General features: G+C 44.3%; 2 protein-coding genes across 9 annotated transcripts; both read left to right on the forward strand.

Moving 5' to 3' along the window:
- Positions 1-27,761: 27,761 nt before the first annotated feature.
- Positions 27,762-31,631, forward strand: LOC141110896 (transmembrane protein 11, mitochondrial-like). Of its 5 annotated transcripts, none has more exons than XM_073602663.1 (2): positions 27,762-27,942; positions 31,078-31,631. In XM_073602663.1, exons 1-2 carry the CDS (start codon positions 27,896-27,898, stop codon positions 31,595-31,597), a joined length of 567 nt encoding a protein of 188 aa, XP_073458764.1. In that variant the 5' UTR covers positions 27,762-27,895; the 3' UTR covers positions 31,598-31,631. The 5 variants fall into 5 exon arrangements, with proteins under 5 accessions (XP_073458764.1, XP_073458765.1, XP_073458766.1 ...); XM_073602664.1 differs by having other exon boundaries at positions 27,778-27,953; XM_073602665.1 differs by having other exon boundaries at positions 27,823-27,978.
- Positions 31,632-49,154: 17,523 nt separating this feature from the next.
- U2AF2 (U2 small nuclear RNA auxiliary factor 2) lies at positions 49,155-89,338 on the forward strand. 4 transcript variants are annotated; one of them, XM_073602667.1, is made up of 12 exons: positions 49,155-49,369; positions 62,134-62,269; positions 62,875-62,925; positions 63,026-63,129; positions 64,391-64,542; positions 66,091-66,207; positions 66,387-66,525; positions 66,875-66,981; positions 79,293-79,415; positions 80,353-80,439; positions 84,828-85,076; positions 88,792-89,338. In XM_073602667.1, exons 1-12 carry the CDS (start codon positions 49,321-49,323, stop codon positions 88,924-88,926), a joined length of 1,449 nt encoding a protein of 482 aa, XP_073458768.1. In that variant the 5' UTR covers positions 49,155-49,320; the 3' UTR covers positions 88,927-89,338. The 4 variants fall into 4 exon arrangements, with proteins under 4 accessions (XP_073458768.1, XP_073458769.1, XP_073458771.1 ...); XM_073602668.1 differs by having other exon boundaries at positions 66,875-66,954; XM_073602670.1 differs by lacking the exon at positions 62,875-62,925 and having other exon boundaries at positions 49,156-49,369.
- The last annotated feature ends 54,841 nt before the right edge of the window (positions 89,339-144,179 follow it).

Consider the following 144,179-nt stretch of genomic DNA (forward strand, 5'->3'; position numbering starts at 1 on the left):
CGTGGAATCATGGACAGGGCACTTGAGGCAGAACAGTAGGAGGAAGAGGAGGACTTCCTTTCTTCTCAAGGCCCCTTTTATCCAGATAGCATTCCTGCGGGCCCGCCAAATGCACAGGAAGAAGAGGAGACGGATTGTGTCAGCATGGATGTAGAGGATAACACTCAGCAGCAGTCTTCAAGTAATGGTTTTCAGTCCCCAGAAACCCAAGAAGTTGTACGTGGCTGGGAGGAGGTAGTTACGGATAATGTGATCCTTAGTGACCCAGAGTACTCAGAATCGAATGCCTCAGCAAACTTGAGGGTTTGTAACAGATCAAAGAGTGTGCCTGTCCACAGACTCCGTTAATAGGCTTACATTCATAAAAATGAATCAGTCTTGGATCAGCAGCTATCAAGCACCTGATGCTGATGTAACTGATTGAATATGCTATGGATCTGGGATCCCTTGAAGACTGTATGTGTGTGTATATATATATATATATATATATATATATATATATATATATGGAAAAATAAAATAATAATGCGCCGACTAAAACAGAAAAGAGCTGCCGACACAACAATCAGACTAATTGTGATGGGAATATAAGATAAATAAGTGTGGCGCTAAATAGTTATGTGCGTTATTGGGCAAAGCCTGACAGAATGGAAATCCGTGAGGACAACAGCTCAATAAAGTGTATTTAATGAAACACCAAATAGCTTGTGTAATATACTAGTGAAAGTAATATATAAATGAATTGAAAAATGTGTGAATAAATTGATCAGAAAAGAATCTAGTTTGCATTAGAGGTCAACAATGATGGGATCAACTCGCTATAAATAATGTGAAGAAGTGAGTGGAGAAATTCTTCCCCATAAATCTCAAATCAAAAAGTGATAAATTAAACAAAACTTGTGAGTAGTGTAGTGATACACATGAGAAGTATAGAAACATGAAGCACCATAGCAACATATATTGCTGTCACGACCAAAAGTCCAGCAGAAAATTATAGATAACTAGTATAACTGCAGTCCAATGACAAATAAAAAGTCTGTGGCTGTCAGGAGGAATGGTAAAAGGCCTTAAATCCGGGGATGGCGTCCACAGGATAAGGAGCTCTACATGTATAGGGACGGGATAGGCAAAAATACTCTTACCAGAAATGGTGGACCCCTCGGCCAGTGGCCTGGGGGTCAAACAGGCTTAGGATAAGGAAGAGGGTTCCACAGCAGTAAGAGATGTTGGGAGGAATCCGCGACACTCACCCACCGACCTCTCTGGTTGTAACGACTCCCGGTCTCCGAGGGGTCAATCAAGAACTGCTCACAGGAAAGCCGCTTCCAAAAACCTTGAATGAAGTAAACTGCTGCATGTGAGTGAGACAGGAAACAGGACAAACCTGTTTGTCTCTTCCTGTTTCCTGTCTCACTCACATGCAGCAGTTTACTTCATTCAAGGTTTTTGGAAGCGGCTTTCCTGTGAGCAGTTCTTGATTGACCCCTCGGAGACCGGGAGTCGTTACAACCAGAGAGGTCGGTGGGTGAGTGTCGCGGATTCCTCCCAACATCTCTAACTGCTGTGGAACCCTCTTCCTTATCCTAAGCCTGTTTGACCCCCAGGCCGCTGGCCGAGGGGTCCACCATTTCTGGTAAGAGTATTTTTGCCTATCCCGTCCCTATACATGTAGAGCTCCTTATCCTGTGGACGCCATCCCCGGATTTAAGGCCTTTTACCATTCCTCCTGACAGCCACAGACTTTTTATTTGTCATTGGACTGCAGTTATACTAGTTATCTATAATTTTCTGCTGGACTTTTGGTCGTGACAGCAATATATGTTGCTATGGTGCTTCATGTTTCTATACTTCTCGTGTGTATCACTACACTACTCACAAGTTTTGTTTAATTTATCACTTTTTGATTTGAGATTTATGGGGAAGAATTTCTCCACTCACTTCTTCACATTATTTATAGCGAGTTGATCCCATCATTGTTGACCTCTAATGCAAACTAGATTCTTTTCTGATCAATTTATTCACACATTTTTCAATTCATTTATATATTACTTTCACTAGTATATTACACAAGCTATTTGGTGTTTCATTAAATACACTTTATTGAGCTGTTGTCCTCACGGATTTCCATTCTGTCAGGCTTTGCCCAATAACGCACATAACTATTTAGCGCCACACTTATTTATCTTATATATATATATATATATATATATATATATATATATATATATATATATATATATATATAGTGGGGACGGAAAGTATTCAGACCCCCTTACATTTTTCAGTCTTTGTTATATGGCAGCCATTTGATAAAATCATTTAAGTTCATTTTTTTTCCCCTCATTAATGTACACACAGCACCCCATATTGACAGAAAAACACAGAATTGTTGACATTTTTGCAGATTTATTAAAAAAGAAAAACTGAAATATCACATGGTCCTAAGTATTCAGACCCTTTGCTGTGACCTGTGACACTCATATATTTAACTCAGGTGCTGTCCATTCCTTCTGATCATCCTTGAGATGGTTCTACACCTTCATTTGAGTCCAGCTGTGTTTGATTATACTGATTGGATTTGATTAGGAAAGCCACACACCTGTCTATATAAGACCTTACAGCTCACAGTGCATGTCAGAGCAAATGAGAATCATGAGAACAAAGGACTGGACAAATTACACTTTGCTACAATGTAATGTAGTGAGTGTACAGCTTGTATAACAGTGTAAATTTGCTGTCCCCTCAAAGTAACTCAACACACAGCTATTAATGTCTAAACCACTGGCAACAAAAGTGACTATACCCCTAAGTGAAAATGTCCAAATTGGGCCAAAAGTGTCAATATTTTGTGTGGCCACCAGTATTTTCCAGCACTGCCTTAACCCTCTTGGGCATAGAACTTACCAGAGCTTCACAGGTTGCCACTGGAGTCCTCTTCCACTCCTCCATAATGACATCACGGAGGTGGTGGATGTTAGAGACCTTGCGCTCCTCCACCTTCCGTTTGAGGATGCCCCACAGATGAATAGAATTTAGGTCTGGAGACATGCTTGGCCAGTCCATCACCTTTACCCTCAGCTTCTTTAGCAAGGCAGTGGTTGTCTTGGAGGTGTATTTGGGGTTGTTATCATGTTGGAATACTGCCCTGTGGCCCAGTCTTCGAAGGGAGGTGATAATGCTCTGCTTCAGTATGACACAGTACATGTTGGCATTCATGGTTCCCTCAATGAACTGTAGCTCCCCAGTTCCGGCAGCACTCATGCAGCCCCAGACCATGACACTCCCACCACCATGCTTGACTGTAGGCAAGACACACTTGTCTTTGTACTCCTCACTCCTCGCCGCCACACACGCTTGATACCATCTGAACCAAAACAGTTTATCTTGTTCTCATCAGACCACAGGACATGGTTCCAGTAATCCATGTCCTTATTCTGCTTGTCTTCAGCAAACTGTTTGTGGGCTTTCTTGTGCATCTTTAAAAGAGGCTTCCTTCTGGGACGACAGCCATGCAGACCAATTTGATGCAGTGTGTAGCATATAGTCTGAGCACTGACAGGCTGACCCCACACCCCTTCAAAAATGCATTGATTACTGTAAAAATGTCACTGGCAGTGAAGGGGTTAACACTAGGGGGCAGTGAAGGTTTTAATGTGTGTCCTAGTTTGTGTTCTAACTGAAGGGGGATGGGGACTGTGCAGGGAAGCTAACAGATCGCTGTTCATACTTCTCCCCTCAGAGAACCGGAAACTGTGTGTTTACACACACAGCTCCGGGTTCTCCATGTGCCCCGAGCGATCGCGGGAGCCCGGCGGGCACTCACATTACTCGCGGAAGCATGGTGAGGAGGCGAGTGTGTCACTACTCCCATTATATACTGCGAATTTTGTTCTTACCTGATGTAAGCAGCTTAATTTTTTTAAACAAGTTTTACTTTATCTGGCAATATTGCACTATGGTTGTTTTTTGTTTTCTTTGAGTACCATCTTCACAAGAAGTATTTGTGTTTTAGAGCGATCTTTTCTCTATATATGGAACTACCCAGTGGTGAGCGCAGGATGTGTTGGTGCTAAAATTCCATGCAGCATTTTGTCTTCGCTTGGGACCTAAATGTTTCCACAGATCCACCAGCTGGATGTACGTGGGCAGAATGGCACGGCTGCGCATCCTGGTGTGTATAACTCCCCTCACTCTTAGGTTCGTATGATGTACGGACCTTGTGGCTAAAAAGATTTTTCTTTTGTTTTTTTCACTTTGCCACATTCGAATCGGAAAAAATAAAATAAATCTAAAGTTTTTGATTCGGCCGATTCAAAATTTATCGATTCGAACGCTTCGAATTGAAAAAAATCACTAAATTAGAAGAAAATTTGAAAACTTCCGAATACGAATCCCAAATACGAATCCTGAATACGAATTGAACAAATCAATCGAATTTAACGAAACTAAATAATTAGATTAACAAATCGAAACAAAACAAATTTTATTGTCATGCACATGTCTAGTACTGGGTAGTGAATCCAACTCACCAGTGCTGCAAGAACACACAATTGTGCAAATATATAAAGAAATAAACTCATTTTATATAACAATTAATAAAAAGTTCATCCAAAAAACATGGCTATGAATGAACTTTTTTGCTATGAATGAACTTTTTATTGATTGTTATATAAAATTAGTTTTTTAAATTTATTTATATATTTGCACAATTGTGTGTTTTTGCAGCACTGGTGATTTGGATTCACTGAGAGAGAGGCTGAGACAAGACTGAGGGGGGGGGGGGGGGCTGAGAGAGAAAGTGGGGAGATAGAGAGAAGGGGGCTGAGAGAGACATTGGGATCAGAGAGACAGTGGAGAGAGGGGGGCTGAGATAGGGGGGCTGAGAGAGAGGGGGGTTGAGAGAGACAGTGAGGGATGAAAGAGAGGGGTTGAGAGGGAGGGGGGCTGAGAGAGACATTGAGATGAGACAGAGAGGGGGGATGAGAGAGGGTGGGAGGGGGGTGAGGGAGAGGGCTGAGAAAGGGAGGGGGCTGAGAGAGAGGGGTGAGAGAGGGAGGGGGTCAGAGAGGGGGCTGAGAAAGGGAGGGAGGCTGAGAGAGAGGGGTGAGAGGGGGAGGGGGCTGAGAGATAGCGGTGAGGGGGGGGGTGGCTGAGAGAGGGAGAGAAGGAAGACAGAGAGAGAGGGGTGAGAAAGGGAGGGGGCAGAGAGAAAGGGGTGAGAGAGGGATGGGGCTGAGAGAGAGGGGTGAGAGAGGGAGGGGGGCTGAGAGAGAGGGAAGAGAGAGGGAGGGGGCTAAGAGAGAGAGCTGAGAGAGGGGGGTGAGAGAGGGAGGGGGGCTGAGAGAGAAGTCTGGGAGGGGGAGGGGGCTGAGAAAGATAGGTGAGAGATGGAGGGGGGCTGAGAGATAGGGGTGAGAGAAGGGGGTGACTGAGAGGGAGGTGGTGAGAGTAGGAGGGGGGCTAAGAGGGAGGGGTGAGAGTGAGAGAGCGACGGGGGTGAGAGAAGGAGGAGGGCTAAGAGAGAGGGGTGAGAGTGGGAGAGGGGTGAGAGTGGGAGAGGGGTGAGGGTTAGAGAGGGGTGAGGGTTGGAGAGGGCTAAGAGAGGGAGGGCTTAGAGAGGGAGGGCTTAGAGAGGGGTGAGGGAGAGAGGACTGAGAGAGGGGTGGGTGTGGGAGAGGGGGTGAGAGAGGGAGGGGTGATAGAGGGGTTGAGAGAGGGAGGTGTGAGAGTGGGAGAGGGGGTGAGAGAGGAAGGAGGGGTGAGAGAGGGGTGAGAGGGGGTGGGAGAAGGGGTGAGAGTGGGAGAGGGGTGAGAGAGAGAGATGGGTGAGAGAGGAGAGTGAGGGGGGAGATAAGAGAGACCCCTAGCCCTATCTGCAGTCCCTGCTCTGTCCCAGTATCTGTACGGTACCTTCCATGCCAGTCTGTCTCTTGGATTCTCCGTCATAACAAGGGTTTTTTTGCCCTGTGCTAAATGGCCCAAGGGACAGGGAGGGACAGCGCCCCTCCAAATTTTGCGCCTGGGGTGGTAGCCCCCTCCCTGCACCACCCACGCTACACCACGGCTGGACAGCTATTTTTCATGAGTTTTCATCCTGTTTATTTTGTTTTATGTACCTGTGGTTACCTAATTTATGTTATTATATTCGTTTGTTTTTTTGTGTGCGCCTGCTGTCAGTTTTTGGGGTTTAGGAGAGTCACATGGCTGTTCCATAATAATTATGTTGCTCTATTTGGTTGCTCCTTTCTCTAAATATTACAGTAAATTTTTGGAACTATGCTTAAGTCTCCTTTTTTTAGTTAAAAATAACAAACATGTTATACTTACCTGCTCTGTGGTTTTGCACAGAGCAGCCCAGATCCTCCTCTTCTCGAGTCTCTCTTTGGTGCTCCTGGCCCCTTTGTCAGAAACCATGAATCAGACTGAGACAGAAGTACAGTTAAATCACACTTGTTTAATAATAATAATAATAAAAAGGTAAACAGAGTAAACGTAGTCAAAACATAGCCAGAGTTCAGGAACCGAAACGGATAGTCAGACAAGCCAAAACGTCAGGGAGGCAGAGATGAGCATGGTAGAACAGCAAGCAGGATCTGGAGCCAGAAGGAATGTCAGCCAAGCAAGTCTTTAACAGGAACACAGGTGAGCGTCTCTAGAGATGTGACCAAGGCGAAGGCAGAGATCATCTGGGCTGGACGGCTTAAGTAGGCAGGACTGACGAGTAGGATATCATATGCAGGTGAGTCACTGTAGAGAGATAGGAGCTGGCAATTAGCCGACAGGAGAAGGAAGGGCTGAGCCCAGCCCTGACACCCTTTCTCCTGTTCAGTGCCCCCACAGCAAGCAGCTTGCTATGGGGGCACCCGAGCTGCAGCCCCCTGTGTCTATTCAGACACGGAGCCCCACCCCCTTTCTCTCCTCATTGGCTGACTGACTTTAATTGACAGCAGCGGAGCCAATGGCACCACGCTGCTGTCTCAGCCAATGGAGAGGGGAGTCCCAGGCAGTTGAGACACTGCTGCAACTAGATGGGGCTCAGGTAAGTATTAGGGGGCTGAAGGGGGCTGCTGCACACAAAAGGTTTTTTTTTTATCTTCATACATAGCTACTCTCAGAGCTGATATTTCTGCTTTAAATGGTTGTTAATGTACAGCTACTGTTTTCCAAGCCTGCAAATAAACTACATTCTGGCAGTCTCAGACATTTACTTAAAGCCCAACTTGAGGCAAACAAAAAGTTTTCCCATGCAGTGGGGCTGTGCCCACACTATGTGGGTCAACTGCACATTTTGTCCAGGGGAGAGGAGAAAGCTGTATACTAACCCGATCCTTTACTCCACTGGCAAACGGTGCTCCCCCATGATCCAGTGGTGGGCTATTTCTGATGTGGTCACATCCAGAGCAGGTTTATGGGCGTGATGACGTCAGGAACAGTCCACCGCACAAGACTGCTAGACCCCGGGGGGGGAAAGAGCCACAGGGGCCGGCCTTGTGTAGGGAGGATCTGAGGATTAGGTGAGTTATCCTATACCCAGCCAAATCCCCTATACAAAAAGTAGCATTTAACCCATGCAGGCACAGCCTCACTGCATGGGGAAAAAGAGTATCAAAATCTAAAATATAAATGCCCTAAATCATTGCTTGCCCTTCCTTTGATGTTCTGCATTGAATTACTTTATTCTCATTCCTTCCCTTTCTGTTCATTTAACTGCTTACACAAGTGCTGCCTCTGCACCACCCACAATGGTTTGATAAAGCTGAACTCCAGGCACAAAAACTTAGTTTAAATTTTACATTTTATGTTCATCAATATCCACTAAGGATTTAAGTTCACTTTATGTGCACCAAATTCCTTTGTAAACCTTGTTATTACTTTGTAAAAGTGGTGATGACATCATCACTGTGCTGTCTGTGCATAGAATAGTCTTTAGAGAGAGAAGAGCTCTGAGAGTAAACCAGTAGCCCCACCCACTACAGGCTGCCTACAGAAAACTACAGGAGGGGGTGTAGACAAGACCAGTCACCCTGGACAAGGACAGAGAGCAGTCTCTCAGTCTTTAAAGTGGATTTTCAGTCTTTTTTTAAATGTCCTTCTATTAGTATTCTCCCCCCAATAGATGAAAAAAATTAAATTTTCTAGCTCCAAAAACCCTTGTTTCCCCCATTGTTCCTGTCCACTTCCTACTTTCCCCACCTAGGCAAATGATGTCAAAATTCTACTCCTGCTGACTCTCTGTGAAGGGAGAAGAGCTGGAGGAGGGCGGAGGACAGGAAGAGATGGGCGGATATCGGTGAAGACAATGTGTTATGCGCTCGTATAGACTGCGCTGTGTACTGCGCATGCTCAGACTCACTGTGTACAGCTGTACTGCGCATGTGCGGATTTGCTATGTACTGCACATGCGCAGACTCGCATTGCAGAGGGCAGAGCAGCGGCATTAATTTCCTGTAAAACTGAGGGCGCTGACTTCAGCTGCTTTCAGTTAAAATGCCCACAGTGGCATATAGGGTGAGTACAGTTACAGCCTTCTTTTTAGATTAAAAAAATGGCAGATTTAGAAAGCTAAGTAGATAAATCACATCATCGTCATTTGTTCATGCTGCACGTACTGTATCTTTTCAAAAAAATGACAAAAAAATGATGGTTTGATTGAAGTTCCTCCTTAATACAGAACAAGTTCTGCGTTGGATTACTACACATTGCTACACATTTGGAAGAACTACACAAAGCACACCAAGATTCAAGTAAAAAATATGCATGCCTCTTGTATTTAACCACTTACAGACCGGGAAGATTTTCCCTCTTATGGCCAGGCCATTTTTTTTTTTGCGATACGGCACTGCGTCATTTTAACTGACAAATGCGCGGTTGTGCAATGCTGTACCCAAACAAAAATGATGTCCTTTTTTCCCCACAAATAGAGCTTTCTTTTGGTGGTATTTAATCACCTCTGCGGTTTTTATTTTTTGCGCTATAAACAAAAAAAGAGCGACAATTTTGAAGAAAAAAACCTATATTTTTTACTTTTTGCTATAATAAATATCCCCCCCCCCCCCCCAAAAAAAAATGTCTTCATCAGTTTAGGCCAACATGTATTCTTCTACATATTTTTGTTACAAAAAAATAGCAATAAGCGTATATTGATTGGTTTGCGCAAAAGTTTGAGCATCTACAAAATAGGGGATAGATTTATGGCATTTTTATTATTATATATATATTTTTTTTAACTAGTAATGGCGGTGATCTGCGATCTTTAGCGGGACTGCGACATTGCGGCGGAAAGATCAGACACTTTTTGGGACCAGTGACATTTATACAGTGATCAGAGCTAAAAATAGCCACTGATTACTGTATAAATGTCACTGGCAGGGAAGGGGTTAACACTAGGAAGCGATCAAGGTATTAAGTGTGTTCCCTGGGAGTGTTTCAAACTTTCTAACTGTATGGGGGCTGGGCTGACTGGAGGAGGAGAAAGATCGCTGTTCCTAATCACTAGGAACAGCAGATCTCTCTCTAAGGCTGTTTTCACACTGAGGCGCTTTATAGGCGCTATAGCACTAAAAATAGCGCCTGCATAGCGCCTGGAAAAAGAGCCTCTCCTCTCACTCCAGTGTGAAAGCCCAAGTGCTTTCACACTGGAGTGGTGCACTGGCAGGACGGCAAAAAAAGTCCTGCAGGCCGCATCTTTGCAGCGCTTTAGGAGTGGTGTATACACAGTGAGTGCCGCCAAACCACCAGCATAGCGCCGCTGCATTGGTGCTTTGCGGGCGGTTTTAACCCCTTTTCGGCCGCTAGCGGGGGGATTAAAAGCGCCCCACTAGCAGCCAAATAGTGCCAATAAAACAACGGTAGAAGGCTGCTAAAAATAGCGGTGCTTTACCGCCGATGCCCCCAGCGCCCCAGTGTGAAAGTAGCCTAACTCCCCTGTCAGAACAGAGATCTGTCTGTTTACATTGACAGATCCCCATTTTGGCTCTCGTTCAGGCGATCATGAGTGGCTGGCAGACATTGTGGCCACCAGCCACGCACATCGGGTCCCCCGCCGTACAGCGAGCGCCTGGGCGCGCCTACTTTGGCTCCTCGAGGGAGCAGATGTACACCTACGGTAATTTTTTGGGGAACATGCCGACCTGCCGCCGTATAATGACGACGGCTGGTCAGCAAGTGGTTAAACAATATTTGCTTAAAGCGGAACTAAACCCTAAAAAGTTACATTCCTGGCGCATAATGGGAATGTAATTGCCACATTGGTTGTGCTCTCAACCTAACTGTCAAACCATCCAATGGCTGGTGTCATAACTGATCACATGCACAGAACCATGGCAGTTGAAAATCAAATAGAGGCCAATATGGCAGCTTCCTTGGCTGAAAACTAGAGGGTTTAGTTCCACTTTAAGGATATCTGGCCATATAATTCAGAAGAGACGTTAACCCGCATTTTTAGCGCAGGTACATGTGGCAGAACTGGCCAATAACATAGCAATGCAGCCTATTTTTATAAGGTGGGTTTAATCATACTTAATGCAAATACTGGCATATAGCTCCCAGAGGGCCAAAATTGCAATTTTTTTTTGGCGGTACACTTTTGCTTTAAATTCTAGGACCCCACCCCCCAACCCCAATGTCCTCACTTCCTGTTGTGACTACATGCTAGGAAGTAGAAGAAAATCTCCACAATAAGACACAATCTCCCCCGCCCCGCCCCCCCCTCCCCCCCCTCCAAAAAAAAGGTAAAATCTGATGGAGGTTTTAACTCTTCTCTATGCTCTTCAACAATCAACAAAACAATGTTGGCCTTAAGTATACTGTAAATCCCCAGACCTCAATAATAGAATAAAATAATAGAATTGGAAATGGGATATTTGTCTGACCATGTTACAGAACCATAAAGCAGGGACATTACTCCAGCCATGTTACATAATCATAAAGCAAGGACAATTCCAACCATGTTATAGAACAATATTATTATAATCAGGGCCGGATTTGCCACAAGGCCACCGAGGCCAGGCCTCGGGGCGGCAGTGGTGCAGGGGAGGCGCCGCTCCTGCGGCGACTTCGCGCCCCCCCCCCTTTCGGGCTGCTCGTTAAAGTTGATTAAGGGCACCGGTGCCCTTAGAAAAGATGGCCGCGAGCCGCCCACTACTGCGCATGCACAGTTCTGAAGCGGCCGGGCTCGGGAAAGCTCATATGCGCTCGGCCGGGCGGCGCATGCGCAGTGGCGTGATTTCGCCGCCCGGCGCCATTTTTGAAAAGATTAAGTAGTACTGTCAGTGGTGCGGCGGCGGGGGGAGAGAGATGACATCTCTCATTGCCAGCACCGCTGTTCCGCCCTCCTTCATCTGGTGGTAGACAGGCAGCGTGGCAAGTGACATCAACATCTGGTGGCAGTGTGGCAAGTGACGTCTCCATCTGGTGGCAGCATGGCAAGTGACATCCCCATCTGGTGGCAGTGTTGCAAGTGACATCCCCATCTGGTGGCAGCGTGGCAAGTGACATCCCCATCTGGTGGCAGTGTGGCAAGTGACATCCCCATCTGGTGGCAGTGTGGCAAGTGACATCCCCATCTGGTGGCAGCGTGGCAAGTGACATCCCCATCTGGTGGCAGCGTGGCAAGTGACATCTCCATCTGGTGGCAGCCAGGCAGCGTGTCAAGTGACATCTCCATCTGGTGGCAACGTGGCAAGTGACATCCCCATCTGGTGGCAGCCAGGCAGTGTGGCAAGTGACATCTCCATCTGGTGGCAGCATGGCAAGTGACATCCCCATCTGGTGGCAGCCAGGCAGTGTGGCAAGTGACATCTCCATCTGGTGGCAGCGTGGCAAGTGACATCCCCATCTGGTGGCAGTGTGGCAAGTGACATCTCCATCTGGTGGCAGTGTGGCAAGTGACATCCCCATCTGGTGGCAGGCAGAGTGGCAAGTGACATCTCCATCTGGTGGCAGCCAGGCAGTGTGGCAAGTGACATCTCCATCTGGTGGCAGCATGGCAAGTGACATCCCCATCTGGTGGCAGCCAGGCAGTGTGGAAAGTGACATCTCCATCTGGTGGCAGCATGGCAAGTGACATCCCCATCTGGTGGCAGAGTGGCAAGTGACATCTCCATCTGGTGGCAGCGTGGAAAGTGACATCCCCATCTGGTGGCAGGCAGAGTGGCAAGTGACATCTCCATCTGATGGCAGCCAGGCAGTGTGGCAAGTGACATCTCCATCTGGTGGCAGCATGGCAAGTGACATCCCCATCTGGTGGCAGGCAGAGTGGCAAGTGACATCTCCATCTGGTGGCAGCCTGGCAAGTGACATCCCCATCTGGTGGCAGGCAGCGTGGCAAGTGACATCTCTATCTGGTGGCAGCCAGGCAGTGTGGCAAGTGACATCTCCATCTGGTGGCAGCCAGGCAGTGTGGCAAGTGACATCTCCATCTGGTGGCAGGCATAGTGTCAAGTGACAAGCGATGGTGGCAAGTGACACGCTCAGGGCTCCCAATGATTCTGCATTATGGTGAGTTGAACTATTTCAGTTTACATTACAATGTAATGATAGAAATAATGTGTTTCAATCATCCTGACACCATAACAACCATGGTGCTGGGGATGATTGAGGCACTGACACCAGCAATTGCCCTGAAAAATTGCCCGCGAAAAATTGTTACCCCGCGCGCTTACCCTGAAGTACAATTAAAGCCAGTTGTTTTCAGTGTTCTCGTGTGTGGAGATATGTTTTTAATTGATCTATTGTAGCAGTCATCGATAAAGGACGAGAATGGTGGTGTGTGTGTGTGTGTGTGTGGGGGGGGGGGGGGCGGCATTGAAGGACCCGGCCTTGGGGCGGCAAAGGGAGTAAATCCGGGCCTGATTATAATATAGTATTTATATAGCACCAACAGTTTGCACAGCACTTTACAAAATAAAGGAGGACTGTGCAGTTACATTACAATTCTTTACAAGAGATGGCTAGGAGGGCCCTGCTTGTGTGAGCTTACAATCTAAAAGGGAGGGGCAAGTATTACAAAGAAAGTAACTGTCAGGGTAAGCTGATGGTTTTCAGGTGGAGGTGGGATGGGAAGAAATTCGTTTTCAGGTATCACCTAAAGGTGGACAGGCTAGAGGGCAGCTGGACAGATTTGGGTAGGGAGTTCCATAGGATCGGCGAGGCTCTGGAGATGCACGTGGGAGGAGGTTGGCAGCGCATTCAAAATGAATGGGCTGCCTTAAAGTGGTTGTTAACCCACTTCTATTAAATACTCCCATCCGCTCTGTACCATTATAAAAAAATTTGTCCCTGTGCCTGTGTTCTGTACAAAATCTGCCCGATTGTACCTATATGAGCTCCGCTCTGGCGCTCAGCTGACTGTCGGCTCTCTCTTCTCTCTCCAGCTCACTGCTGCAGTGGGCGGGGCTGAGCCCTCCCGCTGATGTCAGCTGGGGAGGAGGGGAGAGAGGAGAGAGAGCTGACAATCAGCTGAGCACAGGGAGCCGTGCTCATATAGGTACAATCGGGCAGATTTTTTCCAGAACACACTGGGCACTGGTACGAGCAGAGACAGGCAGAGAGGGGAAGGAGGAGGAGGGGGGAGAAGGACACAGGAAACAGATAGCAGGCCACGGATGATGGAATCACGCAAACTGACCATGGTGTCAGGGCTTGGCAGCCATGATTATTGTGGTCAGTTTGCAGAGGGGAGGGGAGGGTATAGCCAGGAAGGATCCGCCAAGTATTTCAGTCGATACAGGGGTCCAAATGACACAGTACAAGCACTGTGCTGCATAACGTGCTTTTAGGGAACAGGATCTTTATTTATTTTTTGGGTTAACAAACACTGATGTATCACACACAGTGTGATAATGCAACGCACAAAAAAAAGGCAAAGTAGGAATGGCTGTATGGGGCCCCATGATTTCTAACAGCAGCCCTGGCCCTGTGGGTGCAGTGTGTGTGTTCAGAAACATATGCCAACAATGCTGCTGTTAGAAATCATGGGGCCCAATACAGACTACCTGGCAGACTCCTCCCCCCAAAAAATATCAATTATATATATATATATATATATATATATATATATATTTATTGAGTTAATAAAGCTCTGTGTGTTAATGAGGTCTTGGGCACTGTGGCCTGTACGGTTTGAATCATTGGTTTCTTTATGTGGTTGGAGCTGTCTGCAGCTGTGTGCAGTCAGCCTATGTTACTCTATGGGGACACAGCAGCTTTATGAACAAAGTAACAGGTCCTAATATGACAGGCATGTGGGTGCAGGTGTATGGCCCCAAACACAGACAGTGTGCACTTGGGACCACACCTGTCAAATTAGGACCCACGGCTGTGTTTGTGCAACTGCTGCATCCCCATAGAGTAGCAGGAGGATTCAGCTGCATGAACAAACCGCTCAATCACATGGTCAGAGTATCTATGTGAATGAGCTGTAAGGGCTTGTTCACATGTGAGGTTGGGGAAGGTGAAATCCTATATTTGAGTTGTACTTTAACCTCCTCCTAACTGCTACCCCCTTTAGATGCAGAGGGTGGGGGGTGCACACATTCAGTGGGTGTGATGTTTTGTTTCTCAACTGGTGCAGGAATCATACCCCCCCTGTTGAATGTGACCCATTCAAGTGAATAGCACTGCTCTGCAAGCACCCCCCAACCGAGTGCAATGCACCTGGTTGTAGCATGCTAGTGCAGGGTTAAAGAAGGTGATATGCCTCCTCGCCACCTGTCGATTGCTCTCTGAAAAATGATCCATGTGTGTAAGAGCAAAGCACATGTGAACGAGCCCTTAATTGTTTTTCATTATATTTTACAGTTCTTTAAACTTTATTCATTTTTTTTACTGCCCTGTTGGGGTGCTTTGGTGAAATATCAGGGTCTAAACAGGCCCCTAATGTAAGGTGACGAGATTTTTAAAATGAAATCCGGGGACATATTTTTTTTTTTTATTGGCAAATGGCACAGGACTACATAATACACAGAGTGCTGGGTACAGGACTACATAATACACAGAGTCCTGGGTACAGGACTGCATAATACACAGCACTGGGCACAGGACTACATAATACACAGAGTCCTGGGTATAGGACTGCAAAACACACAGAGTGCTGGGCACAGGACTGCATAATGCACATAGCTGTTTATGTTTATGCATTCCTGGGCACAGGTGAGACTGAGATGTGTCCACAGGTGAGGCTGCAATCCTGGGCACTGGTGAGGCTGAGATGTGGGCACAGGTGAGGCTGCATTCCTGGGCACTGGTGAGGCTGCATTGCTGGGCACAGGTGAGGCTGAGATGTGGGAACAGGTGAGGCTGCATTGCTGGGCACTGGTGAGGCTGAAATGTGGACACAGGTGAGGCTGCATTGCTGGGCATAGGTGAGGCTGCATTTCTGGGCACTGGTTAGCCTGAGATGTGGGCACAGGTGAGGCTGCATTGCTGGGCATTGGTGAGCCTGAGATGTGAGCACAGGTGAGGCTGCATTCCTGGGCACTGGTAAGCCTGAGATGTGGGCACAGGTGAGGCTGCATTACTGGGCACTGGTGAGGCTGAGATGTGGGCACAGGTGAGGCTGCATTGCTGGGCATAGGTGAGGCTGCATTCCTGGGCACAGGTGAGGCTGAGATGTGGGCACAGGTGAGACTGCATTGCTGGGCACTGGTGAGGCTGAGATGTGGGCACAGGTGAGGCTGCATTCCTGGGCACTAGTGAGCCTGAGATGTGGGCACAGGTGAGGCTGCATTGCTGGGCATAGGTGAAGCTGCGTTCCTGGGCACAGGTGAGGCTGCGTTCCTGGGCACAGGTGAAGCTGCATTGCTGGGCAATGGTGAGGCTGGGATGTGGGCACAGGTTACTGGGCAAGGGTGATGTAGCATTGTAGCGCACTCCTGAGCCCTGCATTCTTTATGTAGCACACTCCTGAGCCCTGCATTCTTTATGTAGCACGCTCCTGATCCCTGCATTCTTTATGTAGCACGCTCCTGAGCCCTGCATTCTTCATGTAGCGCGTGTCAGGTCACCTTGAGGCTAGGTGACAGATGCACACCGTTGGGATCAGGAGTGCACCGCAAGGCAGTGGACCCTACGGCTGACTGCTGCGGATGGGAGTCTGGGTATAAGGAAGGCAGGGCCGCTGGAACACCAGCACAGATCCCACTGGGGTTAGAGCGTAGGATTCCCTGGGGTGCGGAGCCTAAGAGCCAGCAGGTGTTCATCAGAGCCTCTAGTGGTGAGGATAGACTGGCTGCAACTGGCTCCAGGTCGCGACCCCCAGGGTCCCCCAGCTCACACCCACAGTAGGCAACAGAAGGATAGGGATAGTAAAGGAATAAGTCAAGGTCAGAGCCACAAGCAGACAAGGAGAACAGAGTACACGCCAAGGTTCAGGGTCACAGGCAAACAGGGATAGTCGGGAACACGCCAAAAGGTCAGGGTCACGAGCAAACAGGAATAGTATAGAACATGCCAAGGTCGGTAACAGAAATAAACGTAGTACACACGGCAGGCAGGAACAGGAAGCCAAACACACAAAGGTTGATCAGCAGGGCTGACCTGCAGTGCAGAGATCTCTGATAGGAGCTGGGGTGGAGCCATGCTAGAGGAGAGTTAATAAAAGCAGTCAGGTGAGAGACAGCTGGTCTTTGGAGATGAACACATGGAGACAGGTAAGCTGACAAACAAACTCTATTGCATAACCATGACAGTACCCCCCCTCTTACGAGGCCTCCCCCTTCCCCGTCTAAGACCAGGTTTAGAGGGGAACTTCAAATGAAACTTCCTCAACAGACGAGGTGTAAAGACCTCAGAAGCCTTGATCCACGACCTCTCCTCAGGACCAAACCCCTTCCAATGCACGAGGTACTGGAGAATGCCTCTACAGAGTCGGGAATCCAAAATTTGGCTAACCTCGTACTCCTGATTATTCTCAGAGACCGGTGCTGCGGTAGAGAGAGGATGAGAGAACTTATTGAGGACTAAAGGCTTCAGAAGGGCAACATGGAAGGAGTTAGAGATTTTGAGGCTTTTGGGAATCTGGAGCTTGAAACAAACCGGAGTTTAGAAGTTATGGTGTACGGACCAATGAATCTTGGGGCAAATTTTAGAGAAGGAACCCGGAGTTTGATGTTCCTGGTGGAGAGCCAGACTTTGTCTCCTGGCTGAAGAGAAGGCGGCTTACGCCTGCGACGGTCAGCAAAACTCTTGAATTTGTTGGCAGCTTTCTGGAGGGAATCATGAACATCCGCCCACATGGAAGTGAATGATTCCTGAACAGTAGCCAAGGCTGGAATGTCGGAAGAACAGGTCATAGGAAGAGGGAGTTGAGGATGTCTTTCATAAACAGTGATAAAGGGTGTGTTCTGAGAACTGATGTTGACATGATTATTGTCGGAGAACTCTGCCCACGGAAGTAGTGATGCCCAATCATCGTGATGAGCCGAGACCAAGGTACGGAGAAAGACCTCCAACTCCTGATTAACCCTCTCAGTCTGGCCATTGGATTGGGGATGGTAAGAAGAGGTAAAATCCAAGGTAATGTTGAGGGATTTGCAAAAGGCTCTCCAAAAACGGGACGTAAACTGAACACCCCTGTCCGAAACGACATGGGAACCAAGGCAGAGGCAGAAGGGAGACCAGGAAGAGGAATAAAATGAGCCATCTTGGAGAACCGATCGATTACCACCCAAATGGCTGTTTTATTCTCCGACAGTGGCAGATCGGTGATAAAATCCATGGCGATATGAGACCAGGGTTCCTTAGGAATGGGCAAGGGCATGAGAAGACCAGCAGGGGCTAGTGTGGAAGATTTAGACTGAGCACAGACATGACAAGCCTTAACGTACTCTTTAACATCTGAGCGGAGGTTAGGTCACCAGTAGAGACGACTGATGAGCAGGAAGGATCAGAGGAACCCAGCATGACCTGCCACCTTGGAATCATGTACCCAGCAAAGGATCTTAGTTCTTAGCTCCGTGGGAACAAAGGTCTTGCCAGGAGGAATTTTTGATTCCAGGGTGGTAGAATGGGCAACAATGCATGAGGTCAGAATGATCGGCTCAGGATCAGGGGTGGACTCCTCGTCCAAAGTGTCAAATGATCTAGAGAGCGCATCAGCCCGACCGTTGCAGGAACCAGGTTTGTATGTAATCGTGAATTTAAAACGAGAAAAGAGACTCCACCTGGCCTGTCTGGGGTTCAGACGTTTAGCATTCTGTAAGTATTGTAGATTCTTGTGATCAGTAAAGATCGTAATGGAGTGAGGGGAACCCTTCAAGAGATGACGCCACTCTTCCAATGCCAATTTAATTGCGAGAAGTTCCCGATCACCAATGGCATAATTTCTTTTTGCCTGAGAAATTTTTTTGGAGAAGAACGCACATGGTTGACATCTCTTCTCAAAGAACTGAAGAAGCACAGCTCCCACCCCCATCGAGAAGCGTCTACTTCAATAAAAAATGGGTCCCCAGGATTTGGTCTCCTCAAGAGAGGTCCAGAAACAAAGGCCTGTTTTAGATCGTGAAACGCAGAGAGAGCCTCTGGAGGACAGTCTTTGGCATTCGCACCTTTCTTGGTTTAAGCGATAATAGGCGCGGCAATGGAAGAATAGTTCCTTATGAACTGTCTATAATAATTTGTGAAGCCAAGAAAGCGCTGTGTGGCCTTGAGGCTAGCAGGAAGGGGCCAGTTGGTAATGGCCGAGACCTTTCCGGGATCCATGCGAAGACCCAAACTAGAAACAAAACATCCCAGAAACAGGACCTCAGGACATTCAAAGGAACATTTCTCCAGCTTGGCATTGAGATTATTCTCTCTAAGGCTCTGAAGAACGGTGCGGACATGGTTTCTGTGAGCAAGCAGATTTTCGGAAAAGATGAGAATGTCGTCCAGATAGATGACAACAAACTGGCACAGTAGATCCCTGAAGATTTCATTGACAAAGTTCTGGAACACAGCTGGAGCATTACACAAACCAAAAGGCATAACCAGGTATTCGTAATGCCCGTCCCTAGTGTTAAACGCAGTCTTCCATTCGTCACCTTCCCGTATTCTATGAGATTGTATGCACCTCTGAGATCCAACTTGGTGAAAATGGAAGCCCCCTTCAACCTGTCGAATAGCTCAGATATTAGAGGTAAGGGGTATCGGTTTTTGATAGTCACTGCGTTTAACCCTTGATAGTTGATGCAGGGTCTGAGGGTACCATCCTTTTTAGCAACGAAAAAGAACCCTGCTCCTGCAGGCGACAAGTATTTCCGGATGAAACCTCTCTCCAGATTCTCGGCGACATACTCAGACATGGCCTGGGTCTCTGGAATGGACAGAGGGTAGGTACGACCCCTGGGCAGAGTTGCTCCAGGGACAAGGTCAATGGCACAGTCGAAAGATCTGTGGGGAGGAAGCACCTCAGCAGACTTCTCACAGAACACATCCCGGTAATCGCTGTATGCCGTGGGAAGATCAGAAGATACGGATGTGGTAACAATGGGAAGTCTCTCCTTGGGGACCACCTTGAGAAGACAGGACAAGAAACACGAAGGACCCCAAGCCAGGATCTGCCCAGAGACCCAGTCCACATGTGGAGAGTGGAGCTGTAGCCAAGGAAGGCCCAATACAATGGGGGTAGAGGCCTTGGGTAGAATGAGGAAGGAAATCCACTCCTGGTGGAGGATCCCTACCGACATCCTAATAGGTAGCGTCTGGAAACGTATAGGACCCCCTGGGAGCACAGTGCCATCAATTGCCGAGACTACCAGTGGTGTAGCGAGGGGAGAAAGGGTAAGCTTCATAGAAGAAGCAGTTCTCCAGTCCATAAAATTGCCGGCAGCCCCGGAGTCCAGATATGCTAGGACCGATTGGGGAGAAGGACCTACATGGAGGAACACCGGAAGAAGAAGACGAGAAGGTGATGTTTCTGGGTCCAATACTCCACCTTCCAAATGTATTAGACCCGAGCGTTTCCCGGACGAAGCGAGAAGGAGTCACGAAAATAACCCTTGCCCCCACAATAAAGACACAATCCTAGAGTTCTGCGTCTAGCACGTTCTTCAGGGGTTAGTCTGGTCCGGCCCAGCTGCATAGGTTCCTCAGCAGGCAGAGGATGCTCCACAGAGTGACGGGAAGAGTTCTGGCTGACTAGGACCTAGGGGGTGCTGGCGTCTTTTTTCTAGGGACCTCTCCTGGAAACGAATGTCAGTCTGATTGCACAAGGAAATTACATCGTCCAAACCGGCGGGGATGGCTCTTCCTGCCAATTCTTCCTTCACTCGGTCAGAGAGGCCATGTAAAAAGGTTGCGACCAGGGCCTCATTGTTCCAGCTCAATTCAGCTGTGAGGATACGGAACTGAAGCGCATATTGTCCCACTGAACAAGATTCTTGGCGAAGGCGTAAAAGGGCACTAGCTACTGAAGAAACCTGAGCTGGCTCCTCGAAGATATTACGAAAAAGCTTCAAGAAGTCAGACAGGCTGGAAACCACCGGGTCATTCTTCTCCCACAGGGGGGCAGCCCAAGCTAAAGCTTCACCAGAGAGGAGGGAAATTATATAGGCTACCTTAGCCCGATCAGACAGAAAGTTTTGAGGCTGGAGCTCAAAATGAATGGTGCATTGGCTGAGGAAGCCCCTGCAGGCCTTATAGCCCCCAGAGAAACGGGACGGAGCTGGCAGTAAATATAATTGTGTGGCTGCGGCTGGTGTGATAGATGCAGCTGCTGATTGTACTTGAGGCTGCAGGTTCGGGTTTCCCAAGGAGGCCTGGAGCTGCTCGAAGCGGGAAGCCAGATCCTTAAGGAATCGCATCACCTGAGTCTGATTAGATTCCTGGGACTCGAGTCTGCGAACTATGCCCTGCAATGGATCGCCAGCAGGAAGCGGCACGTCAGCCGGGTCCATGGCTGATCAAACTGTCAGGTCACCTTGAGACTAGGTGACAGATGCACACCATTGGGATCAGGAGTCAGGGCCAAGGTCAGGGCCACAAGCAGACAAGGACAACAGAGTACATGCCAAGGTTCAGGGTCACAGGCAAACAGGGATAGTCGGGGACACGCCAAAAGGTCAGGGTCACGAGCAGACAGGAATAGTACCCTGTTTCCCCGAAAATAAGACCTAATGTGATTGTCGGTGATGGCTGCAATATAAGCCCTACCCCCCAAATAAGCCCTACCCTGTTTCCCCAAAAATAAACCCTACCCTGAAAATAAGACCTACAAGGACTTTAACTAGGGCTTATTTGGGGGGTAGGGCTTATATTGCAGCCATCACCGACAATCACGCTAGGTCTTATTTTCGGGGAAACAGGGTATAGAACACGCCAAGGTCAGTAACAGAAATAAATGTAGCACACACGGCAGGCAGGAACAGGAAGCCAAACACACAAAGGTTGATCAGCAGGGCTGACCTGCAGTGCAGAGGTTAATATAGAGTTCTCTGATAGGAGCTGGGGTGGAGCCATGCTAGAGGAGAGTTAATAAAAGCAGTCAGGTGAGAGACAGCTGGTCTTTGGAGATGAACACATGGAGACAGGTAAGCTGACAAACAAACTCTATTGCATAACCATGACAGCGCGCTCCTGAGCCCTGCATTCTTTATGTAGCGCATCCTGAGCCCTGCATTCTTAATGTAGTGCACTCCTGAGTCCTGCATTCTTTATGTAACGCACTCCTGAGCCCTGCATTCTTTATGTAGCACGCTCCTGAGCCCTTCCTTCTTTATGTAGCGTGCTCCTGAGCCCTGCATTCTTTATGTAGCACACTCCTGAGCCCTGCATTCTTCATGTAGCGCACTCCTGGGCCCTGCATTCTTTATGTAGTGAACTTCTGAGCCCTGCATTCTTTATGTAGCACGCTCCTGAGCCCTACATTCTTTATGTAGCGCGCTCCTGAGCCCTCCATTCTTTATGTAGTGCGCTCCTGAGCCCTCCATTCTTTATGTAGCGCGCTCCTGAGCCCTACATTCTTTATGTAGCGCGCTCCTGAGCCCTGCATTCTTTATGTAGTGCGCTCCGGAGCCCTGCATTCTTTATGTGGCGCACTCCTGAGCCCTGCATTCTTTATGTAACGCACTCCAGAGCCCTGCATTCTTTATGTAGTGCACTCCAGAGCCCTGCATTCTTTATGTAGCATGCTCCTGAGCTTTGCATTCTTTATGTAGCATGCTACTGAACATTACTTAGCCCTGCATTCTTTGTCGCGCACTCCTGAGCCCTGCATTCTTTATCGCGCACTCCTGAGCCCTGCATTCTTTATGTAGCGCACTCCTGAGCCCTGCATTCTTTATGTAGCGCACTCCTGGGCCCTGCATTCTTTATGTAGCGCACTCCTGAGCCCTGCATTATTTATGTTGCACACTCCTGAGCCCTGCATTCTTTATGTAACGCACTTCTGAGCCCTGCATTCTTTATGTAGCGTGCTCCTGAGCCCTGCATTCTTTATGTAGCACGCTCCTGGGCCCTGCATTCTTTATGTAGCATGCTACTGAGCGTTACTTAGCCCTTCCTTCTTTATGTAGCGCACTCCTGAGCCCTGCATTCTTTATGTAGCGCACTCCTGAGCCATGCATTCTTTATGTAGCGCGCTCCTGAGCCCTACATTCTTTATGTAGCGTGCTCCTGAGCCCTACATTCTTTATGTAGCGCGCTCCTGAGCCCTACATTCTTTATGTAGTGCGCTCCTGAGCCCTGCATTCTTTATGTGGCGCATCCTGAGCCCTGCATTCTTTATGTAGTGTGCTCCTGAGCCCTGCATTCTTTATGTAGCACACTCCTGAGCCCTGCATTCTTTATGTAGCACACTCCTGAGCCCTGAAATCTTTATGTAGTGCACTCCTGAGCCCTCCATTCTTTATATAGTGCACTCCTGAGCCCTGCATTCTTTATGTAGCACACTCCTGAGCCCTGCATTCTTTATGTAGCACACTCCTGAGCCCTGCATTCTTTATGTAACGCACTCCTGAGCCCTGCATTCTTTATGTAGCACGCTCCTGAGCCCTGCATTCTTTATGTAGCGTGCTCCTGAGCCCTGCATTCTTTATGTAGCACGCTCCTGGGCCCTGCATTCTTTATGTAGCATGCTACTGAGCATTACTTAGCCCTTCCTTCTTCTTTATGTAGCACACTCCTGAGCCCTGCATTCTTTATGTAGCGCACTCCTGAGCCCTGCATTCTTTATGTAGCGCACTCCTGAGCCCTGCATTCTTTATGTAGCGCACTCCTGGGCCCTGCATTCTTTATGTAGTGCACTCCTGAGCCCTGCATTCTTTATGTAGCACACTCCTGAGCCCTGCATTCTTTATGTAATGCACTCCTGAGCCCTGCATTCTTTATGTAGCATGCTCCTGAGCCCTGCATTCTTTATGTAGCGTGCTCCTGAGCCCTGCATTGTTTATGTAGCGTGCTCCTGAGCCCTGCGTTCTTTATGTAGCACGCTCCTGGGCCCTGCATTCTTTATGTAGTGCACTCCTGAGCCCTGCATTCTTTATGTAGCACGCTCCTGAGCCCTACATTCTTTATGTAGCGCGCTCCTGAGCCCTACATTCTTTATGTAGCGCGCTCCTGAGCCCTCCATTCTTTATGTAGCTCGCTCCTGAGCCCTCCATTCTTTATGTAGCGCGCTCCTGAGCCCTGCATTCTTTATGTAGTGCGCTCCTGAGCCCTACATTCTTTATGTGGCGCACTCCTGAGCCCTGCATTCTTTATGTAACGCACTCCTGAGCCCTGCATTCTTTATGTAGTGCACTCCAGAGCCCTGCATTCTTTATGTAGCATGCTCCTGAGCTTTGCATTCTTTATATAGCATGCTACTGAGCGTTACTTAGCCCTGCATTCTTTGTCGCGCACTCCTGAGCCCTGCATTCTTTATGTAGCGCACTCCTGGGCCCTGCATTCTTTATGTAGTGCACTCCTGAGCCCTGCATTCTTTGTGTAACGCACTCCTGAGCCCTGCATTCTTTATGTAGCATGCTCCTGAGCCCTGCATTCTTTATGTAGCATGCTCCTGAGCCCTGCATTCTTTATGTAGCGTGCTCCTGAGCCCTGCATTCTTTATGTAGCGTGCTCCTGAGCCCTGCATTCTTTATGTAGCACGCTCCTGGGCCCTGCATTCTTTATGTAGCATGCTACTGAGCGTTACTTAGCCCTTCCTTCTTTATGTAGCGCACTCCTGAGCCCTGCATTCTTTATGTAACGCACTCCTGAGCCCTGCATTCTTTATGTAGCGCACTCCTGAGCCCTGCATTCTTTATGTAGCACACTCCTGAGCCCTGCATTCTTTATGTAGTGCACTCCTGAGCCCTGCATTCTTTAGGTAGCACACTCCTGAGCCCTGCATTCTTTATGTAACGCACTCCTGAGCCCTGCATTCTTTATGTAGCGTGCTCCTGAGCCCTGCATTCTTTATGTAGCGTGCTCCTGAGCCCTGCATTCTTTATGTAGCACGCTCCTGGGCCCTGCATTCTTTATGTAGCATGCTACTGAGCGTTACTTAGCCCTTCCTTCTTTATGTAGCGCACTCCTGAGACCTGCATTCTTTATGTAGCGCACTCCTGAGCCCTGCATTCTTTATGTAGCACACTCCTGAGCCCTGCATTCTTTATGTAGTGCGCTCCTGGGCCCTGCATTCTTTATGTAGCGCACTTCTGAGCCCTGCATTCTTTATGTAGCGCGCTCCTGAGCCCTGCATTCTTTATGTAGCGCGCTCCTGAGCCCTACATTCTTTATGTAGCGCGCTCCTGAGCCCTACATTCTTTATGTAGCGCGCTCCTGAGCCCTACATTCTTTATGTAGCGCGCTCCTGAGCCCTACATTCTTTATGTAGCGCGCTCCTGAGCCCTCCATTCTTTATGTAGCGCGCTCCTGAGCCCTCCATTCTTTATGTAGCGCGCTCCTGAGCCCTGCATTCTTTATGTAGCGCGCTCCTGAGCCCTGCATTCTTTATGTAGTGCGCTCCTGAGCCCTGCATTCTTTATGTGGCGCTGAGCCCTGCATTCTTTATGTAACGCACTCCTGAGCCCTGCATTCTTTATGTAGTGCACTCCAGAGCCCTGCATTCTTTATGTAGCATGCTCCTGAGCTTTGCATTCTTTATGTAGCATGCTACTGAGCGTTACTTAGCCCTGCATTCTTTGTCGCGCACTCCTGAGCCCTGCATTCTTTATGTCGCGCACTCCTGAGCCCTGCATTCTTTATGTCGCGCACTCCTGAGCCCTGCATTCTTTATGTCGCGCACTCCTGAGCCCTGCATTCTTTATGTAGCGCACTCCTGAGCCCTGTATTCTTTATGTAGGGCACTCCTGAACCCTGTATTCTTTATGTAGCGTGCTCCCCAGCCCTGCATTCTTTATGTAGCATTAAGCGCTTCTTAGCCCTGCATTCTTTATGTAACGCACTCCTGAATGCTGTACTCTGTTTTGTCTCTATCTTATCTTCATAACATGTGGTAGTCATATCTCAAAAAATTCTAAGAAGTATCTTTTTTTAAATCTTTATTTATGGAGGAAATGTGAGCAATAACGTATATATCATACAATCATTCCATAAACACATACCACATACACTGCATAAGTTGAGGCGAATATGCTTCTAAAATATTTTACTATTTGCCAATAAAAAAAAAATATGCCCCCAGATTTCATTTTAAAAATCTGGTCACCTTATTTTATAATCACTATTGCTATTGGTATTATGTTGTATTATTTTGTGTTGTTATAGACCTCAATTCCCTCTAATTTTCATCCGAAGAAGCGGGTCACAGTGAAAACATGTTGAGTTCGACCGACTACATGCACATCTCCTCCGTAGACTAAAATCTTTGGTGCAAGTGATATCCACTGTGTGGGTGTAGTACAGCTGTATAGAGGGATCATTTTACTCTTTGTGTTTTATCCAAAATGTTTTGTAAGATCAAATAATTTGTAATAAAATTTAGCAATTTTATTCCATTGTGATGTCTTATGGCGGTACCAAGAAAAATCCTTTTGCTTCGCTTTCACTTTTGTTCGAATACACAAACTGAAGCATAGTAAACAATCCTTGGCACAGCGCCAGGGATTGGAGTGTGGGCAGACACAGAGGGGTAGGAGCGGGAGGAAGAGGAGCAGATCGAGCCCTCTCCCCCCTCTGTGTGTGTGTGGGAGAGGAGCAGATCGAGCCCTCTCCCCCGTCTGTGTGTGTGGGAGAGGAGCAGATCGAGCACTCTCCCCCGTCTGTGTGTGTGGGAGAGGAGCAGATCGAGCACTCTCCCCCGTCTGTGTGTGTTGGAGAGGAGCAGATCGAGCACTCTCCCCCGTCTGTGTGTGTGTGGGAGAGGAGCAGATCGAGCCCTCTCCCCTGTCTGTGTGTGTGGGAGAGGAGCAGATCGAGCACTCTCCCCCCTCTGTGTGTGTGGGAGAGGAGCAGATCGAGCCCTCTCCCCCGTCTGTGTGTGTGGGAGAGGAGCAGATCGAGCACTCTCCCCCGTCTGTGTGTTTGGGAGAGGAACAGATCGAGCCCTCTCCCCCGTCTGTGTGTGTGGGAGAGGAGCAGATCGAGCACTCTCCCCCCTCTGTGTGTGTGGGAGAGGAGCAGATCGAGCCCTCTCCCCCGTCTGTGTGTGTGGGAGAGGAGCAGATCGAGCACTCTCCCCCGTCTGTGTGTGTGGGAGAGGAGCAGATCGAGCCCTCTCCCCCGTCTGTGTGTGTGGGAGAGGAGCAGATCGAGCACTCTCCCCCGTCTGTGTGTTTGGGAGAGGAACAGATCGAGCACTCTCCCCCGTCTGTGTGTTTGGGAGAGGAACAGATCGAGCCCTCTCCCACGTCTGTGTGTGTGTGGGAGAGGGGGGATGTTAGTGCTGTCTTTGCGCAGTGTGAGAGTGTAACAGACACTCCCGGCTTAGACAACTGCAGCCAGCAACCCTGCTGTGAAGCCATAGTCTGGTCTGAATATTGTGTCCGGGTGTCCATCGGCCCGTTCACTATAAAAGGCCGGTGGCCGCTCTAGGTAGAGCCAGTGATTACTTGTGATGATCTCTGCTGGATGCACAGACTGATCTCTGACTGTATGGAGATCCGCCACTGCCCTATCTTAGTGAACGGGCCCACGGCTACACCTACAATTCGCAAAGGCCATCACCAGTATTGCCACATACACACGGACGGAATTTCCGCAACAAATGTTCGATGTGAGATTGTTGTCAGAAATTCCGACCGTGTGTGCGGGTCCATCGGACATTTGTTATCAGAATTTCTGACAACAAAAATTTGAGAGCTGGTTCTCAAATTTTCCGACAACAAAATCCGTTTTCGGAAATTCTGATCGTGTGTACACAATTCCAACGCACAAAATTCCACGCATGCTCGGAATCAAGCAGAAGAGCAGCACTGGCTATTGAACTTCATTTTTCTCGGCTCGTCGTACGTGTTGTACGTCACCATGTTCTTGACGTTCGGAATTTACGACATATGTGCGACTGTATGTATGCAAGACAAGTTTGAGCCAACATCCGTCGGAAATAAATCCACGGTTTTGTTGTTGAAATGTCCAATCGCGTGTATGTGGCATATGAGTGTAGCCTTAAATTAAAATCTATGGGGCTAAAACTGTTCAACACAGCTTCAAAATCCCCTCGGCTCCTGAGCTGTACACAGCCTTTATTAGATAAAATGGGGTTTGTATTGCTGAGGGTGGACACACATATGTTTATGGGAATGGGGGATACAGCAAAGACATTTCTCCCGCCATCATTGTGAGGGGAGAGGAACACGCCTCACCATGGCTATTGAGGAGTGCATGTGGCGCCCCATAGCGGAGAGCGGTGGTAGGGCTGTGTCTCTGACAAGATGGACGCTCAGGCTCCGCAGTGAGGACAGACTCTGATAATGGAGGACACCCCCGGGTCAGCTCTGGTTACACTCCGCTTCCTTAGTGACGCAGGCGCCTGGAGATGGCGTTCGTGCAGCCTGGAGCACGGCTAAAATGGCGGAGCTGGAGGTAGCGGAGAGGTCAGAGGGTATACCTAATGACATGGTGTGTGTGTGACCCGGACATTGTGTGTGGCGGTATATCTGTGCCCGGGTGGAGGAGGGGCTCTTCTCTAGGTGTCAGTGCGGACATGTGAAGGGCTCAGGAGGGGGAGGTCCAGGCTGTCCTCTGCTTTCACCTCCCGGCTCCCTCGTGCCCGAACTTCCCTCGTCCTTGGGATGATGTGCAGAGGATGGATATAGTGTGATCTGTGCACAGCCCTCTATGAATTCTCTTATGATCTTCCTCTCATTACCATCTCTCTTTACCGGCTCCCCCTGCCCAGTTCTATGGTAAGGCATTTCTTGTGTTCAGACACGCTGTGTATTGTCTGTGGGCTCACCGTCATCTTCAATGCCGCGCTTCCATTATTCCAGTACATTGTGGAGCGCGTTGACCCCACCGGTGGGTTGTGACGGGTGGCTCTGTACCCTGACCGGTGGGTTGTGACGGGTGCCTCTGTACCCTGACCGATGGGTTGTGACGGGTGCCTCTGTACCCTGACCGGTGGGTTGTGACGGGTGCCTCTGTACCCTGACCGGTGGGTTGTGACGGGTGCCTCTGTACCCTGACCGGTGGGTTGTGACGGGTGGCTCTGTACCCTGACCGGTGGGTTGTGACGGGTGGCTCTGTACCCTGACCGATGGGTTGTGACGGGTGCCTCTGTACCCTGACCGGTGGCTCTTTACCCTGACCGGTGGGTTGTGACGGGTGGCTCTTTACCCTGACCGGTGGGTTGTGACGGGTGGCTCTGTACCCTGACCGGTGGGTTGTGACGGGTGGCTCTGTACCCTGACCGGTGGGTTGTGACGGGTGGCTCTGTACCCTGACCGGTGGGTTGTGACGGGTGGCTCTGTACCCTGACCGGTGGGTTGTGACGGGTGGCTCTGTACCCTGACCGGTGGGTTGTGACGGGTGGCTCTGTACCCTGACCGGTGGGTTGTGACGAGTGGCTCTGTACCCTGACCGGTGGGTTGTGACGGGTGGCTCTGTACCCTGACCGGTGGCTCTTTACCCTGACCGGTGGGTTGTGACGGGTGGCTCTTTACCCTGACCGGTGGGTTGTGACGGGTGGCTCTTTACCCTGACCGGTGGGTTGTGACGGGTGGATCTTTACCCTGACCGGTGGGCTGTGACGGGTGGCTCTGTACCCTGACCGGTGGGTTGTGACGGGTGGCTCTGTACCCTGACCGGTGGGTTGTGACGGGTGGCTCTGTACCCTGACCGGTGGGTTGTGACGGGTGGCTCTGTACCCTGACCGGTGGGTTGTGACGGGTGGCTCTGTACCCTGACCGGTGGGTTGTGACGGGTGGCTCTGTACCCTGACCGGTGGGTCTTTACCCTGACCGGTGGGTTGTGACGGGTGGCTCTTTACCCTGACCGGTGGGTTGTGACGGGTGGCTCTTTACCCTGACCGGTGGGTTGTGACGGGTGGCTCTTTACCCTGACCGGTGGGTTGTGACGGGTGGCTCTTTACCCTGACCGGTGGGTTGTGACGGGTGTCTCTTTACCCTGACCGGTGGGTTGTGACGGGTGGCTCTGTACCCTGACCGGTGGATTTTAGAAGGGTGTCTCTGTACCCTGACCGGTGGATTTTAGAAGGGTGGCTCTGTACCCTGACCGGTGGATTTTAGAAGGGTGGCACTGTACCCTCACCGGTGGGTTGTGACGGGTGGCAGTTTTTTTTTTTTTTTTTTTTTTACAAATTTTATATGCACAAATAAACCTATCTGCCTGCAGTCTTTTTTTAGAATGTACAATGAGCTGCACGGGCGCAGCTTGCTTTGCATTCTGGCACAGAACCTGTATGCTGGGGAGGACTGAACTCCTGCTCAGACGCATGAGTGACATCCATCCTGCACCAGCCAATGAGGACAGCCGCAGCCCAGCACCCAGTAGAGGATGCCAGCGAGGGACGTTGAACTGTTAGAGGATAAGGTAGGTATTTCAGACTTTAATTCCTCTTTAACCACTTACAGACTGACCCATACACATATATGGCAACAGGGCAGCCACTCTGCGCTGAATCACATACATGTATGTGATCCAGCATATCAAGGTAGGGGGCACGTGCGCCCGTTCTGTTCTGTAATTTTGATTCCAATGATTTATGACCAGGACCTGCTGATCGGCTTAGTGAATCACAATACAGAGCCCTGTGTTTACTAACAACACAGGGCTATGTACACCGAGCAGTGATGTGGCTATTTTTTTTTTTTCAGAAAAATCACCCACATCGATTAGTAAAAGCAGCACATAATGCACACATTGTTTGGCGCACAGTTAACCCTCTGATTGTCCCTTGATGTTAGCCCCCTCCCAGCCAGTGTCATTAGTACAGTGTCAGCGTACAGTATTAGAACTGATCACTGTATTAGTGTCCCTGGTGATGTCAGTGGCATTCAGTTAGTGTCAGATTGTTCGCCGTACAATCATAGTCCCGCTAGTAAGTCGCTGATCACTGCCATTACCAGTATCAGATTAATACAAATTCCAGTATAGATACCATAGTTTGTAGATGCTATAACTTTCATGCAAGCCAATCAATATACACTTATTGAGTTTTTTTTTAACCAAGACATGTAGCAGAATACATTTTGGCCAAAATTTTATCTTTAAATATTTTTTATAGCCGAAAGCAAAAAAATTTTTTTTTTTTCAAAATCTTCAGTATTTATTAGTCTATATAATAAAAAACCCAAAGGTGATCAAGGACCACCAAAAGAAAGCTGCATTTGTGTTAAAAAAAATGATATAAATGTAATTTGTGTACAATGTTGCATGACCGCACAATTACCAATTAGCAGTGTTGAATAGCAAAAAATGCTTTGGTCATGAAGGGGGTAAAATTTTCCAGAGGTCAAATGGTTAAAGAAAACCCATGGGCAACAAAAATGTAAAGCCCTGTAACCAGTCTAGAGGTGAGTGGGTTGAGGTGTTTAGTAATTGGCCTATGGTAAGATAGGTTTATTGGGTTCCAGTGAGTTCTAGGTCTTGTATACGATTGAATGGTTGTACTATGTATATGTTGTGTTGTTGTTTTATGACATAATAAAAATAATTTTACAAAAAAATACTAACAAACTTGCTTTCTTTGTTTTGCAGGATTGATCTGCCACATATGGATTACTATGTAATTCATGAAGTTTATGATGGTGACTTCTCCCAAGAACAGTTTGAAGCAGAATTAGATGCTGCACTCGAACACCAGTATCAATATATTGTGATTGAACCAGCACGCCTGGGAGATGAGACTGCCCGCTGGATTTCAGTGGGCAATTGTCTACACAGAACTTCAGTTGTAACAGGAATTGTTTGTTTTTTGACACCTCTTGGCCTTCCTAGCTCCTCTGCTCATTATTTAGGACTACCAGCCGGAGCCTTAAGTGTGGCATGTGCTGCCCTTTATAGTGTCTCCTGGCAGTCTGATCCATGTTGTCATTATCAGGTCGATCTGAGTGGGCAAAAGCTTGCGCTGCTCCCCCCAGGGACTCTAAGGACTTCTTCTCCTGTAGTATTGGTCCGGAAAGAGGACACACAACGCAAAAGACTACACAATTTTATTGCACTGACTGCCCTAGTATACTGTGCCAAAAAGGTTTTTGAATTGTGTACAGACTGGTAGCATAAATGTTCTTACAGTAAAGATACTGACCTAATTATTTGGCTTTCTCCTTTATATCATGGGTCTGCGTTTGTAAGAGTATCACGTTACGTTTTAGATGTGGGAAGGCTCTGCAACCCCTAGTGCTTTGTTCCAACTGTGTCTTAAAGGATAAGTTCGCCTTTGGAGCATGTTACATGTTCTGCTCGTTTTGTGGGGTGGAACATGTAACATGTTCCAGCATCTGCAACCCCCCCAATTGTGACAGTGGGCGGGGGATCTCCACCTACATCATTCATCCAGTTTCCTGTGATTACTGTAAATAGACCACAAGTACCGTCAGCCATTGAAGCTGATAGTTTGTAGTTCCCAATAAACTACGAGGGAGCTGGAGAGTGCTCCAGTAGTTCATTGATCTTCCTGCTCTCAAGTAACTGATATAAATGTAATTTGGGTACAGTGTTGCATTTAAAGTGCAACAGTACTGAAAGGTGAAAATTTGTCTGGGCAGAAAGGGGGTGAAAAAGCCCAGTATTGAAGTGGTTAAAGCACAGTTTCTTTGTAAGTCCTATGTACAACAACAATTCACTTGTGGCGGGATCACTAAAGAGGGCAGAGTAACTAGTGTGTTTTCAAGGCGTCACACCCTCACTGGCGTAGACAGATAGACGTTACTTCCTAGTTAGCAGAAACCGTGCGGTATCTACTTCAGGAGTAACACTTCGCTGATCCATCTGGTAAAGGAGCCACAATGTGAAAACAGATAAGTATTTTGTCTGCCTTTTAACAAACCAGGATCGCAAATGTGCCATAGTCATTAGATGAATTAACAGGAGAAGTGCAAGGATCTCTAGATGGGAGGGAATACTCCACACTCCCAGGTGGACAGGAACAGGACCTGGAAATATGATGGAGCTGTCATGCTGCTAGAGTCCTCAAGAAATGTAGGGAGCTATAGGAGGACTCAGCCCACCAGACAGAACCTATAATGTAAATATCACTTTGGATGGTATGACCAATTTAAATAAAATAGTGGTGAGAACTGTAAGTGGTTGTAAAGGCTCAAGGTCTTTTTTACCTTTGTGAATTCTATACATGTAGGTAAAAAACCTTCTGTGTGCAGCAGCAGCCTCCCCCCAATACTTATCTGAGCCCCATCTCAATCCAGTGATGTGCAGGAGAGCAGCAGCTCTCCTGGGTCTCTTCCTCATTGGCTGAGACAGCACTAGGAGCCATAGGCTCTGGCTACTGTCAATCACAGCCAGTGAGCCAATGAGGAGAGAGCAGGGCCGGTGAATATACACACACACACACACAGCAGCAGCTCACTTTTTTTTCTGTGGTCAGGGGGCTTATCGGAACCTGGAAGGGGGCCTTCAGATCCCAGCACCCCCCCCCCCCCCCCCCATGTGAATGATTACTCATTCACTAAAAAGAGTGTCAAAAAGAAAAACCCCTGGTGTACAACCATCGTTAATCACGCTGCCATTTGCGCCGAAGGCTTCCGCATTTGACATTTCTTAAATAGCCAAGGGGCGGAGCCACCTGTTGGCACCGCCCCTTATGACATCGCCAACCAACCATGCACTTTTTTTTTTTTTCAGGGTGGCGATGGGTGTTGTAATTGATGTTGGATCTAGACCCCAGGGACGTTGTTTTTATTTTTTTTAATAAAGGAATTGTCAAAAACTGTCTCTGCGTTTTTCTTTCTTCTTGACACTTTTTTGGGTGAATGAGTAGGGGTACAATGTACCCCTACTCGTTCACATGGGGGGGTTTCTAGGATCTCAGGACCACCCATGTTGAATGGGGCTTCCAGATTTCCACAAGCCCCCTGCCTGCAGACCCCCACAACCACCAGCCAGGGTTGTGGGGAAGAGGCTCTTTTCTATGTCAACATGGGGACAAGATGCTTTGTGGGGGGGGGGCAAAGCACCCCTTGTCCCAAACCATTCCCCCCCCCCCCATGCTATGGTTTGGTTCGGGGGGGGTGCTTGTTCCCCCCACCCCTTTCCTGGGGGACCCCATGCCATTTTTTTTTTTTTTTTTTTAGATTTTTGGCATGAGGTTCCCCTAAAATCTGTACCAGACCCGAAGGCCTGGTATGGATTGGGGGGGGGGGGGGGCAGGCCACTTTTTTTCACAATTTTTTATTTTTTTTATTGCTGGCAATGGTTTTATTTATTTTTTTATATTCAGCTGTCATAGGGGAACCCGGCTCCTTAACAACCAGCTAATGTTAGGGGAAATTCGCACCAGACATAATGTCCCAACATTACCGCATGCCGTAGACTCCAAACGCCTCTAGACTTAACATGAGGCTTCAATTTTGAAGTGATGCTAACGCTTCATGTTTTGACAATGTGAACAGCACCGTGTGCTGTCCATTGTATAATTTGTATAGGCGTGAGGGGCAATAAAATTGCCCCTCAAATGCCTGTTTTCAGTGCCAGTGTGAACTTAGGGCACTTTCACACTGCCAGCACCCGGGTGTCGGCGGTAAAGCGGCGCTATTTTTAGTGGCGCTTTACTGTCATTTTAGCTGCGCTATTAGGTTGCTAGTGGGGCACTTTTAACCCCTGCTAGTGGCCGATAAGGGGTTAAAACCGCCGGCAAAATGCTGCTGTAACGACGCTTTGCCAGCGGTGCTGCCCATTGATTTTAATGAGCAGGGGGGCTTTAGGAGCAGTGTATTCACTGCTCCTACAGTGCTGCAAAGAAGCTACTTGCAGGACTTTTTTGTGACGCCCTTCCAGCGCAGCACCACAGTGTGAAAGCACTCGGACTTTCACACTGGGACTGCAGCTGAGGCACTATTTTTAATGCTAAAGCACCTGAAAAATGCCTCCAGTGTGAAAGGGGTCTATGTCAGGCTTTTTGGTTTTAGAGATACTTCGAAGTCAAACTGACCAAAAATATTTTATTTGCCACTTTATTAAGAAATGTGCCTGAAACAGCAAATGTCTGTCCCTGCCAAGGGGATCTTCCAGTCCCCACGATGTTAGTTTGCACATTTGGAGGTAATTATTTGAGAAACCAATCAACAGTTACTATATTATCCAGTCAGATGCATTTGAGGGAAATTTTATGTTTTACATCTGCTCCAACACGAAGAGTGCATCAATGGGCAAAGAACAGATGATACATTTATGAGCGCCGCAGATGTGTAAACAAGCAGCACTGTTGCACTTGATTTTTGAAAGCTTTAAAATTTAACCCAATGCAAACAGGTAAACAAATTCTGATCAGCCATTCTTTTGATCCAGGCATCTCTGCCAGACCACACAGCCACCTTTTGCATCTTGCAGTCTAGGCTACAGTTGAGCGATAGTCTGGTCAGGGACTCATTTCAGCCTCTGACTGCACAATGCAGAAGCAGCACAGTGAAGAGGACATTACCCTGTAAGCATGTTTATTGTTTGAGTGACCATATAATGCTCTAGGGGCTTTGGCCCAAGCAGGATTATGCAAAAAAAAAGAAAAAAAAAAAAATCTTGCACTGTCATATTTAAGAAGGATGTGGATGCACACAGTACATGTGTAAGGACTGTTCAGAAGAATTTTGGTAAGAGGCGGCTCTCCTAACAAAACATATATTGGAAGTTATTCCAATTTGTAAATTTGACATTACACAGTATAAATCGTCTAAAGGATAAGTTCACCTTAGAAAAAAAAGAAATGCACATTTTTTTTGCAGGTATAAAAATATGAATTTAACATTTGGTTTTTCTTTACAGTCTGTAAAGCATTGCATCTACGATCAGCAGATGGCAAGTGCAATACAAGGTTCCTGCAGACTCAATGCAGCTGTCTGCCCATACCTCCAGGCAGGTAGTTACTAAATAGCAGAAAGATCAATGAACTACAAGGATGCTCAACAGCGCCCTGGTAGGTCATTGAGAACTACAAGCTGTCAGCCACAATGGCTAACGGCAGTTTAGTTCATTCATTCAAAGAACTCTGTGAATGAATGATGTGGCCGTTGTTTTTGAATTGTGACAGTGGGTGTGGGGAGAGGATCTCCTGCCTGGTGTAGGTGATTTAGTAACGTTACACCCTAAACAGGTGTAACGTTCCTAAAGTTGGACCTATCCTTTAACAGTCTGGCATAGAGCAGCTATTTTTCATGCTGCCTCTCTGATTAAATGCTGAAAATACTGAAGTGTGCTTTACTGCCTCAGAGCAGATCATAGCTTTACATCTCGAGGTTTATTGTTAATCACATTCCTTAAACTTACCCAGCCTTTGCTCTTGGTGGTGCCTCAGTGGTACCTACAGTATGCACTGGTACGTCTGGTGAACCTGCCCATACTGGCTATGTTTTAACCTGTCACTGCAGAGTATGCAAAGCAGATCATTTGTTTTCTTAGGTAGATAGACATCTGCTGCTTGCTATAGTCTAACAAAAAGATCAGATGTGGAGGAGATTATACTTTCTGTGACCCGCAGAAGGTGAGATTGAATAAAACTGTGACACTGGTTTTGGCTCTTGCAAAAGGCCAAGCACCAAAAGTTCTGTATGCAGGAACTTTGGTGCACTTTCAGGAAACACACCAAAACTGCAGGACATAGTAGAAGTCTATGGCAAAGCAAAGCTAGCCCGCACCAAAACTGTGGGTACACTGCGCTCCACCCGCACTGCAGCGGGGCAGTGTGAAACCACCCTAACACATTAACACATCCTCTCACATGGAAGCTCACCACTCATTGAAACATTCCTAGTAATCTATTTTGGCCTGTTTGCTTTTTTTTTTCTAGCAAGCATTGGACTGAATTTAGTCAATGCAGCAATAATGCATAAATGACAGACTGCATTGAAAAATGTATTACACTAGGCCAGGCATGTCCAAAGTCCGGCCCGCGGGCCAATCGCGGCCCGCGGTCCGGTTTCGGACGGCCCGCCTGGTAATTTTGACATATATATCTTTTGTGGCCCCCAACAAATCCCCGAGCGCCGGGGGCCATAAAAGATAGATATGCTGGCTGCCTTGGAGGGGGCGGGACAAGCGCCGTACAGGATACAGGAGAATTTCCTGTTTACACGGCGTCCTGTGTAAAAGGAAGTCCCGTCTCCTGCGCTGCCATTGGACAATTGTTTTGTCCATCATAGGAGGCGGGACTTTCAATTAAAGAGGCCGCCGTGTAAACAGGAATTTCTCCTGTATATCTGTTGGCGCTCGTCCCGCCCCCTCCCTGTCTCCTCCAAGGCTGCAGATGGACATGAATCAGGCTGCACTGACAGCAATGGTGAGTCTGCATTCATGTCAATGTGGTGGGGGCTGCCGTATTTATGTCAATGTGGTGGGGGCTGCATTCATGTCAATGTGGTGGGGGCTGCATTCATGTCAATGTGGTGGGGGCTGCATTCATGTCAATGTGGTGGGGGCTGCATTCATGTCAATGTGGTGGGGGCTGCATTCATGTCAATGTGGTGGGGGCTGCATTCATGTCAATACGGTGGGGGCTGCATTCATGTCAATACGGTGGGGGCTGCATTCATGTCAATACGGTGGGGGCTGCATTCATGTCAATACGGTGGGGGCTGCATTCATGTCAATACGGTGGGGGCTGCATTCATGTCAATACGGTGGGGGCTGCATTCATGTCAATGTGGTGGGGGCTGCATTCATGTGAATGTGGTGGGGGCTGCATTCATGTCAATACGGTGGGGGCTGCATTCATGTCAATACGGTGGGGGCTGCATTCATGTCAATACGGTGGGGGCTGCATTCATGTGAATGTGGTGGGGGCTGCATTCATGTCAATACGGTGGGGGCTGCATTCATGTCAATACGGTGGGGGCTGCATTCATGTCAATACGGTGGGGGCTGCATTCATGTCAATACGGTGGGGGCTGCATTCATGTCAATACGGTGGGGGCTGCATTCATGTGAATGTGGTGGGGGCTGCATTCATGTCAATACGGTGGGGGCTGCATTCATGTCAATACGGTGGGGGCTGCATTCATGTCAATACGGTGGGGGCTGCATTCATGTCAATACGGTGGGGGCTGCATTCATGTCAATACGGTGGGGGCTGCATTCATGTCAATACGGTGGGGGCTGCATTCATGTCAATACGGTGGGGGCTGCATTCATGTCAATACGGTGGGGGCTGCATTCATGTCAATACGGTGGGGGCTGCATTCATGTCAATACGGTGGGGGCTGCATTCATGTCAATGTGGTGGGGGCTGCATTCATGTCAATACGGTGGGGGCTGCATTCATGTCAATACGGTGGGGGCTGCATTCATGTCAATACGGTGGGGGCTGCATTCATGTCAATACGGTGGGGGCTGCATTCATGTGAATGTGGTGGGGGCTGCATTCATGTGAATGTGGTGGGGGCTGCATTCATGTCAATACGGTGGGGGCTGCATTCATGTCAATACGGTGGGGGCTGCATTCATGTCAATACGGTGGGGGCTGCATTCATGTCAATACGGTGGGGGCTGCATTCATGTTAATGTGGTGGGGGCTGCATTCATGTTAATGTGGTGGGGGCTGCATTCATGTCAATACGGTGGGGGCTGCATTCATGTCAATACGGTGGGGGCTGCATTCATGTCAATACGGTGGGGGCTGCATTCATGTCAATACGGTGGGGGCTGCATTCATGTCAATACAGTGGGGGCCACATTCATGGCAATGGAGTGGGGGCCGCAGATGGGCACTGATTAGGCTGCATTGATGGGCACTGACCCTTATTTTGCTTCACAGTTCTTTATTTAAAATTTAAGATTTTTTTTCCTGAAACTTCATTTTTAAAGTGAAGGTGCATGTTATAAGCAGATTAAATCCGGTATATCCAAATAACACGCCCAAGCTCATCTATTCACCACACACAGCACAAAGGCAAGAGAATTCTTGTTGGGCCGTGTATTAGTGCTCGGATGGACACACTTAGACCAAATTTTAATGGTTTAAGAATGTCAGGCAAAATGGTCGGCCCTCAAGCATGTTCTATTCATCAAATCTGGCCCTCTTGGAAAAAAGATTGGACACCCCTGCACTAGGCAGTTGATTACATTAATAATGTAAATGTGTGGTCAGGTTATGGACATTCACAATTTACTTATTCATAACTAGTGATAAATGAGCTTTAAAACACCCTGTGTAGCTGCAGATACTGTGGAGCAAATCATCCTCAGTTCACAGAAGTTCTTTCAGTGGCTCTTCTCTTTTCGGGTCCCCTGCTAGCTCCTTTCCCTTGACCAATGCCCCCAATAGCAAGCCACTGGTGCGTGCTCACTCCCGAGTCCTGCTCTATGCATCCATAAGAAACACAGAGCCGCAGCTTAGCCCCACTCTCTCCTCATTGATTCATTGGCTGTAATTGACATTGACTCCCGCTGTTGCCTTAGCCAGTGAGGAGAGGGAGTCCTGGGACAATCGAGGCTCTTGTTCAGATCGCTGGACCGAGAGGGGGCTCAGATGAGTATTGAGGGGGGGGGGCTGTAGGTAAAGAAACCTTCAGCCTTTACAACCACTTTAAAAGGTAGTCAAGTGATTTTACAGGTCTTTTTCCTTCTCATCTGGCCTCAGTGGTGGGCTGTCCGCAGTGCTGTGGGCGCTGTGTTTACTTTTGTTGTTGCTCTGTCGATGAGGAAAAAAAGTTAACAAGTTTAAAGAGTAGGCACTACATAACTTCAGCAGCATGCAACTCTCTTCCGCTATGTTCAAATTCTAGGCTGATCTGATCTCCAGACCTTGTTTCTGTGAAAAATGTAGTAAAACCAGGGGCCAAGAATAATATTGCCAGTATCTTTTAGTGTGACACCCCTCCCAGCTTCTTTCTTAGACACCAACCTGGTATTGGGTGCAGTGGTGTATTTTGGTTTTGTGCTGCCCTAAAAATGGGCGCCCCTTCCATCTAAATTTGTCCCACCCCACTTGCTTTAAAATTGCACATGCCCATGCAACGTGGACACGCAGATGTAAATTTTACTATACATAGGCAATGCTTTAAAAGCCTTTACATGTTACCATTTTAGATTTACATAGGAGCTCTGGTACTAGAATTTCTGCCCATGATCTGATGTTCGCAGTGATACCTCACATGTGTGGAACGATCGCTGTTTGCTAGTGTGCGGAACTGACACACGCATTCGCCTTTGCGTGCGAACATGGGAGGACAGGGGCACTTTTCCTTTTTTTTTTCATTGGAGAGGATTGGAGGGCCCATAGAGGAGAGCGGGCTGTGTCCGTTCTGCATATGCAGAGCGGGCACGGACCTGTTATCTGCCCGCTCCGCTCATTGTGGCCCGCGACTAGTTAAAAGTTGCTAAAGTGGCCCTCACTCCTGAAAAAGGTTTAGCACCCCTTCTTTAGGTATTGAAGTTATTATAGAGGTCCAAAATGAGGGACAGAGGGATTTGTTTCCAAAGGCTGCTTTCACGCTGATCTGTTTTTGTTCAGCAAGACCCCTTTCACACTAGGGTGCTTTTCAGATGGTTTAGCGCTAAAAATAGTGCCTGAAAAGCATCTCTCAAGCCACCCGAGTGTAAAAGCCTAAGTGCTTTCACACTGGGGCGGTGCGCTTGCAGGACGGGAAAAAAAGTTCTGCAAGCAGCATTTTTGGGGTGGTGTGGGAGTGCTGTATACACCGCTCCTCCACCGACCCTGCCCATTGAAATGAATGGGCAGCAATGCCAAAGCACTTCGGCAGCGCTGCAAAATGGGCGCTTTTAACCCTTTCCTCGGCCGCTAGCAGGGATTAAAAGCGCCGCTATAACAGCCGTAAAGCACTGCTACAACTAGCGGCGCTTTACCGCTAACGGCCGCACTGCCTCGTGTGAAAGGGGTCTTAAAAAAGCAGAAGAACCTGTTAGTGTGAGCCCTGTTGGGGTAATGGGTATTTACATTACATTATTGCTCTTTATTGAAACTATCATGACACTTCTGACTACTATTGTCTTAGAATGTTTATTACCTTGTTGTTTGTTTATGAAAACTTTCAATAAAAATGTATTGTTAAAAAAGAAAACAAAAAAAAGCAGAAGAAAACAGCATCCCTTTTAATCCTATGTATCTCCTGAAACTGTTCACTTGCAGTTAAAAAAAAAAATCCTGCTTGTTACATATTTGATGCATGTTTGGTGCAGTAAAAAAAATGCACCAAAAACGCATCCCTCCATTAAAATTAATGGAAGCCGCATCAAAAATGCAATGTACCTGTGGGAAGTTCTCAAACGCAGAATAGCATGACAAGGGAAAACACATTATATTCAATGGTGCTCTTTTAATCAACTCTGCACAGTGCGATTTTGGAAACGTTTCCTGGTGGACTTGTGATTTCAGCCCCCATAGACTTCTATGTTATCTCACAGAAGTTGCATCAGTATAGATAAGAAGCATTCCTATGCGACTTTGATGGATTTGGTGTTTTTTTTTTTAAACCCTCACCTCTCCTCCCTGGTGATCCTTTATTCATCGGTTTTGATACAGCTGTGATTTTGGAGCCTTCCCTTGATCGCTCGATTGACACTGCTTTTGATCAATCCTTCCTTTGATCAAGCGATCCTCCCATCTATAAATCGACCCTTCCATTGTTCAATCCTTCTTTCGATCAATTAATCCTTCCATTGATCGCTTAATCAATCCTTCCTTCAATCAATCCTTCTTTCGATTAATTGATCCTTCCTTTGATCGTTCAAATCGTTCAATTATTCCATCGATCATTTGATCCTTCCTTTGATCAAGCCTTTCTTCGATGGATCAACCCTTATTTCTATCAATCGTTCTATGCTTCCTTCAATTGAATGGTCGATTGAAGGATCGATCGACCATAGGAAGGATCGATCCATCGAAGGAAGAATGAAAACTGCACCCGTGTGAACCTAGCTTTTAGGTAGCAAGGATGAGCAGGGAGGAGAGGTGAGGGTTAAAAAAACAAAAACAAAACACTGATCCATGAAAGTGGCATATCTATGCTGCTGCGACTTCTGTGAGATGACATAGGACAGTGTTTCTCAGATCCAGTCCTCAAGGCACCCCAACAGGTCATGTTTTCAGGCTTCCCATTATTTTGCACAGGTGAGGGACATACTGAAAACATGACCTGTTGGGGGCGCCTTGAGGACTGGAGTTGAGAAACACTGACATAGGAGTCTATGGGGCTGAAATTGCACTGAAGTCAGAATATAATATGAACATGATGTTGGAATATAAAAATTTCCTTGGCATGCAATTCTTTGAACCAGGTCCTGAGAACTTCTAAAGCCGTAATGAAGTTGCATCAATAGTCGCACTGGAAATTGCATGAAAATCTTATTAGAATAGTGGGATGTGAAACGCGGCAAAAATACATATGCATTTTTTATACAGAGCAGTGTAAAAGTAGCTAACAGAGGATTAGTCTCTCCAAATGAGGTACAGTTGGGAGGTATGACACTACAACGCTGCATTGACCTGCTTTGTGTTAAAAGGCATACATGTTGCAGGTCAACACAGTGTTGTGTAAACCGGACACATAAAAAAAAAAAAATGTATGTGTCTATGCATTTACCTGCATTTTACAAGTGCGCTAAAATGCAGATCAACGCAAGGTAACTTGCGTAAAAATGCGCATAAAATGGATGGAAATGTATATATGTTTTCCTTGCATTTTATTGCATGTCAGTGCTAAGAGCTAGGGATCCCTTAGCAACGTCCTAGCAACAAGGCAGGACAGGATGATATGATCTCAGGGAAGTTTTCAGTCAGGCTTTGGGGGGTAAGAAACAACCTACATCTATAGGAAGCGCGTTCTTCAACTTTGGTCAAAGCTGTTCAATTTGTTTTTATTTACAGGCCATCCTTACTTGCATAAGCAACGTTTTGGTAAAGGTGAACTATGCCTGTTCAGATCTTTGTGATGCGGGTACAGTGCATCTGGAAAGTATTCACAGCACTTCACTTTTTCCACATTTTGTTAGGTTACAGCCTTATTCCAAAATGGATTAAATTTATTATTTTCCTCAAAATTCTACAACAATACCCCATAATAACAACGTGAAAGAAGTTTGAAATCTTTGCAAATGTATTAAAAAATTAAAAAAAAACGAAAGAAATCTCATGTACATAAGTATTCACAGCCTTTGCTCAATACTTTGTTAAAGCACCCTTGGCACCAATTAGGGCCTCGGGTCTTTTTGAGTATGATGCTACAAGCTTGGCACACCTATTTTTGGGCAGTTTCCCCAATTCTTTGCAGGACCTCCCAAGCTCCATCAGGTTGGATAGGGAGTGTCGGTGCACAACCATTTTCAGATCTCTCCAGAGATGTTCAATCGGGTTTTACTCTGGGCTCTGGCTGAGCCACTCAAGGACATTCAGAGTTGTCCTATAACCACTCCTTAGTTATCTTGGCTGAGTGCTTAGGGTCGTTGTCCTACTGTAGGGTGAACCTTTGCCCCAGTCTGAGGTCCAGAGTGGTCTGGAGCAGGTTTTCATCAAGGATGTCTCTGTACGGGTACGTGGCCAGCGCAGCATGTGAGCAGACGCTTATTCACAGAGCTACCGGTTTTATCATGATCTGATCCGGTTTCCGGCACCCTAAACCACCCGCTTTCAGACACCTAGCACGGGGGAACATCTCCTCCACACCCTGCTGCAGATTAATCACGCATAGCGGTAATGATGGGAACCATGGAGACGGCCCGAGGATGGATTACCAAAACGGCGTCGCCTCCGCGTCCACACAGAAGGCGCGAGGCGGGGAGAAAGAGAGAGCCAAGGACGCAGTAAGTAAACAGTTGCAATACCCCAAAGACTGTACCGGTGATCACCCCAAAGACGTGCTGTTATGCCCAGAAAATGACAGAGAAATCGGGCATGGCAGGAGGGCAGTCCCTGGACAACGGCACAGACTCTAATGACACTGATATGGAGGAGGGAGAGAGAGAACAGGGGGCGGCCGCCATGTTTGACCAGGCTAATGACTGCACTGATATGGCAGAGACATCTGAGGACCCTGGTGAGGAGGGGGGAGAACAACCAACCCTGGCTGCTAGCAGTCAACAAATGTACAGCCTCAGTGAACACTTTACAGGAAAGGTTTGGTGGTCTAAGGGAAGAGGTCAGCTTAATAACGCAAGACATACAGAAAATAAGAGAGAGAGAACCACAGCGGCAGAGAGCAGGATCAGTGGAATTGAAGACAAGCTACCTGCTATGCTCAGGGAGACGCAGTCCACCTCATGCCTGGCTAAAGCTACTGACAACATGCGAGTTCGGAACTGAGATTATACATGCTAATGCAATTACAAATGGTCCCCTGTGACTTTTTTGCCGCCGTTAGCGGCCGTACTGATGGCTCAAGGGACCTGTTGTCCCGTAAAGTTTTGAAGTTCCAATTGACCCAATCGGTGTCCAGGAGTAGACAAAGCTTGTGCTCTGATAAGAAACAGCCCCTTGCAGGCAATTGACCCGCCACAGGTGGGAAATGTTCACATGGTTAACGCACCGTTGTGCGCCTTATGTCATTACTTTGAAAAAGCTGGTTCCAGAACAGAAGGATTTTATCGCCATACATACAGGACTGCAGCACCCGACACTGTGAGACAGAGTCGACAATCACAATTGAGCAACACTGGGAGACCAGACATGATTCACTCCCTATGTGGGGCCACTCTGGGAGGGGGCCGTGTCCCTTCTGCAGGCGATTTCTCACTGCTTCTCCGATGACAACGGTGACACTCATATCTTGGAACATTCAGGGGCTACATGATCCCTTGAAGCGTACCATGGTGTCCTCCTTGTTAAGGAAATGCCTACTTGCTACATATATGCATTACAGGAGACCCATCTCACAGCAGACACTGTGATACGTCGGAACTCTGCTGGACCCAGTTCCTATCGAAAAATCCGCTCGACTGTATGCTAGTCCGATGGACGAAAACTGACGCTAGGGCAACTATTGGCTACTGGCTATGAACTTCCTTTTTTTAGTCCGGTCGTACGTCATCACGTACGAATCCGTTGGACTTTGGTGTGATCGTGTGTAGGCAAGTCCGTTCGTTCAAAAGTCTGTCGGAAAGACTGTCTGACCTTTGTTGCCGAAAAGTCCGCCCGTGTGTACGGGGCATAAGAGTTATTCAACACTGTCACGGATAGACTTATGTATATGTTCTTTTGCAGCTGAACGCTACATTTCAGAGGTGAACTATGCCCTCGGGAGTATATCGAATCACTCACCACTTATTGTGACACTGGAGGTACGATCTCGCTCCACAGTAGCCAAGGCTCCATGGAAGATGAATGCATTTTGGTTACACCTCTTCCCTTCCCGCAGACGGAATCTCAAATTATAGACTTTGGCGTGTTCACGCAGATGGGGCGAGAGTGGACACTGCCTGGGAGACCTTTAAGGCTGTTTTGAGAGGCAATTTTATTAGAGAAATTCAAGCCATTAAGAGAAAAACGGATGCTCAGGGGAGGGAATAGAACAGATGGCATTAGACTTGGAAAGTTAATTTATTGCTAACCGGACAGATGGTAACAGGGAGGCGTGGCTTTCGGCTCAGGAAGCTCTATACCGAATCACGACCTCGGTTGAGGAGAAAAAGAGGTTCTTTGCTAGAGTGGCTTTCTATGAGGAGGGTGAGCACACTGGGCACCTTTTGGCAAAGATAGCCCACTCCCAACAAGTGTCCCCCGCTATCGGGGCATTACGTACACACCTAGGTAGGGTGACTAACTCCCCAGACCAGATTATGACAGAACTTGTGAGATTTTACTCAGACTTATATGAATCTAAACAAACGTATTCACTGGAATCCTTGAATGACTACCTAGACACTGTCCAATTGCCTAGCATGACTAGATCCTCCAGAGAGATATTAGAGGACCCCCGACTTTAAAAGAATTACAGTTAGCGACAGGGTCGTTTCCCAATTCTAAAGCCCCGGGAGATGGCGGCCTGCCCATTGAGATATATAAGCAATATGAAGGGCTCATACTGCCACTACTATTGAAAGTATTTAATGCAGCGAAAGAGATTGGTTACCTCCCACAGTCCATGTATAGGGGAAACACATATAGGAGCAAAGAAACAATGCTGCACACCCCAAATAGTATCTACAAAAAGGGAAGTGTCCCCCAGGGGTGGGGTTTTCTAGGCAGCAAAAAAATGTAAACGTAACTCATATGGAGTAAAATTTATAGCTTTATTGATGACAATCATATCATAATAACAGTGAAATTAAAATGTGAGCTCTAGTACCAGAAGTAAAAATCAATACAATAAATGCAGACACAGTAATACACAACATTCAATGTAGTAAATGCTGGTTGTGCATGAATCGTGACACTTTTCAACCCAGAAGGGTCTTCTTCAGAGGTTTGGTCTGCTATGAAAGAATTTACATTCATTGATTATACATTGTAGCTAAAAACATAATAGTATTAGCAACACATCTTTAATATATAGTTACCAGTGGCAATGTATTGTGCAAGTTCTCCTGACCAGAGATCCTCTAAAAGCCTTTTCACCTTATCCCACACAAAGAGCTCAATCTTTCGACACTCCAGGAGGGGGCTTGAATCGCAGGCATGTCTTACAAGGAGTCACATTGTCGGAGTAAACCCCACACTCAGGCAAGGCACGAGAGCAAAAAAACAGCACCAGCAATAGGTCATTCAGGAACAACAATATAAGTTCCACCACACTAACCCCATATGGGTAGTTTGATTGTGTTTTAAAGGTAAGTCATTTAATCATTTGGAGAGTTAATAGGAACTAAAAATTCCCAATTAACAAGGGAGGTCATTGCTTACGGTAACATCACATTCATTTATCATCATGAAATTAGAGTGAAAAATGGTGAGGTGGTTGAAAGCGTATAGTGATAAGAGAGAGGAAAAGAGTAGTGAAAATGAGGTCTCATACTTCCACTCATATTTGCACCTCATTTTCACTACTCCTTTTCTCTCTCTTTTTTATCACTATGCACTCTTTCAACCACCTCACCATTTATCACTCTAATTTCACATTATCATCATTCCTACTATTTAATCCAACTCTGTCATTACCCACCTCACTTATTCACCCAGTAGATAATCAGTACTATCAGGAAATAGTGAAACTACCATATGGATTGATATGGAAACAATACCGGGTGACACACATGATTCATATTTTCAGGGACGGGAGACTAAGGTCCTTTTCTGAGCTCAGGGAAGCCTTTCGACTTCCTGCTTCTATGTACTGTTACTATTTGCAAATCCAGCATGCAGTCGCTGCTCAGAAGGGGACAGATCAATGGTCCTTGGACTCAACGACAGTCTTTAACTACGTGTTTGAGGTCACCACTTACAAGGGTTTTATATCCTGCTGCTACGCCATGCTCCCGAACCTCTTCCTAAGGGATGCCCCCTTGAAAGCGGTGTCCCAGTGGGAACAAGATGTGTCGGTGTCTTTGAAGAGGAGCAGTGGGGGGAAGCCTTACAGGTGGTACCCCAGTGCTCTATGAACGTGGCACAGAGGCTGTCGCAGCTATATATAATCCTTAGAGTGCACTACACGCTGGTTAGAATGGCCCGCATGGGGGTGAGGACGGACTCTACCTGCACTAGATGCTGTAGAGACCATAGTGATCTCATACATCTTCTATGTAGGTGCCCAAAACTGCACCTGTATTGGAAGAAGGTTATTGACACTCTCAACAGGGTTTTTCAGGTCCAGATACCATTGGATCCTAAACAATAGAAATGTTTCTGTACCCTTCCCCAGGTATGTGCCTCAATACAATCCTGTTTCAGAGGTTTACAGACAATTCCTTGGACTTCATGGCTTGGTTTGTGCTGACATGTGGGACCTTACATAGACAGGTGTGTGCCTTTCCAAATCATGTCCAATAAACTGAATTTATCACAGGTGGACTCCAATCCAGTTGTAGAAACATCTCAGGGATGATCAGTGTAAACAGGATGCACCTGAGCTCAATTCTGAGTGTCGTAGCAAAGGCTGTAAATACCTATGTACATGGGATTTTGTTTCATGTTTGAATAAATTTGCAAATATTTCAAACAACCTTCTTTCATGTTGTCATTATGGGGTATTGTTTGTAGAATTTTGAGGAAAATAATTAATTTAATCCATTTGAGAATGAGGCTGTAACATAAAATGTGGAAAAAGTGAAGCGCTGTGAATACTTTCTGTATGTGTAAACTTCTGCATTGTGCAAGATTTGAGCGTTAAATTGCATTGTGATGCTATTATTTCTTTACCACACCCAACACCCCCAGCCATTGCCCTGTAAAGGGGTTATGCGCTTCCTTGGTATGATTTAGATGCATGAGGCGGCTCATTCAAATGCTAAACACATGTAAACACGTTACCTGTTCAGCAAGGTACAGACTCGTTGTTTCCATGCTATTGATAAATGTTATCACACATTCACTCAGGATTAGAGTTGCCACCTCATCCCTTTAGGCTGGGTTCACACTGCTGCGGTGGCAGACATCGCATGTGATTCGCAGCGCACTGCTGTTCACATCACATGCGATGTCTGTGCTGTGCGATATCAGCCATACAGATAGTATGGCTGATATCGCACCGCATTCGGTCCAAACTCGCACAGGACCCTTTTTTTTGTTCGGACCAAAATCGGATTGCATGGGTGTTCACACCTATGCGATCCGAAAATGTCCAAATTGTCAGTTCGCATTGCGATATGCGGGCTGAACTGGGGGTGTCATTAACATTGTATGACACTCCCCAGCAGTTCGCATATGGCAGTGTGAACTGCCGTGCGAGCTGGTGCGATGCGGGAACCCGCAGTAAATTCGCTGCGTTCCCGCACTGCAGCAGTGTGAACTCAGCCTTAAACCCGAACACATATGAATTACACAGGTTCTGAGGCTAATTTAATGCAGATAAAGCAGCGAGTTTAATTACCACCCTAATCAGCCACAGAACCTGTGCAATTCATATGTGTTCGGGTTTAAAGGGATGAGGTGGCAACCCTACTCAGGATTCACTCATTTCCCAATGGAATCCGATTAGGAAAACATGAAGTTGTTATAAATAGAGCTCTACATGTATAAAGGGATATTTCCTCATCGGACACATATTTTGTTGTTTACAGTGATATCAGGAGGTGGGGAATTGTTGTTTGCAGTGATATTATTATAATAAAAGTAATAATATCAGGAGGTGGGATTATTTATATGGACTTAATGGAGGAACAAGTTCCATCTCCACGCACAGCTCAGCCATGTCTCTGGCTCCTCCCTCTCAGCACGTGCAGAATCCCTCCCCCTATCCGGTGCCCTTTGTTCTCCCGCATCGTACGTGCACTAGTTTGAATGAGAGATTCAGCTCTCGCGATTTTCCTGTCAGCCTCCGATTGGTGGACAGAAAGCACACCGCCGGAGCCTAGTTCGGCGATCTATGCCGATTGGCTAAGAGGTAAAACTGTAACAGGAAACGGAACTTTCGTACCAGAAAAGCCAAAAATTTCACCAGAGCGCCGTACGCAACTGGCTACCTATCACCACGCCCAACAGCTTCCGGGGGTAGCCGATTCTCCTATTACACACACCCACTTTATCCGAGAACAGCCGAATCATAAAGGCGAGCGGGATTCTCTTTGACGGAGATAGCCGAAGTGTACGATAAGTCCAACCCCTTTTTTTTCCGGAAACAGCCGAAGTTCTTTAGGTAAGTGTGGAGCTGTTGCCTCGTCTTCTTCTTCAAGAGAACGAGGAGTGAAGGGGCCGCACTTGGGACGTCGGCCGCGGTGACCGCCTCAGACTTCAACATGTCTGACTTCGACGAGTTCGAGCGGCAGCTGAACGAGAATAAACAAGGTAAGAGAACCGCCCGCCCGCTCAGGCCTCATGCTGGGCGGCGGCGAGAGAAAAAAAAAATGTGCGCGGCCTTGGCCTGGCGGGGCGGAGCTCGTGCTGTGCGGCGGCCTGTGATAGAGGCCCGGGCTCCGGGCCTAGACACACGAGGGAGGCGCCGCTGTGTGAGCGGGACAGGAGCCCGGCTGCCGCTAGGCTTCATGGGCCCGTGTAGGCCGCAACTCGTGGGCCTCCCCTCCCCCCCATTGTTTATACCGGGTGTGAGGGCGCTAATGTGGAAAGGGTGATTTCCAATCATTTATAATTAAGCAGACTTAACGGAGCCGGGCTTAGTGTGTGATGACCGAGGAGGCCAATTCTAAGACAAAGTCACTGATTTCCCTTGTTATTACTATATGACAAAGCCGAGACCTTCCTGGTGATCATGCACCGTGTTCAGTCTGTGTTTGATTATAGATCTGTGTGTATCCACTATGGGCGGCCAACAGCATATTTTCCACATAGGACAACTTTGCTACAATTTTTATTTATTTTTTATCCCCCCCCCCCCCAATTTCCTTCACAGATTTTCATATACTTTTTCCAGAATTCAGATAGTGTATGTACAGGCCAAACTTTTATTTTTAGGAGGCATAGGGAAGACTTGGCCCCCCCCCCCCAATGCAGTGTCCCCTGTTGTGTGATCCCCCAAGCCAATTGTGCTGTGGCCCAAGCTGCCTCCATGTACCGGGGGGGGGGGGGGGACCACAACACCCCTTCCAGGATACGTATCCCCCCCCCCAGGAATCTCGCATGAACAAGGCGGCCGTTGTATAGACTTTAATAAAGTCCCGCAAGGTTTAGTTCATTCCTAGATATGTTTATGCCTGTTACCATGGTGATGTGTACAAAAAAATGACTGTGCGTGAGATTTTGTGCATACCCCATCAGTGGGCTGTCTAAGGGAATTTGGAAAAATAAGACGTCTGCGGGTGGCATTATGTTTTTAACCACTTACAGACCAGGCCAATTCTGCCATTTCTCTCCTACATGTAAATGTTCTTTTTCTTTTAATAATGTATGACAGGTCCTCTTTATGGAGACATCTGGGTACCACCTCAGATCTCTCCTCTACACTGGAAAGCATGAGATACGAAAAAATCTGTTTTCTAGGAAAAAAAAGTCAGTAATTAGATATCAGAGCCAGAAGTAATGTGATGACCGTTAAAGTGGAGTTTAAAGTGATGACACAGTTGGCACCTTTCAGGGGGGGAGGGGGTACAGATACCTGTATATTACAGGTATCTGTACCCACTTCCGGCATAGATAGCTGCAGATTCTGCAGTTATTTACGCCACTTCTTGCTCCCTCCCCACTGCCTGCTGGGAAACACACGGGTCCCAGAGGCAGCAGGGACCATCCGTATTGCGCTGCGCGACTCGCGCATGCGCAGTAGGGAACCGGGAAGTGAAGCCGCACGGCTTCACTTCCTGATTCCCTTACCGAAGATGGAGGCGGCAGCACCCGAGGACGGAGAGACGGTTCGGCCTCGGGTGCCGACATCGCGGGCGCCCTGGACAGGTAAGTGTCCATGTTTTAAAAGTCAGCAGCTGCAGTATTTGTAGCTGCTGACTTTAAAAAAAAAAAAATTTCGGCGGCGCTCCGCTTTAAGTTCATGTCCAGCTCTGTAGTAACCCACTGGATAGGATCCCAGGCACTTCAATCACACAGGAGAGCCGGTGTGGTGAGGGGGTGGCCCATCCCTTCTGCCTGTAAAAGCAATGCAGTGGCTAATCAGAGGCCAAATAGTGTTATCCTATGTGTCCATGCACACTACTTTAGGCTAGTAGCATTTTTTTGAGCTTCAGCGTCTAGGAGCAGAAAAAAGTTTTTGTAGAGTGTGTGTGTTTTTTTTTTTCCTGGAGAGTTTTCCAGCTGCTTTTCTTGCCTAGGTGAGCAGAACGGAAGCCCAGCCTCCCCCTCCTCCCCCTCCTGCTGCTGGGACACATGACATATCCCAGAAGCCTGCGGGACCATTCTAAAAGCGCCGCATGCCCTGCGCAGTGGGGAGCTGGCTGTCAAACACTAGAGTCACAGCTTGCTTTCCACATCCAAGGTGGCTGTACCAGGGATCCGAAGACTGGCAAAGAGCTATTCCAGGTGGCCAAGTGTCTGTGTACTATTGGGGAAATTTCCTTTCGTTTCCTGTCTAGAGACAACAGAAAATCCCAAAGTTAGAATTCCATTCTTGGGCTAAGTTTAAACTTCCATGCCTCTGCAAGGCAATCTGTGTACAGATTTGGTGCATCTTCACCACCGTTTTAACCCAGCAAATGACACTTAAATGTTTTGTGCAGAATTAAGTTATGAAAATAAATATTAACAACTTTATTGGTGTCTGCCAATGCAGCCTGTGCCCACCAATGCAGCCTACCTGTGAAGGGGAAGAGAGGAGAGCTGCCGTCCGGATGATCAGAGTGTGGGGAACAGCACAGCTTTCACTTCAATAGATGTGTATTCCCTGCCGCATGCCATCATACAGCCCCTCTCCCTTGTCCAGGGAACTTTTGATAGACAGCTCACTCATCCCAGGATTGGAACGGTGATCTGTCTATCAAAGTGCCCGGACAAAGAGGGGCTGTATGTGACGGTGCGCAACGGGGAATACACAGCTATTGAAATGAAAGCTCTGGTCATCCGGGCGACAGCTCTCCTCTTTTCCCCCCTCAGATCGCTGGGAGAATGGCTCCCATACAACCCGCCTGCCGGCGGTGCTGGCCCCCCTGCTCCCAGGGAGCCCTTCCTCGCCAGCCCTCAAAATCCACTCGCAAAATGTGAGCAGGCGAGTGGAATTTTTGAGGGCTGTCATATGCTACACAAGCCATATTGGGGTCAATTCACTAAAGGTTACAGCATGCGATATGAAGGTCCTGTGGCCTATTTACCTGAAATATCGCATGGAATAATCAATTCATCAAAGTAAAATATCAAGATGTGAGGTAAATACTGTATATTTAAGTGAGATAAATACCACAAAAAGGATGAATCATTAAAGTGTTTGTTATATAAAAAAAAAAAGTTATACTTACCTGCTCTTAGGTGCCTTGCTGGTGCTCTTGGCCCCTCCCTGTGAGATGCCCCCACAGCAAGCTGCCTGCTCTGGAGGCAGCCAAGCAGATGCGCTTCCGACATGCAGCTCTATGTCCATGCACACATGGAGCCTTGGCTCATCTCCGCCCACGGTCTCCTGATTTGCTTTAGGCAGCAGTGGGAGCCAATTGCTCCCACTGCTGTCAATCACAGCCAGTGAGCCAATCAGGAATGCACATCTCTGGAGAGGCAAGGCTCTCGCTCTAATGGACATTGCAGAATCAAGTGGGGACTGGGGGGCCTGCTGTACACAGGTTTTTTACCTTCATGCATGAGGGTAAAAAAAACAAAAAAAAAAAAAAACTTTTGCTTTTACAACCACTTTAAAGTCAATTCACTGAAGAACTCAAATTGGTTATTTATCACCTGCCATGAGGCAGTCAGTATTTTAGCAATGTACAAAATAACAATGAGGGGAACTCTGCACTGGACAGTAAATGAAAAGTATACAAATGTATCAGTGTGGAAATGTTTTCCCCTTAGCTCAGGAATTAAAATGGTAACATTTCACCAGAGGGAGATCATTCTGTGACTGAAAGCACATTGGAATGTTTTCAGTCTCAGGCCCGATTCACACTGATGCAAGTTCATAACGAATGCGATGCATCAAAAGCACTTTAAATTCGCATGTTTTCAATGACGGTTGTTCACATACATGCGTTGCGATTCCTCTACGGATGCGATTAATAAAAGGGTCTTGTGCGAGTTTACTGCATTGCCTTGCAAATTTAGTCAAAATAGACATCAATTTAAATCGTTCGTGAATCTCGTTGATGGTTCACATATGTGCGAATTCCACCACACTACTCTCCACAAAATCAGGAAGTTAACACCTTTTTGTTTTTTTTTTTTTTTTTTTTTTTTTACATTATGATTCCATTGGCTAGAATATCAATCGCAGCTATGACGAACTCCTGAAATCCGCAGTAAATTCGCACCTCCCACGGGACAAAAAAAGGAACAAATTCACAACGCAGCAGTGTGAACCGAGCCTCATAGTAAAAAAAAAAAAAACCCGCTAAATTTAAGTGTTAAATATCGCAAAACATAAATATTTAACACATTTGGTAAATAATGCATGTTTTTAGTGAATTTACTACTTTTGAGATAAATTCTGAAAGAGTTATTATAACTCATAAATTCATGCGATATTTATCTTGGTGAATTGAACCCAATGTTACAGTTCAATGCATTAAATGTTACAATTCAATGCAATATGACAATTCAGTCAGATTTTGGGCATCCTTGGCAACAAAAATTTTGATTTGTGGTGATACTTCCAAAAGGTTGAGCACATCTAAAAGGGCTGAAGACCGTGTAAGTTTCTTCGTAAGAACACTGCAAGTTCATCAGCTGATTAATAATGAAAAAGCCATTCCTGTTCAGATTCACTCTTAACACAGCCATTCCTTCAGAGCAGGAACTTGTAGGAATATACAGAAAAGTTTAACCACTTCCCACCCGGCCACTGCATATGTACGGCCGGGTGGGCGCTCTCTCCTTCTGAGTGGACGTTCAGGCCCATGCAGCGGCACGATTCCGATGCGCTCATGTCACCCAGACACGGCGCATCTCAGATTGGCAGAACGGCTCTGTGATTGGGCCTCCTGATCACATGACGGGCGTGTCCAATCACAGCCGTCTTGTGATTTAAACAGAGCCAGTTGCTAGGCAATCGGCTCTCCTCTCAACACAGTTGTCGGTGAGGAGAGCGGATCGCTGCAGCCGGCTGGTGATCAGTGTGTATGAGCTGTTTTTTTACAGCTTTTTACACAGTGATCACCAGCATAGTAACACACAGTGTAAATCTTATGTCCCCGTAAAATCACATGTCCCCATATGATCGTGATCACCTGTGCACATCTGTACATGATTATTTGCGTACATCTGTCCGTGATCACACAAACCAATTTTTATACACTTTTTTTTTTTTTTATACACTACAGTCTCTGCAATATACAGATGTATCTCAAAAACGTAGAATATCAGTTAATTTATTTCAGTAGTTCAATTGAAAAAGTGAAACTCGTTTTATGTAGATTCATTACACACAGAGTGATATATTTCAGGCATTTCTTTCTTTTAAAGCGGGGGTCCACCTATCTATCGTTTTTTTTTGTTTTTTTTTTGGAGTTAATTCACAAACTTTTCTCATGATTATCTACTCACATGTTCTGTGTAATAAGTCCGCCTGTGTCCGATTTCGTTGTAAAGAATAACTTATAAAATTCACTGAAGGCGGTTTCCATCTTCATTGTGGGCATTTGAAGCCCACAAGCATGTATTTCCTGGATGCGGTGACTGCTGTGCTCCCAGTATTCACCGAGATGTTGTGATGACGCTGTTGCACAATGCATGCTGGGAAGCCTGAGACTAGCTCCCAGGGGACTGTGGGAGGTCTGGGAGACCACGCTTACTCCCATGGGAGGAAAACCAGGAAGTGCTAAGAAGATTAGAAAAAAAAAAGGTAATTACGGCGATTTAAATTTTTTTACACAGCATGTCAGCATCTATGCATTCTTTTCCTTGCCTAGAGATAATGTTCAAAATTTTGGGTGGAACCCCGCTTTAAAGTTAAGGTAGGTTAATTAGATCCTGTCTAAAAATTGGCCAGAAATATGTGTTTGTAAGCGTGTCAGGACCTCTGCGGGGTAAAGGACTGCGCTATACCGCAGATAGATACCGGCAGCAAAAAGCGCCCTGAGGCGATTCAGTTAGCATAGGTAGCGCTATACAAGTCACTCATTCACTCATTCATTTATTCATTTAATTTTGATGGTTATGGCTTATAGCTAGTGACGACCCAAAATTTAGTATCTCCAGATAATTAGAATATTGCATAAGACCAATAAAAAAGTGAATGGATTAGTGCTTCGATGCAGTGTCATGGAGGTGATCAGCCTGTGGCACTGCTGAGGTGTAGTGGAAGCCCAGGTTGCTTTGATGGTGGCCTTCAGCTCGTCTGCATTGTTGGGTTTGGTGTCTCATCTTCCTCTTGACAATACCCCACAGATTCTCTATGGTGTTTAGGTCAGGAGAGTTTGCTGGTCAGTCAAGCACAGTGATACCATGATCATTAAACCAGGTATTGGTACTTTTGGCAGTGTGGGCAGGTGCCAAGTCCTGCTGGAAAATGAAATCCACATCTCCATAAAGCTGGTCAGTGGAGGGAAGCATAAAGTGCTCTAGAATTTCCTGGTAGAGGGCTGCGCTGACTTTGGACTTGATAAACAGTGGACCAACACCAGCAGATGACATAGCTCCCCAAATCATCACTGACGATGGAAAATTCACACTGGACCTCACGTAACTTTGGATTTTGTGCCTCTCCACTCTTCCTCCAGAATCGAACCTTGGGTACCAAAGGAAATTCAGAATTGACTTTCATTCAAAAAAGAGGACTTTGGACCACTGGGCAACAGTCCAGTCCTTTTCCTCCTTAGCTCAGGTAAGACACTTCTGATGTCTCTGGTTCAGGAGTGGCTTGACACAAGCAATGTGACAGTTGTATTCCATGTCCTGGATACGTCTGTGTGGTGGCTCTTGAAGCACTGACACCAACCGTAGTCCACTCCTGAATCTCCCCCAAATTCTTGAATGGCCTTTTCTTCACAATCCTCAAGGCTGAAAGGCTCAAGGATCCCTTTTCCTTTCACTCAACTTTCCATTAATATGCTTGGATTTAGCACTCTTTTGAACAGCCAGCTTCTTTAGCAGTGACTTTTTGTGACTTGCCCTCCTTGTGGAGGGTGTCAATGATTCTTCTGGTCAACTGTCAAGTCGGCTTCCTTCCCCATGATTGTGTAACCTGAACCAAACTGAGAGAACATTTTAAAGGCTCAGGAAATCTTTGCAGGTATTCTGAGGTAATTAACTTATTAGTGTGACACCATGAGTCTACAATATAAAACTTTTTAATAATCAAATTTTCTGAGATATTGAATTTTGGGTTTTCACTAGGTGTAAGCCGTAATCATCCAAATTAAAAGCAAGAATTGCTTGATATATATCACCGTGTTTAATGAATCTATATAATATGAATGTCACTTTTTGAATTGAATTACCGAAATATTAACTTTTTTGATGATCTCATTTTTTTGAGATGAACCTGTACATAGATCACCCAGAGGGAAATGTTTTGTTTTTCTTGAGAAAAGTGTCATTACTCTTTAAAGTGGTTGTAAAAGGTTTGATTTTTTTTTTTTTATTTTATTTTAATAACAAACGTGTTATCCTTACCTCCACTGTGCAGTTAGTTTTGCACAGAGTGGCCCCGATCCTGCTGTTCTGGGGTCCCACGGTGGCTGTCTTGGCTCCTCCCCGTTAAAGCTAACCCCCTCTGGGAAGTGCTCTCCCGGGGGGTTAGCTTGCGGGCGCTCTCCCGAGTCCTGTATCTGGTGTCCATAAGCCGCAATTGTCAGTTAATGCAGCGCAGTGCTGAATCGCAGAAAATGGGACCGCGACGTGTCGTGCCCTGTGCGACTGTCATGCGACTTTGGACCTCAAAGTTGCACCCCATGTTTTCCAAGGTGTACCATTCATATTTGTGCGACTTAAAGTTGCATCGACTTTAAAGTAGTTCCTACACTACTTTGGTCTGACTTTCATGTGACATGAAGGTCATAGACTTCAATATAAACCATAAGTCGCATGAAAGTCTCACCTGAATGATAAAAATGCAACTTTGTAGAGTGCAGTCACATGGTCGAAGCCAAAGTTGCACTCGTCTAGTTGAATCGTATCACAGTGAAAATTGCATGATTTTGAAGTCGCAGAAGTGTGAATAGTAGGGCGGCAACTAATGATTTTCATAATCGATTCGTTGGCCAATTATTGTTTTGATTGGTTAATAACCTTAAGTGTGGTGTGTACTTTAGTTAATATGTAAAGTTTAAAAAAAAAAACAAAACAAAAAAAAAAAGCAATTTACCCTTAAATATCTCAGTTGTAAATAACCAACTATATGATTAGGGAGCAAAATCTCGAATCCACTCTGAGAATAACAGAAGGGCTATACTGTATATACTATTAGAGGTTGAATCTGGTAAATATCATCAGACTCAGATAACTTTATTTAAAAAAAAAAAAAAAGTTAGACTGTTTTTTTGCAGATTTGCAAACAGAACTGTAATATGTTATATGCTGGCCATACAAAAGCAATGTTTTCCTTCAAAAATGTAATTTTAAGAACAAACGTTCGATTTTCTAATCGTTATCAATGTTCGTTTTCAACCACGGTGAAGGAAAAATTTTGGTCAAAGGAATTTTCAGACAGTGTATGTTGTTTTCCTTCAGAAGTTACCGTATTTATCGGCGTATAACACGCACCCCAAGTTTAGGAGGGAAGTTTAAGGAAAAAAAGCCTTGCCCGGTGTTCGTCTGCAGCCTTGCCCGGTGTTCGTCTGCAGCCTTGCCCGGTGTTCGTCTGCAGCCTTGCCCATTGGTCCAGCTCCTATGATGGACACGTCACTGGTCCAATGGCGGGGCTAGGAGGCGGAACTGCGAGCGGAGTCTAGCCGAGCCTAGTACACAGTACACTCGGCTCGGTTTTTTTTCGGCGACGCATGCTCCTCTCCCACTCAAACAGCAGGGAGGCGGGACGGCGTCACTACGAGCGCAGCCGAGTGTACTGTGTGCTCGGCTCTTCTCGGTCTTTTTCGGCGGCTTTTCCCCTCACAAACAGCGGGGATCGGCGTATAATACGCACCCACGATTTTCCCGATTTTTTTTTTTTTTTAAGGGGAAAAAAGTGCGTGTTATATGCCGATAAATACAGTACATTCATAGTAAAACAGAACTGGTAGGTGGTACTGATTGGGGGAGCACTGATGGGTGGCACTGAGGCCGGTCATCACCAGCTCTGCACAGCTGATCACAGGAGCCAGCACGGGAGGACATCTACTCCGATCTGTGATCAGCCGAGTCTCGTAGACTCGCTGGTCAGAGTACGCCCTCGCGGCAAAGTAGGTCCGCGCTGTAACTGTCATTTTGGTTAATAATCGGACACTTACCTGTCCTGGAGTATATTTGGTTTACCCTAATTTTCCATTTGCTAATAGTTTAACCAGATAGAACATTTTATATCTTGTGCAACCTTGCTCTCATGCGCCAGGTTGTAAAAGTCTGAATGGCGGAGGGGCCTGAACCATGTAACTCACTGGCTTGTTAGATTGCTTAGCTGTGTTGTTTGACTAGCAAACAGACAGCCATGGCACATTAGTTATGCACCTCAAGACTTGAGGGTTGATGAGCACAGAATCTATGCTTCATGTTACTGTCCCTTCAATATTGGGTTTGTATCAGATGCTGTAGGTTCATTGCTCAAGAGTAGATGAAAGTAGAGTGGAGCATCGCTTGAAGTAACAAGTCCTTGGGGCATCAGTAGCCTGGCAGACCTCACCAATGAGGGGAGGGAGATGCATGCAGCCACGTGTTCTAAGGATTTTTGTCTGGCGCTGACTGAGAAAATGTCTGTTGAAACTACTTTTCTAATGGTAATCGGCAAAAAAAAAAAAGGGCTGAAGTTCTTTGTGCAGTAATGAGTTTTAGACCACTAGGTACTCTTCATAGGAGGAACATTTAATGGGGTAGTTTGCCATGCTTTGCTTGCATTTGCTATTAAAAGCTAACATCGCCAGAAAATATTCATTTATATTAGCAATTGACTGTTACCAGGTATGGGGATTTATCTGGTCTTTTTAAAGCAACCCTTGGCAAAAGACACTCCCTTGCAGTGCAGGCTACAATGAAAGCAAACTAATTTTAGTTTAGCTGAGACACAGCAGTGGCGCCATTGGCTCCTGTGGCTGTCAGTGTCAGTCAGCCACTCAGGGGAGAGAGGGTGGGGACAGGACGGTGCTCCATGTCTAAATGGGCACACGGAGTTGTGCCTTGGCTTCAGTGCGCCCATAGGAAGCTGCTGACTGTGGGGGCACTCCATAGGAGGGAGGGGCCAGGAGCAGCAAAGAGGGACCTGCGAAGAGGACGATCGGTGCTGCTCTGTGCAAAACCAACTGCACAGAGGAGGCAAGTATAATGTTTGTTAAAAAAAAAAAAAAAAAAAAGACTTTACAATCACTTTAAAGCAGAACTCTGGGATCTGCAAAAAAAACCCCTATTAGTACACCCCCCCCCCCCCCTTTATACACACACACACACACACACACACACACACCACTAAACGGCTATTACATTTGTGAAATTCCTTACCATTGATGAGAAAAGTCAAATTGAATTTTCAGTAAGTGTTCTCTGTAATTCAAAAAATGCTGCATGTATTCTGCAAACATTGATTGCATTGTTTCCTCACCCCTCTCTTTACACCAGGGGTGCTCAACCTGTGGCCCTCCAGATGTTGCGGACTACAAGTCTCATGAGGCATTGCAAGATTGTCAGTTAAACAAGCATGACTCCAAAAGCAACACCTGGAGGGCCACAGATTGAACACCCATGCTTTACACTATCGTCAAACTACATTTCCCTTCACGCTTTGCAAATTTCAATGAACGTGGGAGGTACACTAGGCCTGTACATGTAAATGTGATCAAGCCCATATCAATATAAATCGTGTCCCTTATGCTGCTCAGCACAAAGGATAGATAGGTTACAGCCTTATAAATGCAAAGCATGTCCGCTCTCCTCCTCCAGACACAACAGGAGATAAACATACTGCCCTTACTTGCTATATGTAATCTTTACTGAATTGTAGATACATGCCCATAATTATATATTATACACACTGTACTCTGCTGTAATTCAGTATTTAGAATTCCTCCTCATGCTGCAGCTTTGAGATCTTTCTAACAGCAATCAGTGCTTGTATGGTGTTTGTGAGAACATCCCTAGCCATACCACAGAAAGAAAGACCCGAGACTTTCTGCTTTACATCGGCATTTGACACAAGTAAATGGCATGAGAAATAAAGTGCAGCTCTAACTTGCTAATCGATAACACTGGGAATGTTGCTGACAGGGAGGAGGAGGGGGAGCAGAGGAGGATGACACACTTCCTATGGGCGGCACAGACTGGGTGCTGTGAGACCCCCTCCGCCCTCTACAGCCAGCAGGGCGGAAATAGAAACCCCTGCTCAGCTCGAGAGAACTACTGGTGGGCAGTGACAAGTTGCTGGCTGAGGGTACAACAGGAATAGCAGCCAGCGGTCTTACAAACAGGAAAACACTGGGCAATAATGTTTTTTTCAGCAGGCTATTGCAGAGGAACTACAGAGCTGAGAAGGACATAGGTGGCATAGTTGGTGAAGGTAGGAGATCAGCAACAAGGACATGGAAAAAGTTTTTCCCGGAGTTATGCTTTAAGCATGTAGGGTGCATCAAAACAAGATGTTTAAAGCCCATCTTTAAAGCGGCTACAGCATAAGTAGAGAAGCTTGTTCTGCCAGCACACTGCAGAGAAGGACCTTTTGCTTTCTTTGTGGAAGCAGTGGTCTATCTGCAGAGATCCAACGTGTTCTGCTTGGTCAACCTTGTAGCCTTGCAATCAGTAAAACTCATGCTCCCTAAATAAAGTGCTGTAACTTTGAAACGGCTTGTTTGACACTGCTGCCATTACAGAAGGTCTTGAATTTTTATGCAATGAATGTAAGTGTTCTCTAGATGAGTTGGTGACATCACCTTGCATCTCCTCCTCTTCCAATGAGAGAGTGACTTGTTTTCATAAATACAAGATGTTCCGTTAATGGAGGCAGTTTGGAGAGTGACCCCCCCCACCCCCCTGGTTACTAAGCAGAAAACTGCTCAGCACTGAACCTGGAAGATTGCTGCTATTGCTGTAAGTAGTGGTGACTACTACATTGAATTCTAGCTTGCACAGTGATTGCTTGGGTATGAAATGTACATAACTTGCATTGGTTAAAGTTGGACTAAAACCACTATCCATAAAAATCTCACCTGGTATTCAGCTTTTATTTAGCTTTGATTTTTTTTTTTTTTTTACCTGCTTTGCTGTACTTTTTTTTTTTTTTTTTTTTTTTTTTTTTTTTTTGGTGTTTTAAAGCTGTAAAAGTAATGCATAAGGGGCAGTGTGTGTCTATGTATATATGTGTGTTTAGGCGGGTATCACGACTTCTATCTAAACTCAAAAATGTAACGTTGCTGCTGAGCCCATGCAGGTTTAGCCCATTAAAATGCAGCTTGTATGTCTTTTTGTCCATTACATCTTAAAGCAATTGTCTTGGTGTGAACCTGGCTAAACCCATATAGTTTCTCATGTCAGTGCATTTTTATTGAATTTTGATTGTAAGGATGTATTTCCTAGTTGGGAAATCCCTATGGCTGAAAGCGGTCATGTTTATTTAGGAGCTAGTCACCAAAGATTTTCAGCCCAATATTTAATGGCTTTCTGCATGAATTCTTGTTTGGCTGCATTTGATATCTTTGATCAGTGTGCACTAATTTTAGCATGTTAATACAGTGTTTGAGGGCTCTTACTTTTTTATAATGGAGAAAGCCAATTTCGAACCAGAGCTGCTGAGTATTTACTGAAACTGGTTGCTTGTGCAAGATATTGCTTTCCTTTTCAAGAAAATGAGTTATGTGACAATTCCTAAACCCCTCTTTTCGCAATCTTTTGAGTTTTTGCTGTTAACTAAATTAGTATAAATGGACTCTCCTTTTCTTAAGAGCGAGACAAAGAGAACCGTCATCGAAAACGTAGTCACAGTCGCTCTAGAAGCAGAGAGCGGAAACGGCGAAGTCGTAGTAGAGACAGACGAGTAAGAGAGCAGCGCAGTGGATCTAGGGATCGGAGGAGGCGTAGGTATGGAACATTTATGCTGCTTTATTACTTTTTGGGGGAAAAAAGTCTGTAAAATATGCAAGGGCTTATATGTGAAAAATCACCTCTGCCAGTGAAAATCCCATGTTTACCATTCATACACTTTTATACAAAATTATTATTATTTTTTTTTTTTTAAAACCCTGAGTATTTGTGTTTTTACATCTTTATTATTTCTTGATATAGATTACTTAATGGTATGCGAGTCCTAAAGCAGTATTGAACTCAAAACATTAACACATTTGCTGTGGTGGTTGCCTTAGCTTTTCTTTGTAATGCATTTCCCCCTGTTTTCATCTGGTGATCTGGCCAGTAACAAACCTGTATTAGAGTGCCCCCTTTTTTGAATGAAGAAGCAACAGACACCTTTTGGACAACAGCTTTAATCTGGTGTTAGGAGAGTGTTGAGATGTGCTAGCAGATTTAGATATTTGTAAATTGAAGCCAAACCCCAGCTCCCACTTTAGGCATTTACAGCAACAGTTTGTTTCTTTTGGGATAAAGGTTTTACATAAAAGCTGTTCATTGTAAGCATCCCTCTCAGTGGTAAATTGTTTCTTTCTACCCTCTAACTGCTACATCTACAGGACATGTTCTGTTGAAAAAGAAGACTTGCCAGATCACCAGAAGAAAATAAAGTAAACAAAACGAATGCCACTACTAAGAATTGGTAAGCTTCAATATGTTTGCCTTTGGGTTTAATGCCATGTTATTTCTTTCCCGTCTTTCCTTGGTTAGCCGGTCCCCCAGGCATGAAAAGAAAAAGAAGATACGCAAATATTGGGATGTCCCTCCTCCAGGTTTTGAACATATCACTCCTATCCAGTATAAAGCCATGCAAGGTGAGTGTTGATTTTTGTGGTTATTTAAGGATTCTGCTCTTGAACTTGTGGAAACTTGAATGAAGTAAATGTCTGTGGGGTGTAATAAGTCAGAATTGGTAATTTGTTGACACTGCTTGTGGTCCCAGCATGCCTGCTCTTGTCACTACTTCCTTCTGTGGGAGCACAACACATGTTTGCAGACAGAAGGACATCCCCAAGTGGCAGAGGCAGCAGGATCTGGAGGGTCTCTTAAGTGGGATGATGTTGAATTGCGTTGGCTTTCTGCCAATGTTTAGGTAGCCATGTTAATGTAATACATTTTAGCTTTTTGGTTAATACATTTATCAGATTTAATGGAGAGAAGTTTACTTGTACAGAGACTGATGCAATAGTCGGAGAGTTCGTTTACAGCAAGAAATGTTAATCTGTAGCTTTTAGTATTAGAAATATGTAATCATTTTGGATATTTGCAAGCTGTAGGTTCTGTTGATCAAGGATACATTGTACAGACTGTAAAAATGTATTGATGTGATATATTTGCAAGATTGTGTCTCAAGACAATAATTGTTGCTGGGCACATATAAGATTAAAAATCAATTTTTATGGGTCAAAATATGACAGCACCTCATTTGACAGTGCATGTGCCATATCTCTGCAGTTTGCCACATGTACTGTGCTTGCTCTGCTGCCATTTTATTGTGATCTGTAGAGCTCACCTCTGACATCTTGACCTTTAGGCAGAAAGTCTTTAATGTCAGGATCCACCTAGAAGCCTGACTGGCAGCTGGCTCCAACTCTCGGCGCATCGCCAAGGGGCTGAGCCAGCCGCTCCTGCCCCTTGCAGTCTGATGCTCCAGGGAGCGTTTGAGGGGCAGAGCAGGTAGCGGCTGACCTACAGTCACCCGTTGTCTGCTCAGAGAAGACTGAGAATTGAGCGATCAGCAGTCTTTGATTGCTCAGTTCTTAGTCTAGAAGTGGTGGGGGACAGCTGCAGATGGGATCGGTGCTGCAGCCATCTAAGGGAATAGGATTGTTTTGGATTCCCACGCTTCTTTTTTTAATGCATGTGCGCTAACGCAACTTCCTAAAGTGTAAAGAGGACCCAACTAACCAGAATGGTAGTTTTTGTTGGGACAGATGAAAAGTGTGTGACTGGTGGGGGTTTAGCTGATATCGAAGCTGCTTGTACAAGTCTGGTCAGGTACTTAATTCCTGAGTTTCCTTGTGAACATTGACTGCCGAATTGTTAATAATTTTATTTCCCCCCCCCCCCGAACAGCTGCTGGTCAGATTCCTGCTACAGCTCTCCTTCCAACAATGACACCTGATGGACTTGCTGTTACACCAACACCTGTGCCTGTTGTGGGCAGCCAGATGACCAGACAGGCCCGTCGACTTTATGTTGGAAATATTCCCTTCGGAATAACAGAGGTACTGAGGCTTACTGTGCTAACAGCTGTATTTCTACAAACTGTTCCATTGATTTGAACTTGTTTTGACCTTTTTACTTTAGTTAGCTGTACATAAAGGCTGTCCACTGTAACTTGACACACTTTAACACTGTCTGGTTGACATCTACTAGTAGTACATACATTTTTACCTAAACACCTAGCTGCTCTTTATTAGAGTGGAATGATATGCAAATTGGTAAGCCATTTTCATTTGGTTTCATGGAAGACATTTTAATGATGGATGTCCGCACCTACACTTTTTTTTTTATTTGGAATAGTTTAATAACTAAAATCTTGCACAACATGTTATGTAGCTCTACATCCCCTAGTTGGCCATTGCTTCACTGTTGCTACAAGATATGGAGTTGCTTGCTCAGGCCAATGTCCTTGGTAAACCAGGCTGGAAAAATCCCAGGATGCAGGTAACCAGCATGCCCTAAACAAAGTCTGTTAAAGCATTTACAAAAAATGAAGGAATCATGGATTGCCTTATAGCTCCTGGATTGGGCAGACTTGCTCATTGTTTGGTTTAAGTTGGTGTCTGTGAACCAGACCAATTGATGTTAGTATTTTGTAGGGGAAAAAGTGTGAAGTGGTAGAAGCCAGGAGGGGATAGAGCTACATTAATGTTTGTGTTATAAGCATTATTTTGTAATGCTCATGGGAAAGTGATATTTTTTGGGTTGCACCATCATTTTTGTGGATCTGCAACAGATCTTTTTAGCCCTGGTTCACATTGGTACGATTTGACATGTCAAATCGGTGGCAATTTCTGGCAATGGCACCGTCCTAATCAGTGCAACGCTGCATTTGCGGCACCGATTTTAAAAAGCACTACTGTTTGCGTTTTCAGGCGGCGATTTACTTTGACATATGTGCAGAAACCTGCACAGATGTCTCTGAAATCGCGGCCGAAATTGGGACTGACATGCGGGAGTGAAATCGTGCAAGTTCAGCTAAACTCGCAAGGCTTTATTCCCGCAGCTCAGTGTGAACCTGGGCTTAATGCCAGTTATGTTTTCAGCAATGCAATTAGCATTTGGAAAAAATCTGTCTGCGAGAAGGGACTGCTTGCAAATAAGCAATTTTTTTTTTCCCCCACAATATGGGTCTCAGTGTTTACTCTTTTTACTTCTGGAAATGGTAACATTACAGACATCAAAGGGAAAATGTACCAAATGGCCCTGCAATCTCCTTGTAATGCCTTTTGTTTCAAAGTTTGACCGAATAAGGCTGCGGTTAGTTTGGTGTTTGCAGAAATTGGTTGTTAGTTTATAAAACCTTTTTTCCTTACGCAAACTTTGAATAAAAACCCTTTTCTATTTTGAAAAAACAAGATCAAAAAGTTGTTTCCATTTCTTTTCAAAGTGAAAATTGTGGGGCTGAAATCCCTTCGTAGCAAAATAAGTTTGCTACCATCATGCAAGGCAAGTAGGACATTCTAGATCTTACAAATGCTCTCTCCTTTTACTGTAAGCAGATAAATCGTACAACCTATCTTTCATATTTTTTTTTTTCCCTCTTACAGGAAGCAATGATGGACTTCTTTAACGCTCAAATGCGCCTTGGTGGATTAACACAAGCTCCTGGAAACCCTGTCCTTGCAGTGCAGATCAACCAAGACAAAAACTTTGCATTCTTGGAGGTGTGTATGTATATATGTATGTATATATGTGTGTGTGTGTGTATATGTGTATATATATATATATATATATATATATATATATATATATATATATATATATATATATATATATATATATATATATATTACTCTTGCAGGTTTTAAATGACTAAAATGTTGTCCGTTGATTTTCTGTGCAGTTCCGATCTGTTGATGAGACCACACAGGCAATGGCATTTGATGGCATAATTTTCCAAGGCCAGTCGTTAAAGATTCGCCGTCCGCACGATTATCAGCCCTTGCCTGGCATGTCTGAAAATCCATCTGTGTATGTGCCAGGTAAGATTTCATCAATGTTGCTTGTCTAAAAAAAAAAAAAATGTACTAGTGTACAATGTTTTACATTTCAATTCCCCCACAAATATTCTGTTAAATTTCAGTTTGCTTTAGCACAGTGCTTTTTCTGTAGCAGTCAATGATCATTTGGTTAATTTAGGCATTCAGCAATAACATTGTTTATTTTCTGGCAGAGCACAGTGCGTATTTTATTACAGAGTTTGCAGTTCCTTCCAGGACTTCTGAACTGACAAAAGCCATAGATGGAAAATGTCCTTTGTGTAAAAGAGAATGGATCTTGCGCCATATTAAGTGGGTTTTTTCTCTCCAAATATCATTCCTTTCTTAACAGGGGTGGTATCCACCGTTGTTCCAGACTCTGCACACAAGCTTTTCATTGGAGGTTTACCCAACTATCTGAATGATGACCAGGTAACCATGGCGTCATTAAGCCTATGGGTTGGTAATTTCAGGCTTACTTATTTGTTGTTTTTCATACGTGGGAATGTTTGAATTTGGCGGCCTTTTCCCAGTCACTGTGGTCCAGATCTGAAGGCGACCACTTTAATGATAGTGTTCCATCTTGTCTGACTTCTCTATTGGCTTGCCCTTATAGAAGTCATAAAGCAGAATGGACACAGTTCTACAGGAGTTTTCCTGCATAACTGGTAAACAGTAGCAATATGGCAACATAGTTTGTACTGTTTCTACTGTTGCAGCAGTTAAACGTCAAGGGTTTGGGGTTCCAGTGCAAAAAGGGGCACTTCATTTCCAAATTGTTTTGGGTGGGTGTGTAAACTAACCTTTTATTTTTGCAGCTAAGCATTTAATCTTTGTTTTTTCATAAGAACAAAGTTACAGATAGTAACAAAAAATGTTGTGTATGTAAACTTGATCTATTTTTCGGTGTGCTTGGAATCATGGATCGTTGTATACAGTTTTCCTGCGCAAACTATTTCTTGAGTCTTTTGCGCACTACCTGACAGCACTAAGCGATTGCGTTGTTGGACTGCTGTGTAGGCACCTTTTTAATTTGCCTTTGGGTGTTCTGTCAGATAAACAACCTAAAGGCCAACTGAAAGTGCTTGTACTGCAGGCTAACATCAGGATCTCAAGGTTAAAAAAAAAAAACCTTATTTCCTTAACTACAGTGAGACGTGACATTGACTAAACATACTGTAAAATAGATATTAGCGTTTACATGCATTGTAATTGAAGTGGTGGTTTTCCAGTCCATACCATTGCAGTAGCTGTATTGCCCAGGTACAAGTGTTGCCTCTTGTAGGGCCTGTTCACACCACATGCAGTCTAGTGCCTTTTTGTTCTGCGTCAAAAAAGCATGGAAAGTAGGTTATATGGTTTCCGATGGCATAGTTCACACCAGTTCCAGGAAAAGTAGAACATGCTGCATTTTTCCTGCACTGTACTAAAAGGCATCAAAAACGCACTGGACCTTAGTATAGTGGGCAAGAAAAAACAGGAAAAAAAACACCTGGAATGCATCCAGAAAAGCACGGAACGCATTAAAAATGCACATGCAGAATAGGGGTGCGCGTCTTCACTGGTCTCGCGATTCGATTACGATTATCTGGTCAACGATTCGATTCCGCGATGCATCACGATTACCGACGAGCTTCCGCTTGGGCTGCCTAGGCGACCCTTCCACCCTGCAATCTTCTGGGACACATCACAGTTCCCAAAAGATTGCCCGGCTGTGCTGGACAGCGCAGTAAGATATGCGCACACGGCTGTGAAGCTGCAAGCTGTCACAGCCGGATGCCCACAGTATTACCAGTGCCGTGGACAGGCGGGGGAGAGAATGGAGGGTTTGGGTGGCCACGTCGCTGGATTGTGGGACAGGTGAATGTTTGTGTGTGTTTTTTTTTTTGTTTTTTTTTTTTTTTTATTAAAAGTCAGAAGATACACTTTTTTTTGTAGCTGCTGACTTTTAATAAACAAAAAATTGACTGGAACTCCGCTTTGATTTAAAAATAACCTCACTCCATTAAAAAGTGCACTAATCCAGTGCAGGGTACAGACATTCACACACTGCTGCTGGGAGGTCAGGAGGGATTACAATCCACAGCTGACAAACAGCCCTGTGAAATTCCCTGTACTGTCTCTGTGCTGACCAGTGGCAGCTGGTGCACCAAATTTTTTTGGGGGGTGCAAACAAACTGAAAAATACTCAACCTCATCAAACGCAGCCTCACTGTGCCCCTTAAACGCAGCCATCACTTCACTAACCCCCCCCCCCCACCACAGTGCACAGGCCACCACTGGTGATGACGTTCCTTGGCATTCCTGTTTGCACCTTCCAGCACACTAGGAGTTAACAGTGGAATGTGCAAAGGGAAGCCCAGGGACCTGTCAGCATGGAGCGTGAGGTGTAAGAGTACAAACACATTTGTACTCTACTTACTGTTGTTAAAATTACTTTCTTTTAATAAATGCCATGTTACAATGAATGATGTGCCCCGCTGTATGTGCTTTTTAAAAAAAGTCACTTCATACCGAATTTCACAGTAGTACAATACATCCCGCTCATGTGACGCCCGTCTCGCCCCTCTCAGCTCTCCTGACGTCTCCTGAGTCCTGACGTCAGCAGGGAATTCTCAGTCCCGCCCGCCTCTTATGATATGATAGCTATAGTCAGCGGGTGGGGCTGAGAATTCCCCGCTGACATCAGGACTCGGGAGACGTGGGAGGAGAGAGGCGGGACGGGCCAGGAGTCACGTTAGCGGGATGTATTTTACTACTGTGAAATTTGTTATGAAGTGACATATTTTTTTAAAAAGCACATACAGCGGGGCACATCATTCATTGTAACATGACATTTAAAAGAAAGTAATTTAAAAAATACACTCCGAGCGCTTTCCCGGGCGGGGCAAGTCGGGATGACGTCACCCGCAATTGATTTCCTGGTCCTTATACATCGATGCCACATTGGGGACACCCGAATCGCAATGCAACAATTAATTTCAGCACCCCTAATGCAGAAACACATCCGCTCAAATGCTTTTTTTTTTGTGGTGTGAACTGGCCCTAACAGTGGAATGTCTGTCTCTTGTAGGAGATGTTTGTAAAAGCTTTTTTCTGATGCCTACCATTTAACGCTCTTACAGCTGCCACCATGAAGTATTATGGTGTTGCAGTAACCAGTTATTAAAAAACACACAAAAAAAAAACACAGCACTAGCAATTAGAGGCAGCTTCAAGCTCTCAAATGGAAGTGATTTCATGTATGAGCACTTCTGGTTCAGAGCTTTCAGATTATGTCTGCTGTGGCCTGGAAAACAGAAGATCGGGGCAGTGATTGCCCTTAATCTGCCATGAACAGAGAAGAGGAAGCATTAGAGGGCAAATAGACCCCTGCTGTTTCGATCAAGATTACCTGCCACTCTATACATGCCATCACACAGGCGTTTATCGCTCCCTTTGATAGCAATAGTTAAGTGGGAAATTTATAAACAGTTTATTTAAAAAAAAAAAAAAAGACAATAGAATACGCCCCCACGCAGGCAAGTGTGTGTGACGCACATGGGTATGTAATTGACTGTTGCACAAAACAATTAAGTATTGCTGCTCACATCAGAGTGAGGAATAATTTTAGGGCTGTAATGTATAAGTGAATCTAAATTGGTGAGATGTAGACAGTTTTGGGCATCATAGTTTGCTGGTGTTAAGCAGTCACACACCTTTGACATATTTGGTGTCCATTTACCCATCTTTAACTCATCTTTATCTAACAGAAAATTGAAAAAAAAAAAATAAATAAATATATATATATATATATATATATATATATATATATATATATATATATATATATATATAGTGTGTGCACCAAATTTAATTTTAAGTGATTTTTTTTTTTTTTTCCATGTAAAACACATTTCAACATGTATAAAGGGAAAAAAAAAATGGCTGTTAAAGTGGTTGTAAACATCAGACATATAAGGAAAGCCCTAGCCCTCTATGTTGTGTACTAGTCAACATCTAGATCACTAAGTATCATCTCTGTCTGCTTCATTCCTCTACTATCATGAATCGTTACTGACACCAAGAAAAATTGTGACAGCAGAGGGATCTCCAGCTGATTGACAGCCTCAGCTATGTTCCTGTGTGAAGGGGGGTTATGTCCCCTCCCTGCAGTCAGCTTTGAGCGCTCTTGTCACAGAGCTCTACAGAGTAACTTCAGCTAAACCCCCTGCCCCTTTTTTTTATTTGACTGCTCAGACAAGCCTTAAATATTCTGAACCTTCAGTGGCTGTAGAGAACAGTAAAAAGCTGCTAAACAGGTACAATTTATGTTAAGAGTATTTGTTTAATTGTGGTGTCACCTGAAGCCAGTCACTTCACTGATTACATGTAAAGGTTTACAACCACTTTTAAATACTGCCCTTACATTTGTTGGTAAAAAGTGTGACACCTTAAGGTGAATCTGTCCCCTGATCATGCACACTAAAATATTTCCATTTTTCTCATCCATTGGTGCAAGAAATCCTTCATCTTGGGGCTATTAAGTTCTGCCTTTAATGCATACTCTTCTCTAAATAGCTGCTTTAGCTGGTCTTTTTGATTGCAGCTCTCTAGCGCAGATGTTTTTTTGGAGCTCTGATCTCTTTTGGACCGGACATTGCAGGAAAAACCTGTGTTCAAAGTAATGCACTTTCCAGCCATGGACCATTTTCCAGGTCCATAACTGTTGACATAGCTTTTGCGCTTGTCCGGTTTCTGTGGCTGTGAGCAGGCTTCCACTGTGATAAGTGATTAAAGTAGAAGTTAAGCCTAAAACTAACTATCTACTAGCAGCCAAATTCGAAGACTAACCTATCTAGCCCTGTGAAGCAAAAATCGATATGCTTGCCTTTTCTGAAGCCGATCCAGTCTGGTCTCCACCAACTGATGCTGTGTGCAGGAGACAGCAGTCAACATCTGGGATGTGACGTCACCCGTAGAGTTACTATGTGGCTTCTATTGTCGGCTGCCTCTTCTGCACACTCCCACACAAGCCGCCACTGACAGCTCACAGCTCAGCATGGGAATGAGCCGGCTTCAGAAAAGGTATGTATAGGTTTTCCTTTTTTTTTTTTTTTTTTTTTTTTTGTCTTTACAGGGCGAGATGGGTTAGTGTTAGAATGTGTTTTAAGCTGACCTCATCTGCTGGGTGGAGTGCGATGCATGCTCAATGTCCTGGCAGTATCCTCCGCTGCTGATTCAGCATTGCAGAGTCAAGTGGCATTTCAGTCTTTGGTCTGTTACTGCGTACAGTGCCATTCGACCCTTTATTTTCTACAGCTATCTGGGTCTGAGTACCTGAGTCCTTGTATCGTACCCTGAGCCTTGTGCTGCCAAACTGCCATGCAGTTGCAACATGTCCCAGTCTAATTATGGGGACAGGAGATAGTGCCTCCAGGTAACACCCTACTAACAACTTTGGCACCGTTTGCTGCATGTTTCCTAAAGCAGCCTCAACCTTCTGTAACTCTCTGTTGTGGCTGGTTTCTTTGCCCTCTTGGCTCAGATCATAAAACCCTGCATGACTGTAAAGCTCTAAATTGCCTAATTTTGCCACCTCTGACCAGAGGCCACAAACTTGCACCTGTGCCTTCCCCTGCAGATTCTGCATCTGATCAAGGGTTTGGCAGCCTCTGAGCCACCTGAGTCAGTCCTCTGCCATTATTCCCAAAATTTAGAGATGGCTTTATTAGCTGGTGTATTGTGCACCACTCTGAAACTAGAAGATTAGCATGATTCATCTAACAGTGCTATTCCCAGTCCTTTATTCTCACAGAGCCTTTAATATTGGGCTGTACTTGTGGTAATATACGGTATATGGTAAGAAGAAAAAATTGAGGTGGCGGGGAGTGATAAATGGGACTTTTCGAGGTAAAGCATACTGAAAGTTTTTTTTTTTTTTTTTTTTTTTTTTTTTTTTTTTATACCACCTAGAGGTATGTGCAATAACAACTTACCCATATTGGTGCCCCCCCCCCCAATATTCTGGATAAATGAGAACAGGGGGCACCTTTAGGACAGCAGCATTGTCTGTCTGGGGAGAAGAGTGTTAGATGAACTAGCACATAAGTACACTAACAAATTTAAGCCACATTTCAGCTAATACTTTATAAGTAGTTACAACAAACTTGTTTTTCCTTTTGGAATAAAGCTTTTACATAATTGAAATCTGATCGTCTTAACCTCCCCTGCCATTAGTAAATGGTTTGTCACCTTTCAAGACTTTCTGGCTACATCACCAGATGAAAAAAGCATAAAAAAACCAAAGCAGCCACATCTAAGAAATGGTAAGCTGCAATATGTTTGCTTTTGGGTTTAATACTATTATAGGGCTGGGTTCACACTTAAATCAGATGCTGCTCACAGCAGGGGTCTGGTGCGTCCCTGTTCTCCATTTCAGGCCCCAATTTTTGCCTGAATTCGGACCTGAAACAGCCAAAGACGCACAGGACCTCTGTGAAATCCACTCTGCAGCCGCCACGGAGATGCACAAACCGGCTCTATTGAGAGTCGGAATCCTGCATACAATTTGCACTAGTGTGAACCCAGCCTGCAGTGTTTGGACTACAGAACATGCATCTAAAAATAAGAGCTCTGTCTCTTCTGATGTTTGTTAACCTTTGTGTACACTTGAATAGCTTGCATCGCAGGCAAATGGGTGAGGTTTCTAAGGGCTGCAAGCATTCCCTGCCTTCACCTCCTGTGTCATGGCTCATGGCACAGATGAGCAGAACTCCTTTGAGCCCCCTTGGGCCTTCTAGACTGACGTGCCATTGCCCCAATTTCTGTAGTAGAAGTTTTTGTTTTTTTTTTTTTGGGGGGGGGGGGGGGGGGGGATTTAGCCCAACCTAGTCACAAACGCAAAGGGGGCACCTTGGCCCCATGTTTGGTCTCAAAGCACTAAATATCTTCATTCAAGTTTAGAAATTCTACATGGAATAGATCAGGTCTGTCTCAATTCAACAAAGACCTTTTTAGTTTCTGTACACAGTAAGGACGTGTATCTGCCTCTTTCCTGTGTTTTTGCTATGGTTACCCTACATTACAAGTTCGTGGGCCTGCTCTTCAGCCTCTAGTTTGCACCTTGGATGTTCACCAAGGTGATGGCTCCATTTCTCGCCCTGTTGTACTCTCGTGGCATCTCTGTTGTGAGAACTTAGATGATTTCCTTTTGGGGGACCAGTTGGTGCAGACTGTCAGACAATGTAGCCTTGGTTTTCCACAGGGGTTTTTCTAGATTCTCAACCATCAGAAGTCCTCACTGGACCAGTTTTATGGTTTGTAGTGTGTAGTCCTGGACACAGCAGGCCAGGAAATTTCTCCCACTGAAGAAACTTAGACTGTTCTCAGAATTGAATTCTCCAGTTCTCTGATGGTAGCCTCCCTTTTTTGAGGCAGACACAACATTGTGTTTTCATGCTAGTCCTTTGAAAGATAGTTTCAAATGGCACCAAGGACCATGTTCTCCTTGTCTTGGTGGCTCAGGAATCTGGTTTTGGATTCTAAGGTACTTCCACTTGTCACTTGGAAGCTCCTCACTATGAATGCCATCCTGAGGAAGAGTCCAAGGCGCTCTCTGTACTGAGGAGTTGTCATGGGAGGATTCTCTTGTCCCAATTAAACATCTTGGAGCTTTAGGCAGTTTTGCTGTGCTTGCAACACTGGACTTTCCTGCTGGAGAGTAATCTGATTTCTGATAGTCGGTGTGCAGCAACAGTGGTGCACATCAACCATCAGGGAGGAACCAGAAATCACGAGGTAGATCAGATCCGGTCAGAACTTTATCTTTTCAACCTTGTTTTGCCCTTTTTATATCCTAGGTATAAATGGCAGTCACACTTATTTGCTGGCAATTTCTTAATGTGGTTTCTCTACCCAGAGATGTTCCAGGATCTGTTTAACAGATTGGGGATGCTATGCGTGGATTTTCTGGCCTCCAGGTTGAACAACAAACTGGTGGGTTTTACTTCCTCTTTATTTCCCTGCAAAGGTAAAGCATAATGATGGGCTACTATGCATCGCATAGTAGCGCATTATGAGTCACTTACCTAACACCGAAGCCCGCGATGTCTCCGTTGTCCCCACTAGCTGGGAGCGTCCATCTTCACACCCCTCTTCCTTCTGGGACTGGTCGGAGTCATGTGACATCACTCCCGCGCATGCGTACGTGAGCCGCCAGTCACAGTATGACCCCTATTGGAAACGGCACGACATGCCCTTTCTAAATCGGCGCATGCGCCGTAGTCATTGGCGCTCAGGTCTTTCGTAGATATCTCCTAAATTCTGGAGGTTTAGGAGATATTTCAAGCACCTACAGGTAAGCCTTAATATAGGCTTATCTGTAGGTAAAAGTGGTTTACAGGATGTACAACCACTTTAAGTTCTACAAATGTACTGAGAGATCTACCTGGAGAAATAGACTCCAAGGCATTCTACAGACCTCCAATTTGGGCCTGTTTCACACAGGCTTTAGTTGTATAAGAGCAGTGTGAACAGCAAGGTTTAACAGAGCATTTGCAGAGCTTTCAGCAAGTTTTATTAAAGCTTTTAAAGTAACATTCAGCTTATGTTTGTAAACATTGAACACATCCTAATGGGAGTGTTGATTGCCACTTTAACCACTTGAGCCCTGGAAGGATTTACCCACTTCCTGAACAAAAAACAAAATTGAAAATTTTGAAAAAAAAATGTTTACTTTCTGCTATAAAACATATCCAATAATCAAATTTCTTCATCAGTTTAGGCAAATATGTATTCTGCTACATATTTTTAGTAAAAAAAAAAAAAACCCCAATAAGTTCATTGATTGGTTTACACAAAAGCTTTAGTGTTTTTATTTTAATTTTTTTTTACTAGTAATGGCAGTGATCGATTTTTAGTGAGACTGCGACATTACGGCAGACACCTGACATTTTTACAATTTTTTTTTTGGGAACCAGTGACATTCCATGTTGCTAAAAATATGCACCAACACTGTACTAATGACACTGGCAGGGAAGGGGTTAACATCAGGGGCGATCAAATAGTTAACTGTGTTCCCTCAGTGCGTTTACCAACTGTATGGGGGATGGGCTGCTTGGGACAACACACAGATCTGTCTTCCTGCATAGCAGAAGAACAGGATCTCTGTGTGATCCCCTGTCAGAACGGAAATCTGCCATGTTTACATAGAGAAAATTGAGTACTGTCCGTGATACTTTTATTTGCACTAACATACAATTTTTCAGGACAAGCTTTCGGGGTATGTCCCCTTCTTCAAGGTCCAAGCAGTACTGATTCACAAATTTTTAAGCAGAATGTTAAAGAAGAAAAAAAGAAAGAAAAAAAAAAAAAAAAGAGAAAACCAAACACATACAAATCAATGGTAATAAAGATACTGATACAGTACTGCTTGGACCTTGAAGAAGGGGGCATACCCCGAAAGCTTGCCCTGAAAAATTGTATGTTAGTGCAAATAAAAAAAGTATCACGGACAGTACTCAATTTTCTCTGTCACAATTGCACTAATACGGCTACAATCAAATCAACCATGTTTACATAAAGATCCCCATTCTGTCACTGAGGGAAATGTTCGCTGGCAGCCATAGAGTCCGTCGGACCTGCCGATTGGCTCCCCTGCTGGCAAATGGGCACATGCTTCCCCACAGTACACCGTGTACAGTTACGGCGATTCGTGCAGTCGAGCCAACCTGCTGCAGTATAACTGTGGCGGCTGGTCGGCAATCGGTTAAAGGGCAAGTTCACCTTTACAGACAAAACGTACAGAGTCAAAATAGATCGAACAGGTGGAGAGTCATACAGGAGATTCCCAGTACAAAAAGGTAAGGATGGAGATGCCAACGGTCTCTTAAACAAGAGAAAAAAATCTGACCTTTCAGACTTTATGTACACTGAGAGCAACTAAACTTGAGTTCCATAAAAGCTTATGTATCCATGTACATATAGGCTTTAAGCAGAGTTTAGACGCTGCCGCGGTTAGATTAGCTTCAACCTCCTCCTGAACGCAGAAGAACAACATTCAGGATAGGAACATTTTGACCGCCGGGCATGGAAAACTGCAAAGCAGCAACACAATTTTGCCGCAATTTTGGAAACTCAGCCTGCTCTCCAATGATCAGACTTGTCCTGACTTGCCCCCACTGCACAGCCACAATCACTGGAAAGATCAGTGTCCTGCTGCTTCTCCTCCCCCCAGCTATTATGCAACTGGGAACAGAGGGAAGGTGATTTTTTTTTTTTTTTTTCCTATACAGTTACACAAATGTTTTGCCTTTCATTTCTATTTCAAACGGAATGGGTTGTTTTGAAAGGTGATCGTTTACAACTACTTTAAAGCCAGCAACCCTAGTCAAGAAGACAAACAACCTGGTACTGTAGATCTGATGGAGCATCCACCAGGACTCTAAGGGCCAGTTCACACCACATACAGTGAAGTGATTTTTTTTTTTTTTTTGTATATGCAGAAAAAAATGGCATAGCGCTAAAAACAAGCATGCAGAAAATGCATCCTGAACAGATCTGAAAGACATTTTTGTGGTGTGAAGTGGCCCTTAGAGGTCAGAGTTTCACATATGTCTGGGTAAACCAGGAGCAATAAGGATCACCAGAGTGCCCTCCATCTTGATCCTTTTGAAGCAGGCAAGGATCTTTCAGGGTCACTAAGGCATCCTAGCAGGGGTGCTCAACCTTTTGAAGAGCGAATAACACTTCATTGATTTGGTAACTGGTGGCGGGCAGCAGTGAACTATGGGGGTTTTACTGTCCCCAGAACAGCAAATGTAGAAACAGGCCCTTACTGTCCTGAGCCTCCTATAATGGCTGTTTTCACGCCAATGTGCTGCGGTTTACCTGCACCGCACCTGTGGCTCTCCTGCAGGTTAGTTGCACTGAGCCATAGACTTCTATTGTATCTTGCGTCTGTGGTGCTTTTCCTGAAAGCACACCAAAAGGAGTGTGTATTGGACAATTTTTAATTTTCATTTTGGATAGAAAAAATGAATGTTCTAACCTGTCAGGTGTGTGGGTTTAATTTTTCTTATGGCAACATAGTATTGGGGGAGATTTTTAAACTATCCTTGAATTTGAATATAAGAATATGCAAATAGTTAACTTTCTGTTGTCTACGTACAGGTGCGCTTTGAGTTTATATACATAGGTAGTGATAGCAAAATTGCACCCAGACTTTATTCTAGGCTGTATTTTGCCAGGATTTCAGTCTCTGTACCCGCAGTGGAAAAAAAAAAAATCAAACTTTTGAGTGCCTGGAACATTTGGCATGGCCTATATTTTGTACTGTGTTTTTCAGAACAATCGTTACCCTGAGAGCAGCATTTTTTAGGTTCTGTTTGTGGGTGGCTCAGCAGGTCTAAGGAATGCACATTAAGCACTTTTACATATGAGAGATATTATATATATATATATATATATATATATATATATATATATATATATATATATACACACACACACACACACACACACACACACACACACACACACACACACACACACACACACCTTTGTTGCTTGGCTGTTTTGCTAATGCACTGGATTTAACAATGAGTCGCCAGATTAGGTCAAGTATGCATATGAGTAAAATCTTTTATTTTTATCTGCATACTTTTGGATTTGTGAAACCATTGCTTAGCGGTCAGACAACTACCATGCTAAATAGAAGTGACGTCACCCCCATGTTTCTCACAGCAGAGGAATAATTTTAATGTATAAATGGACAGAACAGCCTCACTGGAGAAATGTATAAGCAGAAAGGGTCACCTTAATCTTGTGTATACATACATTTTCTCTTGTCCTATGGAAAAATATATCTATTTTTTTCTTGTAATAATCTTGCTCCTGAATCTTAAATCTTGGGGTATAAAACATTGTCACTTTGAAAGGTTGAGTATGAAGATTTTTTTTTTTTTTCCTTTAAGTACTTCTAGCAAAACAGAAAATGGCATGTATGCTTTGTGAATGTAAATAAAATTTGAGCCAGTTGGATTTTCCTTCTTACTTTTTAAACTAAAAAAGCCTTTTAAATACATGGGATTTCTCTACTGGACAAAGTCTATGTTCTGTAGATTGTCTAGGAAGCATTTAGCTTCACCTCCTTTCAGGCTGTTTGGCAGTACATTTTTTTTCTTCATTACCCCCTTAGCAGGTGTCTATACATGTGTACTGTGTATAAATCATGCATTGTGTAATACCTGAATGCAAACGATGGGCCATTTTGTATACAATTTTGTTTCCGAATGCTCGGTTGTCCTTTTTATTGCAGGTCCTTTGCTCATAAATATATTGAAAATGTACCTGTATTTGGTGGGGGCGCGTAAGGGGGAGAAATGGGCACTGTCGAAACTGGTATCAGCCTGCTGCTGTAGCCTTCAAAAAAAAAAGTTATCCCCTACTTTCTAACGTTCTGTACTTGCACAGGTTTTTATTAATAAAAAATAATCTAATGGTTCATGTTTGGAGTTGGGATTGATGTGTGGTTTATTTTATTTTTTTAATCCGTACAGTTTCAACTAGTACTCTATATTACTTGTGATACTTTATTTTTCTCCTGTATACTTTACTATTTATTTTTTTTTCCCCTTTTGTGTAATCTAAAATATGCTATAAACTGAACTGTTGTGCATTTTTCCTTTTTTTATGTTGTTTTATTTTTTTTTTTTTTTAATATGTAGAGGTGAACCATTAATAATTTCAGGTATGTTCCTTTTTAATCTTTTGAATAATTGTCTTAACAGGTTAAAGAGTTGCTTACATCTTTTGGACCTTTGAAAGCCTTTAATTTGGTAAAAGACAGTGCTACAGGTCTTTCTAAGGGATATGCTTTCTGTGAATATGTGGACATCAATGTCACAGATCAGGTAGGAATCCTTTGTCAATGTCGTGAAGTATGGAATAAGAAAAAACAATTGCATGGGTTTTAGGTGATTTGTGTAGTGATATGAACCAATCACAACTGATCTTTTGTAATCTCTGTAATTGAACTATGATAGTGCAGTCTTGCCTTTTTATTTTGTAATGAACTTGCATTCTCTTCCTCGAAGTGTTATTGTATTAATGTTGTTTGGGCTGGATACCCCCAACAAAGACTGTCCTATATTCTGCCTGAGCACAATGCTGACAACCCATGAAATTGTCAGTGTTGTGAGGATGACATGAAAGAAACCAAATAACAGCCACAAGTGTCAGTTTTCATAACTGAGCTGCATTAAGAATATAGGATTGCCTCTGTAGACTAAAACCCCGTTTGTACGCGCTGATGTCGGGAGACATCGGGCGGTTTAAAATAAAATAAAAAAACAACATTTAGGCCCGTGTGTGTGCCACCCTGTCTGGCTGCAGCTGGCCATTTTGCCCAACTTCTGTCAGACGAGCATGCTAAAAAAACAGCAGCTGTGACAGACTCCCAATCAGCGCCCTTACTGTTGTTTTTTTTATTTTTTAAAGGTTTAGTGCGCACACAGGCATTCATTTTGTTGAATTCTGCAAGTTTCAATGTCGTAGAAATATGTTCTTGTGCAGTATTCGGCACATTCTACACCTGTCATTGTACTGACCTGTTTCTTGAGTTAATCCTCAGACTCCTGTTAGTGCAGAGTTTGTTACTTTGTGACAAAGTTTGCACTGATGGCAAATGTAAAAGTGGTGATTCTAAACATTGTGCAAGTACAGTAGTTACATTCAATCAGTACTTAGTCTTTTAGGGTAATAAACTAATTTGTGACATTACTGTAAATTTATTTTTGAATCAAGCTATGTTCACAGCTTTCAACTTAACTGCCTCCTTTTATTTTTAAGGCTATTGCTGGTCTTAATGGAATGCAACTGGGGGACAAAAAACTTCTTGTACAAAGAGCAAGTGTTGGTGCAAAGAATGCAACATTGGTAAGGCCTTAACTTTTTGTACTCACCTTACAGATATGTGCTTTAGTAGAGGAATCGGAAGCTTCTGCAGCTAATTTAAAATGACCATGCTGATTTTCTAAACGCTCATTAGTGGCCTGCTCAGCATGTGGCATGCTGGCTTAAAGCCGTATTTAAAACTTAAAATATTTTAATATGTATCAGCTTACATCCTTAAAGCGCAGTTCCACCCAAAAGTGATCTGCTTCCTCTCTGGTGCCACATTTGGCACCTTTCGGGGGGGAGAGAGAGAAACGGGTACCTGTTTGCCAGGTACCCTTCCCCACTTCCGGGAGACGGCGCCCCTGTTCCTCGAAAGTTTGGCCCCCCTGCCACCGGGCCAATTAATGCGCAGCGTGCCTCACGCAGTAGGGTTTCGCTTACGATTTCCCCTACGATGAATAGCGGCGACAGCCAATCCAAAATTGGGGTGCCAACATTGTGGGCTCCCTGGATAGGTAAGTGTCTTTTTATATTGAAAGTCACCAGCTACAGTATTTGTAGCTACTGACTTTAAAAAAAAAAAAAAATTATTTTCTCTTCCCCAGACAGAACACTGCTTTAAATTGTAGTGGCTACGTTAGGGGTTTTTTTTTTTTTTTTTTGCCTTTTTCCTTTCATCTGACCTAACCAGTAAGAATCTTCTCTTGGGATGTCTCCAGTCCACTGGAGAAGTAGTGGATACACTTTTGGACTACAGCATGGTCAGTCTGGGGAGAGGGTTGTTTTTACATGAACTTAATTACTGAATTACTACAGCTAGAAGTTTTCAAGCAGTTAAAGTGGTATTAAACTCAAAATTGCTGACAGGCAGGGTTTTATGACAGAAAAGACTCTAATGGTCTCTGTCATGCTTGATGGCATGACTCCTGTGCACATGTACAGGAATGTCATCGTTCAGTTCTTGGTCTTGGAGTCGGTGGGGTGCAGCTGGGATCGGTGCTGACGCCATATACATGGGTATGAGTTTTTTTTTTTTTTTTTTAAAGCCACACTATTATTGCAGGGAATGCATTTTATTTTTGATAATATATTATATTGATATTTATATTATTGCAGGTAAACGTTTTTGGCTTTAGAGCCACATGCACTATTACTTTTTTTTAGGGCCCTTTCACACTGGGGGCGTCGGTGGTAAAGCCCCGCTTTACCGTCGGTATTCGGCCGCTAGCAGGGCGGTTTTACCCCCCCCCAGCGGCCGAGAAAGGGTTAAAAACCACCGGAAAGCGCCTCTGCAGTATAACCGCACTGTCCCATTTATTTCAATGGGCAGGAGCGGTGAAGGAACGGTATACACTCCGCTCCTTCACCGCTTCGAAGATGCTGCTAGCAGGACTTTTTTTCCTGTCCTGCTAGCGCACCGCTCCAGTGTGAAAGCCCTCAGGGCTTTCACACTGGAGAGACAGCAGCGGCTGTTTCAGGTCGGTTTGCAGGTGCTATTATTAACGCAATAGCGCCTGCAAACCGCCCCAGTGTGAAAGGGCCCTTAGGCTTCGCACATAGTGTGTGTGTCAATCTAACTAATCTATTTATCCCCAATTCCAAAAAAAGTTGGAACGCTGTGTAAAATTGCCGTAAGACCAGAATGCATTGATTTTTCAAATCTCATAAATCCATAAAAAAAAAGGCAGTTTTTAAATTGATGGCAGCAACATGGAAGAACATTTTGCAAATATGTTGATTGGCAACAGGTCAGTAACATGCATGACTGTATAAAAAGAGCATCTTAGACCCCATACACACTATTAGATTTTCTGCAGATTTCTGTCTTCAGATTTACCAAAACCATGTAGAGCAAGGGCCTGCCTGATTGCAAACAAATCGAAACTTTAAGGTTTGACCTAATATTTGGTTTTGGTAAATCTGAAGACAAATCTGCAGAAAATCTAATAGTGTGTATGGGGTCTAAAGCTGGCCATTCACCATATAATTTTCTTATTCAATTTCTTTTAGATTTACCTTCAACTGTGTAGTACAAGGGCCTGCCTGATTGCACACAAATTGAAAGTGTTTAGATTTGACCTCACATTATATGGTTTTGGTAAATCTAAAGGAAATCTATAGAAGAAAATTGTATAATGTATGGCCAGCCTTTGCGTTTACTAAAACTCAAGAGTGCAAAATCTCCTGTGCCGCTCTGCATGGAAACCAATCAGCTTCCAGTTTTTTTTTTTTTTTTTTTTTTTTTGGCCAAAGCTTATTTAAGTTGAAGTTAGAAGCAGATTGGCTACCATGCACAGCTGTTCTGCTGCTGCTGTAAACTGTTCTGTGGTCAGATGAATCGAAATGTTGACATTCTTTTTGGCAACCATGGGAGCTGCATCCTCTGTACTAAAGAGGAAAAGGACCCTCCGGCTTATCAGTGTTCAGTTCAAAAGCCTGGATCTTTATTTGATATGGGGGTGCATATGGAATGGGCAGCTTGCACATCTGGAAAGGTACCATTAATGCTGAAAGATAGAGATTCTCTCTCTTTCTCTTTCTTTCTCTTTCTCTTTGTCTTTGTCTTTCTCTTTCTCTTTCTCTTTCTCTCTATATAAATTTCTCCAGGTTTTAGAGCAGCATATGCTCCCATCCAGATGTCTTTTTCAGAGAAGGCCTTCTATATTTCAGTAGGACAATGCTAAACTGCATCTGACAACATGGCTACATAGTAGAGTCTGGGTCCTTAACTGGCCTTCCTGCAACCCAGACCTTTCACCAATTGACGATGTTTGGTGCATCTTTAAACAAAAAATGACAAAAGACCCAGGACTGTTGAGCAGTTAGAATCCTATATCGGGCAAGAATGGGACAACATTACCTTCCCATGTGATATGTTTTTATTGTGCATAAAATAAGGGTTTGAGATTTGCTATATATATTCTCTTTTTATTGGTGGTAATGTATGTGAACCACTTGGAATTAACTGGTTTTCTATAGTAAATTGTGACGGATGTGATGTAATCCTCTTCTAAGTAAACAATGGAAAGCTCAATCTAGTTGTGTTGATAAAACAGACAATTCTAATTTGTCACCCATTAACCACTCACAATGCTGGAGGAAAATGAGTGAACCCATAGAGCGGTTTCTCCTGACAGAAAAAAAAACACATTAACTGCTTGCTGACCGGCTCACGCCGATAGAAGGGCACATACAGGCATATTAACGTACCTGTACGTTGCCCTTTAAGAAGCGGTTTTCGGGTGCCCGCTGCAAGCTCCATGAGTGTGATTGTGGGTCCTGCGGACTCTATGTCCGCGGGATACCCGCGATCTTCTCACGGAGAGGACGAACGTGGAAATGCTGATGTAAACAAGCATTTCCCCGTTCTGCCTAGTGACACTGATCTCCGCTCCCTGTGATCGGGAGCGGTGATCAGTGTCGAGTCATGTCACACATAGCCCCTCCCCCCCCACAGTTAGAATCACTCCCTAGGACACACTTAACCCCTACAGCTCCACCTAGTGGTTAACCCCTTCACTGCCAGTCGCATTTACACAGTAATGCATTTTTAATCTCACTGATCGCTGTATAAATGTGGTCCCAAAATAGCGCCAAAAGTGTCTGATCTGTCCGCCATAATGTCGCAGTCACGATAAAAATCGCTGATCGCCGCTATTCCTAGTAAAAAAAAATATATTAAAAATACTATAAAACTATCCCCTATTTTGTAGACGCTATATCTGTCGTGCAAACCAATCAAACGCTTATTGCGATTTTTTTTTTATGCGTTTTTTTTTTCAAAATTGACGCATTTTTTTGTTTATAGCGCAAAAAATAAAAACCGCAGAGATTTTCAAATGCCACCAAAAGAAAGCTCTAATTGTGGGGAAAAGGACGTCAATTTTGTTTGGGAGCCAAGTCGCACGATTGCGCAATTGTCACTTAAAGTGACAGTGCCAAATCGCAAAAAGTGCCCTGGTCTTTTGCCAGCCAAATGGTCCAGGGCTTAAGTGGTTAAACGATATATTTTTTTTTTTTTTTTGCCAAAACTCCGCTGCTCTTGGACGCACTGGCAGTGGGGTTTTTTTCCTGCCTCTAAACTCTCCTGCCAATAAGTGCTGCATGGACACTGCTAACATGCAGGGGGAAAAAAACGCCAGATACTCCTGGGAGCAGCTGTAAAATGTCCAGTGTGCACGAGGCCTTATGCATAGAATGCATTAAGGTAAAAAAACCATGAGCCTTTAAGAACTACTTTAAGCACATTGTCTATTGTGAATTAGGAGGATTAGATCACATTTTATAGCACATTAGTACAGAAAACCAGTTAATTCTTGGGGGTTCACATGCTATTACTCATCGCTATATGTGTGTATATCTATAGTCTAAACGTCTAAATATTGTGGATCTCGCATAACCACATATTGTCTATTTTTTTATTCTAGAGCACGATAAACCAAACTCCAGTAACTCTTCAAGTACCTGGACTCATGAGCTCTCAGGTGCAGATGGGAGGACATCCTACCGAGGTGTTGTGTCTGATGAATATGGTCTTGCCTGAAGAACTACTGGATGATGAAGAATATGAGGAGATTGTGGAAGATGTAAGAGATGAGTGCAGCAAGTACGGCATCGTTAAATCTATCGAAATACCACGGCCTGTTGATGGTGTGGAAGTACCAGGATGTGGCAAGGTATGTATGACTAGATTTAGGACCACTCCAGAAAAACAATGTTGGTGCTGATGCATCCTATGGGAAGTATGGGTGCTTTTGTGGTCATGATTTTGGCCTCATGACAGGTTTGCCACTTTCTTATTCTATTGTGTAGGTTAAACCAATTATTTGTTTTACTTATAATTGAGCCCTAAATTTTAGAGACACCGTAAATACTATAAGTATTTTTAAATAGGATTATAATTTTTTTTAAACTGAAGTTTTTTTACTTATTTTTTTGCTGTAGATATTCAGTATTAAACTCAAAAGCAAGCATTTATTATATTACAGCTTACCAATTCTTAGATTTGATTGCTGCATTTCTTTTTTAAGCTTTCATTCTATTTTTAGCTGCTGATCCAGCCAGTAAGTCTTTTTCATATCTCTCTTCCTGATATGTTTACAGGGATGAGACAAATCAACACGGGCAGGGGTGATTACGATTGGTATATTTATGGGAAAACCTTTATCCCAAAAAGCGAAAAACGGTTTGCTGTACATTTTTATAAAGTGAGCCTGAGTTTGGCCTCAATTTGTGTATTTAAATCTGCTAGTACTTTAACCACCTCAATACTGGGTATTTTCGCCCCCTTCCTGCCCAAGCCATTTTTCAGCTTTCAGCGCTGTCGCACTTTGAATGACAATTGCGCGGTCATACAACACTGTACACAAATGAAATTATCATTTTTTCCCCACAAATAGAGCTTTCCTTTAGTGGTATTTGATCACCTCTGCGGTTTTTATTTTTTGCGCTATAAACAAAAGAAGAGTGACAAGTTTAAAAAAAAAAACAATAATGTTTACCTTTTGCGATAATAAATATCCATTTTTTTTTTTCTTTAAAACAAATTTTTTTCTCAGTTTAGGCCGATATGGATTCTTGTACATATTTTTGGTAAAAAATCGCAATAAGCGTTTATAGATTGGTTTGCGCAAAAGTTATAGCGTCTACAAAATAGGGGATAGTTTTATAACTTTTTTTTTTTTTTTTTTTTTTTTACTGGTAATGGCGGCGATCTGCGATTTTTATCGTGACTGTGATATTGCGGCGGACACATCGGACACTTTTGACACATATTTGGGACCATTCACATTTATACAGCGATCCGTGCTATAAAAATGCATTGATTACTGTATAAATGTGACAGGCAGTGAAGGGGTTAACACTAGGTGGTGATCGAGGGGTTAACTGTGTTGCTAGGGAGTGATTCTAACTGTAGGGGGCGGGGACTCACTAGGGGAGGAGACCGATCGGTGTTCCGCTGTACTGGGAACACATCATCGGTCTCCTCTCCTCTGACAGGACCGTGGATCTGTGTGTTTACACACGCAGATCCATGGTCCTGCTGTGTTACCGGTAATTGCGGGTGCCCGGCGGACGTCGCGGCCGCCGGGCACGCGCACTGGGTGCCTAGTGACATGGCGCGCGCCCCCTGGTGGCCTAGGAAAGCGAGGACGTCATATGACGTCCGCCCGCAACGAGAGCTGCGCCGCCTGGCCGTCAATTGACGGCCGGCGGTCGGCAAGCAGTTAAACACCCCCCTCCTCTCTTAACTTGCTGTTTTTTGGATAAACCATTGGCAGAAATTTGAGGGCAGGGACTTAACAATGTACAATATGTAAAGTGCTGCATAAATTGCCGCCACTATGTAAATACCTTTTTTTAACAGCTTAAAATCCAAGGTCCCAAGGTGAATACAAACATTTGTCAGGTTTTGGATCCAATGGCCTGTAGACTTCTAAACCTGTTACGGATACCACTTGTACAGTGCCTTGAAGTATTCATACCCCTTGAAATTTTCACATTTTGTCGTTGCAACCAAAACGTTGATGGATTTTATGTGATAGACTAACACAAAGTGGCACATAAGTGAAAGGGAAAATTATAAATGGTTTTCAAATATTTTTTTACAAATATTTGAAAAGTGTGGCGTGCATTTGTATTCATCCCCCCTGAGTCAATACTTTGTAGAACCACCTTTTACTGCATGTTTGGGGATTTCTCTACCAGCTTTGCACATCTAGAGAAGAATTTTTGCCCATTCTTTGCAAAATAGCTCAATCTGTCTGATTGGATGGAGAGCATCTGTAAACTGTAATTTTCAAGTCTTGCCACCGATTCTTAGATTTAGGTCTGGACTTTGACTGGGCCATTCTAACACTTGATATACTTTTGAGCTAAACCATTTCATTGTGGCTCTGGTTGTATGTTTAGGGATGTTGTCCTGCTGGAAGGTGAACCTCTGCCTCAGTCAAGTCTTTTGCAGACTCTAACAGGTTTTCCTCTACGATTGCCCAGTATTTGGCTCCATTCATCTTTCCGTCAACTCTGACCAGCTTCCCTGTCCCTGCTGAAGAAAAGCATCCCCACAACATGATGCTGCCACCGCCATGTTTCACAGTGGGCATGGTGTGTTCAGTGTTCGTTTCCCCCCCCACACATAGCATTTTTTGCTTTAAGGCCAAAAAGTTAATCTGACCAGAGCACCTTCTTCCACATGTTTGCTGTGTTCCCCACATGTCTTCTTGCAAACTGCAAATGGGACTTATGGCTTTCTTTCAACAATGGCTTTCTTCTTGCCACTTTTCCATAAAGGCCAGATTTGTGGAATGCATGACTAATAGTTGTCCTGTGAACAGATTCTCCCACCTGAACTGTGGATCTCTGCAGCTCCTCCAGAGTTACCATGGACATCTTGGCTGCTTCTCTGATTAATGCTCTCCTTGCCCGGCTTGTCAGTTTAGGTAGAAGGCCATGTCTTGGTAGATTTGCAGTTCTGCCATACTTTCCATTTTCGGATGATGGATTGAACAGTGCTCTGTGAGATGTTCAAAGCTTGGGATATTTTTCTTTATAACCCAACCCTGCTTTTAACTTGCCCACAACTATCCCTGACCTGTCTGGCGTGTTCCTTGGCCTTCATGATGCTGTTTATTCACAAAGGTTCGCTAACAAACCTCTGAGGGCTTCGCAGAACAGCTGTATTTATGCCATGATTAAATCACACACAGGTGGACTCTACTAATTACATTTCTTTTGAAGGCGGTTCCATTAGATTTACTTAGGGGTGTCAGAGTAAATGGTGCTGAATACAAGTGCACGACACTTTTCACATGTTTATTTGCATTCAATTTTGAAAATCATTTATCTTCCTTCCACTTCACAATTATGTGCCACTTTGTGTTGGTCTATCGCATAAAATCCTATTTACGTTTTTGGTTGTACCATGAAAAAAAGTGGAAAATTTCAAGGGGTGTGACTACTTTCAAGGCACTGTACTACTGTTGCAACCTGTAGCAATGAAGTTGCTAGAAATTAGTAACTTTGAAACACAGATCAAAGGCCGCATACTAGCAAGACAGTCCCATCTTGTGTAAATATACTGTATTTTTTGCTTGTATTCTGTAAAGTTAATATAAGGATAAAAATATGGAAGCTGTTAATTGCCTGGCTGTCTTGCTGAATCTTTGCCTTTTTTTGGTATTAACTTGAAGCAGCTAAACAAATCCGGAGTTGGAATAAGACACAAGCTTATTTTAAGTTATAAACATGAACAAAACTGAAGCCAGGGTAGCCTGGAAATTGACATTTACAAGGTAGATAGGCAATGTGCTGCTTTTTTTTCCTTCCAGGTTTTTACAAGGTGATTAACATCATTAACATAGCTGATTACATTTGTTTTGACTTTTTCAGATCTTTGTGGAATTCACCTCAGTCTATGATTGTCAGAAAGCCATGCAAGGACTCACAGGACGCAAATTTGCAAACAGAGTAGTGGTTACAAAATACTGTGATCCAGATGGTTACCATCGTCGTGATTTCTGGTAGATGTAGTTGTGTACAGGATAATGAGTGGAAAGAAAATGAGTTTGAGAGGCAACTGGATGCTCGTAAGGACTTCTCTCCAACCCCTCCCCCCCCCAGCCCTACTCCCTTCCAACCCCTTTTTCTTCCGGGAGGCTTATATGATATGAAGTGTTTATATGGCCAAATTTTGTTTTGTTTTTTTCCCCCCCGAAGCAACATAACCACCCATTTTCTCTTTTAAAGTAAGACACATGTATCCTTGTTGACCCCCCCCTTCAATACAAAACAAGCCCCGGAAGTCTCCTCCATGGTCCTATGGACAATGAGAAATGTGGTTATACTGTAGTAATATGTTGTCTATCTAATTTCTTTCTGTGGCAGTTTCATATTTGCAAAGACAAATTGCTAATTAAAAACATTTTGTTGTATTTTACTTTTCTGTTTTCTGCGTATTTGTGATGGCTTTATATAGATATTGCTTTTTTAGTTCTTTTAAAACATTAGTAAAAAAAAAACTTTTTTTTTTTTTTCCTTAGGATATGTATTGTCTTTTGGTTATGTTGCTAATATTGAAGAGGTAATTCCAAATTTGGTTTACATTGTCACTTTTCACTGTCCAGCTAAATTAGATGAGGTGTGCCTTTTTAACCACTTCAGCCCCGGAGGATTTGGCTGCTCAATGACTAGCACTTTTTACAATTTGGCACTGCGCTGATTTAACTGGTAATTGTGCGGTCATGAAATGCTGTACCCAAACTAAATTTGCATCCTTCTTTTTTTTTTTTTTTCCCCCCACAAATAGAGCTTTCTTTTGATGGTATTGGATTGCCTCTGCGATTTTATTTATTTTTTTTTGCGATATAAACACAGATATTTTCCCATTTCCCTTAACTTCTTTTAGGGTAGCACTTGAGAGAGTGACTCCTCCCCTTGCCAATAGGAAAAACGTCTTCCACCAAATTTTAAAAGGAGGTTTCTTTCCACACATTTCCAGTTTTTTGTGTTTCTACTTTGTTATAAAAAAAAGTAATAAACTCAATTTTAATCATACATTTTAGGCCAAAATGTATTCAGCCACATGTCTTTGGTTAAAAGCGTATATTGGTTTGCGTAAAAGTTATAGCGTCTACAAACTAGGGTACATTTTCTCGAATTTACGCAGCTTTTAGTTTGACTGCCTATCATTTCTTGAGGTGCTAAAATGGCAGGCAGTACAACCCCCCCAATATGACCCCATTTTGGAAAGTAGACACCCCAAGAAAATTGCTGAGGCTTGTTGAGCCCATTGAATATTTTTTTTGTAACAAGTGATTGTGTAATTATTTTTTTTTTATCATTTTTCAACGTTGTCACTAAATGATATATATTGCTCACACGTGCCATTGTTTTACATGGAATTACACCCCAAAATACATTCTGCTGCGTTATTCTGAGTATGGGGATACCACATGTGAGACTTTTTGGGAGCCTAGCCGTGTACAGGACCCCAAAGACCAAGCACCAGCTTTCTAAGGGCGTAAAATGGTAATTTCTCTTCCTCACTACCGATCCGTTTTGGAGGCCATGAAATGACAAGATAGCAACCCCCCAATGACCCCATTTTGAAAAGAAGATGCTTCAAGCTACTTGCTGAGAGGCATGTTGAGTCCGTGGAATATTTTATATTTTGCTACAAGTTTCGAGAAAATTACATTTTTTATTTTATTTTACCCAAAGTTGTCACTAAAATGATATATTGTTGGCATGGTTATATGTGGGATTACACCCCAAAATACATTCTGCTACTTCTCCTGAGTATGGGAATACCACATGTGTGGGACTTTTTGGCAGCCTAACCACGTACAGGACCCCGAAAACAAGGGCGTACATTTTTGATTTCACTCCTCATAGTTCCGCAGGCCATGAAATGCCCTGATAACACATGACCCCATTTTGGAAAGTAGACACCCCAATGTATTTGCTGAGAGGCATGTTGAAGATTTTGCAGATCTCGCTTTTTGTCACAAAGTTTTGAAAATTGGGGAAAAAAAAAATACATTTTCAAAAATAAATCCGCAAAATACTCACCATGCCTCTTGGCAAATACCTTGGGGTGTCTACTTTCCAAAATGGGGTCATTTGGGGGGTTTTGTGCCATCTTGACATTTCAGGGCCTCAAACTGTCATAGGCAGTGAGGAAGTGAAATCACCATTTTATGCCTTTAGAAAGCCTGAAGGGGGTGCTTGGTTTTAGGGGTCATGTACATGGCTAGACTCCCAAAGTCTCACACATGTGGTATCCCTTTACTCAGGAGAAGCAGCAGCAGAATGTATTTTGGGGTGTAATTCTATATATAACCATGGCATGTTTTGAATAATATATCATTTAATGACAACTTTGTGTAAAAAAAAAAAAAAGTTTTTTTTTCCTTTTTTCTCCTGTGTGTTTTTTTTTTTTTTTTTTTTTGTGTTGCAATTGCACTATATTGCCCAAATGTTTGATGAAATAAAAAATGATCTTATGCCGAGTACATGGATACCAAGCACGACATGCTTTAAAATTGCGCACAAACGTGCAGCGGTGACAAACTACATACATTTTTAAAAGCCTTTACATGTTACCACTTTAGATTTAGAGGAGATCTACTGCTAAAATTACTGCCCTCGATCTGACCTTTGCGGTGATACCTCTCATGCATGGTGCAATTGCTGTTTACTTACGACACCAGACTGATGCTTGCGTTCGCCTTTGCGCATGGGGGGGACAGGGGTGCCTTTTTTTTTTTTTTTTTTAAGGGGGGGGGGGAGGTGTTTCCTCCCACTGCTTGTAAAAGCAGTTCAGAGGCTAATTAGCCGCTAGGATTGCTTTTACATCAAAAAATGATACCCAGATGATACCTAAACATTCAGGCATCATTCTGGTATATCCAGCAACATATCAGTACCTTGCTGGTCCTTGTTGGGCATACATTGTAAATTTTTTTTTTTTTTTCCATGCAGCCTGTGGGCTGAATGAAAAAGATTGATCTAATGATGACATGACATGCACATCTTCTCCTTTTTTTTTTTTTAACTGTGATGGTGAAATCACCTTCTACAGCGCTGGAGTCGCTGATGTGCATATCATGGGAGCAAACGCTGTTGCTGTCAAGATGAATATATCAGTGCTGCAGCAGAATAGCGTACCTGAAACAAAAATGGTTAACAATAAAACACAGTAAACATTAAAGTGGATGTAAACCCGAAAAAATGTTTTTGATGTCCTAATGTAGAGTATAAGATTTCCTATCATTTGAGCCCAGTCTTGCCACAAAGAGTTAATCCAGCTCTGAGCTATCCTCTTTTATTGTTCAGTGAGATAAAGCTTGACAAACAGAAAAACTTTGTGAAATCCTCCCCCTTGCTGTGAGTGACAGGTGATTTACATATCTCGTGCACTAGCCTAAGACGTGCATTATTTTTTAATTCCCACCCCCACTCCTTTCTTCAGCTCTGCAAGGATTGGCTGTTCCACACCTCAGCATGATTTGGCATGCTGAAGTCATGTGGTTACTTTCCTGTCTTTTCACTGGATGTTAGAGATTATAGCATAAGTTCAGTGTAAGAAATACACAGGAGAAAACGCATATTGACAAGGGGAATGTAGAGGTGGGCTGGGAGTCTACTGACATCGCGACCACCCACTGAGCTCCAGACCCACAGAATCTGCAGTTTTTCGGATCTCGTAACAGACAGAGGGGAGACATTTGACAGGTAAAGATACATGCAGGTGGCATGTATATCCTTATAGATAACCCCTATGGCAGTAGTTTAGAAAGGATGACCTAGAGATATCTATATCTATTTATATATTTTTTTATACTTGCATTTGTAACTAACGTTTCGGTTCCAGGTTCGCATCTCTCAAAATGTGATAGCATCTTTGGAGACCCTGTGAAAGTGTGTCCTAGTCTGTGCATTGCTGTACCCTATGCTACCCTATGCAGGATGGTCAGGACAGGAGGGACAATAATAGCGGGTGTCATCCTATATCTGCACTTTCTGCATACACAACATTTTCTTTGGGGGGTTCATTGGGTAGGCGTACCAGGGAGGACATACGGAAAATGCCTCTCATGCAGCCAGCTTACTGCATTTGAATTGGGAAGTTGGGCAACAGCACTGTCTGGAAACAGGCTGTGAAGGTCTCTTCCTTGAATTTAAGGTAGGATCCAGTTTGTCCTGAAGCTTTGCATAGCACATAAGCATTCAGCAGAGCCATTTGGAATAAGTATTCAGACACTTTTTTTGTACCAGCGTTTGGCCTTAGGGCAACTAGGTACGGTGCCCACAATTGGTCGTTGAGGTCCACCCCTCTCATATTAAGGTTATGTTCGTGGACACAGAGGGGTTTCTCCACAACTCCAGTCACTGTAGGAATTTGGGCCGTCGTTTCTGTGTGAAGGGAGAACAGAACGAGAACATTCTTATTCCTCCACTTCACAGTGGGCAAATTGCACTTCAAGCAGGCTCTCTCCCCCAGCCTAAGACTGGAATCTACAAGCCGCTGGTGTAATTCCCGGTGATTAGATTGCACGGTGCCACATGTGCCAATTCCATAATAAAACAAGTGACTTAAATGGTACGCTCATGTAATAATTGTCCATGTACAAGTGGTACCCCTTTCCGAATAAGGGTGACACTAAGTCCCACGCAATCTTACCAGCACTCCCTATGTAGTCTGGGTAGTTCTCCAGCTCTACGTTGCCCTGTCACAGAGCTTGTACATCTTGACCCCATATCTGGCACGGTTGCTGGGACGATACTGTTTGAATGACAAGCGGCCAGAAAAATTAATCAGGGACTCGTCAACGCAGACAACTTGATGGGGAGTAAACAAGTCTGCAAACCGTTGATTGAAGTGGTTTACGAGGGGCCGAATTTTGTAGAGGCAATTATATCCAGGTTCACCCCGAGGACGACAGAGTTCATTATCATTGAAGTGCATGAACCACAAGATCTGCTCGTATTGTGCCCTGGCCATGGAGGCAGAACACGGGCATATGGTGAATTGGGTCAGTGGATCAATATGACTGCAACTCGCTCTTTTTAGTTATGCCCATGAGGAGGGATAGGCCCAGAAAAGTCTTAAATTTTGGAAACTGTAATAGGTTTTCATTCTCTGGCAAGGGTCAAATGGGGATTTGCAGCAATAAATTGACCAGCATACAAATTGCTTTGGTCCACAATAGATCTATATAGTCATTTTCCGTGAAAGACAGTGAATAAAAATCAAGTGACATAAGATCAACTGTTTCCACCTGAATTCCGGGTTGGCCAGTGAATGGGGGAAGTACGGTTGCTGCCGAAGTGGTGGGCTCCCAATTAGGATTGGCAGTTGCAGCAGGAAGGGGACTATGGGCTCGATGGGCCTGTCTTTGTCTTCTTGGTGGCTGCAGGACACTAGTTGTACTAGCCACCTCACCTGCTTGAATTGCACTTATGGGACTCTCCACGTCACCACGTGATACTGCAGTGCTGGTTTGAGTACGACCAGGGTGTACTAGACTGCTGGTACTTGCCAGTTCACCAGAAGGATGAGCGGCACTAGTACTGGCTCTCTGCTCCATACGAGAGGCCTGTGGTTCTTGCAGCTCAACGAAGTCGGGTACGCCTGCCCTTAGCTCTGACGACGGAGTTGTGGTCCCTGCCATCTGTCAGGGTGGCACTGCTGTCTACAGGATCGTATTCTGAGCCTGAATCTGACAGATGGGTGACTTCCTCTTCACTTTCTGTCATGCTCAAACGTGTAGGCCTCTTTACTAGTGTACCTTCGATTTGACATTTTGGTCTCCAAATTTACTGGTGCAACTCAGAGGAAAAAGAGCTTCTGACTGTCAGCGACTGATTCAAACGCTACCAAAAAACCTGTTAGCGTTTGCAGGGATCAGGCTTAACTCTGAGAACGCTGCAGTTATGTGTGTTATGTTTTTGTAAGTGACAGTGATCGATTTGATACTGCACTTGGCTGGGCAGAGGGGCTAAACGCAGGTGCTAGCAGGTATCTGGGCTGATTCTGCTAATGCTGCACTTTTGGGAACCCTAAACTATTGGGGATGCTAATATATTTCTGATCAGAGCAAAGATATCGATCCATTCAGACACTATACTACTGAGGGAGATGTATGGTGCGTGCATGGGTGCTGGCGCTACTGCCACTAATCTGACGCTGCCTGGGGTGACGCAGACCCTAACTGACGCTAAAACCGATCACCTGCTGGGTGATCAGGGGGTTAAACCTTTATTGGGTAATATACGGTGGGTGCCCTGACGCTATAAAAACCAACTAACCAGGGTCACCCGTAACACTAATACGGTGATCACTGGTGATGGGGTGAAAAGGTTAACTAGGGGGCAATCGGGGGGGAACTTTATTAGGTAATATGTGGGGGTACCTGAGGCTATAAAAACCTGACTGAAACTAACTGGCTAACTAGCGTCACCCGTGACACAAATATGGCGATCAGAAAAAATATCTTGGTGACACTGGCAATGGGGTGAGAGTTAACTGGGGGAGATTAGAGGGTACCCTAGACATACCTGGGCCTACTACACTGCCCTAACACTTATTACAAGGCACAAATGACACCAATGCAGTGATCTGTGAAAAATCTGAAAATTGCAATTGGACAGGGAGTGAAGGGGTTAACGGGGGGGGGGGGGGACTGATCTGCGGGTCCAGGCTATAATTCATTGGCCTGGATCGGAGCACTGATTGGCTCTCTAATGAATCCGGCCGCATTCACGGGGGGTGGGGGATTGGGTGCAATCGCGCCCCCTGCCCATGAGGAGGGCGGGACGTACAGGTATGCCCGTTTGCCCACCCGTGCCATTCTGCTGACTTGTGTCGGCAAGCGGTTAAAAAAAAAAAACTTCACTTGGTTTTTGTAGTAGAAAAAAAACTCCACATAATGCTTGCTTTAAGGGTACTTGCACATTGCTGCAAGATGGCCGTACAGCGCACTTGGAACAGTGCATGCATCCCTATAAGCAAGTTACCACTCAGATGTGTATATCTCAGCATACAGCTGCTTTGTATTTCAGCCTTTTATTGATTCACAGGCTGCTGGCAGAGGGCTGTATGCTGAGCTGTAACTCCTAGATATACACTATATGACCCCCTTTTGTGGCCATGTGTATGAAGCTGAATAGGCAGAGCTTTCCATCTTAAAGGGCAATTCTTCTTTTTATTTATTTTTTTTTTTTTCCCCTTTATCTTTATTGAATCAAAGCACAACAAACCTCTCCAATCGGGAGAACATTTACATATTTCAACGTATGTTCCCTTTTCTTACATCTAAATCTTACAAATTCTTATGTTTATAAATGCCTCATTTTTTTTTCCTACCTATACAATTAACACAAAAAATAAATCTACTAAATAACCAAACAAAAAGAGAACACCATCCTACCTCTCTTTGATAAATGAGGGTATGAAAAGGGAGTATGGCAGTGATGTGGGCGGAGAGAGATGATAAAAAAAAAACCCTGTGCTATCATTGGAGATAAATGCTGTTCATCTGCTATTCCTCAAATGTGCTGTGAAAATTCACTATAGTCCATTTGTATCTAACATGGTCTAATCTTCAAAACCTTTACAGTATATAAAAAAAATATACTCAAGTGCTCTATATTTGTGCATCTTCCTTAATTTTTACAACCTCTTTGAAAAAAAAAATTCATCAGTTTACATCAATATGTATTCTGCTATAAAAATTCACTATAATCAATTCATGTCAAACATAATTTAAACCTTCAAAAACATTTACAGTATAAAGTTAAAAAAAAATACACTCAAGTGCTCTATATTTAGTGCATGTACCTTTAATTTAAACATCCTCTCGATCAACTGGTTGGGGGGAAAAAAAATAAAAATCTAATAAGTGCATCTGGGTGGAGATCTATTGCCCTATATATTTTAACCAATATAGGGGAATTGCTAGTAACATTAGTCAGCTGATATTTCTCTTGAATAATACATCCAGCCTGCCCATATATCTTTAAACGTATCTTTTTGGTCTTTAATTGTATATACCCATTGTTCTGCCTCCATTATTACATTGACTTCCTTTTTACCATTCCATCAAAGTGTGGCCCCTCCTGCTCCCATAATCTTGGTATTAGTCCTTTTTCAGCAGATGAGGTGTAATTTTTTTTTTTTTTATAAAACTTTTTAGAACACGGTATCCCATGAAACGGAGTGAAAAGAAGTAATCTCTATGGGTCTAATTGTCAGTTTAATCCATGGTGCGATGGATTCCCAAGTTTAATCTTGGGGCGAGTCCACCATATATGGAGGTTCCTGCCCCGTTGTCCCCAACTCTCCAGCATCTATCATCGGGTATATTTGTGCTAAACATACAGGAGTCTGATACCGCCTGGTTAGAAATTTATATGACCTCTCCTGAATTTGAGAACTTAACGAGGAGGAATGGGTCCCTCCAATCAATTTCGTAACTTGAAAAGATGTAAAATTACACCCCAGCTCTCTCTCCCATTTGCTAATGAAATATAGAGATGGGGTGTATTGCCCACTAAGAACCAATTTATACATTTAAGCTAGTGAGAGTACAGTTGCTGAAGTATGAGCAAATAACACTTCGAATGTATTTAATGAGCTTGAAGATCTTACTCTAGGTCTCAATTTATCAAAGAAGTCTGTCATTTGGCGATGTATCCATGAAGCTAAGGGTATACTCCCAAGAGAAAATGTCAACTCCAAGAGGGGTGACACTTTACCCCTAGGGGTAACTTTGCACATGTCGTGTTCCCATCCGTTCCCATTATCCCCATGTTCTAAGTTCTTCCCCTGGGTGGAACCAGGGATATCCTCCCATTGGGGTCAAGGGAGATATCTGTGGGGCCAATTTACCCATTATATTCATTCTATCCCCAAAGATGTCAACATTAAGGGAGATGTCCATTCTGAAAGACCCCTTGACCCTTTCGGAATCCAAGGTGCCCCTGCCAAATTCCTGCTTGCCATTGTTTTCTCCAGAGAGGCCCATATTTTATTTGTATTGTGACACCAATTTAGGATACGTATTAGAGACATGGCCTTATAATATAGAGAAATATCAGGAAGCCAGACCCTTCCCTCCCACTTAGATCTGCGCAGTATATCATAAGCTAGACTGGGATGTTTATCCTCCCATACAAAGATCTGGAAGGCCCTGCACATGTGTTTTTAAAGAGGCTTTGTGGGATTGCAATCGGCATAGTATATAGGGTGCATATCAACCTAGGTAGTATTATCATTTTAAGAGCATTCACCCTCCCAAACCATGTAATTTTATATCCCTTCCATCCCTGCAGTTCCTTCATTATTCCCGTCAACAAAGGACTATAGTTAAGATCGTATAAAAGCTTTGGATCCGGGTAATATAGACTCCCAAGTATACTAAATAGTCTAGATGCCAAATAAAAGGGAAGGAACACTGCAGTGATGTTGCCTTATTTGGGGGCATGTGAATTGGCAAGAGCACAGATTTCTCAAAATTTATCTTGAAGTCAGACATAAGCCCATATTTGTCAACCTCGGACATCAAAACAGCTAAGGATGCCTGAGGATTAGAGAGATAAAATAATAAATTGTCTGCGTAAGCTAACACCTTATGTTCCACTGACCCAATACAAATCCCCGCAATCTCTTCCCTTCCCCTGATCATGAGGATGAAGGGCTCCAGTACCAAGGCAAACAGCAACAACTCTCTCTAGTCCCATTGCCTATGCCAAGGTAGTCTGAAAGTATATCATTCACCTTTACTCTTGCTCTAATGTCAGTATATAGTGCTGAAACCCAGCCCATCATCCTGTCCCTTAATCCTATCCCCTTCAACACCTCTTTCATAAATGCCCAATTTACCCTATCGAATGCTTTCTTGGCATCCATTGATATTACCGCTTGAGAAGTTTGTTCAGGTCCCTTTTGCGTCCTATGAAGAGCCCGAATTGTGTTGTCGCTAGCTTCTCGGTTCTGATCCAAATGGATCAATTTCACCACATGTTTCTGCAGTCTAAGGGCCAATATTTTAGAATTTTTTTTTTTTTATATCTGAATTAAGAAGGGATATGGGCCTATAATTGGCACAATGTTGTGGATCCCTCCCAGATTTTGGAAGGACCATAACATGGGCCAGTACAGCTTCTGGGGGCAGCGGGTTTAAGGCAGTAATAGAATTAACAAAGATGAGAGAAATTTTCTGGACAGCCGCACTCCAAAAATTAGCCTTTATTCATACAAAAATAGTCAAGAATACATGTCACAGAAGAGTTGACGCGTTTCACACTATCAAACAGGGCTTAATCACGATTAAGCCCTGTTTGATATTGTGAAACATGTCAGCTCTTCTGTCCGTTCTGCTGTGACATGTATTTTTGACCATTTTTTACGAATAAAGGCTAATTTTTGGAGTGCGGCTGTCCAGAAAATTTCTCTCATCTTCGTTGCTATATGCATTGCCAGCACCTGTGACTTCTAATCTAGAGAGGTTCATTCCAATTTGATCTACCTGGAGCGGTAATATCCCTTTCAGTAATAGAATTAACTCAGTTAAAAAGGGGATGTATCAGAGTTGAAAGGATCTTTTTTTTTTATAGTATACATTCGTAAAGCCATCCGGCCCAGGGCTCTTTCCTAATAGTAATGTAGCTATTACTTTACCCAGTTCCTCTATAGTAATTGAGCGTTCAATTTCTTCTAAGGCCTCTGACGGCAACGCCAGCATTGCTGCCTACTTAACCACTTGCCGACCGCCTAACGCAGATATACTGCGGAAGAATGGCACGGGCAGGCAAAATCACGTACTTGGTACTTGATTTGCCCCCCCCCGGGCGGGGGCGCATTGCGCCCCCCGGTGCCCGAGGCGGTCGGCATCGTTAGAGGAGCGATCCGTGCTGAGGGGGGAGGCCACTCATTCGTGGCCACCCCCCTCGCGATCGCTCCCAACGAATGACAATCTTCCTCTGCCTCTGTAATGTAACAGCGGCAGAGGAAGTGATGTAATCTCTCCTCGAGTTGGTCTTTTCGTCCCGGCGCCGAGGAGAGAAGACATCCAAGTACAGTGGCTTGCGAAAGTATTCAGCCCCCTTGAACTTTTCAACCTTTTGCCACATTTCAGGCTTCAAACATAAAGATATAAAATTTTTATTTTTTGTGAAGAATCACCAACAAGTGGGACACAATTGTGAAGTGGAACGAAATCTATTGGATATTTTAAACTTTTTTAGCAATTAAAAAACTGAAAAGTGGTGCATGCAAAATTATTCGGCCCCTTTACTTTCAGTGCAGCAAACTCACTCCAGAAGTTCAGCGAGGATCTCTGAATGATCCAATGTTGTCCTAAATGACTGATGGTGATAAATAGAATCCACCTGTGTGTAATCAAGTCTCTGTATAAATGCACCTGCTCTGTGATAGTCTCAGGGTTCTGTTGAAAGCGCAGAGAGCATCATGAAGACCAAGGAACACACCAGGCAGGTCCGTAATACTGTTGTGGAGAAGTTTAAAGCCGGATTTGGATACAAAAAGATTTCCCAAGCTTTAAACATCCCAAGGAGCACTGTGCAAGCGATCATTTTGAAATGGAAGGAGTATCAGACCACTGCAAATCTACCAAGATCTGGCTGTCCCTCTAAACTTTCAGCTCAGACAAGGAGAAGACTGATCAGAGATGCAGCCAAGAGGCCCATGATCACTCTGGATGAACTGCAGAGAACTACAGCTGAGGTGGGAGAGTCTGTCCATAGGACAACAATCAGTCGTACACTGCACAAATCTGGCCTTTATGGAAGAGTGGCAAGAAGAAAGCCATTTCTCAAAGATATCCATAAAAAGTCTCGTCTAAAGTTTGCCACAAGCCACCTGGGAGACACACCAAACATGTGGAAGAAGGTGCTCTGGTCCGATGAAACCAAAATCGAACTTTTTGGCCACAATGCAAAACGATATGTTTGGCGTAAAAGCAACACAGCTCATCACACTCAACACACCATTCCCACTGTCAAACATGGTGGTGGCAGCATCATGGTTTGGGCCTGCTTTTCTTCAGCAGGGACAGGGAAGATGGTTAAAATTGAGGGGAAGATGGATGCAGCCAAATACAGGACCATTCTGGATGAAAACCTGTTGGAGTCTGCAAAAGACCTGAAACTGGGACGGAGATTTATCTTCCAACAAGACAATGATCCCAAACATACAGCAAAATCTACAAAGGAATGGTTCACAAATAAACGTATCCAGGTGTTAGAATGGCCAAGTCAAAGTCCAGACCTGGATCCAATCGAGAATCTGTGCAAAGAGCTGAAAACTGCTGTTCACAAATGCTCTCCATCCAACCTCGCTGAGCTCGAGCTGTTTTGCAAGGAAGAATGGGCAAGAATTTCAGTCTCTTGATGTGCAAAACTGATAGAGACATACCCCAAGCGACTTGCAGCTGTAATCGCAGCAAAAGGTGGCTCTACAAAGTATTAACGCAAGGGGGCCGAATAATTTTGCACGCCCCACTTTTCATTTTTTTATTAGTTAAAAAAGTTTCAAAAATCCAAAAGATTTCGTTCCACTTCACAATTGTGTCCCACTTGGTGATTCTTCACAAAAAATAAAAATTTTATATCTTTATGTTTGAAGCCTGAAATGTGGCAAAAGGTTGAAAAGTTCAAGGGGGCCGAATACTTTCGCAAGCCACTGTAAGTGCACCAACACTACACTTACAGTAGAACACTCTAGGCCAGTGATGGCGAACCTTGGCACCCCAGATGTTTTGGAACTACATTTCCCATGATGCTCAACTACACTGCAGAGTGCATGAGCATCATGGGAAATGTAGTTCCAAAACATCTAGGGTGCCAAGGTTCTCCATCACTGCTCTAGGCACACATTTCACCCCCCGATCACCTCAGTTTTTTTGGTAGTGTTTTGATAGTCGCTAACAGTCAGGAACTTTTTTACCTGTGAGTCTCACTAGTGTACCACTAAATTTAGAGCCCAAAATGGCAAATCGAAGGTACACTAGTGAAGAGGCCTACACGTTTCTGAGCATGACAGATAGTGAAGAGGAAGTCACTCATCTGTCAGATTCAGGCTCAGAATATGATTCTGTAGAGGACAGCGGCTCCATGACAGATGGCTCTGACGACGGAGTTGTGGTCCCTGCCAAGGTCAGGCGTACCAGACCCCAATCTTCTTCTTCTGTCGATGTGCAAGAACTGCAGGTCCCTTGTATGGAGCAGAGCAGTACTAGCGCCGCTATTCCTTCTGGTGAACTGGCAAGCACCAGCGCCCTAGTACACCCTGGTCGTAGTCAATCCAGCACTGCAGTATCACGTGGTTAACGTGGCGAGTCCCATAAGTGCAGTTCAAGCTGGTGAGGTGGCAAGCACAAGTAGTGTCCCGCTGCCACCAAGAAGACGAACACAGCCCGTCATGCCCATAGTGCCCTTCCTGCTGCATTCGGCAATCCTAATTGAGAACCCACCACTTCTGCAGCACCTGTACTTCCCCCATTCACTGGCCAACCCGGCATTCAGGTGGAAACAGTTGATTTTATGTCGCTTGATTTTTATTCGCTGTTTTTCACCGAAGATCTCTATAGATCTATTGTGGACCAAAGCAATTTGTACGCTGGTCAACACATCGCCACTATTCCCCAGTCCTCCCTTGCCAGAGATTGGAGACCAATTACGGTTTCCGAATTTAAGCTCTTTCTGGGCCTTTCCCTCAACATGGACAAAACTAAAAAGAGTGAGTTGCGGTCATATTGGTCCACTGACCCAATTCACCATATGCCCTTGTTCTCTGCCTCCATGACCAGGGCACGATACGAGCAGATCTTGCGGTTCATGCACTTCAATGAGAATGAACTCTGTCGTCCTCGTGGAGACCCTGGATACGATCGGCTCTACAAAATTCGGCCCCTCGTAAACCACTTCAACCAACGTTTTGCAGACTTGTTTACTCCCCATCAAGTTGTCTGCATTGATGAGTCCCTGATTAAGTTTTCTGGCCGCTTGTCATTCAAACAGTACCTTCCCAGCAAGTGTGCCAGATACGGGGTCAAGAAGTATAAGCTCTGTGACAGGGCCACAGGCTGTACATGTAGTTTTATAGTTTACGAGGGAAAAGATAGCCACGTAGAGCCGACAAACTGCCCTGACTACATAGGAAGCGCTGGCAAGATTGTGTGGGACTTAGTGTCACCCTTATTCGGAAAGGGGTACCACTTATATGTGGACAATTATTACACGAGCGTGCCACTTTTTCGTCACTTGTTTGATCAGCAGATTGGAGCATGTGGCACCGTGCGACCTAATCGCCGGGGCTTTCCCCAGCGACTTGTAAATTCCCGTCTTAGGCTGGGGGAGAGAGACTGCTTGAAGTGTAATAACTTGCTCGCTATGAAGTGGAGGGATCATTAGAATGTTTTCGTTCTTGCCTCCCTTCATGCAGACACGACGGTACAAATTACTACGGCGACTGGTGTCCACGAATATAACCAAAATATGGGAGGGGTGGACCTCAACGACCAGTTGTTGGCGCCGTACCTAATTGCCCGTAAGGCCAGATGCTGGTACAAGAAAGTGTCTATTTATTTCAATTGGCTTTGCTGAATGCTCATGTGCTATGCAGAGCTTCAGGACGGACTGGATCCTTCCTTAAATTCCAGGAAGAGATCGTCAGAGCCCTTCTGTTTCCAGACGATGCTCCACCTCACCTTCCCCAACCAAATGCAGTAAGCCGGCTGCATGAGAGGCATTTTCTTTATGTCCTCCCGAGTACCCCTACCCAACGAGCCCCCCCAAAAAAGATGTGTCTGCAGCAAGCGCGGATATAGGCGTGACACCCGCTATTATTGTCGCTCCTGTCCTGACAATGCTGGTCTTTGCATTGGCGAATGTTTTGAACGCTACCATACACTAGTTGAGTATTAGCGTAGGGTACAGCACTGCACAGACTAGGCACACTTTCACAGGGTCTCCCAAGATGCCATCGCATTTTGAGAGACCCGAACCTGTAATCGGTTACAGTTACAAAAAAATAGTGTAAAAAAAAAAAATATATATATATATAAAATAAAAAAACAAAAATAGTTGTCGTTTTATTGTTCTCTGTCTATTCTCTCTCTATTGTTCTGCTCTTTTTTTACTGTATTCTATTCTGCAATGTTTTATTGTTATTATGTTTTATCATGTGTGCTTTATAGGTATGCAATTTTTTTTATACTTTACGGTTTACCGTGTTTTATTGTTAACCATTTTTTTGTTTTCAGGTACGCCATTCAGCTGCAGAGCGGATTTATTTATCTTGACAGCAACAGCGTTTGCTCCCACGATACATAAAGCCGTGACTCCAGCGCTGTCGGAGGTGATTTCACCACCACAGTTAAAAAAAAGAGCATATATGCCGAAGCATGGGGGCAGCAGGGGCGGAGGAGCAATTTGCTCCTACCTTTTGCGGGTGGATGCCCCCATGCTTCGGCATATATATATTTTAGGCACAGGTTGCGTTAAAAAATCTTATATTTTTTACTATTTTTTTTGTATTTGCTTTGCAGGTATGGTAAGTCTTACTGTTATACTGTAATGTTACTTTGTTTTATTGTTAACCATCATTTGCTTAGCAGGAACGCCATTCAGTTGCAGCGCGGATTTATTTATCTTGACAGCAACAGCGTTTGTTCCCACGATACATAAAGCCGTGACTCCAGCGCTGTAGGAGGTGATTTCACCACCACAGTTAAAAAAAAAAAAAAGAGCATATATGCTGAAGCATTGGGGCAGCAGGGGCGGAGGAGCGATTTGCTCCTACCTTTTGGGGCGGATGCCCCCATGCATCGCCATATATAAACGGTGAATGTATGCCCATCATTAGAAGTGGGTGGATGAAGGGAGGTATTCTAATGGTGGGCATACCCACCGATCAATTTCTTTTTTTCGTTCAGCCCACAGGCTGCATGAAAAAAAAGTTTACAATATATACCCAACAAGGACCAGCAACATACTGGTATGTTTCTGGACTTTGAGTGGTTATACCAGAATGATGCCTGCAGGTTTAGGTATCATCTTGGTATCATTCTTTTCAGCCAGTGGCTTTCATGTAAAAGCAATCCTAGCAGCTAATTAGCCTCTAGACTGCTTTTACAAGCATTGGGAGGGAATTCCCCCCCCCCCACCGTCTTCCATGTTCTTCTCTGGCTCTCCTGTCCCAACAGGGAACCTGAGAATGCAGCCGGTGATTCGGCCAGCTGACCATAGAGCCGATCAGAGACCAGAATGGCTCCAAACATCTCTATGGTCTAAGAAACCGGAAGCTACGAGCATTTTATGACTTAGATTTCACCGGATGTAAACAGCGCCATTGGGAAATTGGGAAAGCATTTTATCACACCGATCTTGGTGTGGTCAGATGCTTTGAGGGCAGAGGAAAGATCTAGGGTCTAATGGACCCCAATTTTTTCAAAAAAGAGTACCTGTCACTACCTACCCATCATAAGGGATATTTACATTCCCTGAGATAACAATAAAAATGATTAAAAAAAATGAAAGGAACAGTTTAAAAATAAGATAAAAAAGCTAAAAAAAAAAAAAAAGTGCACCCCTGTCCCCCCCCTGCTCTCGCGCAAAGGCGAACGCAAGCGTCGGTTTGGCGTCAAATGTAAACAGCAATTGCACCATGCATGTGAGGTATCAGAAGGTCAGATCAAGGGCAGTAATTTTAGCAGTAGACCTCCACTGTAAATCTAAATTGGTAACCCGTAAAGGCTTTTAAAAATGTATTTAGTTTGTCGCCACTGCGCGTTTGTGCGCAATTTTAAAGCATGTCATGTTTGGTATCCATGTACTCGGCCTAAGATCATCTTTTTTATTTCATCAAACATTTGGGTAATATAGTGTGTTTTAGTGCATTAACATTTAAAAAAGTGTGTTTTTTTTCCCAAACAAATGCGTTTGAAAAATCGCTGCGCAAATACTATGTGAAAAAAAAAATGAAACTCCCACCATTTTAATCTGTAGGGCATTTGCTTTAAAAAATATATAATGTTTGGGGGTTCAAAGTAATTTTCTTACAAAAAAAAATTTTTTTCATGTAAACAAAAAGTGTCAGAAAGGGCTTTGTCTTCAAGTCAAGTAAAAGAGTGGGTGAGGTGTGACATAAGCTTCTAAATGTTGTGCATAAAATGCCGGGACAGTTCAAAACCCCCCCAAATGACCCCATTTTGGAAAGTAGACACCCCAAGCTATTTGCTGAGAGGCATGTCGAGTCCATGGAATATTTTATATTGTGACACAAGTTGCAGGAAAAAGACAAATTTTTTTTTTTTTTTGCACAAAGTTGTCACTAAATGATATATTGCTCAAACATGCCATGGGAATATGTGAAATTATACCTCAAAATATATTCTGTTGCTTCTCCTGAGTACGGGGATACCACATGTGTGAGACTTTTTTTGGGAGCCTAGCCGCGTACGGGACCCCGAAAATCAAGCACCGCCTTCAGGCTTTCTAAGGGTGTACATTTTTGATTTCACTCTTCACTGCCTATCACAGTTTCGGAGGCCATGGAATGCCCAGGTGACACAAACCCCCCCAAATGACCCCATTTTGGAAAGTAGACACCCCAAGCTATTTGCTGAGAGGTATAGTGAGCATTTTGCAGACTTCACTTTTTGTCACAAAGTTTTGAAAATTGAAAAAAAGAAAAAAAAACAAACATTTTTCTAGTCTCTTCATTTTCAAAAACAAATGAGAGCTGCAAAATACTCACCATGCCTCTCCGCAAATAGCTTGGGGTGTCTACTTTCCAAAATGGGGTCATTTGGGGGGGTTTGTGCGATCTTGGCATTTTATGGCCTTCGAAACTGTGATAGGTGGTAGTGAGGAGTGAATTTTGGGGTGTAAATCCACATATGCCCATGGCATGTTTGAGCAATATATCATTTAGTGACAACTTTGTGCAAAAAAAAAAAAAAAAAAAAACCTGTCACTTTACCGGAACTTGTGTCAAAATATAAAATATTCCATGGACTCAACATGCCTCTCAGCAAATAGCTTGGGGTGTCTACTTTCCAAAATGGGGTCATTTGGGGGGGGGGGGGGGGTTGTGCCATCTGGGCATTTTATGGCCTTCAAAACTGTGATGGGTAATGAGGAGTGAAATAAAAAATTTACGCCCTTAGAAATCCTGAAGGCGTTGCTTGGTTTTCGGTGCCCCGTACGCAGCTAGGCTCCCAAAAAGTTGCACACATGTGGTATCCCTGTACGCAGGAGAATCAGCAGAATGTATTTTGGGGTGCAATTCCACATATGCCCATGACCTGTGTGAGCAATATATAATTTAGTGACAACTTTTTGCAAATTTTTTTTTTTTTTTATCATTCAATCACTTGGGACAAAAAAATGTAATATTTAATGGGCTCAACATGTCTCTCAGCAATTTCCTTGGGGTGCCTACTTTCCAAAATTGGCTCATTTGGGGGGGGGGGGGGGGGGGGGGGGGGTTGTACTGCCCTGCCATTTTAGCACCTCAAGAAATGACATAAACTAAAAGCTGTGTAAATTCCAAAAAATGTACCCTAGTTTGTAGACGCTATAACTTTTGTGCAAACCAATAAATATACGCTTATTGACATTTTTTTTTACCAAAGACATGTGGCCGAATAAATTTTGGCCTAAATGTATGACTAAAATTGAGTTTATTGGATTTTTTTATAACAAAAAGTAGAATTTTTTTTTTTCAAAAAATAAAAACCGCAGAGGTGATCAAATACCATCAAAAGAAAGCTCTATTTGTGGGGAAAAAAAGGACGCATATTTCGTTTGGGTACAGCATTGCATGACAGCGCAATTAGCAGTTAAAGCGTCGCAGTGCCAAATTGTAAAATGTGCTCTGGTCAGGAAGGGGGTAAATCCTTCCAGAGCTGAAGTGGTTAAAGCGGAGTTCCGCTTAAAAAAAAAAAAATTCAAAGTCAGCAGCTACAAATACTGCCTACTTTTAATAATCAGACACTTATCTGTCAAAGGGTCCAGCGATGTGGGGGATCGAAGCCCCGCTCGTCTTCCCCTCCGCTCGGCAGCACCGGCATAGTGACTGTGGGCGAAGCCACAGCCGGGCACACACTGCGCATGCACGCGCCGTGACTGGCCACGCAATCATCTGGGACCTGTGACGTGTCCCAGATGATTGCCTAGAGGGAGGGGGAGAGGTGATCTTCCTGAGGGTGCGCCAGAAGGAAGTGGGAGCTGGAACCCTCTGAAAAGAGGGTATCCGCTCCCCCCCCCAAAAAAAATGACATGCCAAATGTGGCATGTCAGGGGGTCACCTTCTCTTAAAGTGGAAGTTCCATTTTTGGGTGGAACTCCGCTTTTAAGGTAGGCCTGTATCGCCTCTGCCTGTTCTCCACCTGCAGCGTTCCAAGATGAAGAAGAAGAAACATTATATAAAGATGTATAAAAACGGTGGAATTCCACCGCTATTTATTGAGTATCTACTGCTTGTTTTTTTATTTACCAACAGGGAATGAATGTGGCGTGATTCTTGTTGTTTAATTGCCTTGCCAACAACCGACCACGTTTATTTCCCTGCTCATAAAAACGATGAGCAAAATATCTATACCTATTCTTGGTCTTTTGATCCAGACACTGTAACAGCTTCACTCGCAGGGTCTCCAATTCTTGGGCATCTTCAAGATCGACGTGAATCTTATGTCTGACTTCACGTTTATGAATCCTAGCTAATAGGTATTCAATCTCTTTTTAATACGGGAACCATGTGCAATTAATTTACCTCTAATCACCGCTTTATGGGCTTCCCAAACTACTTGAATAGACACCTCTCCAGTATCAATTTCCCCAAAATATGTTGCTAATGACTGTAAAAAGATCTCCTTATTATCCAACAAGGCTTCGTTCATTCGCCATATCTGCTCTCTATGTCCTGCTATACTTGGGCAGATCGTCATTGTTATATGGGAATGATCTGAAATAGTAATAGACTCAATAGTAGCCGAGCAAACATTACTCAAATAAAATTGATCAACCCACAAAAAGTCAATATAAGTTATGTACTTTTGAAAAGTAGCTGTAGTCTTTCTACCTATTATGTAATACCCTCCAGCTATCCACTCGATGCAACAAGCGTTGTTTGATATGTTTTAACGCCCTTAAGGAAATTGAAGTTTTACCTGAAGATGTGTCCAACTTTGAATCCAGGACTAAATTAAAATCCCCCCACTACCCCACTACCAGGAAGCCCTCTCTACACTTTTCCACCATCCCCAGTGTCTGAGAGGAATTTTACAGTATTTGCATTGGGAGCCTATGTGGAAGCAAAAGTGGAACAATGGCCCTGCAACCTCCTCTTGTTGAACAAATAACGACCTTCTGGATCAGCCTGTATAGACATAAGGGCCAGGGGTCACAATCTCTGAAAAGCGATCGCTACCCCTCCTTGCCCTTGAAATAGGGGGGGGGGGGGTGCATGAAACCACTGATCATAGAGCTCCAAAGGCAAACGAGGGATTGACCCTGCCACGAAGTGCATCTCCTGCAGAAAGATAACCTCTGCCGCCAGACGACGCAGTTCCTGCCAGAGACTACCCCTTTTATATGGTGAACTCCCTCTCACGTTATACGACACAATTTTTAGTGTATCACTCATATTTAGGTATATATTCTATATATTTTCTCTTATACTTAATACTCCTCCCTTCCATCAATCCAGGAGAAAAAAAAAATGATTCCCGTATCATACTTTGGGCCACCCCCCACCCCAATGCACAAAACAAAACAAAAAACACAGCAATACCAAAATATCCTACCATGTAGGGATATACCAACTTAGGCCATGTAGACACGAGCGGAATGTCCTATGGAAGCTTTTCATCGTCTATTCCGATCGTGTGTATGCCTCGTCTGACTTTTTTTTTTTTTAATTCTGACGGACCTAGAAATGGAACATGTTCTAAATATTTCCGATGGAACCAATTCCTATGGGGAAAACTGCTCGTCTGTATGCTGTTCCGACGGACCAAAAACTACGCATGCTCTGAAGCAAGTACGAGACGGAAGCTATTGGCTACTGGCTATTGAACTTCCTTTTTCTAGTCCCGTCGTACATGTTGTACGTCACCTCGTTCTGGACGGTCAGACTTTGGTGTGACCGTGTGTATGTGAGACCGCTTGAGCGGAATTCCGTCGGAGTTCCGTCGGAGAAACCTTCGGAGTTTATTCCGACGGCAAAACCGGTCGTGTGTACGCGGCATAAGGGTTGAAAGAGTCTATGAAGGGGCAATCGCCCATACCCGGAGCCTTCCACCCATCTGCAATCTTGCAGAATATAAATCCCCTTATACTGGGACCAGCCTATTTGAAAAAACAAAAAATAGCTAAACTCCTAAACTGAGCATTTTCTTACTCCCCCGGGAGCTGATATTAAAAAGTCAAACAATATTTCATTTCTTGTAGCTGGATATGCAGCTCTACTTAACACCACCACTCTTTTACCTAAACTCTAAAGAGTCAGGTTCTACCCCTTTCCCTTTTTTTTGATTCTTGCGTCTATCTCTTCTTGGAATCTGCTGCCAACGTTCTGGGGACTGTATATGTGGCATTAAGCTGTTCAGTCTTCAATCTGGGAAATCAATCGTTGGTAAGTCCAATGTTTCCACAAAATATTTTAAATCATCTTTAGTCTGTATTACCGCCTTCTTACCATTCAAGGAGGCCATTAAACAAAATGGAAATCCCCGATAGTTAACATTTACTACATGTAGTGCCTCTAAAAGAGGTCGGACCGCTCTCCATTGCATAAGGGTACACCTTGAAAAATCCATAAACTGGGAAATCTGACCCCCCTCAATGTCAATAGTAGATTTACTACGCGCCACCTTCATAATGGCCTCTTTCATAGCATATTTATGTAACTTGCCAATAATATCTCTTGGTCTTTCTGTGTTTGGAGGTGATGACATTAGGGTGCGATGTACCCTATCTATTTCGATTTCCCCCGGTACTATATCTCTCAGAGTTTGTCAAAATAGACTTTGTGTACTTTGAAGTAGGTCAGAGGTCTCAATTGTTTCAGGTAACCACCGTATACAAATGTTTTGTCTCCGGTCTCTATTGTCATAGTCATCTAATTGGTCCAAAAGAGTTCATAAACCACCTCCTGATTTTTAATTGCATCTTAAACTTCTACCATTGCTTGTCTAATATCATCTTGACTGTTTTCAACTGTCTCCACTCTCTGCTCCAATGCCACTGTATCTTCTTTGAGTCCCTCTACTGCTTGCTTGCAAGAAAGCTCCACTGCAGCTTTCAATTGTTGAATGTCACTTTTTGGAGGGAGGGCTTTTATGTGCTTTCTTATATCCCAAACCAGTTCCTCATTATCTTATTCTGTTTGGGCTACAGGTCTATCCTTATCCATATCAGGTACTGTACATCTATACTTGGATACTGCACCTTTAGTGTAGACTAGCTCTCCTGATCAGAACATTTGGATGCCTCTTTAAGTGTGTGACTGCCGTCGGTTTCTTCTAATGCACCTTTGTTCTGTGCTCTCTTTCCTGCTTGTCCAGACACCTGCATACCTCCATTGGCTGACATTGGACCCTGTTCCATCACCACGGTCACGATCCCCTCGCTGGCTATGGACGTTTCCCTCCCCATTATTAGAGAGCTGCGGCTGGACCCCTGTGGTCCTTGTTCAACCGCCGGTGTTCTACGATCGTGCGCTCCACCACCTCTTGTTGCTGGAGCACCGCGGCCAACTTCCAGTGGACGTCCACTGGATTTTATTGTACTCCCCTTTGCCTTTCCTTCCTCGTGCTCTGGTGCCATCTTCTCTATTTGCTCAGCGTCTGCTGTGTGTGTAGAGAGGTAAGGTCATATTCCTCCCCCTGTGCTCTTCTTGTCGCTGGCTGGTTGCGAGGCTGCTCTGCGGCATGTGGTCATGCTTTTGATCAGCAGGGGCTGCTTTTTGCTGCTACACTCTGCTTAGCGTCCCGGGGATCGGAGAGCTTTCAGACAGCACGTCTGCTCTCCATGGGCGTTCTTAAAGGGGAAGTCTTAATCTGATTTAAAAGATAAATTCAGGCGTGTTCATAAATGGGCCCCTTTCAACAATTTTCCAGATTGCTTGGCTTGTGTTTGCAAGAAGTCCCCACCATTTGCATGTTTTGATTCTTGATGTTAAAATAATTTTATTAGCTGTGTGCAAGAGCCACGTAAAGCTGAACTGATGTCAGAAAAATACCAACTGGCAGGCTACTTTATTGCAAAAGAAACATGCAATGTTTCTTTGCAATATATTAAACTTGCCTGCCTGTTTGCAGTCCTCTGCAGGATGTATATGCAGCTTAGTAGTTTCTGGCGCAGTGCAAGTGGACTGGGAATAAATGACTCCCATGCATGCATGGGAGAGACCTTTTCCTGCAATGTCGAATTAAGATGACCAAAGCCCAGCAAGCTGAAGATGCTGCCTCATGACATTGGACCATTGGGAGTAGAGGTGAGTAATCCTGACTTTAGTTTTGCTTTATATCTGCCAAGGTTTACACACATTTGGAATAAAAGCTCATTCGTTGATCTAGGCTTGCCAAGTTATTACAGGTATTTTATATAGTGCCATCAATTTACAAAGCACTTTTACTGTACATTCACATCAGTCCCTACCCTTAGCTTATCTAAGGTCCCTATCTCATATGTATTCCTGCTAGGGCCAACTTTGAACAAAAAACAGTTAACCTGTTGACAGGTCTTTGGTGATTACCAGTTCCTGCCTGGCTTATAGCAATTTAATGGTTGAGCAGGACTTTCGTCCAAGGTGGGCATCATATGATGTCTCAGCCGATGACTGATCATTGTACCGGCCCACTGCTGGTACCATGTGATCACTGTGACCAATCACAGCAGGTCACATGACAATTGTAAACAATGAATGGCCTTGATTAATGCCATTCATTGTTTCAATTGTGTTTCTAGCTGTGATTGGTCACAGTGATCACATGGTAAGACAGGGCCAATTACAGCCTATCTGTACCATGTGATTAGCTTTGGCCAATCACAGCTAATCGCAAAAAAACAATTGATTCATTCATTAAAATGCTTGCTTATAGCTATGAAATTCATTGCTATAAGCAATCATAATGTGAAAAAAAATACTGATCACTTTCCTAGAGTCAGTGTTACTATGGTAATGTTATATTGTAGTAAAAAATGTTAATTTTTTTTTTTCCTGTACTGTCACCAGTCAGTGTCCCTCCCTAATCACTGCCACACCAGTTATGATGGCGTGTTACTGCACTGGTGACAGTATGTGTTTTTTTTGTTTTCCTTCCATTTTCCAAAAAATTACAATTACAAAAAACTTGCCATGCCTGTACTAAATACCCTGAACTGTCTACTTTCCAAAAAGGTGTCATTTGGGGGACATTTGTACTGTCCTGACATTTTTGGCCTCAAGACAGGAGATAAGCGGTTAGTACATTTTTAGATATATACCATAGTTTGTGGACACTAACTGTCCTTCAGAGTAAATAAACACAGATTTTCACCAAAGAAATGTACCCGTTTACATTTTGGCTTAAATTTATTAGGAGTGGACCAATTATCGGTGCGGTCGATATTCTGATTTTTTTAAAGGATCGATCTCAAACTGATGTTGTCGATATTGGTCTCCCCCTGCCGCGGCCATCTTTTTGGGGCCCACTATGTCATCGGCCTGGGTAGAAAACATTGTTGCATATGTTGCGCACTGGGCCTGCAAACGTTCTGACAGTCTGAGTCCTTGCTTCTTCTACCTGGATAGGGCAAAGGCCGCCACCTGCCCTGCCTTGGACAGTGCACGGAACAGTGGAAATGGACCAGAGAGGACACGCCAGCCAGCCACCCACAGCAGAGTGCCAGCCAGCCTTACCCTTATCTGTAAACTTTCAAATTTCGATGCAGGGAGAAAAAGTAAAAGTGTGGTCTGGGACTATTTCTCCTCTCAACCATCCCTAGGAAAAGCAGCAGTGTGCAACATGTGCAAAAAAAAATGTGAGATCGGGATCAGCAACTGCAAAAACCAAAATACGTCAAATCTTTGTTAGCATTCATCATGCTGAATTATATAATGCAGCACAGAGAAAACAAACAGAATCACAAAGTGAAATGCCACTATCCCAGGCAACAATGAAAGATATGTTTCATAAAAAAAGCTAAGTGGCTAAATTCAGATGGAAGATCCCAACTGCTGGACATAGCAATCAGATGATGGTTACTGATAACCAGCCATTTACAATGGTGTCTGACTCTGGATTTTAAGGGATTGGTGTCCATAGCTGGGCCAAGGTACACACTGAAGAGTGAAAAGTATTACCGAACCGAAATGCTGGGAAAGATTCACCAAAAGGTAGTTGAGAAAGTAAAGGCAATGCTGCACCCAGAGAATGCTGGCAACTCACTCATTTACGACTGACTGCTGGTCAGGACCAACAGTTACTAATGATGTGTCTTACATGCCACTTCATTAACAGCAGATGGACAAAAATGCAATTGGTATTGACAGGGCCGCCATCAGTGGGGTGCAGGCAGTACTCATGTAAGGGCGCCAAGTGTCCATAGGGGCCCGGGTGGCCACGGCCCGCTCCCCCTATAGCAGCACATGAAATTCGCCCGGCCGCTACAGAGGAGCAGAAACCAGCCTCTGTCTACTTTCACGTTCACCAGCACTGCCCCCCCGCTGGCAGTTGCTAAGAGGAAGGAAGCATTAGCATTATGTAATTTACCGAGCTGCCGCTGTCTCACCCCCAGCAGGTGATCATGGCCAGCACTAGTTCCTCTTCCATTCCCTACTGAGGCGGAGCCTGCTGGCTGCTGCTAGGTTTGCTTACAATGTGGTTGGCCGTGGCAGGGGGAGTGGCCAGCTCGTCGATGGTGAACATGGACCCAGCCCTAACAGGTGCATGCAGATAGATATGAGCAGCATGGAGGGTAAGTCACAAACATTTAATGTGTGCTCCTGTGCCCACTGTGCTGCCCGTAGACTTGATTTAGACTTTATTTAATCTCCTTCTTGAATGGGGCACTAGAAGCTGACAATATGGCATAATTGAGTTGCATTGTGAAAATGTATTTTGACTCTGGGTGCAGATGAGTGTTACATTGTGGAGAGCCTCTTCACTATATAACTCTCATCCCCACACAGTCATCCTCATCCATTTTCACAATGCAACGCAATCATCTTCATCCATCCCTCCAGTCTCCACAATGCATCACCATCCATCCCTCCAGTCTCCACAATGCATCGCCACCCACGCCCAGCACCATCCATCCCTCCAGTCCCCACACTGCATTGCCACCCACACCCAGCATCATACATCCCTCTAGTCTCCACACTGCATCGCCACCCACGCCCAGCACCATACATCCTTCTAGTCTCCACACTGCATCGCCACCCATGCCCAGCACCATACATCCCTCTAGTCTCTACAATGTATCCCCACCATTGCCCAGCACCATGAAGAGTGGGAAATAAACAAAGACCGAGTGATGCTTGTGCTTCGAGACAGCTGAGCAAACATGGTGAAAGGAATGACGCTTTCTGAAGCAGCGTGGAGGGTAAGTCACAAAAATGTAATGTGTGCTCCTGTGCCCACTGTGCTGCCTGTAGATTTGATTTAGACTTTATTTAATCTCCTTCTTCTTGGATGGGACACTAGAGGCTGACAATGGGGCATAATTGAGTTGCATTGTGAAAATGTATTTTGACTCTGGGTGCAGATGAGTGTTACATTGTGGAGAGCCTCTTCACTATGTAACTCTCATCCCCACACAGTCATCCTCATCCATTTTCACAATGCAACGCAATCATCTTCATCTATCCCTCCAGTCTCCACAATGCATCATCATCCATCTCTCCAGTCTCCACAATGCATCGCCACCCACGCCCAGCACCATCCATCCCTCCAGTCCCCACACTGCATCGCCACCCACACCCAGCACCATACATCCCTCTAGTCTCCACACTGCATCGTCACCCACGCTCAGCACCATACATTCTTCTAGTCTCCACACTGCATCGCCACCCATGCCCAGCACCATACATCCCTCTAGTCTCTACAATGTATCCCCACCATCGCCCAGCACCATGAAGACTGGGGAATAAACAAAGACCGAGTGATGCTTGTGCTTCGAGACAACTGAGCAAACATGGTGAAAGGAATGACGCTTTCTGAAGTGTCAAACCTTTTGCATGGCACACACCCTGCAACCTGTGGTAAATGATGGTCTGTCAAGCCAGAGAGCTTTGATATAATTGGCATGCTGAAGAGGTGCGCAGGTCATTTCCACCATTCAGTCCTTGCCAAGCAGCAACTGAGTTGTATTCAGAAAGACCTTGACCTACCAAAAAACAACTTGATTCCAGCTGTTCAAACACGATGGAACTCAACACTTCACATGCTGCAAAAAATGCTGGAACAGAAGCGAGCTCTTAGCATCTATTCAGGTGAACATGGAGGATATTCTTGTCCTACTGCTGATCAGTGGGACATTGTAACCAATGTCATTGAGACCCTTCTCCCCATAGAGGAAGTGACACTAGAGGTGAGTCATTACGACTCATCTGTCATCCCATGTGTGAGCGTGCTGAAGATGCTTCTTCAAGAGAATGAAGGACCCAACACACGTGGCATTAAAACATTCAGGCAGGTCATGAGGGACAGCCTCACCAAATGCTTTGAGAAGCATGAAGAGATTAAAAATGTGCTGGTACTGTATGTCTTTTGGATCCCCAATAAAAGAATCATGCTTTCTCTTCTGATGTATTGGCCAAGGCAAAGCAATGGCTGACAAAAAATGTTCAAGGGGAGCTGCAGGAGGTTCCTGTAGAAAGGTCAAGTCAGGAAGAGCAAGTTACTAATCTGTTTTTGCAGCATCCTGCTCTTCCAAACGTCCAAAAAAGACAACGGGCAGAAGAGAATCTTCATTGTGGTCAAATTAATGCCATGTTCAGCATTTTATTGGGGCCTCATGCAGAGGATTCTTCTGAATCCTGTAATAATCAGCCTGGATGATGAACTTAATCTCTATTTGAAGGAACCAGTAATTAACAAAAGTGGTGATCCTTTTCAGCGGTGGAAAGAAAATGAGGCACGCTAGAAAAGACTTGCCTCTCATGCTAGAAGATACCTCTGCTCCTCTTTCCTCGGTACCAAGTGAGCGTGTTTTTAGTGAAGTGGAAGCAATATGTGAAAAAAACAGAAGCCGTTTAACAGGTGAACATGCTGAAATGCTATGCTTTCTGTGTTATAATCTACTTAACTGGGAGTATTGAAAGTGTAGCGTCCACTGTCTAGCTTTTTGCACTGCGGTAGTGATTTAAATTTATTCAGTGCACTGTAGTTTATATGCCATTTTTCTATGTTTTGGGAAGCCATTTCATTTTATTTTTCAAGCACTTTATTTTTCCCAGTTGTTTACTTTTAGAGCTTGTGCACACCATGGTGCAGACAGATGTCAGTTATTTTGCATGCGTTCTGAAAGGGCCCCCCAAAAAAAAACAATGGTTCTCTCTACTCTTCATGTGCCCTGTTCACACCATAACGTGTGGATTTTTTTCTGCGCAGGAATGTGCAACGTGTCGTATATGCAGTTTTCTGCACAGGAAAAAAAATAGATACGACCACATTGGTGTGAATATAGGGCACATAACTGATGCGCATTAAAAACTGATGTCAACGTGCATAAAAACTGACAATTGTGCATGAAAATCTATGTGAAACTTATGTCTCTGCAAGTGAAATCTGTGCTGTTTTCCCATCAGTTTTCATGCAGGTATGGTGTGAAGAACGAACCCTTAATGTTTAACGTTTTAATAAACTTTAACATGTTTATTTTATATCAGATTTGTGTCAAATTGTGTTGATTTTTCAAAACTTTCAGCCCGGGTTCACACCTATGCGAATTAGATGCGGCTTACACCGCATCTAATTCGCAGGACATTTTAAAATACATTCATATGAATGCATCTGGTTCACATATGTGCGTTGCATTCGCACTGCGCATTGCACAAAAAACGTGTGCGTTTTTTGGGCATTGCGGTGCGAACTACAAGCCTATTATCTCCTATGGGAATGCATCTGATTCGCAGATGCATTGCGTTCTGAACAAGGATTTTCTCTTTCTCCTCACTACACCTCCCCCTCCCCCCCCCTCTCCCTGCTCTCTAATCCTGAGCAAAAACGCAATGAATCCGTTGAACAGGAGATTGTTATCTCCCCAGTGAAACCTGAGCTTCAATTCGCACCGCACAAGTGTGAAACCAGGCTAAATGTACAGAATATCGGCTATCGACCCTGAAAGGCGGCCGAAAAACAGACAAGTGGTGCTACCTCCTTTTTGAGTGGGTCCCTGCTTTAAGTTTATGAATGGTCCACCATGACCATGAATTTGCCATTGCACAGGTGGAATGATTTCAGACTTTAGGATGCAATATGGAACTTGGCACTGTGTACTGTTTAAGCTTTCCTTAAAATATTTAGGCATTGATTTTGCATTTGGCTGTTGTCAGAATACAACTGAAAGGCCTCTTTCACACGAGAAATCAGATCAAATCTAGCTGTCTGTTTTTCAGCTGGACCCAATCTGACCCTCCATTCTCCTCTATGATGCACCATATTTAAACTGACTTGTGTCTGTTTACACCCAGCTACCTCTGTCGATCCATCGGGCAAAGAAACAGAAGGGGATCCGTTCACCTCCCGGCTGGCCAAATTAGATCTGGGGGTGGTTGGGTGTTAACAGATAGCCGATCTGTTTACATCTGGCTGCCCATAGAGCAGGTTGTGTCCATGTCCACTCTGTTTAAGCAGAGCATACACTGACCTGTCAGCTGCCCGATCAGCTAGTGGATCCCCTACTGAGCTAAAATGGACCTGTGTAAAAAGTGCCAAAACCACAGTGAATGCCTCTGTTTGGCTCTTTTCATTTGTGCATTATTAAAAAAAATAAATACCTGTTAGGCCACATCCATAAGGATGCTTGGCCATAATACATATCCCAGTGGCAATAATTACTGATTCCTGTGGCTAATTCAAGTTCTTTAGTCAACTCTTTACTATCTTCTACTACAACATTAGAAGCAGTGCACCCTTGTTAAAACCTTGGGAGCCATTCACTTCACACAGTGTAATTATGGCCTGTGATGTTGTTGTGGGTACTTACCCCGGCCCGTTGTGTGTAGTTAAGGGCAGGGTTTTATACAGTTCCAGGGCCTTTCCTATAGAACTAAGATCCCTGCAAGGGTTGCCGATAATGACAGGTGAAGCATGCACTCTATATAGGGACCAGAAATGTAGAGGGATAAGACAGAGTCACCTTTCTTATTATACTGTTACCCCCCCCCCCCAAATCCTGAATAGTATGTGTTCACATGTCAGTGTGGTCAAGAAACTGGGATTGTATGAAACATTCACTTATTCAGTGCAAATGTTTTAAACTTGGTGCTAAAATTCAGCCACTCAGAACTTAATCACAGGTGGATGGCTAGGTGTTAACATTACTGCACCAGTTGCGCATTTGAATCACTCCTACCTAGAGAGAGCCCTTTTTATAAGGTACTCAAGTGTTTCCTTCCACCATTTTGCCATACTTCCTACACAATGGTCTATAGCACCCAAGTTGCTGTTTTCCTTCTCTGACACACTTTACACCATTTCCACTTTCTATTCTGAGTACCTCACAGGGGAATACCCCCACCTGTAGTATTGATAGGGAAAGGAAGCCATGGTAAAAGCTTAGACAATCATTTGCTCTGCCTAAGGCCTGCACAACACTCAACCTTGTTAACTTGCTGTAAATTTTAGCTCTATCTCAAGTGTACAACAACCTTCCCACCTGCCTAATGGCAGACTTTTCTGTAACTGTCAATTCTCAGACAACTATTTTAATACAGCCATCATTGTCTAGGGCTCAAAAATACCAGGCTTTTTCCAGATCCACTGTGACTACCTCTGTTGGATCCTGATATGGCTGACCTAGAGAAGGCCGACATAGAAATATCACACAGCCCCATCTATCACCACCTCTGGGTCCTCTTCATTCCCTTCTAACTTCCAGGTTCCGACTTCACACACTACACTTCTGCTGTGCGCAAAACATTGGCATTGTTGCACTTGAATCGCCTCAGCCTTGCCTCTTTGTGTACAGAAACTTGCTAAATCTAAAAAAGATATTCCCGATTCATAAACAAATAGAAATTTATGATTGCATCAATCCAGATAAGATTTTCATCCCCCCAAAAATAATTCAAGCAATGGGAGAAAAAGTGCACAAAAGTGGTCTGTTCCAGTAGTAGGCTATGCCCTTACTCCAACATTTCACTGTTCACATTCAACTGAAGGTTTTCTTTTATTCAAAGATTCTGTGGTTTGGAAGTTTGAGACATTTTTAAGGCTCTTTTTATACTTTCAGGCCCAGTTCTGCAGCCAGCTTTTACGGCAATTTCTGTCTGCCAAACTGCAGATACCTTGACCAGGGCAATGAATATTCAATGTAAACCTGTATTCTAGGACTGTACTTTTAATGCTGCAATTACCTTCTGCCTTGCACTTGTATGTAGATGCCCTAGAACACAACATTCAACAAATTTTCAAGATGGCACTAATTTCCTTTCACATGTGCAGAATCAAAGCCTGGTCAGCTGAAGCTGTCTGTAAAAGGCACTTTTCACGTATGCCTTTTTGAAGGAGGACTTTTTTTTTTTAGTGAGGCATTTGACATTCATCAAAAATGTCAGAGGAGGAAAGGTTGTTCTTCCCCAGTGAAGAGTTCCAAATTCCCCCACTTTAGGAGCCTCTACCTCCTCAAAATGCAAAGCACCTCAAAGCTCCTAGGCTTTAACTTCTAGTTTAGCCCTTCCTCTCACAAAAAGAGCCCACCACCTCTTCCCCAAAGCCCTCTTCTCAGTATAGGGTTGCCCTTACTGCCCTGATAGTTGTCTTTCTCTGGGCACATTATTTCCGGACCTGTTCGTTTTGAAAGAAGTACAAAATAAAGTTCAAAGCTCCCCTCCTTCACTGCTTTCTTCATTTAAATCAACCAAAATTGTGTCCAAGGACTGCTAAATTTCCATCCAAACCTTACTCTTTCCCCTAGGAGTAATTGATCAGTACCTCTAGAGGACTGGTTCAAAGGATTCTATTCAAACCTGTTTGTGGTACTCAAAACCCATTGGCAGTATTTGTCTTATCCTGGACCTAAAATCCTTGACCTTTTATAGCTTCAAATTCAAAAATTCTGCATAGCAAGTCTGTTATTGCCTATGAGACAAGAGGAATATTAGGCATTTATAGGCATCCATGATGGCTATCTGTATATTTCTTTTAACCACCTCATCACCTCTTTGTACCTGTTACTCATTGATCCCCGAGGAAGTCACGTGTCCTGGTGATGAAATGTGTTGGGGAGGGACTTTGATGTCACATCTTACTCCTGGGAAAAGGAAGGGTGGTACTAGTGTTGATAATCAGTCCTGTATCGACGGTGCCTGTTATATGCGATTATGTGGGTGCACTAAAGTGCACAGTTTAACATGAGTTTTATTTTAACCCTTTCATGACTAAGCCTATTTTTGAAATTTGGTGTTTACAAGTTAAAATCCGTATTTTTTGCTAGAAAATTATTTAGAGTTCCCAAGCATTATATATATTTTTTTAGCAGAGAATCTAGAGAATAAAATGGCGATTGTTGCAATATTTTTTATCACACGGTATTTGTGCAGCGGTGTTTTAAACGCAAATTTTTGGAAAAGGGACACTTTCATGAATTTTAAAAAATCCAAACAGTAAAGTTACCCCAATTTTTTTGTATAATGTGAAAGATGATGTTACGCCGAGTAAATAGATACCAAACATGTCACCCTTTATAATTGCATGCACTCGTGGAATGGCGACAAACTACGGTACCTATGAATTTCCATAGGCAATGCTTTAATTTTTTTTTACGGTTACCAGGTTTGAGTTACAGAGGAGGTCTAGGGCTGGAATTATTGCTCTCGCTCTGATGATCGCGGCGATACCTCACATGTGTAATTTGAACACCGTTTACATATGCGGGCGCGACTTCCGTATGCGTTTTCTTCGCTGCGCGAGCTCGCGGGGACAGGGGCACTTTAAAAGATTTTTTCTTTTTTATTTATTTTATTTATTTTTTTACTTTATAAATTGTGTTTTAAAAAAAAAAATTTTTTTTAACTTTTATTGCTGTCACAAGGAATGTAAACATCCCTTGTGACAGTAATAGGTGGTGACAGGTACCCCCGATCCCTCCTCTGCACTTCAAAGTATTCAGATCGCCGAAAACGGCGATTCTGAATACTGTGTACTTTTTTAAATTCTGCGCCATTGGCAGCCGAGTAAACGGGAAGTGACGTCATGACGTCGCTTCCGCATTTACAATGAGAAGGCTGGAACGAAGCCGCCCACAGCTTCGTTCCAGCCCGCCCCCAGCCGCCGAAGGCACACGATTAGACACCGGGCCTCCCGATCGCATGGGAGGCCGGTAACAGCGGCGGGAGGGGGGGAGAACTGTCTACTGAGTATGACTTACCAGGGCATCACCTCTTATACTACAACCAAGTTGTGAACTATACTAGATTCTGCTGCTCAAACAGAAACAAAACCTTTCCGATCGCCTGCTACAAAATTGTGCCTATTCAATATCCGATATACACCAGCCACTCATACCAAACCACTCTCCGCCACCAGCATGTACAAGTGGAACAAGGAATTCTGTGATGATTCTTTTCTTGTCAAGTTCCTTACAGGATATCTCAAAATCCAGAGACTGACTGTAAACGAATGTTGAAAAGAACCTCAACTCAAGCTCATTCACAGGGCATTTATCCCATTTGTTCTGGATAAAAATAGTCCAAGCTCTCTGATTCCATGTTTGTGTCTCCCAACGTCCTTCTCTCATACATTGCTTTTAGTCTTGTCCTAATATTTCTAACCTTTTGGATCAAGTTATCCAATATATATCTAGGGTCACAAAAGAAACTATACCTAAAGACCTGCTACTACTACTGTCCAGTTATATTGCTCCAATTGAATTTGTCAAGACACCAACCAGACTCCAAGATCCCTTGTTTATTCTCAATGGACCTCTGTATGTTTGCTAGCAACTTGGAGACTGCTCCTCAAAAAGTGGATCTTTTTGACTATCCCAACCATTGCAGCCATAAAAAAAGACCTCAAACTCTGTATAGTGAAAAAAATAGATGTGGAGCTACAACATTGCACCCTAATAAAACTTTTTATTTTCCTGCCAGGTGACAAGCTTTTATGGACGTTATGACCACCTTCCAATAGTTGGATTGGTACCCCAAAGCAACCCTTGGGAATACTTTGGGGAAACTCAACATCTGTCATCCTTTACCAAATCTTCGATTGTGGAAATCTTTCAGATTCCTTAAGACATGGACTGCCACTAAATTGTAGTCTCAATTTTCCCAACTTCTTGTTTACTCTTGGGCTAGTTCAGTTCACATGAATGTACCTGGTCTGCTCTGTTTTGGGGGGCTTTAGCCCACTTGCCCCCCCCCCCACCCCCACCACCACCATTTCCTTTCCCTGCCTCTACTGCCTTCTCCTCATCCCTTTCCTTTTCACAGTCTCCGAACACTAATGACGGCCATAGACAGTTCAAATTTTGGCCAGTTCAGCAAGAACCGGCCAAGATTGCTAGCAGCTGTTATAGCCGCTAACAATAATCACTGTTCTCCTGGTGGGGACAGCGCCCCCCGCCAGAACAACAGAATGGCTTAGTAAGAGAGATCTGAGTGATTTTCCTTTCTGCAATCCGTGGTTGCAGACAAGAAAATCATTCCATCTTTGGCGAGCTTTACTTCCTCAACTCCCTAGTTACCATGTTCCATATTCTCTAGTAGTATGTGAAATTATGTAAGGCCTTGACATCTATGCCTCCAACCCATAACTAGTGTTTTATAGGGAATACATTTAATGCCTGTAAAGGGCCCATTTATTTGTTTTCCAGTTTAGTGTTTTATGTTTCTTCTATTTTTATTACCTCAGTCCAACTTCTTTTTGTTTTAATAGAGTAATATTTATCCCTATACTGTGCCTTCTGTCTATTGGTGGTTTTATATACCACCTTCTTGCACTGTGTGTTTTGTACTTTGGAAACTTAAAGGATGAGTCCATCTTTTGGAAAAAAAATAACAAATGCACATATTTTTGCACTTACCCTTTTATAAACACTTTAAGGCTCTGCAGCCTGCAGTGGCTAGGGTGGGGATTAAAAATAAAATAAACACTAATGCCTCGTACACACGTTCATTTTCCGTCGGAAAATCTGTTCGATGGGAGCCTTTTGTCGGAAATTCCGACCATGTGTAGGCTCCATCGGACAGTTTCCATCAGAATTTCCGTCGCACAAAATTTGAGATCTGGTTCTCAAATTTTCCGACAACAAAATCTGTTCATGTAAATTCCGATCGTGTGTACACAATTCCGATGCACAAAGTGTCACGCATGCTCAGAATAAATTATGAGACGGAAGCGCTCGGTCTGGTGAAACTACCATTTGTAATGGAGATAGCACATTCGTCACGCTGCAATTTTTTAAATAGTTTAATGCAGCGCATTCTCTTCTTTAGAATGCTAGAAGAATGAAGTTATTTTGCTGCACATATTCAGAGTTCCTACAAACTGATTTCTTTATTATTTCTCGTGATCTCATGAATAATATTAATTTTGTTTTTTGTCAGATCTCCATAATAATGTATTTTTTTTTCTTCTTCTTTTTTTTTTTTTTTTTTTTTTTTAATCAAGATCTGCATTTTTTGTTTTTTCTAGTGCTCTCCATAATATTATTTCTTGTTTTGTGTGTCAAGTTACCACAACACCATTATTATCTTGTATTTTTTTTACCTCAAGGAGGTTGGTTGGTGTCCCTTGTTAATTTGACATTGTATTTTTTGAAATGTACCTGCCTACTCACAAGCAAACTGTCCTTTTTGAACGAAAACACATAGCCAAGTATTTGTGAAAAAGAAATAGCCATTTATTCTGGGTCATAACAAAATAAAGAGAAAGGCAACGCTGGAGAAACTGGTGAAATTTGCGAAGCCTTTGTACCCCAGGGCACACATCAGTTATTTTACAGTCAAAATTGGTGGCCTGAGGAGTCCTTATAATAGTGAACACAATCTGGTCCAGGACTACAAGAGATCAGGAACAGCAGCAGATGACATATCTGTCCCCAGGCTGTGGTCATACCACAGCCTGCATCTTTTTCCAGACCAGACTGAACCCAGGCCATCACTCTCTTGTCTTCCTTAAACGCTTCCTTCCAGGCTGTGGCTCTGGTGTTGGAGTTGTGGCAGGAGGAGGAGGAGGACCATGGTACAACTCAGAAATGTGGCTTTGGCTTGTAACATACCTTCCTCACATAAGAGGCGTTGGCCCCCCTCCATTTCCAGCATTTTGCAGGCTGTCATGTAGGCATACTAAATAAATTAATGTAGCGCTATGTGTAAAAATATATATTAATATAAAGTGCAAATCTCTAAAATAAATAAATCCTACATATAAATGAATAGTCCATAAAATGAAAAAATTAAATAAAACATGAAAAACTCTTCTTGTGATCAGTGTATCCACACAATTCCACCACAGTGATTATTTGTCCTCAAAAGGAGTGCCACACCACCAGCAGTAAAAATGCGCGCTCACCTCCCAGATGAGCCAAAACTCATATGCGGATCTCCCCACAAGCTCTTTGCTCTTACTTCCTCTTCCCAGTCAATGGTGGGTAATCCAGATTGCTCTTTTCCTAATGGTAACTCAGCTCATTAACATCCAAAGAAACAAATCACCTCCCAGCTTGGCTCAAGATTTCATGAGTTCAGGACATGTAAATAATAAGTATAGAGAACATAGTGTTCTCCGTATACAAATGTATTCAAAGCCCCCAAACAGACAAGTAGCACTTACAAGATAAAAACTTTTAAAATCACATATAAACCTCCAGAGTAGCACCGCCGTGTCCACATACACAGTGCCTGGCTGAACGTCACTATCAGCACCTCCCTTCTAGATGCGTATCGGCCAATCACAGGCCTTCCTCGGTAGATCTACTACTACTCCGGAGGTTTATATGTGATTTTAAGGGTCCTCATGCCTTCAAAACGGTCAACTGGTCAGTACGAACTAAAAGAAAGCACTGAAAAACAGAAACGAGCGGACAAGAACGCACTGAGGATCAAATACGTAATATAAATACAAACCCACAAGCACAAACTAAAGAGCAGTAACGATCAGAAAAGCAGGAGGCTGAAAAGCGCGAATCGTCTGTCACCAAACTTCTACTAACACGAAATTAGCGGAAGGAGCCCAAAGGGTGGTGCACTTGGTATTGAACTTCCTCTTTCTAGTGGCGTCGTATGTGTTGTACGTCACCCGCGTTCTTGACGTTTGGAATGTCCGACCAACTTTGTGTGACCGTGTGTATGGAAGACAAGTTTGAGCCAACATACGTTGGAAAAAAAAACATGGATTTTGTTGTGTCAGAAATGTGCCACTTCAAGGATAGCTTCTGCAGTCAAGTGCTCCACATGATATCTGTGATATGACCCTAAAGTTCTTTCAGTCCTCTGTTCTCCTGTGAACAGGATAAACATCAGGGTTTTTATCGAAAAACTGCACCATGATAGTTAATTACCTGTCAATCTTTATCTGATAAAAAAATAAATTTATATATAGCACACTTGAAATCAGTAACTGGGTTCTGCCAACAGGTTAAAATGACTCCTGCTCCACTCAGCATTGGATTGTATAATGGAAAAACATACAGAAAGCAGCAGGCTCCATAATATTGTAAATGATAAAATGCTGTTTTATTAAATAAAAAGTGTACACTCGCATAAGCCTAGATGAGTTCCACCACAATGTTAAAACAATCTGCTAGGAACTCACAGGCATCAGCCGGTATGCCCGAAGACGTCATTTTGAGATGAACCTCCCTACGCGCTTCATCGCAAAATGATGCCATCAGGGGGTGTGCAGTTTTCATATTCTAATCTTGAAGGTATGTTTTGTTCTTTCCACATATTATTCCCCTGCAGGAGAATTTCTCTCTTGCTATACTGGTGGTCTCTACATGGGGAAGTTAGCTCCACTAGCTGGAGCCCCTTTTCATCCCTTATTGCTATAAACACATCTCCCTGGCTTACAACCCTCAGACTCTGCCTTCAGCTTTGTTATGCCCATCCTCCTTGTATCAGTGTTTTTGATTACCAAATTGCTTGTATAACTGGTTTGGTATGGATAATGGGCACATTGCCCCTGTTCTCAGTATTCAGCTTTTGCCTTGGTTTTCTTTTCCACATGTGGCCTGTAAGTACCCCCTCTATGGCCTGCCTCTCTCCCAAACCTTTTTTCCTTATGACTGCTCTACAGATTCTTGCCTAGAGATCTCCCAGCATTTCTGATACACTGTTATTTACCAGTTATGCCAATTCCAACCTCTAGGTTGAGTGCCTCTTGCTTGGGGGCAAGCAGATCGCTTTCCTATACTCTGCAATCTTTTATGTGAGGCAGTTCTTACCTAGTGCAATGATGGGGAACCCCATCTGAGAGCTTGTTCCCATTCCTCATCCTACAACTTCTTTTGTTTGAAATCACCAATCCCCTAGCCCTTGGTACCCGGCAGGTCTTGATTCAGCCTTGTATATCCTCTTCGTAATGCCTTGGCTCTTACGCTTCGCATGCTTTCTTGCCCATGCAGAGCCCTACCCCTATGTTCAAGGGCTTTACGCCCTTAAAAAAATCCTCTCTAGGAATAGGGCCTTCTATTTTTCATTGCCCCTGGCAGCATCAGTTTATAAGGGCTGGGCTCAGCCCTTCCTTCTCAGAGCTCTGTGCTCAGCTGTCGGTTAATTGCCAAAGACTCTTCCTTCCACAGTGACTCACCTGGTCTTCATTTCCTGCTCGTCAGCTAGAGCTGCTGGTTATATAAACTCCTTGGATCAGATCTTCTGTGCCTTTGCCTTGGTCAACATATCTGGACTCTCTCTGCTGTGTTTTCCTGTGAAAGACTTTTGTTTGGCTGACTTCCCTTCTGGTTCCTGGTGTTTCTACCATATTAACTGGGTTTATAATCAATGTATGAAAAAAAGGTAAATCAGGTGTTTAACAAGTATAGGTAAAAGGGCAAATTCAATAGTGGCCAACAACTATGTATATAAATATATATATGTACATACAGCTTACCCCATACGATCAGACATAGTGAAGAGTAGGGATGAGCTTCGCGTTCGAGTCGAACCCATGTTCAACTCGAACATTGACTGTTCGATCATACGCCGAATTGCGAACGTTATGGGCCGTTCGCGCCAAATTCATGTGGTGCGTCACGGCCCATAATACACTGCGGCATCACAGTGCATTGCTGGCTGATGATTGGCCAAGCATGCACTATGACCCGCATGCTTGGCCAATCACAGCGCCGTCGGTAGAGAGAGCTGTAATTGGCCAAAGCCATGTTGGCCTTGGCCAATTATGGCTCAGGGGGTTTAGAACACGCCCCACACTATATAAGGCCACCTACACGGCGGCCCTGTATAGTGTGTTCCGTGGTGCTGAGAGATGGAGAGAGAGACAGTGTCATTTCATTTGAGTTAGCTAGATTAGGCAGGACAGTAAGTGAGTTAGCTGCACTTAGTGTATTGTGTATATATATGCATCCCAGGTGTTGCATATATATATATATATATATATATATATATATATATATATACACTGTATTCAGTTTAGCTAGATCTGTTCCTGTTATCTTCCTACTGACAGGCAGGCTTGTCTTGTTACAGTATTTACAGCTACCTGAAGAAAATTGCTGGTGCCCTTTTGATCCTATTAGTACCACAGTCAGGCAGCTAGACTATTTACAGTTAGTGTAGTGCGTCCTCCTCACAGTGTTCAGTTAAAGCTACAAGTTAGTTTAGTGTGACCTCTGCACAGTGTTCAGCTAAAACTACAAGTTAGTGTAGTGCACAGTGTTCAGCTAAAGCTACAAGTTAGGGTAGTGCGTCATCCTCACAGTGTTCAACTAAAACAACAAGTTAGTGTAGTGCGACCTCTGCACAGTGTTCAGCTAAAGCTACAAGTTAGTGTAGTGCGTCCTCCTCACAGTGTTCAGCTAAAACTACAAGTTAGTGTAGTGAGACCTCTGCACAGTGTTCAGCTACAAGTTAGTGTAGTGCGTCCTCCTCACAGTGTTCAGCTAAAGCTACAAGTTAGTTTAGTGTGACCTCTGCACAGTGTTCAGCTAAAGCTACAAGTTAGTGTGGTGCGTCCTGCTCACAGTGTTCAGCTAAAACTACAAGTTAGTTTAGTGCGACCTCTGCACAGTGTTCAGCTAAAGCTACAAGTTAGTGTAGTGAGACCTCTGCACAGTGTTCAGCTAAAGCTACAAGTTAGTGTAGTGCATCCTCCTCTAAAGCTACAAGTTACGGTAGTGCGTCCTCCTTACAGTGTTCATCTAAAGCTACAAGTTGGTGTAGTGTGTCCTCCTCACAGTGTTAAGCAAAAACCACAAGTTAGTGTAGTGCGACCTCTGCACAGTGTTCAGCTAAAGCTACAAGTTAGTGTAGTGCGTCCTCCTCACAGTGTTCAACTAAAACTACATTTAGTGTAGTGAGACCTCTGCACAGTGTTCAGCTAAAGCTACAAGTTGGTGTAGTGTGTCCTCCTCACAGTGTTCAGCGACAACTACAAGTTAGTCTAGTGCGACCTCTGCACAGTGTTCAGCTAAAGCTACAAGTTAGTGTAGTGCATCCTCCTCTAAAGCTACAAGTTAGGGTAGTGCGTCCTCCTCACAGTGTTCAGCTAAAGCTACAAGTTGGTGTAGTGTGTCCTCTTCACAGTGTTCAGCGAAAACTACAAGTTAGTGTAGTGCGACCTCTGCACAGTGTGCAGCTAAAGCTACAAGTTAGTGTAGTGCGTCCTCCTCAGTGTTCAGCTAAAACTACATTTAGTGTAGTGAGACCTCTGCACAGTGTTCAGCTAAAGCTACAAGTTGGTGTAGTGTGTCCTCCTCACAGTGTTCAGCGACAACTACAAGTTAGTCTAGTGCGACCTCTGCACAGTGTTCAGCTAAAGCTACAAGTTAGTGTAGTGCATCCTCCTCTAAAGCTACAAGTTAGGGTAGTGCGTCCTCCTCACAGTGTTCAGCTAAAGCTACAAGTTGGTGTAGTGTGTCCTCTTCACAGTGTTCAGCGAAAACTACAAGTTAGTGTAGTGCGACCTCTGCACAGTGTGCAGCTAAAGCTACAAGTTAGTGTAGTGCGTCCTCCTCAGTGTTCAGCTAAAACTACATTTAGTGTAGTGAGACCTCTGCACAGTGTTCAGCTAAAGCTACAAGATAGTGTAGTGCGTTCTCCTCACAGTGTTCAGCTAAAGCTACAAGTCAGTTTAGTGTGACCTCTGCACAGTGTTCAGCTAAAGCTACAAGTTAGTGTAGTGTGTCCTCCTCGCAGTGTAAAGTGAAAATTACAAGTTAGTGTAGTGCGACCTCTGCACAGTGTTCAGCTAAAGTTACAAGTTAGTGTAGTGCGTCCTCCTCACAGTGTTCAGCTAAAACTATAAGTTAGTGTAGTGTGACCTCTGCACAGTGTTCAGCTAAAGCTACAAGTTAGTGTAGTGCGTCCTCCTCACAGTGTTCAGCTAAACCTACAAGTTATTTTTTTGCGAGCTCCGCACAGTGTTCAGCTAAAGCTACCTGTAGAAGGTTGGTGGTGTTTTCCTGATCCTATCACTACCGCAGGCAACTAAATAAGCTTCAAGTTATTTTTTGGCGAGCTCTGCACAGTGTTCACATCAAGCTACCTGTAGAAGGTTGGTGGTGTTTTCCTGATCCTATCACTACCGCAGGCAGCTAAATAATCTACAAGTTAGTTTTTTGCGAGCTCTGCACAGTGTTCAGCTAAAACTACAAGTTAGTGTAGTGCGACCTCTGCACAGTGTTCAGCTAAAGCTACAAGTTAGTGTAGTGCGTCCTCCTCTAAAGCTCCAAGTTAGGGTAGTGCATCCTCCTCACAGTGTTCAGCTAAAGCTACAAGTTGGTGTAGTGTGTCCTCACAGTGTTCAGTAAAAACTACAAGTTAGTGTAGTGCGACCTCTGCACAGTGTTCAGCTAAAGCTACAAGTTAGTGTAGTGCGTCCTTCTCAGAGTGTTCAGCTACAACTAAATTTAGTGTAGTGAGACCTCTGCACAGTGTTCAGCTAAAGCTACAAGTTAGTGTAGTGCGTTCTCCTCACAGTGTTCAGCTAAAGCTACAAGTCAGTTTAGTGTGACCTTTGCACAGTGTTCAGCTAAAACTACAAGTTAGGGTAGTGCATCCTCCTCACAGTGTTCAGCTAAAGCTACAAGTTGGTGTAGTGTGTCCTCCTCGCAGTGTTCAGCGAAAATTACAAGTTAGTGTAGTGCGACCTCTGCACAGTGTTCAGCTAAAGCTACAAGTTAGTGTAGTGCGTCCTCCTCACAGTGTTCAGCTAAAACTATAAGTTAGTGTAGTGCGATCTCTGCACAGTGTTCAGCTAAAGCTACAAGTTAGTGTAGTGTGTCCTCCTCACAGTGTTCAGCTAAACCTACAAGTTATTTTTTGCGAGCTCTGCACAGTGTTCAGCTAAAGCTACCTGTAGAAGGTTGGTGGTGTTTTCCTGATCCTATCACTACCGCAGGCAGCTAAATAAGCTACAAGTTATTTTTTGGCAAGCTCTGCACAGTGTTCATCTAAAGCTACCTGTAGAAGGTTGGTGGTGTTTTCCTGATCCTATCACTACCGCAGGCAGCTAAATAAGCTACAAGTTATTTTTTGGCGAGCTCTGCAGTGTTCACCTAAAGCTACCTGTAGAAGGTTGGTGGTGTTTTCCTGATCCTATCACTACCGCAGGCAGCTAAATAAGCTACAAGTTAGTATAGTGCGAGCTCTGCACAGTGTTCACCTAAAGCTACCTGTAGAAGGTTGGTGGTGTTTTCCTGATCCTATCACTACCGCAGGCAGCTAAATAAGCTACAAGTTAGTGTAGTGCGAGCTCTGCACAGTGTTCAGCTAAAGCTACCTGTAGAAGGTTGGTGGTGTTTTCCTGATCCTATCACTACCGCAGGCAGCTAAATTATTTACACGTTAGTATAGTGCGACCTCTGTACAGTGTTCAGCTAAAGTTACAAGTTAGTGTAGTGCGTCCTCCTCACAGTGTTCAGCTAAAACTATAAGTTAGTGTAGTGTGACCTCTGCACAGTGTTCAGCTAAAGCTACAAGTTAGTGTAGTGCGTCCTCCTCACAGTGTTCAGCTAAACCTACAAGTTATTTTTTTGCGAGCTCTGCACAGTGTTCAGCTAAAGCTACCTGTAGAAGGTTGGTGGTGTTTTCCTGATCCTATCACTACCGCAGGCAACTAAATAAGCTTCAAGTTATTTTTTGGCGAGCTCTGCACAGTGTTCACATCAAGCTACCTGTAGAAGGTTGGTGGTGTTTTCCTGATCCTATCACTACCGCAGGCAGCTAAATAAGCTACAAGTTAGTTTTTTGCGAGCTCTGCACAGTGTTCAGCTGAAACTACAAGTTAGTGTAGTGCGACCTCTGCACAGTGTTCAGCTAAAGCTACAAGTTAGTGTAGTGCGTCCTCCTCTAAAGCTCCAAGTTAGGGTAGTGCATCCTCCTCACAGTGTTCAGCTAAAGCTACAAGTTGGTGTAGTGTGTCCTCACAGTGTTCAGTGAAAACTACAAGTTAGTGTAGTGCGACCTCTGCACAGTGTTCAGCTAAAGCTACAAGTTAGTGTAGTGCGTCCTTCTCAGAGTGTTCAGCTACAACTAAATTTAGTGTAGTGAGACCTCTGCACAGTGTTCAGCTAAAGCTACAAGTTAGTGTAGTGCGTTCTCCTCACAGTGTTCAGCTAAAGCTACAAGTCAGTTTAGTGTGACCTTTGCACAGTGTTCAGCTAAAACTACAAGTTAGGGTAGTGCATCCTCCTCACAGTGTTCAGCTAAAGCTACAAGTTGGTGTAGTGTGTCCTCCTCGCAGTGTTCAGCGAAAATTACAAGTTAGTGTAGTGCGACCTCTGCACAGTGTTCAGCTAAAGCTACAAGTTAGTGTAGTGCGTCCTCCTCACAGTGTTCAGCTAAAACTATAAGTTAGTGTAGTGCGATCTCTGCACAGTGTTCAGCTAAAGCTACAAGTTAGTGTAGTGTGTCCTCCTCACAGTGTTCAGCTAAACCTACAAGTTATTTTTTGCGAGCTCTGCACAGTGTTCAGCTAAAGCTACCTGTAGAAGGTTGGTGGTGTTTTCCTGATCCTATCACTACCGCAGGCAGCTAAATAAGCTACAAGTTATTTTTTGGCAAGCTCTGCACAGTGTTCATCTAAAGCTACCTGTAGAAGGTTGGTGGTGTTTTCCTGATCCTATCACTACCGCAGGCAGCTAAATAAGCTACAAGTTATTTTTTGGCGAGCTCTGCAGTGTTCACCTAAAGCTACCTGTAGAAGGTTGGTGGTGTTTTCCTGATCCTATCACTACCGCAGGCAGCTAAATAAGCTACAAGTTAGTATAGTGCGAGCTCTGCACAGTGTTCACCTAAAGCTACCTGTAGAAGGTTGGTGGTGTTTTCCTGATCCTATCACTACCGCAGGCAGCTAAATAAGCTACAAGTTAGTGTAGTGCGAGCTCTGCACAGTGTTCAGCTAAAGCTACCTGTAGAAGGTTGGTGGTGTTTTCCTGATCCTATCACTACCGCAGGCAGCTAAATTATTTACACGTTAGTATAGTGCGACCTCTGTACAGTGTTCAGCTAAAGTTACAAGTTAGTGTAGTGCGTCCTCCTCACAGTGTTCAGCTAAAACTATAAGTTAGTGTAGTGTGACCTCTGCACAGTGTTCAGCTAAAGCTACAAGTTAGTGTAGTGCGTCCTCCTCACAGTGTTCAGCTAAACCTACAAGTTATTTTTTTGCGAGCTCTGCACAGTGTTCAGCTAAAGCTACCTGTAGAAGGTTGGTGGTGTTTTCCTGATCCTATCACTACCGCAGGCAACTAAATAAGCTTCAAGTTATTTTTTGGCGAGCTCTGCACAGTGTTCACATCAAGCTACCTGTAGAAGGTTGGTGGTGTTTTCCTGATCCTATCACTACCGCAGGCAGCTAAATAAGCTACAAGTTAGTTTTTTGCGAGCTCTGCACAGTGTTCAGCTGAAACTACAAGTTAGTGTAGTGCGACCTCTGCACAGTGTTCAGCTAAAGCTACAAGTTAGTGTAGTGCGTCCTCCTCTAAAGCTCCAAGTTAGGGTAGTGCATCCTCCTCACAGTGTTCAGCTAAAGCTACAAGTTGGTGTAGTGTGTCCTCACAGTGTTCAGTGAAAACTACAAGTTAGTGTAGTGCGACCTCTGCACAGTGTTCAGCTAAAGCTACAAGTTAGTGTAGTGCGTCCTTCTCAGAGTGTTCAGCTACAACTAAATTTAGTGTAGTGAGACCTCTGCACAGTGTTCAGCTAAAGCTACAAGTTAGTGTAGTGCGTTCTCCTCACAGTGTTCAGCTAAAGCTACAAGTCAGTTTAGTGTGACCTTTGCACAGTGTTCAGCTAAAACTACAAGTTAGGGTAGTGCATCCTCCTCACAGTGTTCAGCTAAAGCTACAAGTTGGTGTAGTGTGTCCTCCTCGCAGTGTTCAGCGAAAATTACAAGTTAGTGTAGTGCGACCTCTGCACAGTGTTCAGCTAAAGCTACAAGTTAGTGTAGTTCGTCCTCCTCACAGTGTTCAGCTAAAACTATAAGTTAGTGTAGTGCGACCTCTGCACAGTGTTCAGCTAAAGCTACAAGTTAGTGTAGTGTGTCCTCCTCACAGTGTTCAGCTAAACCTACAAGTTATTTTTTGCGAGCTCTGCACAGTGTTCAGCTAAAGCTACCTGTAGAAGGTTGGTGGTGTTTTCCTGATCCTATCACTACCGCAGGCAGCTAAATAAGCTACAAGTTATTTTTTGGCAAGCTCTGCACAGTGTTCATCTAAAGCTACCAGTAGAAGGTTGGTGGTGTTTTCCTGATCCTATCACTACCGCAGGCAGCTAAATAACCTACAAGTTATTTTTTGGCGAGCTCTGCAGTGTTCACCTAAAGCTACCTGTAGAAGGTTGGTGGTGTTTTCCTGATCCTATCACTACCACAGGCAGCTAAATAAGCTACAAGTTAGTGTAGTGCGAGCTCTGCACAGTGTTCAGCTAAAGCTACCTGTAGAAGGTTGGTGGTGTTTTCCTGATCCTATCACTACCACAGGCAGCTAAATAAGCTACAAGTTATTTTTTGGCAAGCTCTGCACAGTGTTCATCTAAAGCTACCTGTAGAAGGTTGGTGGTGTTTTCCTGATCCTATCACTACCGCAGGCAGCTAAATAAGCTACAAGTTATTTTTTGGCGAGCTCTGCAGTGTTCACCTAAAGTTACCTGTAGAAGGTTGGTGGTGTTTTCCTGATCCTATCACTACCGCAGGCAGCTAAATAAGCTACAAGTTAGTGTAGTGCAAGCTCTGCACAGTGTTCACCTAAAGCTACCTGTAGAAGGTTGGTGGTGTTTTCCTGATCCTATCACTACCGCAGGCAGCTAAATAAGCTACAAGTTAGTGTAGTGCGAGCTCTGCACAGTGTTCAGCTAAAGCTACCTGTAGAAGGCTGGTGGTGTTTTCCTGATCCTATCACTACCTCAGGCAGCTAAATAAGCTACAAGTTATTTTTTGGCGAGCTCTGCACAGTGTTCATCTAAAGCTACCTGTAGAAGGTTGGTGGTGTTTTCCTGATCCTATCACTGCCGCAGGCAGCTAAATAAGCTACAAGTTATTTTTTGGCAAGCTCTGCAGTGTTCACCTAAAGTTACCTGTAGAAGGTTGGTGGTGTTTTCCTGATCCTATCACTACCGCAGGCAGCTAAATAAGCTACAAGTTAGTGTAGTGCAAGCTCTACACAGTGTTCACCTAAAGCTACCTGTAGAAGGTTGGTGGTGTTTTCCTGATCCTATCACTACCGCAGGCAGCTAAATAAGCTACAAGTTAGTGTAGTGCGAGCTCTGCACAGTGTTCAGCTAAAGCTACCTGTAGAAGGCTGGTGGTGTTTTCCTGATCCTATCACTACCGCAGGCAGCTAAATAAGCTACAAGTTATTTTTTGGCGAGCTCTGCAGTGTTCACCTAAAGCTACCTGTAGAAGGTTGGTGGTGTTTTCCTGATCCTATCACTACTGCAGGCAGCTAAATAAGCTACAAGTTAGTGTAGTGTGACCTCTGCACAGTGTTCAGCTAAAGTTACAAGTTAGTGTAGTGTGTCCTCCTCACAGTGTTCAGCTAAACCTACAAGTTATTTTTTGCGAGCTCTGCACAGTGTTCAGCTAAAGCTACCTGTAGAAGGTTGGTGATGTTTTCCTGATCCTATCACTACCGCAGGCAGCTAAATAAGCTACAAGTTATTTTTTGGCGAGCTCTGCACAGTGTTCACCTAAAGCTACCTGTAGAAGGTTGGTCGTGTTTTCCTGATCCTATCACTACCGCAGGCCGCTAAATAAGCTACAAGTTATTTTTTGGCGAGCACTGCAGTGTTCACCTAAAGCTACCTGTAGAAGGTTGGTGGTGTTTTCCTGATCCTATCACTACTGCAGGCAGCTAAATAAGCTACAAGTTAGTTTTTTGCGAGCTCTGCACAGTGTTCAGCTAAAACTACAAGTTAGTGTAGTGCAACCTCTGCACAGTGTTCAGCTAAAGCTACAAGTTAGTGTAGTGCATCCTCCTCATAGTGTTCAGCTAAAGCTACAAGTTATTGTAGTGCATCCTCTGAACAGTGTTCAGCTAAAGCTACAAGGTAGTTTAGTGTGACCTCTGCACAGTGTTCAGCTAAAGCTGCAAGTTAGTGTAGTGCATACTCCTCACAGTGTTCAGCTAAAGCTACAAGTTAGTGTAGTGCGTCCTCTGAACAGTGTTCAGCTAAAGCTACAAGTTAGTTTAGTGTGACCTCTGCACAGTGTTCAGCTAAAGCTACCTGTAGAAGGTTGGTGGTGTTTTCCTGATCCTATCACTACCGCAGGCAGCTAAATTATTTACACGTTAGTGTAGTGCGACCTCTGCACAGTGATCAGCTAAGCCTACCTGTAGAAGGTTGGTGGTGTTTTCCTGATCCTATCACTACCGCAGGCAGCTAAATTATTTACACGTTAGTGTAGTGCAACCTCTGCACAGTGTTCAGCTAAAGCTACCTGTAGAAGGTTGGTGGTGTTTTCCTGATCCTATCACTACCGCAGGCAGCTAAATTATTTACACGTTAGTGTAGTGCGACCTCTGCACTGTGTTCAGCTAAAGCTACCTGTAGAAGGTTGGTTGTGTTTTCCTCATCCTATCACTACCGCAGGCAGCAAAATTATTTACACGTTACTGTAGTGCGACCTCTGCACAGTGTTCAGCTACAGCTACCTGTAGAAGGTTGGTTGTGTTTTCCTGATCCTAGCATTACCACAGGCAGCTAAATTATTTCCACGTTAGTATAGTGCGACCTCTGCACAGTGTTCAGCTAAAGCTACCTGTAGAAGGTTTGTGTTTTCCTGATCCTATCGCTACCGCAGGCAGCTAAATTATTTACACGTTAGTGTAGTGCGACCTCTGCACAGTGTTCAGCTAAAGCTACAAGTTAGTGTAGTGCGTTCTCTGAAAAGTGTTCAGCTAAAGCTACAAGTTAGTGTAGTGCGTCCTGTGAACAGTGTTCAGCTAAAGCTACAAGTTAGTTTAGTGTGACCTCTGTACAGTGTTCCGCTAAAGCTACAAGTTAGTGTAGTGTGTCCTCTGAACAGTGTTCAGCTAAAGCTACAAGTTAGTGTAGTGCGACCTCTGCACAGTGTTCAGCTAAAGCTACAAGTTAGTGTAATGCGTCCTCCTCACAGTGTTCAGCTAAAGCTACAAGTTAGTGTAGTGCGTCCTCCGAACAGTGTTCAGCTAAAGCTACAAGATAGTGTAGTGCGTCCTCATAGTGTTCAGCTAAAGCTACAAGTTAGTTTAGTGTGACCTCTGTACAGTGTTCAGCTAAAGCTACAAGTTAGTGTAGTGTGTCCTCCTCACAGTGTTCAGCTAAAGCTACAATTTAGTGTAGTGCGTCCTCCTCACAGTGTTCAGCTAAAGCTACAAGTTAGTTTAGTGTGACCTCTCCACAGTGTTCAGCCAAAGCTACAAGTTAGTGTAGTGCGTCCTCACAGTGTTCAGCTAAAGCTACAAGTTAGTGTAGTGCGTCCTCTGAACAGTATTCAGCTAAAGCTACAAGTGAGTTTAGTGTGCCCTCTGCACAGTGTTCAGCTAAAGCTACCTGTAGAAGGTTGGTGGTGTTTTTCTGATCCTATCACTACCGCAGGCAGCTAAATTATTTACACGTTAGTGTAGTGCGACGTCTGCAAAGTGTTCAGCTGAAGCTACCTGTAGAAGGTTGGTGGTGTTTTCCTGATCCTATCACTACCGCAGACAGCTAAATTATTTACATGTTAGTGTAGTGCAACCTCTGCACAGTGTTCAGCTAAAGCAACCTGTAGAAGGTTGGTTGTGTTTTCCTGATCCTATCACTACCGCAGGCTGCTAAATTATTTACATGTTAGTGTAGTGTGACCTCTGCACAGTGTTCAGCTAAAGCTACTTGTAGAAGGTTGGTGGTGTTTTCCTGATCTTATCGCTACCTCAGGCAGCTAAATTATTTACACGTTAGTGTAGTCCGACCTCTGCACAGTGTTCAGCTAAAGCTACCTGTAGAAGGTTGGTGGTGTTTTCCTGATCCTATCACTACCGAGGCAGCTAAATTATTTACACGTTAGTGTAGTGCGACCTCTGCACAGTGTTCAGCTAAAGCTACCTGTAGAAGGTTGGTGGTGTTTTCCTGATCCTATCACTACCGCAGGCAGCTAAATTATTTACACGTTAGTGTAGTGCGACCTCTGCACAGTGTTTAGCTAAAGCTACCTGTAGAAGGTTGGTGGTGTTTTCCTGATCCTATCGCTAACGGAGGCAGCTAAATTATTTACACGTTAGTGTAATGCGACCTCTGCACTGTGTTCAGCTAAAGCTACAAGTTAGTGTAGTGCGTCCTCCTCATACTGTTCAGCTAAAGCTACAAGTTAGTTTAGTGTGACCTCTGCACAGTGTTCAGCTAAAGCTACAAGTTAGTGTAGTGCATCCTCTGAACAGTGTTCAGCTAACGCTACAAGTTAGTGTAGTGCACAGTGTTCAGCTAAAGCTACAAGTTAGTGTAGTGCAACCTCTGCACAGTGTTCAGCTAAAGCTACAAGTTAGTGTAGTGCATCCTCCTCACAGTGTTCAGCTAAAGCTACAAGTTAGTGTAGTGCGTCCTCTGAACAGTGTTCAGCTAAAGCTACAAGTTAGTTTAGTGAGACCTCTGTACAGTGTTCAGCTAAAACTACAAGTTTAGTGTAGGGAGTCCTCATCACAGTGTTCAGCTAAAGCTACAAGTTAGTGTAGTGCGTCCTCTGAACAGTGTTCAGCTCAAGCTACAAGTTAGTTTAGTGTGACCTCTGCATAGTGTTCAGCTAAAGCTACAAGTTAGTGTAGTGCGACCTCTGCACAGTGTTCACTTAAAGCTACAAGTTAGTGTAGTGCGTCCTCCTCACAGTGTTCAGCTAAAGCTACAAGTTAGTGTAGTGCAACCTCGTCACAGTGTTCACCTAAAGCTACAAGTTCGTTTTGTGTGACCTCTGCACAGTGTTCAGCTAAAGCTACAAGTTAGTGTAGTGCATCCTCGTCACAGTGTTCAGCTAAAGCTACAAGTTAGTGTAGTGCGTCCTCCTCACAGTGTTCAGCTAAAACTACAAGTTAGTGTAGTGCATCCTCGTCACAGTGTTCAGCTAAAGCTACAAATTAGTGTAGTGCGTCCTCCTCACAGTGTTCAGCTAAAACTACAAGTTAGTGTAGTGCGTCCTCTGAACAGTGTTCAGCTAAAGCTACAAGTTAGTGTAGTGCATCCTCTGAACAGTGTTCAGCTAAAGCTACAAGTTAGTTTAGTGTGACCTCTGTACAGTGTTCAGCTAAAGCTACAAGTTAGTGTATTGCGTCCTCCTCACAGTGTTCAGTTAAAGCTACAAGTTATTGTAGTGCGTCCTCTGAACAGTGTTCAGCTAAAGCTATAAGTTAGTTTAGTGTGACCTCCTCACAGTGTCCAGCTAAAGCTACAAGTTAGTGTAGTGCGTCCTCCTCACAGTGTTCAGCTAAAGCTACAAGTTAGTGTAGTGCATCCTCTGAACAGTGTTCAGCTAAAGCTACAAGTTAGTTTAGTGTGACCTCTGCACAGTGTTCAGCTAAAGCTACCTGTAGAAGTTTGGTGATGTTTTCCTGATCCTATCACTACCGCAGGCAGCAAAATTATTTACACGTTAGTGTAGTGCGACCTCTGCACAGTGTTCAGCTAAAGCTACCTGTAGAAGGTTGGTGGTGTTTTCCTGATCCTATCATTACCGCAGGCAGCTAAATTATTTACACGTTAGTATAGTGCGACCTCTGCACAGTGTTCAGCTAAAGCTACCTGTAGAAGGTTGGTGGTGTTTTCCTGATCCTATCGCTACCGCAGGCAGCTGAATTATTTACACATTAGTGTAGTGCGACCTCTGCACAGTGTTCAGTTAAAGCTACAAGTTAGTGTAGTGCGACCTCTGCACAGTGTTCAGCTAAAGCTACAAGTTAGTGTAGTGCATCCTCTGAACAGTGTTCAGCTAAAGCTACAAATTAGGGTAGTGCGTCCTCCTCACAGTGTTCAGCTAAAGCTACAAGTTAGTTTAGTGTGACCTCTGTACAGTGTTCAGCTAAAGCTACAAGTTAGTGTATTGCGTCCTCCTCACAGTGTTCAGTTAAAGCTACAAGTTATTGTAGTGCGTCCTCTGAACAGTGTTCAGCTAAAGCTATAAGTTAGTTTAGTGTGACCTCCTCACAGTGTCCAGCTAAAGCTACAAGTTAGTGTAGTGCGTCCTCCTCACAGTGTTCAGCTAAAGCTACAAGTTAGTGTAGTGCGTGCTCTGAACAGTGTTCAGCTAAAGCTACAAGTTAGTTTAGTGTGACCTCTGCACAATGTTCAGCTAAAGCTACCTGTAGAAGGTTGGTGGTGTTTTCCTGATCCTATCACTAGCGCAGGCAGCTAAATTATTTACACATTAGTGTAGTGCGACCCCTGCACAGTGTTCGGCTGAAGCTAACTGTAGAAGGTTGGTGCTGTTTTCCTGATCCTATCACTACCGCAGGCAGCTAAATTATTTACACGTTAGTGTAGTGCGACCTCTGCACAGTGTTCACTTAAAGCTACAAGTTAGTGTAGTGCGTCCTCCTCACTGTGTTCAGCTAAAGCTACAAGTTAGTGTAGTGCATCCTCGTCACAGTGTTCAGCTAAAGCTACAAGTTAGTTTAGTGTGACCTCTGCACAGTGTTCAGCTAAAGCTACAAGTTAGTGTAGTGCATCCTCGTCACAGTGTTCAGCTAAAGCTACATGTTCGTGTAGTGCACAGTGTTCAGCTAAAGCTACAATTTAGTGTAGTGCGTCTTCCTCTCAGTGTTCAGCTAAAACTACAAGTTAGTGTAGTGCGTCTTCTGAACAGTGTTCAGCTAAAGCTACAAGTTAGTGTCGTGCGACCTCTGCACAGTGTTCAGCTAAAGCTACAAGTTAGTGTAGTGCATCCTCTGAACAGGTTTCAGCTAAAGCTACAAATTAGGGTAGTGCGTCCTCCTCACAGTGTTCAGCTAAAGCTACAAGTTAGTTTAGTGTGACCTCTGTACAGTGTTCAGCTAAAGCTACAAGTTAGTGTAGTGCGTCCTCCTCACAGTGTTCAGCTAAAACTATAAGTTAGTGTAGTGCGATCTCTGCACAGTGTTCAGCTAAAGCTACAAGTTAGTGTAGTGTGTCCTCCTCACAGTGTTCAGCTAAACCTACAAGTTATTTTTTGCGAGCTCTGCACAGTGTTCAGCTAAAGCTACCTGTAGAAGGTTGGTGGTGTTTTCCTGATCCTATCACTACCGCAGGCAGCTAAATAAGCTACAAGTTATTTTTTGGCAAGCTCTGCACAGTGTTCATCTAAAGCTACCTGTAGAAGGTTGGTGGTGTTTTCCTGATCCTATCACTACCGCAGGCAGCTAAATAAGCTACAAGTTATTTTTTGGCGAGCTCTGCAGTGTTCACCTAAAGCTACCTGTAGAAGGTTGGTGGTGTTTTCCTGATCCTATCACTACCGCAGGCAGCTAAATAAGCTACAAGTTAGTATAGTGCGAGCTCTGCACAGTGTTCACCTAAAGCTACCTGTAGAAGGTTGGTGGTGTTTTCCTGATCCTATCACTACCGCAGGCAGCTAAATAAGCTACAAGTTAGTGTAGTGCGAGCTCTGCACAGTGTTCAGCTAAAGCTACCTGTAGAAGGTTGGTGGTGTTTTCCTGATCCTATCACTACCGCAGGCAGCTAAATTATTTACACGTTAGTATAGTGCGACCTCTGTACAGTGTTCAGCTAAAGTTACAAGTTAGTGTAGTGCGTCCTCCTCACAGTGTTCAGCTAAAACTATAAGTTAGTGTAGTGTGACCTCTGCACAGTGTTCAGCTAAAGCTACAAGTTAGTGTAGTGCGTCCTCCTCACAGTGTTCAGCTAAACCTACAAGTTATTTTTTTGCGAGCTCTGCACAGTGTTCAGCTAAAGCTACCTGTAGAAGGTTGGTGGTGTTTTCCTGATCCTATCACTACCGCAGGCAACTAAATAAGCTTCAAGTTATTTTTTGGCGAGCTCTGCACAGTGTTCACATCAAGCTACCTGTAGAAGGTTGGTGGTGTTTTCCTGATCCTATCACTACCGCAGGCAGCTAAATAAGCTACAAGTTAGTTTTTTGCGAGCTCTGCACAGTGTTCAGCTAAAACTACAAGTTAGTGTAGTGCGACCTCTGCACAGTGTTCAGCTAAAGCTACAAGTTAGTGTAGTGCGTCCTCCTCTAAAGCTCCAAGTTAGGGTAGTGCATCCTCCTCACAGTGTTCAGCTAAAGCTACAAGTTGGTGTAGTGTGTCCTCACAGTGTTCAGTGAAAACTACAAGTTAGTGTAGTGCGACCTCTGCACAGTGTTCAGCTAAAGCTACAAGTTAGTGTAGTGCGTCCTTCTCAGAGTGTTCAGCTACAACTAAATTTAGTGTAGTGAGACCTCTGCACAGTGTTCAGCTAAAGCTACAAGTTAGTGTAGTGCGTTCTCCTCACAGTGTTCAGCTAAAGCTACAAGTCAGTTTAGTGTGACCTTTGCACAGTGTTCAGCTAAAACTACAAGTTAGGGTAGTGCATCCTCCTCACAGTGTTCAGCTAAAGCTACAAGTTGGTGTAGTGTGTCCTCCTCGCAGTGTTCAGCGAAAATTACAAGTTAGTGTAGTGCGACCTCTGCACAGTGTTCAGCTAAAGCTACAAGTTAGTGTAGTTCGTCCTCCTCACAGTGTTCAGCTAAAACTATAAGTTAGTGTAGTGCGACCTCTGCACAGTGTTCAGCTAAAGCTACAAGTTAGTGTAGTGTGTCCTCCTCACAGTGTTCAGCTAAACCTACAAGTTATTTTTTGCGAGCTCTGCACAGTGTTCAGCTAAAGCTACCTGTAGAAGGTTGGTGGTGTTTTCCTGATCCTATCACTACCGCAGGCAGCTAAATAAGCTACAAGTTATTTTTTGGCAAGCTCTGCACAGTGTTCATCTAAAGCTACCAGTAGAAGGTTGGTGGTGTTTTCCTGATCCTATCACTACCGCAGGCAGCTAAATAACCTACAAGTTATTTTTTGGCGAGCTCTGCAGTGTTCACCTAAAGCTACCTGTAGAAGGTTGGTGGTGTTTTCCTGATCCTATCACTACCGCAGGCAGCTAAATAAGCTACAAGTTAGTATAGTGCGAGCTCTGCACAGTGTTCACCTAAAGCTACCTGTAGAAGGTTGGTGGTGTTTTCCTGATCCTATCACTACCACAGGCAGCTAAATAAGCTACAAGTTAGTGTAGTGCGAGCTCTGCACAGTGTTCAGCTAAAGCTACCTGTAGAAGGTTGGTGGTGTTTTCCTGATCCTATCACTACCACAGGCAGCTAAATAAGCTACAAGTTATTTTTTGGCAAGCTCTGCACAGTGTTCATCTAAAGCTACCTGTAGAAGGTTGGTGGTGTTTTCCTGATCCTATCACTACCGCAGGCAGCTAAATAAGCTACAAGTTATTTTTT

The sequence above is a fragment of the Aquarana catesbeiana genome, linkage group LG10 (genome assembly GCF_042186555.1).
Source record: "Aquarana catesbeiana isolate 2022-GZ linkage group LG10, ASM4218655v1, whole genome shotgun sequence".
NCBI lineage: Eukaryota > Metazoa > Chordata > Amphibia > Anura > Ranidae > Aquarana > Aquarana catesbeiana.

What these genes read in the sequence shown, in the direction of transcription:
- U2AF2 (XM_073602667.1), top strand. Translation starts at nt 49,321, where the DNA reads ATGTCTGACTTCGACGAGTTCGAGCGGCAGCTGAACGAGAATAAACAA. An exon ending in CCAGTATAAAGCCATGCAAG is followed by an intron (nt 63,130 to 64,390) that starts GTGAGTGTTGAT and finishes CCCCCCGAACAG; the next exon opens with CTGCTGGTCAGATTCCTGCT. An exon ending in TGGCGTCATTAAGCCTATGG is followed by an intron (nt 66,982 to 79,292) that starts GTTGGTAATTTC and finishes TTGTCTTAACAG; the next exon opens with GTTAAAGAGTTGCTTACATC.
- LOC141110896 (XM_073602662.1), top strand. Translation starts at nt 28,198, where the DNA reads ATGAATTCTCTTATGATCTTCCTCTCATTACCATCTCTCTTTACCGGC. An exon ending in TCCCCCTGCCCAGTTCTATG is followed by an intron (nt 28,266 to 31,077) that starts GTAAGGCATTTC and finishes TTTGTTTTGCAG; the next exon opens with GATTGATCTGCCACATATGG.